This window comes from Orcinus orca, chromosome 8 (genome assembly GCF_937001465.1).
Source record: "Orcinus orca chromosome 8, mOrcOrc1.1, whole genome shotgun sequence".
Lineage (NCBI taxonomy): Eukaryota > Metazoa > Chordata > Mammalia > Artiodactyla > Delphinidae > Orcinus > Orcinus orca.
In genome coordinates, this window is record NC_064566.1 from 9,977,925 (window position 1) to 10,115,713 (window position 137,789).

General features: G+C 50.2%; 6 protein-coding genes across 26 annotated transcripts; 3 read left to right on the plus strand and 3 right to left on the minus strand.

The window, feature by feature from the left end:
* Positions 1-7,671: 7,671 nt before the first annotated feature.
* On the minus strand, positions 7,672-13,925 carry TMEM138 (transmembrane protein 138). Of its 5 annotated transcripts, none has more exons than XM_049714417.1 (5): positions 13,447-13,586; positions 11,592-11,856; positions 10,340-10,511; positions 8,958-9,033; positions 7,672-8,685 (listed from the first exon to the last, which is right to left on the minus strand). In XM_049714417.1, the coding sequence occupies exons 2-5, from the start codon at positions 11,717-11,719 to the stop codon at positions 8,573-8,575; spliced, it is 489 nt and encodes a 162-aa protein (XP_049570374.1). In that variant the 5' UTR covers positions 11,720-11,856; positions 13,447-13,586; the 3' UTR covers positions 7,672-8,572. The 5 variants fall into 5 exon arrangements, with proteins under 5 accessions (XP_049570374.1, XP_033269875.1, XP_049570375.1 ...); XM_033413984.2 differs by having other exon boundaries at positions 12,850-13,480; XM_049714418.1 differs by having other exon boundaries at positions 11,592-11,859; positions 12,850-13,480.
* On the plus strand, positions 13,863-25,443 carry LOC101271896 (lysosomal membrane ascorbate-dependent ferrireductase CYB561A3). 7 transcript variants are annotated; one of them, XM_033414023.2, is made up of 8 exons: positions 13,863-13,983; positions 14,310-14,398; positions 16,652-16,759; positions 18,286-18,484; positions 21,445-21,653; positions 22,308-22,462; positions 23,190-23,346; positions 24,507-25,443. In XM_033414023.2, the coding sequence occupies exons 4-8, from the start codon at positions 18,301-18,303 to the stop codon at positions 24,540-24,542; spliced, it is 741 nt and encodes a 246-aa protein (XP_033269914.1). In that variant the 5' UTR covers positions 13,863-13,983; positions 14,310-14,398; positions 16,652-16,759; positions 18,286-18,300; the 3' UTR covers positions 24,543-25,443. The 7 variants fall into 7 exon arrangements, with proteins under 7 accessions (XP_033269914.1, XP_033269907.1, XP_033269916.1 ...); XM_033414016.2 differs by having other exon boundaries at positions 14,310-14,367; XM_033414000.2 differs by lacking the exon at positions 13,863-13,983 and adding an exon at positions 13,993-14,159.
* Positions 25,444-26,726: 1,283 nt separating this feature from the next.
* TKFC (triokinase and FMN cyclase) lies at positions 26,727-38,425 on the minus strand. 2 transcript variants are annotated; one of them, XM_004264180.3, is made up of 18 exons: positions 38,094-38,425; positions 36,817-36,932; positions 34,661-34,850; positions 33,589-33,699; positions 33,333-33,514; positions 31,970-32,048; positions 31,621-31,710; positions 30,810-30,844; positions 30,649-30,733; positions 30,467-30,556; positions 29,818-29,934; positions 29,359-29,478; positions 29,049-29,186; positions 28,174-28,280; positions 27,966-28,069; positions 27,820-27,853; positions 27,630-27,716; positions 26,727-27,270 (listed from the first exon to the last, which is right to left on the minus strand). In XM_004264180.3, exons 2-18 carry the CDS (start codon positions 36,817-36,819, stop codon positions 27,109-27,111), a joined length of 1,734 nt encoding a protein of 577 aa, XP_004264228.1. In that variant the 5' UTR covers positions 36,820-36,932; positions 38,094-38,425; the 3' UTR covers positions 26,727-27,108. The 2 variants fall into 2 exon arrangements, with proteins under 2 accessions (XP_004264228.1, XP_033269839.1); XM_033413948.2 differs by lacking the exons at positions 36,817-36,932; positions 38,094-38,425 and adding an exon at positions 34,238-34,412 and having other exon boundaries at positions 34,661-34,786.
* A 92-nt stretch (positions 38,426-38,517) lies between these two features.
* DDB1 (damage specific DNA binding protein 1) lies at positions 38,518-69,771 on the plus strand. Of its 2 annotated transcripts, XM_004264179.4 has the most exons (27): positions 38,518-38,738; positions 39,902-40,050; positions 41,105-41,221; positions 41,552-41,773; positions 44,080-44,194; positions 45,035-45,132; positions 45,890-46,048; positions 46,665-46,748; positions 47,359-47,475; positions 48,080-48,182; positions 51,488-51,563; positions 51,659-51,767; positions 54,855-55,033; positions 55,130-55,293; positions 55,372-55,479; positions 55,640-55,847; positions 56,645-56,740; positions 56,849-56,960; positions 58,484-58,607; positions 58,914-59,078; positions 59,802-59,896; positions 65,324-65,494; positions 65,812-65,921; positions 66,177-66,346; positions 66,542-66,644; positions 68,181-68,304; positions 68,895-69,771. In XM_004264179.4, exons 1-27 carry the CDS (start codon positions 38,678-38,680, stop codon positions 68,976-68,978), a joined length of 3,423 nt encoding a protein of 1,140 aa, XP_004264227.1. In that variant the 5' UTR covers positions 38,518-38,677; the 3' UTR covers positions 68,979-69,771. The 2 variants fall into 2 exon arrangements, with proteins under 2 accessions (XP_004264227.1, XP_049570368.1); XM_049714411.1 differs by lacking the exon at positions 47,359-47,475.
* A 1,364-nt stretch (positions 69,772-71,135) lies between these two features.
* Positions 71,136-104,260, plus strand: VWCE (von Willebrand factor C and EGF domains). 9 transcript variants are annotated; one of them, XM_033413905.2, is made up of 21 exons: positions 73,350-73,740; positions 76,759-76,853; positions 76,975-77,064; positions 77,395-77,523; positions 81,176-81,292; positions 83,844-83,960; positions 84,854-84,982; positions 86,634-87,076; positions 87,159-87,252; positions 88,482-88,564; positions 90,231-90,318; positions 92,083-92,168; positions 93,703-93,820; positions 94,417-94,502; positions 95,840-95,936; positions 97,532-97,614; positions 98,672-98,762; positions 98,845-98,927; positions 99,288-99,378; positions 103,218-103,420; positions 103,542-104,260. In XM_033413905.2, the coding sequence occupies exons 1-21, from the start codon at positions 73,631-73,633 to the stop codon at positions 104,004-104,006; spliced, it is 2,898 nt and encodes a 965-aa protein (XP_033269796.2). In that variant the 5' UTR covers positions 73,350-73,630; the 3' UTR covers positions 104,007-104,260. The 9 variants fall into 9 exon arrangements, with proteins under 9 accessions (XP_049570370.1, XP_033269796.2, XP_033269798.2 ...); XM_033413907.2 differs by having other exon boundaries at positions 73,492-73,740; positions 94,417-94,482; positions 95,844-95,936; XM_049714414.1 differs by lacking the exon at positions 73,350-73,740 and adding an exon at positions 73,791-73,990.
* A 6,761-nt stretch (positions 104,261-111,021) lies between these two features.
* Positions 111,022-120,109, minus strand: LOC101270917 (pepsin A-4-like). Its single transcript, XM_004264177.3, has 9 exons — positions 119,919-120,109; positions 119,320-119,479; positions 117,249-117,366; positions 116,665-116,783; positions 115,766-115,965; positions 114,133-114,249; positions 112,829-112,973; positions 112,637-112,735; positions 111,022-111,552 (listed from the first exon to the last, which is right to left on the minus strand). Exons 1-9 carry the CDS (start codon positions 119,972-119,974, stop codon positions 111,403-111,405), a joined length of 1,164 nt encoding a protein of 387 aa, XP_004264225.1. The 5' UTR covers positions 119,975-120,109; the 3' UTR covers positions 111,022-111,402.
* Between the last annotated feature and the right edge of the window lie 17,680 nt (positions 120,110-137,789).

Genomic DNA, 137,789 nt, shown 5'->3' on the forward strand with positions numbered 1-137,789 from the left:
GTTCCCCGACCAGGGATGGAACCTATGCCCCCTGCGGTGGAAGCAGAGTCTTAACCACTGGACCGCCAGGGAAGTCCCTGATTTTTAGATGTTAAACCAACCTTACATTCCTGGGATAAACTCCACTTGGTCAGTCTAGCTGAAGATTAATCAACTAACTTTTCAAAGAATTAACTTTTAGTTTCGTATATTTTTCTCTATTATTTACCCATGTTTTGTTTTTTTCTGGTTCTACATTTAGCCTTCTTTCTTTCTACTTACTTTGGGCTTAATTTGCTCTTTTTCTAGTTTAATGTGAAAACTTAGACCGTTGGTTTTAGATCTTTCTTCTTTTCTACTGAAAGCTGCATCATATGCATTTAAAATGTACTTTCATCACGATGTAGTTCAAAGTACTTCCTAATTTCTCTTATGGTTTCTTCTTTGATCGATGGTTATTTACAAGCGTATTATTTAACTTGTAAGTATGTAATGGTTTCCTAGTGTGGCAGTTACCAACGTATTGCTCCTCAGCTCCGGATAAACACTTCCGCACCTATTCTGTGCTAATGGACTAGACTGGAAGCGTTTCTCCGTTACAGCGAGCACAATGTTAGGCTCTGTCAGTAAGGGCGCTGGACGAACACTGCAGGAAGAAAGGGGCTTTTCTTCCTGGTTCCAGCGTGCTGTGTTTTGATTTTTCTTGCTCCTGCTGCACAGTCTATCAGAGGTGCCTGTGTGTGGGGACTTCCACTGGTGCTCTGCCCCAGCTGCATGTCAAGGGGGTGTGGGGCTCACTGGTCTCTTAGGTGATCACCTTGCCTCTGCCTCACACCTGCAGCAGCATCCTGATCCCCTATGTACCCCTGCCCACCAGCTGCACCCCAAAGGGTTGTTTCCCAGGGATTTTCTGGTGTGGACACCACACTCTCCAGACTCTGCCTCTGCGGCAGTGCCCCAGTTCCTCTGTAACCCGCCCACCAGCCTTGGGTCACTTCATAAAAGTGAAGTTTCCTGGGGTCCTCCCAACAGAGACATGCTGTGCTCCTCAGGGCATTCTGCACAGCATTGCATCTGATCAAGATCCTCATTTCACAGCAAAGGAAGTGTGGCAATGGGCTTATACCTCACCTGGAATAAGGTGGTTTAATTGAAAAGTAGAATCGTTTACTGAAGGCTCAGTCATGGTACCAGTTGGGAGACAACACCCTGAAAGGATGGGGCTTCTAATTTGCAGAATGAAGTATGTCTTCGAATCAGAGACTATTATATGGTGCTGTCAACCCCCTGGCCAGCACACATGGGTCCAGGAATCAAGGGGTGGGAGAGGAATGACTCCTCTCACTATTATACCTAATAACGCACCCACAGAGTTTTTGCCTCTTATCCTGAGAAATTTGAGCCTGCTGATTTGGAGATCTTAGTTCCCAAGTGAGTAATACCCCATAAGGGGACACAACAATGGTACCACTGAATTGGAAAATGAGATTGCCACCTGGCCAATTTGGGGTCCTTATGCCACTAAACCAATGCCCCCCCCAAAAAGGGGAGGAGGTTCCAACCTACTGGTTGGAATGACTGATCTGAGTCCCAAGGGGAAATTGGGCTGCTGCTACACAATGGAGGCAAGGAGGACTGTCTGGAACCCAGAGGATTCTCTGGGGCACCTATTAGTAAATCCATGGCCGCCCCCAGAAGTAGGACTCAGATCACTTAGGAATGGGGGTTTGGGTCGCTCAACCAGTTAAAGATCCCGGAGCAGCAGCAGAAGCTCTAGCTGAGGGCAAAGGAAATATGGAATGGGCAACTGAAGAAGAAAGCCATGGATATTAACTATGACCTTGTGAACAGTTAAAAAAATGACCAATTACAAAAACGAGGGCTGTGGTAGCTTTGTGTATGTTTCTTTGCTTCTTGTATGCATGTGTTTATTTGTATATACTGACCATTTTCTCCTTTTTACCTCTCTATTTACAATTTGTTGGAGGTCAACTTTGTAATTTTTTTAAAATAAATTTATTTATATTTAACTTATGTATATTTGGCTGCGTTGGGTCTTCATTGCTGCATGTAGGCTTTCTCTAGTTGTGGAGAGTGGGGGCTGCTCTTCGTTGCGGTGTGCAGGCTTCTCATTGCAGTGGCTTCTCTTGTTGTGGAGCACAGGCTCTAGGCACACGGGCTTCAGTAGTTGTGGCACACGGGCTCAGCAGTTGTGGCATATGGGCTCAATAGTTGTGGCTCACGGGCTCTAGAGTGCAGGCTCAGTAGGTGTGGCGCATGGGCTTAGTTGCTCTGTGGCATGTGGGATCTTCCCAGACCAGGGCTCGACCCCATGTCCCCTGCATTGGCCGGCGGATTCTTAACCACTGCGCTACCAAGGAAGCCCCAACTTTATAATTTAATCTTTAGGTAATAGAACATTTAGTGGGACCACGACAAAGTTTGTGGAGTAATTAATACAGTAATTAATACAGAAGTTCAAATATGTGTAGAATGGTGCATGAAAAAAGATGGACATTAGTTCCACATTCACCTGCAGAACCTGTCCTGCGATAGCGGTACTGGAATCAGCATTTCTCCCTTACAGTGAGCACTCTCTATCAGTAGAGGGTGCTGGAGGGATACTGAAGGAACGAAAGGGCTTGTCTTCCTGGCTCCAGTGAGCTCTGGTGTGCTTTTCCTTGCTCACGCGCTGTGGTCTATTAGGGGTGCAAGTGTACTGTGTAAGGGGACATCTAGAATATCGGGTGGTGCTCTCCTCCAGCCACATGCCAAGAGAGGCGCTCCCTTGGCAACCTCGCAAACCTGGTCCACACCCGGTGACCACTTTGCTGCGGCCCTCCTGTCAAGGATACTGCATGTTCCAGGCCTTGCACCTGTGGCAACTCCCTAACTCTGTGCACTTGCCCCCTCAGCCTTATCTATGCCCTGGATTGTTCTTCCCAAAGCCCTCCAGGCATGGACAGCGTGTACGCACAGCGGTGCCCCAGTTCCATGTGTCTGCTCACCAACCTTGGCTTTTCTCCCCAGAGGGTAGATTCTCATGGTCCTCCATGCCCTGCGTGGACATCATACACTCCAGGCCTTGAGCACACAGGGCACTCCAACTTTTTTGGTGCACCTGCCCAACAGCCTTGGCTCACCTGTGCCCTGGAGGGTTGTTTCCTGGGATCCTCCCTATGTGGAAACTGTGTGCTCTGGGCTTGGTGCCTATAGGTTGTGTCCCTACGTTCCCTGTGCGCCTGCCCATCAGCCTCAGCTTGCCTGTGTCCTCGAGGGTTGTTTCTTGCCTGGCAACTGTGAACCAGCTCTGGCCTGGGCAAGCCAGTGAACCTGTCCACCACCCAGTAGGCTGCCATGAGGTCTGAACCCCAGCCTTGGGGGTGGGGGACCTATGGTTCCTCAGCCCTCAGGAACCCTTTTAGAGTTCTCTTTACATCTTTATAGTTCTCCTCTTATAATTTAATGATTCTATATATTAACCCTGCCATGTTTAAATTACTGGGTGGTTCTATCTCCTGATTGGACTTCGACTGAACCACCGAGCTATCTTATTGTTACTAATTTCTAACTCAATTCCATTATTGTCAAAGAACATACTCTTTATCCTTTTAATTTATTCCTTTAAATGTACTGAGAATTGTTTCATGGCTCAGCATGCGGCTTATACCGAATATTCTGTGTACTTGAAAAAAAATTTGCATCTTATATTCATATGTATTATAAAAAAATTAATAGGAAAAACATTTAAAAATGGTCTTTATATTTACTCAGATACTATTTCTGATGTGCTCCATCTCTTTCTGAGGATCTGAGTTTCCCTCTGTTATCACTCCCCTTCAAGCCAAATAACCCCTTTAACATTTCTTACAGCGTAGGATTGTTGGCGATGAATTCTCTTAGTTTTATCTGAAAACGTCTTTATTTCAACTTCTTTCTTGAAGTATATTTTTGGTAAATTTAGATTTCTGAGTTGACCTTCTTTTTCTTGTAGCATTTTAGAGATGTTGTTACACTCTCCTCTGGCCTCTGATTTCCGGTGAGAAGGCAGCTGTTAATGGTTGTTCCTCTGTATGTGGTGTGTTGTTTTTCTCTTGCTTTCAAGATTTGCTCTTCATCTTTAGCTTTCAGTAATTTTGAGGATCACGTTCCTAGATGTGGCCTTTCGGTGTTATTCAAGGTGGCTTTGTGGAGTATCTAAAATCTGTAAATTTCTTTCATCAAATTTGGGAAATTTTTGACTTTTAAATATTTTTTTCTGCTCTCTTCCTAGGACTCCAATCACATATCTGTCAGACTGTTTGACCTTATCTAACTGATCTGTGAGTCTTTTTTAAAAATCCTTTTTTCCTTTGTCCTACAGCATGGGTAATTTCTATTGGTTTATCTTCTAGTTCATTGACCCATTCTGTAATCACCTCTTTTGCTGTTAAATCCATCCATTTAATTTAAAAATTTTCAGTTACTGTGACTTTTATTTCCGGCGTTTCTATCTTTCAAGTCATTTGTTTCTATGCTCAGGTAGGTAGCTTGCCTATCTTCTTACTCACCGAGAACATACTTTCATTGCTGCTTTAATAACCTGGTATGTTAATTCCAGTATCTGGATCACCTCAGTGTTGGTGTCAGTTTTCAATGTTAAACTGTGGAGACTCTGGTTTCTATTATTTGTCTCCAAAGAGTGATGGTTCTTTTACTAGGCAATTAGCTTGGGTGGGGATACAGTGCAAATCACACTTACGGGGTGGCAGCTCCAATCTTAGTTTAGATGTTCAGTCTTTAGCTGAGCTGCCTTGAGTCTGATTGGCTCATTTGTGGTCCAGAGTTTGGGCAGAGATGTGGGCAGACAGAACTTGGGGACTCCCCTCTCTCTGGCTCTTCCCTTCTGAGACTCCCATCTTTCCCTCCAGGGGCTTCAGCTGCCCTGGCTCAGTACTCGAACTGTGATTTTCCACCAGCCTATTGTACCTACCACTTTGTCAGCTGCTAAGTTACAAGCAGCAAAAACAGGGAGCTTTCTCTGCACAATCCTCTTCTGAGTGTGAACTCCCCACCAAACTTTCCGCTTCCCTTCATTCTCCAGTGTCTGTAGTAGCTGTTTTTCGTATTATGTCCAGGTTTTACAGTTGTTGTTTGTGGAGGGGTCATTCCCAAGCATCTTAGCCATTATTAGAAGTCCCTAGGTGTAGTTTAAATATTTAATCTATTTCTTTCATATTTCCCTCTATTCCTTGAGCATATCAATCATAGTTTAAACTCCTTGTCAACTTTCTCCAATATTTGGCTCATCTGTTTCTATTTTCTACTTTTGCTATGGTTTTAAATAGTATCTCTTGACTTGCTAGTAGATCCAGAAATTGTGTATAAAAAAATTAGAGCATCTCTAGATGTTTTTTCTTCCACTCTTTCCTCTGCTACGCAAATGGAATGGGGGCCGATCACCTTAACCCACTCAGGGACTACATGGTCTGTGGCTACATTGTGAGTATGATAAGCCTCAGTCTACCTGTTTCACCTTGTTCCTAGTAAGGAGCCCCCCTGAGCTTGCAACTGAAAGCCCTGTGTGTTCACCAGTCCCCTCCCCCTGGTGGGTCCTGAATTCTAATCATCAGCACAATAAGTGTGCCAAAAATTCGATTCTGCTTTTCAGAGGTTTGAGGCTTAGCTTTCCATAGCCTCTGGCCCTACACAGCTTCAGAATTTGTTAAGTATCTTGAACAGAAAATGTGTTGTTTTTAAGGCTCTTCCAGTCCCCAGCTTTGCTCCTCCGGTGTCACGAGAGCACTAAGCTCAGCTGGCTTCTCTGGTCCCCGGCTGCAACCCTCTTGTCTGGGCCATGCTTGGATTCTCAGCCTCTTGCTCAAACCCCGAGTCAGCAAATGCTCCCACAGGAAAATGTGCTGCAAACTTTCAGCTCACGTCTCTATGATTCGCTCTACTTCAAAAATTTAGGGCCTTTAATCCTCTTTCCTTCAGGAATTCTCTAAGGCCTTTTATAAAGACAAGTTTTATATTTTATCTGGTTTTTCTAGTTCTTGAGTAGAGCATTGGGCAGCCAGAAGCAACTCCATGCTACTAGAAGTCTCTAAGCACTTTTAAAGTGTTTATTTTCTTCCTCTGATCTTTGAAAACTGACTGTCCCCAAGCAGTCAATTTATATCATCACTTAAAAATATATTCCTACTGCTAAGTGAAAAAAAAAGCAAACTATGTTATGGCTTATTCCCCATAATCACAACTGTGTATAGAATATGAATACATACTGTCCAAGATTTGAAATAAATAACTGGGGTTGGATATGGCAAGTTTTTTCTTTTGTAAAAATGTTTCTGAAATGTTCTGTTGTCTGTAAGAGGTATGTTAAGTAAATGTAGATTGTCAAGGAGGGGAGGGAGAAGGAACTCGGCGGTTGAGATATAGCCGTGGGAAGAATAACTGCATAAAACTTTTTATAACTTGAATTTTGTATCACATGAATGTATTAACTATTAAGGAAAAGAAAGAAAGGAAGAGAGGGAGGGAGGAGAGAGGAAGGAAGGAACACCACCCCTGCCCCAAGACTCCTGGGGCCACAAAGTTCCATTTATACCGTGAGTGAGGAACAGGCATTTGCTTGTACTCACTAGCTGCAGACTACAGAGGACGGCCTAGCCCTGATTCCTTCTGGGACACAGAAAATTGCCTTTCAGGGATTGTGATGAACAAAGGGGATCATAATATTCCTATTAAGAGCTTTTATGAAAATATTTTTAAAATTGGGCTATTGTCATTTTTTTGTACAGATGAAGGTATAGTAAGTATAGACAGTAGCTTTGTTAGGACTTTTTAGGTCGCTTCTTCCAATTATAGGATATGGGATCTTAGGTATTTTCTTTGAACACTGTACCTTTTTAAAAAAATATCTGATAAATCTGGACAGCATGGCTGATTAACTAGTCTCTTTTTCCCCAGAACTTCATTCCAGCCTTCTAAACCAGGGGTCAGCATACTATGGCCTGGGGGCAACTCTAGCCTGTTTTATATGGTCCTCAAGTTAAGATTACATTTACATTTTCACATGGTTGAAAAAAAAACCAAAAGAAAAATATTTTGTGACATAGGTCATTCATTTATGTATCATCTCTGGCTGCTTTCATGCTACAAGATGTCGGAGTTGAGTAATTGCAACAGAGGCCACACAGCCCTCAAAATCTAAAATATTTACTATTTGGCCTTTTACAGAAAGTTTGCTAACTCCTGGGCTAGAGTATCTCCAAATAATGAGTTTCACAGAGCAACTTTCTGGGGGGGGGGGTAGACTGACTGAATTAATGGCCCTCTCTGTATCCATGTCCTTTTTTTTTTTTGGTATCCATGTCTTTTGCCAGGAAACTCTGTAGCACTTTCCCAGACACTGGGCTCAGTCACATGACTTGCTTTGACCTATGGGAGTCTGGAGACACAATACAAGTAGAGGCTTGAAATGGGATTGCACCCTAGGGCTTGTTCTCCTGCTCCCCTGCCACTGTCTATAAACAGACCCAGGCAAGTCTGCTGGAGGATAAGTCATGTGAAGCAGAGTCAGTCCAGCTGAGGCCAGCCTAAGTTAGCCAAGAATCAAGGATCTCAAGATCATCACACCTGCCTGGCTGACCCACAGCTGACCACAGACACATGTGCAAGCCCAGCAAAAATTACCCAAACCCAGACAGATCAGCTGAACCCCAAGACTCAAGAGCCATGGAACTGTTTATTGTTACATGCCACTGAAGGTTGGTGCTGGGTCTGTTACACAACATTATTCTGGCAGTAGAAAACTGATACTATGGGCACACAAACTTTTCTTTTGCCAAAAGAGTCTAGGGAACCTTTTTACTCTTCTGAAGGCAATTTAGGGCTCTGACAGGGGGAGAGACTGAATAAAACACAGAAGTCTGGAACACCAGGGATGGGGGTGGGGCATCAAATTACATCCCGAATTTCACCTTGTCCTCACAGTGGGATTCAGTAAATATCCGTATTTGCTCTGTGGCTCCATCTGCCACTGGACCAAGTAGATGCTAAGGCTAGGACTTGGCATGTCTCTTAACCACGAAGAGATCTAGCGAGGCAGAGAGGCCATCATTTATGGTAAAGAATTTACTTCCTATTTATAAAATGTAGAAAAAGTACCTTGGGTATAAAATCTAAATGTCTGAGGTGTGATCAGTCAGGAGCCCAGAAAAGTCACTCTTTGCATCCTTCAGTCATCAGTGTGTAGTGCAAATGGAACAGGGGCTGGGAGTTCCTCCTGTACTGGGCTCAGTGGAAAGCTTCCCCAGGATAAAGCCACAGAGCCCTCTGTGAGGAAGAGGGGTAGAGAACAGGAAAGGAAAGGGGGCAGAACTGCGGCAGGAGGCCGGGAAGGGATGATGTACGGGAGTCTGTATTAGGGAACACTTTCATTTGCTAGAGGGAGGATCTTCCTTCTCAACTGCTGAACACAACTGGCCTGGGCCTGTCCTAGAAATGTCAAGCTGCTTCCTAGTGCACAGGGCTGACCATCCCCTCTGCAGAGCCCCAAATGTGGCTTCTGTCAGGAAGGAAAGGCATCCATCAGTGTGACAAGAAGCGGTCACCTTCGGACTTGCATGAACTCCTTGCGCAGCCATAAGGAGTCCTGATAGAAGCGAGGATCACCCAGTCTCACAGCTGTCTGTTTGTAGAAGTAACAGTATAACACTGCCGCTGTGGATAATAAACAGAAAAGAAGCCTCAGGGATGCTCCTGAGTATTTGTTTCAGGGTAAGAACATAACCGGACGAGGCTGAGGGGCCCTGCCTCATGCTTTCCCAGTGACTCCCAGGAAGGGCAGAGGGCAGTGGTCTCTCCTGCTCTTGGTGTGGCTGTCCCACTCATCCCATGCTGCTTGTGATGGGCTGGGAAGCCAGGATCAAGGCCCTGGCTGCCAGAGCCACAGGTGGGACCAAAGTGAGGCCTGAGGATGCTCTGGTCCTTACCTAGTCTCTGGAATACAAATAACGTTTGAAGTCCATCTGTCCAGACAAAGCGGTTGGAGTTTTTCCAGCGTAAGTTCTGAAGGAGATATGAGTACACAGAGAAATGTGAATGGCTAGATGAGGCCCTCACATCTCCAACTTGGTTAGCTGCAGAGATGCCACCTGGTTTAATATCAGGCTAATGCACCCCCGTTCTTTCTTTCCACAAGCCCGAGGAGTGCTTTTCAAAGGAACCTCAAGTTCCCTTTTTTTTTTTTGCTACAGAGGGAAAATTCTTGTAACTCTGAGGGAGGAAGTTTGAACTAAGCCATTTATTCCATTTCATCCCGTAGCCTTTGCCGAGGAGAAATGATACACATCATCTCAGGAGTTCAGCATGGTCACTGTCTTGCCTTGGAAATCTCAGGCTCAGTTCCTGTCAGATAAAGGCTTGGTACACTCAGGGTTTAATCAGATTAACAGCTTCACAGTACAAAGCCAGGACTATTTTGGCTCCAGGAACCAGAGCAGAGACAATCCTCTCCGGGAAGCACCTTGAGATTTCGGCACTGCTCTGCTTCTTCCCTGTGAGCTCTAGTTCTCTCTGTGGAATCACAAGGGCAACCTAACGGGACGTTTGGTCTGAGAAGGCACCTTTAGTAAAGAAATGACTAGAGAACCCTGAGGTTTTAATATGTTCCATAAAATGAGTACATGAGAAGCACATGAAATACCCAAAGGGATGGAAGAATTTGTGAAGCAGAAGAAATCTGAGGGAATTCCCTGGCGGTCCAGTGGTTAGGACTCCGTGCTTCCACTGCAGGGGGCAGGGGTTCAATCCCTGCTCAGGGAACTAAGATCCCACCAAGCCATGCCATGTGGCCAAAACAACAACAACAAAAAAACAAATCTGAAACCATGAAAACTAGATCTGCTCTGAGGCCTATGTTAGAACCAAAGGGAGGCATCTTGGGGGTCGGTTTTCCTAGTGTAAGTGATGGGGATGCGTCAGAGGGCATGCAGCACTGAAGGGCCAGCGGCACGCCTGCCTATTTCCCACGGGACGCTGATGCCTAAGAATATGCTGTACCAACACTCACCTGCCCAAACAGCTAACGATGAAACAGATTCAACTTCCTGTTTTAGCCTTGGCAGGCCTTTTGGGGCAAAAGTGAATTGAATGTTCCAGAAGTGTCCCTGGACTCTTGGATAAGGCTGTTCTTCAACATATAAGGTTAGATAAAAGTGCCTTATGAAATTCTCATGTGTCCAGCTTCAGGCTGGACCACATTCATTTCATCTGTTTCTTATCAAGGACTCTGTGAGATATAAACATCCAGAGATTCTGGGTTCCCACAGAAAAACATTCCTAGCCCTTTAAGGATTCAGAGCCTCACTCTTACCATGACCCAGACATGAAGGGAGATGCTGAGGGTGAAGTACACAGCTGTCAGGATGATGGTCCCTTTGAACTTATGGAAGAGGAGGTTGACGAGGCCAGCCTGGAAGACGAAGGTGTTGAAGAACATGAGGAAAATGATGATGATGTTGAAGAGGACTGCAATATCCTGGATGCTGCAGACACAGAAAACAAAAGGACGGCCAAATGGAGGCCTGGGGAGGACCCAAGAGCCAGCCCTGAGTCCTAAGGGACACCATGGAGTCTGTCCTTCCTTGTTATATATAGTCCGCTGAAACCCCCCCAGAGGTAGTTTGGGTTTTGGACCCCAAATGACACGAAGCTAAAACTACCCGCTGGCCCCATCAGTTGAGTGGCAGTCTATGGACAAGGCTTTCCTGCTGACACTCCCCACTCAACAAAGCTCCCAGGCACCTGTGAGAAGCAGCTAGTTTCCTCCCTGTATCCAGAAAATGCCAGCCCTGTCTGTCACATAACCTGGTCCTGTCAGACGTTTTCCTCTAGCAAGACAGCAATGCACCTTCCCTCATCTGTGCATGCCTGGCTGCCTTAGTGCCATTCACGTCTCATGTCTCAGTGCAAATGTCCCCTCTTCAAAAAGACTTTTCTTTCACCCCACTACCTAAAGTAGCCTTTCCCTCCCCACCCCAGGTACTTTATATCCATTGTATAACATTTATTACTATTTGAAATTACCTTTTTTTTTTTTTTTTTTTTTTTTTGCAGTATGCGGGCCTCTCACTATTGTGGTCTCTCCCGTTGTGGAGCACAGGCTCCAGACGCGCAGGCTCAGCGGCCACGGCTCACGGGCCCAGCCGCTCTGCGGCATGTGGGATCTTCCCGGACTGGGGCACGAACCCGCGTCCCCTGCATCAGCAGGCGGACTCTCAACCACTGCGCCACCAGGGAAGCCCTACTTGACATTTTGTAACCCTCTTTCATGGCACCGTAAGACAATATTTCTACTCGAAGATAGAGAAAATGACAGTGTCAGCAATCTGGCCCTCATTTTCAATGTGCACTGCTCCCTGTGTCCCAAACCCTTGTTAGAAGAAGTATATCAAAACAGGCCCATGTCTATGGACCATGACATGTCTATGGACCATGGAGTACCCAGGACAAAGTGCAATTTTATATTCCCTGATATTTCTCTATTAATAACTTTAAAATGCTAAATTATGATTGTCGGGGACTTCAGACTGCTTGGGTTGAGCTGTCCCACCCACTGAACTTACATGAAGAGCACCAGCTGTATGACGGGAGCCATTCGGAGTAGCTCCGAGAAGGAATTGACAAAGAGGTCATAGGACAGCAGCAGGAACTGCAGGGAGAGCACCAGGCTATAGTTACTGGTCTGGAGCATCTTCCTTCTGCTATCTTGGGCCCCCAAGGGCACATTCCACAGTTCCCAGAAAGCAGTCCTAGTACTCTCCCAGGCACTGAGGGAGAAGCTATAGTTCCTCAGAATCAGAGCTGTTTCCCTTGCTCTCAGACAAGGGCCTACTGATGCAAAAAAAAAAAAAAAAAAAAAAAAAAGGAGGTTAGAAATTCATTAATACATATTTACCGAGGACTTATTATGTACCAGGCACCATTCTAGGTGCTTGGGAAACATCAACGAACAAAACCAACAACAACAGAAAAACCTCAACTAGTCACTCCTTCCAGGGACCCTCCCCCTCAAACCTTTTTCCATGACTGGAACCCTCTAGATGTACAGCTCTTTTGAGTCCAAAGGAATCTAGGGATATTACACACAGTGACTGTCTGGTCATGTAACAATACTAATTCTATTACTAACTGCAGCAGCAAAACCTTTGTATATCACTTACAATATTGCTTACAATTCTAAGTGCTAACGTTACTCAAATCTCTCAATAACCCTTGAGGTAGAAGACACACTATTACTCTCCCCATTTTACAGAGGGGACAATTGAGGCCCAGGGAGGTAAAATAACTTGTCCAAGTTCACATTGCTAATAAGTAGCAGAGCTAGCATTCAGATCTAGGCAGTCTTGGTCCAGAGTCTGTGCTCTTAACTACTGCACAAAGCTGCCTCTTACATAACTGACAGGTTTATATGTAACTACATGGGAAAAACAAATGCTGGCATAGGAGAAGCGGGAAGTGGTGCAGGCAGAAAAAGCTGAGAGGAAACAGTGCTCTCCTAACGTTTACGGTTATGGTAGCAACACAGTGGCACCAGGTAAGGGGAGCTGGGCTTTTATTTTCATTTATTCCAAGACCCAGAAGCTGCTTTGGGGGTGTCCTGTGACCCCCTCCAGCTGGATCAAATCTATGAACAAATTTCAAAATGCTTCGAAGTGTTACAGAACGATTAAATTCATATCGGTAAAATGTTACGGTTTACAAACTCTTCATATTCATTTCCTTATTTAATCCTACACCCATCTTGAGAAGCAGCAGTTCTTACGCTTATTACCCCACTTTACACAGAGGCTCTGAGAAGCTACGGAACCTCGTCCACCTCACCTGATGGAGAAGTCCCACTTTAGTGGATGTACGAAGGTGCTTTTCTCTGAACCGAGTCTCCTTATTCATCAAATAATATCGATAGCTACCAGCTACATACCGACACCATGATAAATTGGTCAACCAAGACAATTTCCTTTAATCTTCGCAACTACTCTGCAAGGTGGGCAAGAATTATCCTCATTCTACAGGCAAGGACACAGGGTCAGAGTTCAAGTCGTTCCTCCATGTTGCAGGTGAGCAGAGCCAGGATTCACAACTACGTGTGAAAACAAAGCCCGTGCTCTTAACTACTACTTCACAGGCCACCACAGAAGGCTGCTGTGAGGATCCGTTATATAGAGCCGCCCACCGCCATCTCTACGGGAAGGATGACCCTCACGTCGGGTTAGGGCAGCGGTGATTCCCAAGGTAATGAAGCGGTCTTCACAGTTTGTCCACCGCTATCTGCCGCGTTCTCTCTGTCCCCTGAGTAATTTTCCTCACCCTTCCTAATCCACTTTAAAATAGGGCTGCCTTACCAAAAAACCAAAACCAAAGCAATTAACAAAATTCCGACTTCTGGCCACTTTACCCACTCCTCCTCAGCGTTCTCACCTAGAAGGCCCAACGTCGGTTGTCACGGGGACACCGTCCTGGCTTCCGGAAACCGGTTTTAAATTCCGGAAGTAGATGGGTGACGCGGGCTCCGTCTGCGCCGTGCTACCCTCTTGTCCTCGGCTTTTTCTCCCCGCTCTTTGGCCCGCTCGGTCGCCATGTTTCGGCCCCCGCATTCCTGGGCCCGCCCCTCTCTCGGCGTCGCTGCGCCCTGTTCCAGGGCTCCCAGCTGCGGGCCAAGGCCTCCCGCCCACCCCGCGTGCGGCCTTGTCGAGGGCCAGCCCCTGGCCAGAGGCTTCGCATCGGCCCGAACATTTCCGCTTCCACGGAATCGAGGGGGTGGGGGTGAGGGACAGGACCGATCCGTGACGGCGTTCCTGGTCCCTGGAAGCCCGGGCTTGGGGAAGAAACGCCCGTGGAGGAACTGGAGTTAGTGTCAGCACCTTGTCTGCCGGCCACCCCGCGGCTCTGGACTTCATTTCCCAGGCGGCCGCGCGCGCGGAGCGCGCGCCACCGGAAGTGCTACAAGCCTATAAGGTGACAGAGTGGCCCCGCCAGTTGGCTGTAGAGCGGCTGTGACTGGTGATAGCGGGAGTTCTTGAGAGTCTCTCACTCCATCTCCCAGGAGCGTCGGGAGCTGCGGGTCCGGCGCCGGGTGGCAAGAGGCGGGTCTCGGAGACCCCAGTACCCCTGCGTTCCACTGTGGTTCAGGGGTGAGAAAGAGCCCGGGCTGGGAGTTCAGGGACCTGGGGTCGAGTGCTGGCTCTGCTACTGCCTCGCTTCGCGCTGTCGGGACCCCTCGCTCGGCCTCAGTTTTCTCTTTTACGAAATGGACATCGTTCTCTGTGCCCTTACTTACACAGGTGGTGGAAGGAAGCTCTTTGGAAAGCACAGAAGCTCTTCGGAAGTCGCAGTCAGCAGGTGGAGCCCCTCGCCTTAATTTGCACCCAAGGTTAGCTGGGACCAAGGGATCTTGGTCCCGGCGGAGGAGTCAGGGATCGGTCCCCGGGTTCCTGGAACCCTACTCTGGACACCTGAGGCCGACCAGAGGCCGTACGAAGGGCGGGGCTGTAATCACTCAGGTGCTAAGGAGGGCCTTGCTTATCTACCTCCTGAGTGGAATTTAGGGCCCCTCACTCCTGAGTCTCTGACTACGAAGCTGCGTTTGGAAGTGAGGAGTCCTTGGAGCACAGGGGGAGTGAACCTGGAGCCTTGTACCAGCTCGGCCACTCACCGTGGCCAAGTCACTTTCCTTCTTTGGGCCCGAATTTTTTTTGTGTTGTTTTTGCGGTACGCGGGCCCCTCACTGTTGCGACCCCTCCCGTTGCGGGACACAGGCTCCGGACGCGCAGGCTCAGCGGCCATGGCTCACGGGCCCAGCCGCTCCGCGGCATGTGGGATCTTCCCGGACCGGGGCACAAACCCGCGTCCCCTGCATCGGCAGGTGGACTCTCAACCGCTGCGCCACCAGGGAAGCCCTGGGCCCGAATATTTTTGATCCGTAAGATAAGAGTTCAGGACTTGAGCCCTAAATCTGGTTCTCAGGATTCCTAAAGCCCGCACCATTCATCTGAGAAGTGGGAGCAACAAACAGACTTCCTGTTCCTTCATCTATTTGCACTTCTAAATAATTGTGAAAGGGTTTGGAATAGAGCCTTTTCCTAAGGCTAGGGCCAAGTAGGATATACCCATTTCCTACACCAGGGCCTGATCTGTTTTAGTGCAGCCTGGGAGAATCCTTTTTGCTAAGGGATTGAGAAGTATATTAGGTTGGAGAGTAGACTCCTTAGATCAGGGTCAACAAACATGACCCACAGGCCAAATCTGGCTGGCCTAATGGTTTTTACATTTTTCAATGATTGAAAAAAAAAAAAAGAAAATGATATTTTGTGACATGTGGAAATGATATAAAAACTGAAATTTCTTTGTCCATAAATAAAGTTTTTCTGAACATAGCTCATGTTCATTTGTGAAAGTATTATTTATGATTGCTCTTGCAATACATCAGCAGAGTTGATGACATAGTTGTGACAAACCCTATGGCCTGCAAAATCTAAAATACTTACCATTCTGGCCCTTTACAGGAGTTTGCCGACTTTTGTCTTAGAATGCGTCTCTACAAGTGAGGGCAGAATAGGACTGGTGGGCACATCCTGAAATCTTAGCACATCCTGTTCTCTTGGAATAAATGAGAGGATATTCTTAGCATTTGGATTGCAATTTTCACTGCATTCTTCCTTTTTCTCTCCTTTTGCTCTCTATTTCGAGCAGAGGGAGGGCTCGGCTGTGTACTGTTGGTAAAACATTCCAGCCGTCTGTTAGGGAAGTGTCCCCATTGTCTTTTCCAAGTCTGTCCCAGAGCAGTAATCCAGGACCTCTTCTAGGGGGGTAGATGTGATCCCTTTTGGATTATATTTTCTTTTTTCCTCTTACAAAGGGAGGGGAAAAAAAAGTAGATATTATTCAGTGGATGGAGCCTGCTGACCGAGAGCTCCTTTGTGCTGACACTTCACTGGGGGGATGATTGAACCTCTGGTGACCTGAAACTTCTGCTGCCCTTACAGGAACTAAGGGGATAACTCTTGAGGCTGGGTAGCAAATCTCTGAGCTCAGTAGCTAAGGTAGAAAGCTTCTAGAAATCAGGTGGCATGGTTTTCTCTCTCCAACCTCCTGGAAGCTTATTTTTTCCCCCAGACCTCAGATTTTACTTTCTCAGAGATTACTGCCACCTTGGATCTCTTTGTGACAGCTTAGCATCTGTTTGTGGTTAGGTGGACACCTGGCATGGAGAGAGCTGGCACGACATGGAATTGGGGACACTGAGAGGCCTGGGCAGCCATGGGGGCCATGAGCTTGAGGTTTTTGTTAGTCGTTAGGATGAAATGCTGTAACAATACTAAGAAAATTATAATACTGTACTCTCACAATGTCCTTACATACATTTTCTCGACTCTCTGACAACCTGTGGTCAAATTAAAAACATGGGCTTTGAAACTGAATAGACAAGGGTTTGAAACTCCCTGCCCACTTACTGGGTCCTATTTAGTCTGTCTGAGCCTTAGTTTCCTCATCTATAAAATGGGGATAACTCCACACGGGGTTGTCAAGATGAGTAGATGGGATCATGTGTGTAAGGTTCTGGTGTGGTGTCTGCTCAGAGCTGCCTTTCAGTAAGTTATATCCTATTGCCATGGTTTTCTTTCAGATGAGAAGACTGAGTCCTACAAATGTTAAGTGAGTTGCTTAAGGAGCCTCAGAGCATAAGAATTGGAGTCCAGGCCACCACTCTGTCAGCCTGCCAGTAGGTATAAAGGTGAGGGTCAAGTGTTTTATCTTCTTGGGAGTTCTTGATTTTAGGGGCCTCTTCTCTGTTAGCTGGTTCAGATTGAGGGACCTCAACTGCAGGAAGCCACTGTGTCAGCTTCTTGGCCTGAGTCCACGGGGCAGTGTGCCTGCCTTGAGAGCTGTGCCCATGCTGAAAGCAGGGGTGTCCTGTGGCTTTGCAGACTGCCTGCCAACTCACGCCCACTTGCCTGTTTTTTTTTTTTTTTTTTTTGCTGTACGCGGGCCTCTCACTGCTGTGGCCTCTCCCGTTGCAGAGCACAGGCTCCAGACGCGCAGGCTCAGCGGCCATGGCTCACGGGCCCAGCCGCTCCGCGGCATGTGGGATCTTCCCGGACCGGGGCACGAACCCGCGTCCCCTGCATCGGCAGGTGGACTCTCAACCACTGCGCCACCAGGGAAGCCCAGCCTGGCTTTTAAGAGCAGCTGCTGGGCTTCCCTGGTGGTGCAGTGGTTGAGAATCTGCCTGCCAGTGCGGGGGACACGGGTTCGAGCCCTGGTCTGGGAAGATCCCACATGCTGCGGAGCAACTGGGCCCGTGAGCCACAACTACTGAGCCTGCGCGTCTGGAGAGGCCGCGATAGTGAGAGGCCCGCGCACCGTGATGAAGAGTGGCCCCCGCTTGCCGTATCTGGAGAAAGCCCTCGCACAGAAACGAAGACCCAAAACAGCCAAAAATAAATAAATAAATAAATTTTAAGAGCAGCTGCTTAGGGGGCTAGGCATTCACCATGCCTGAAACCCGGGTTGGTTTCTAAGTTTATCAGGTACACGTGGGAACCTCAAGATAAACTCTTGCTTTCTAGATCATGAGTTCTTGCTTCCTCTTTTCTCCTCTGGACTTTCCCCAGAGAAGAGAAAGCAGAAGTTTCAGGTCTGGAGACAGCTGGGGGCTTTTGCTCAATTAAAGGTGTGGCGAATGGGGACTCTGAAGACCCCACCTTACCTCCCAATGGGAGGATTAGCCCATAGAGGTCACAGTCTGGGGAAGAACTTTGCTGCAGAAGTGGGATCCTATAGCACTTTCTCCCAAGTGGCCTAATAGTAGTGTGAAGATTGTGATTTTTGCCTCCTTACGTTAGAACTGAAGCCCTGGGCATTTGTGTGATCTAGCCTGGATTTTGATTTCTGTCCTTTCATTTCATGGGGAGTGGGGTTATAATTCTTTACCTTCTGGTCCTGTGAGGGGAGACGCATCCTAGGGCTCTGGATCTAGAGCCTTGGCATCGAGCCGCAGCAGAGGAGACCTCTCTCCAGGGCCAGCCCTAGGCCCAAGCTGGCTGCACTGTATGCTGCCAGGTGCTGGGGCGGGGCCTCACTCATTGTTCATAACCAGAGATTGGGTTCACCCAGCCATCAAGGCTTCATGGGACAGTGCCCAGGCTGATAGCAGGGGAACCACCCTTCTGGCCAAGAGCAAGGTCAGTGTTACCTCCTTTAGCCTGCGTGTGGGGTGCGCCTGAGCCAACAGGGACATGTGATTTCCGCTTTCTCTAGGAGTGCTTGATCAGAATGGCTATGGGATGGTTTTATCTGTCCGTCTTGGCGCTGTGCTCCCTGGGCTTGATGTGCATCCTCTCCACCATCTATTGGATATCGTACTGGCAAGGTGGCTTCGCCTGGGATGGTACCATCCTCATGTTCAACTGGCACCCGGTGCTCATGGTTACAGGCATGGTGGTGTTCTACAGTGCTGGTGAGTACAGGTCAGCAGAGGAGACATGGTGTGGCCCGGGCTCGTACAGGGCAGCGCTGTCCCTCTCCATCCTGGCCTTTGTTACTGTCGGGTTCAGGGCTATGGGGGTGGGGTGGGGTGGGTTGTTTTTGGGCCCAGGTGTCATGTGGAGGAAGAAGTCGTGCGAACGGGAGCATCTGAGAAGGGTAGCTGCATGGATACTCTTGGACGGGGGTTGGCGAACTTTTTCTGTTAAAGGCCAGACAGTAAATATTTTAGGCTTTGCAAGCCCTATGATCTATGTTGCGACTACTCAGCTCTGCTACTGTGTTGTGAGAGCAGCCAGAGACAACACGGAAACGTGTAGCTGTGTTCTGATAAAACTTTATTTATAGTGGTGGGGGTGGGGAGAGAAATAGGTGAGGGAGAGCAAGAGGTATGGACTTCCAGTTGCAAAACAAATGAGGCACAGGTACAGTGTAGGGAATGTGGCCAGTAATTATGTAATATCTTTGTATGGTGATGATCATAGCTAGACCTATCATGGTGATCATTTTGAAATGTACAGAAATATTGAATGACTGTGTTTTGTAACAGGAAGTAACATAGTGCTGTAGGTCAATTATACTCCAAAAACAAACAAACTCATAGTAAAAGACAGCAGATTTATGGTTACCAGGGGTGGGGGGAAGGGGAATTGGATGAAGGCAGTCAAAAGGTACCAACCTCCAGTTTTAAGATAAATAAGTACTAGGGATGTAATGTACAACATGATAAATACAGTTAACCCTGCTGTATGTTATATATGAAAGCTGTTAAGAGAGTAAATCCAAAGAGTTGTCATCACAAGAAAAAAGTTTTTGTCTATTTTTAAAATTTTGTATCTATATAAGAAGATGGATGTTCACTAAACTTATTGTGGTAATCATTCCATGATGTATGTAAGGCAGACCATTATGCTCTACACAAACTTATGCAGTGCTGTATGTCAGTTATATCTCAATAAAACTGGGGAAAAATAAGTACAAATTTTAAAATTAATGTTATTTAAAGTATTATTTAATATCAAATATAATTTGATAATAGCATCCATAAGCATTAATTACCTAGGCATAAATCTGACAAAAGCCATATAATGTTTCTACAGAGAAAAATATAAAACTGTATTGAAATTAAAGAAGCCCTAAATAAATGGAGGGATATACTACTGTGTAAGTGGATTGGAAGACTAAACATTGTAAAGATGTAAATTCTCCTGAAATCGTTTTGTAGGTTAATTTCAACCCCAAGGTCTCAGTGCTTATTTTTGTGAAAATTGACAATCAGACTGAATTATCTTGAAATGCAAAGGGCCAAGATTAGTCAAGGTGGTTTTGAAAAAGAGCAAAGTTGGAGGGCTTACTCTCCCGTCTATTCAGGTTTATTATAAAGCTACTGTAATTAAGACAGCGTGGGACCTACTGTATAGCACAGGGAACTCTGCTCAATACTCTGTAATGGCCTATATGGGAAAAGAATCTAAAAAAGAGTGGATTGGGGCTTCCCTGGTGGCGCAGTGGTTGAGAGTCCGCCTGCAGATGCAGGGGACGCGGGTTCATGCCCCGGTCCGGGAAGATCCCACATGCCGTGGAGCGGCTGGGCCCGTGAGCCGTGGCCACTGAGCCTGCGCGTCCGGAGCCTGTGAGAGGCTCCGCGTACCGCAAAAAAAAAAAAAAAAAAAAAAGAGTGGATATATATAAATGTATAACTGACTCACTTCGCTGTACACCTGGAACTAATACAACATTGTAAATCAACTGTATTCCAATTAAAAAAAAAAGTGTGGTAGTGATAAGTGAATAGACAAGTGAGGAAAGGTGGCTCTGCAGAGCTGTGGGACAAGATGTTCTTTTCAATAAATGACGTTTAGCCATATGGAGTAAAAACACTTTATTCACGAAAATCGGCAGCGGGCTGCACCTGGCCTGTGAGCGGCAGCCTGCCAGCCCTTGCTCTAGGGAGCGGGGGCTGGAGCCTCCGTGACACAGTCGGGGCCGTACCTGAGGGGTCTCCTTACTCCTGCCAGACCCATCCTTGCCCCGTGCATTCAGAGGCAGGCCTTGGGGCCCAGGTGAGTCTCATTTTCGCCACTTGTAAAAGGGGAATAATGACGGTGATGATAGCAGCTTACCCCGTGTACTTTGGATACATCCTCCCACTTTTGTTCTTACAGGAAGCTTGTGAGGCGGGCTCTATTGTTGCCTCCATTTTACAGATGAGGAAACTGAGATTTAGGAAGATGCCAAATAGCTGAGAGGAAGAACCTGGATTTGGACCTCGGTTATCTAACCTTAAAGCCTGTGTCCTTGACAACTCACTTCAGTTGTGAGAATTCATTCAGTTAGGTGAAATAATGGATGTGACATTGCTTTTCAACCTGTAAAACTGCATACAAGTGGCATTTATTATTGTTATGACAGAATGGCAAGTCCATGAAACCTGTTCTACCCACCCCCCCCTTTTTTAAATTGAAGTATAGTTGATTTACAGAGTTGTGTTTTCTGGTGTACAGCAAAGTGATTCAGAGATATATATATGTGTGTGTGTATATATATATGTATATACACATATATATGTATATATTTTCAGATTTCTTTCCAGTATAGCTTATTACAAGATACTGAATATGGCTCCCTGTGCTCTGCAGTAGGGACCCACTGTTTATTTTATGTAGAGTAGTTGGTATCTGCTGATCCCAGACTCCTAGCTTGTCCCTCCTCTGGCTCCTCCCTTTTGTCATGGTCCTTGTCTCCCCGCTTCATGGTTGATGGCTATACCAGAAATGATGCAAGGATGGAAGATGCTGAGGAGTTGATACTGATGTCCTAGCATTTCCTTCTTTTGTTGGGAGGCTGTCTGGGATCACGTCAGGGTAATTCCCCTAATGCACGGGTGAGCACAGGGGAAGAGGCCGAGCCCAGGGACTGCTCTCTCTCCTACAGCATCACTGGTCTACCGCCTGCCCCAGTCATGGGTAGGGCCCAAGCTGCCCTGGAAATTCGGCCACGCAGCCATGCACCTGCTGGCCTTCATCCTGACTGTACTGGGGCTGCATGCCGTCTTTGACTTTCACAGCCGTAGAAAGATCCCCAATCTCTACTCGCTGCACAGCTGGCTGGGCATCACCACCGTCTTCCTCTTCGCCTGTCAGGTGGGTACTCTCTGTTCTCCTTTGGATTCCCACAGCTGCCAGCTCTCGTTGGGGCTTCACTTGCATCAGCACCAAATATCCCTCTGCTTACTGCCTGGAGACGGCCTTGCAGGGCACATCCTGTAGAATCGGCAGTTTGAAGGGCTGTGGGAGATTGGTGGTTCCCGAATTCACCCTGTTCCAGCTCTTACCCCTCACACGGCCCACCTGTGGTGCTGGAGCGCTCTAAGCTAACTCTGTCACAGCACGCACCACACTGACTCTAAATCATCTTTTCTGCCCTCTTCTCTCCCCCCTTTCTGTGAACCAGAAGCAATTCTAGAAGTAGTATCCGTATTCTGATGTCAGCCCTGTACAAATGAGTTTTGTGAGCCAGGACAGGAAGGAAGCAGAGACAAACAAGGATGGCTGGGTTTGCAGGAGACTGGGGATAGCTAAGCATTTCATGTAGGTAACATTCCTACATTCCTTTGTGTAAGACAAATAGACCCCAGTGAGGAGGCTAGGTGTGGTGCTGGGGCAATGCCTGATGGGAGGTTTGAGCTGGGAGATAAGGGCAAGGGTTCACTGATGGGTAGGAGGCACTGGTGGGTGGGATGACCTGGCGTGCCTTTGGTCACACACAGTACAATCAAGTACTTCCTGTGTCCACAGTGGTTCTTGGGCTTTGCGGTCTTCCTGCTGCCCTGGGCGTCCGTGCGGCTGCGCAGCCTCCTTAAACCCATCCACGTCTTCTTTGGAGCTTCCATCCTCTCTCTGGCCATTGCATCTGTCATTTCCGGCATTAATGAGAAGCTTTTCTCCAGTCTGTGAGTGCGACGGCGCCCCCAACTCTAAGGTGGAGGGGGAGGAACAGGGTCTTCAGAAGATGCACTCGATGATCATAGGACCCATCCAAGGGAGGGAAGCTTTTGGGATGGGGCTTGTTCCTGATCTGGAAGGTTAATGGAATCGGTCTTTCTTTAGGCTGAAATTGGTAAACTGGTCAGCAAATACCCAGCATCAAAGTGATTTAGAACCTACTCTGTGGCAGAAACTATTCTAAACATCTTAAATTTAATCCTCTAACTGCCCTACAACATTTGTTGTCATTGCCACTTATACATTAGGGAACAGAGGCACAGAGAGGTTAGTAATGCACCTAAGGGCACACAGCCAGTAAGTGGCAGAGCTTTGTGTTAGGACTAGAGGCTGCATGCCTAACCACTCCCATTCTCCGTTCTTTGAAGTAGTGGGGGTGCAGTGAAAAGCAAACAAGATTTGAGGTCAGACCTGGGTATAGATCTTGGCTGTGCCGTTTCCTAGTTATGTAACTGGACAAGTTCATTTCACGTCTGGGAGCTTTAGCTTCCTCACAGGGAAAAAGCATTCTGCAGACACTTGTCATGGCAGAGACTTGGAAAGTATGTTAATATTCCAGGTCACAGCAGGTCCTGGGAAGCTTTTCTTATCCTCTGTTAGTGGCACTGAGTCTCGCATTGGGCAAAAGCAGGTAGAAAAGTTTCTTGAGCGCCCACATTGTTTCGTCATCCTCAGGAGAAACGGCACCAACTCATACTCCAGGCTGCCCAGTGAGGCTGTCTTTGCCAACTGCTCTGGGATGCTGGTGGTGGTCTTCGGGCTGCTGGTGCTCTATATCCTGCTGGCTTCGTCTTGGAAACGCCCAGAGCTGGGGATGCAGGCCGAAAGACAGGTATGGGGTTTTGGTCTCCCATTCCAGGTTGGGGTAGGGCCGGGTCTAGGGAAGGGTCACCCAGTAAAGACTTGGGCTTTGCCAGGAAGACCAACCCAGTAACGTGGTGGGAAACCAAGGTGCTTGAAGGTGGGGTTAGGCTGGCTGACGGGGCGCACCAGTGGCAGCCCAGCACCTCCTGGCCATTGCAGCAAGCGCAGCTGCTCGGGCTCAGGCTCCTGGGGGCCTGTCCGCTGGGAGAGGGTGGGGGTTACTCCCCTCCCCAGATTGCTGTGGTTTCACGAGGGGAAGTGTAGCCTTGTCTTCTCCGAGGACGGGCTTGCGCATGATGAGGGTGTACGGTAATTTCTACTTCCTCGGCTTTAGGGCTCGTCTAGTGGGATGGGAGCGTATCTATACTTCCTTGGCTTTAGGGCTCGTCTAGTGGGATGGGAGCGTATCTAGCGGCTGCTTGGTGACGGCTTGAGTGCTTGCAGCACGTTTTGCCTGTTCTTGGCCACGCAGGCACCTGAGGGACATGGTGAGATGGGGTGTGTATTGGCTGAGGGGCTTTGGAGCTTCTCTGAAAGGTGTGGTGGCGTGGGCTGGGACTCGCCCTGCAGGTTGGGGTCTGAGCATCTCAGGCCTGGCGTGACTCCTGCAGGTCAGGGGCCATTTTGACGTTATGCCATTAACCTGTGTACATCTGCCTGTCTTTCCAGGCCCTGTTGCACGGCGGGGAGTGAGGCAGGAAGGCGCTGCCAGGAGTGGTTGGTGGTGCGGTCTGGACTCCTTCAGAAGCTCTGCTCTCCGCGGGGCTCTCGTCCAGTCTCCCCTCGTCTACGTGGTGGACCTGCTCTCTCCACAGCTTGCTGCCCACATGCTTTCCTTGGTGGCTTTGGCTTCTCCACCTCTTCCTGGCATTGACTTCTCAGGTCGTTCGTTTACCCCAGGCCCTCCTTGCCCTGGCTGCTCACGCCGCTCCTGCTCGCGTGAAGTCAGGCTCATTTCCCCTCACACCCCTAGGGATGTGGCAGAGAACCCCGAGAGCTCAGATGACCTGGGAATCAAGTGCAGTCCATACCGTGAAAAGTGAGGGAGCCGATGCTTCCTCAGCTTTCCCTTGAAGTTTAGGCCGCTGCGCCGGGCCAGGCTTCATCTGCTCTGTTACCTCCATCCAGCCCATCTGGACACGAGGCTGGGCGGGAACACGGTGACGCGATGGAAGGACAGGGGAGAATGGCAGAGCTGCTTCTGCAGAGGAGAAGCTGAGGAGCTGGCTGCCCATTGCTGTTGTTTCCCGTTGCTGCATTCTGTTTCTGCGTGCGTTGTATGTGCCCTTCTAGCTGCTGCTGCAACTGGGGCCTGGATCCCAGCCCTTCCCTATGACTGATGTGCTGTCGGACAGCCTTATGAGCCCTGGTAACCTGCTCTCCCAAGAACAGCCTGTCCCACGGAGGAGTAGCAGGGGTGCCTCGAGCCTCCTTTCCTTTCCCTCATCGGGTCCAGGCTTGCCTGCCTGTCCCCGGGCAGGTTCAACCTTGCTCTCTCGGCAGGGCACTTGCTCCGCTATTTTCACTCTCCAGCTTGCCATGAAACATGCCAGAGTCATGGTGCATTGTACCCAGCAGAGCCCTGGGAGCTAGGCCACCTCCAGAGGCGTTCCTCACTGAGCGTCCAAGTGCCTCACTTGCCCCCACGATAGCTACGTGCGTGGCACACCCAGTCTCGGCTGTGATGCCAGAATGTGCCGCCGCTCTTCCAACGAGACTGCGGTGGCGTCTTGCTCCTCTCCTAAGTGTTGGCACTGCCCTCTCCAATCGGGCCCTGCCAGGTCCCAGGCTCCACACTGCTGTGCTTAGGTGACGAGCAGCATGACGACACCTGGGGTCCCGAGTGGGCCTTACCCCCTGGCAGGCTGACTGTCCACCCCACCCCACGTGGCCAGATGCTGGCAGGAGGACCATGACAGAACTTCTCAAGTGGCTGAAGCCCTCAGAAGCCACTGGGATGACTGCCGGGCACCTTGGTCATAGGACCAGCTCCCCCTCTTTGCACATGGGTAGGCATTTCACTTATGAAGCTTGATTTTCATTAAATGTGTTTTCAAGAATCAAAGCCTTCTCTGCTGAAATGACACTGTGGTTAACTGAGCTCTGGGCAACTTGCAAAAGCCTCGGGCTAGTTCTGACCCTCAGACCCGGAAATGGGCAGACCTGAAGACACCAGAGAACCGCATGACTGTCTTCTTAGAATCACATGTGACTCCTGGTTCGTGAGCATGTCTTTGCTAGTGAATGGCCCTTGAGCACTTGATTATCTTACAAGGAAGGAGATGTTTCCTATTTCATAGTCTGAAACACGACACTCAAAAAGGGTAAGTGACTTGTCCCAAGGTCACGCAGCCAGGAAGTGGCAGAGTTGGGATCCACAGCCCAGGTGTCTGATGATGCCAGTTTCCTTCCCAGCTGCTGGGTGTGTGCATCTGTGCACACTGATAACTGTGCCTTGTGCTCAGGGACCTGTGGTGTGGCTGATGGACAGGGGACCCTGGGCAGAAATAGGGAAGCCGAGGGGCTGAGGAAGCCTGCAGCCAAGTTTGGGCAAAGTAAGTGGTGGCCCCCTTCCAAGTGTGATGAGCTGAGGCCACCTGGTGGTAGAGCAGACGACTCAAGGGGTTGGATGCACGTATCGGTGATACGGGTAACTCCCAGTGAGTAAGCCCCTGGACTGCTGAGGCCATTATCTTCACCAGTTCATTTGAATCCTTTCCACGTGCCCATGAGGTGGGCACCGTTCGGATTTTACAGATTCTAAGAGGCTAAATAATAGGCCTGAGTTTATGTAGCTAGTCTGAAGCAGAACCAGGATTCAAAGTCACATCCATGTCTAAAGTGAATCCATGCCAGTGCCTTTAACTGCCCCCCTGCGCCAAGTATGCGCCAGGTGTGCGCTGTGCGGTCTCCACCACACACCTCGTAGACTCAGCAGCCCCTCGTGCTCTCCCAGGGGCCATCAGTGATGGCTCTAGAGAGACCCATGGGCTGGCCTGGGCAGTTTCTGTCCTACCGCTGAGCCTTAGAATATGGTGATTTCTTTTCCTTTTGGAGACCCACTTGCCCATTTGATTCCTGAAGAATCAGTGAATTCTGTTAGTTTAGTGCTGAGAAAAGCACACCCATCAGGTGTGGTGTGTGCACTGGAAGCACAGGAATGGGGGTCCCAGTGGACCTGGCCCAGCTGCACAGACCCTGCCTTTGGGTCTCAGGCGGTAGGAGATGGGAGATGAGCATTTCAGTGGTGGGGTGAGGTCTCAGCCGGGGACGGTAGTGGGCCCGCCTGTTCACACGCTTGGATAAAGGTCCCCTGGAGGGAGCAGCGGCTCTTTGGCTGCAATGTGGTTACTGGCTTGCTTTTTCACACTCAGTTCAGGTGCAGAGGACCTTTCACAGGGAGTCTTAAAACCAAATGAGAGTTGCCAGCTAAAGATTGTGCTGCCACCTAGGGAAAAGCCCTATCATCGAAGCTCAGAGCTGCCTGGGGGCAGAGCCGGGTGACCCTAGGGCTGCCCCTTCCCTGAAGAGGGAAAGGTCAGTGACCCACTCTGGGCCTGCAGTTTCTACAGTGGAGGAATTCTGCAGGCTGGTTGAGGAGTTCCTACTGAACTCAGAAGACAGGGCCCGAGGGCGAGAGGCGTGGGAGGGCGACAGTTCTAAGGTACAAGTAAGTGACAGCAGCGGCTGGGCATAGCAGTGAGTGAGGCCCTGAGGCCCGGCGAGGCATTCATGCCTCCTGGCTCTGCAAGACCTCCAGGATAGCACGGAGAACGGCCGCGGCCGCCACCGCCCCGGGGTCTGGCTGATCCAGGCGCGCGGAGCTGATGTAACTGGCTCGTCCAGCTCCAGCTTCCATGTTCCTGGTGGCCTCGGCTGCGGCTTCTGCACTCTGAGGGGTGGGGGTGTGGAGCAGGTTCAAGAAGCAGCCACCAGGCTTCCTTCCTGCCATGGACCCCGGCCCCTTCTGTCCCAGCACTGACACCAGGGTGGAGAGGTCACATCCCACACACTGCTAGCAAGGCAAGGGGCCACCATTCACCAAGGGCCTGCTATGTCCCAGACCCTGTGTGGGCGCCCTACATATCTTTTCCGTCCCACAGCAACCCTCTGAGGCAGGTGCTGTCCTCCATTTGTAAAGAAGAAAACTGAGGTACAGAAAGGATGTCAACTTGTTCAAGGCCGCATGGAGATGGGAGCCTGGTGGTTCTCAGTCTGCCTCCCTGGGTGGCTGGGCCCAGCCTCACTCACCTTGACTGCCTTGCTCAGGATTTGGAGATTAGCCCCTGGGCTCTTCCAGGCTTGGAGCTCCTGTCCTGCTGCCCACAGAGAATCCAGCTGGACAAGGTGAAGGAGAGGGGCTGAGGACAGGCCCTGCCACTGAGGGTGGCCTTCAGGGCTTCTACGCTCAAAAGGGGGAAGGGCTGGGCCAGATACATACCATAGTCCTATCCCCTGGGGCAGCCTTTCCATACCTGGCAGGGAAGAGAACAAATGAGGCTCCCTGCAGGGAATCACTTTGGGGGTGGGTGGCATCAACCACCTCCCCGAGCCCACCCCCGTCTAAGGCCCAGGTCCCTGGCTCACTTCTGCATGGCCTCCAGGCCGGCATCCATGGCAGCGGACCAGGCTGGAAGGTCAGTCTTGGCCTTGAGCGGCTGGGCCGCTGCAGTCAGGAAAAGGCCATAGAGCTGGGGAGGGCCAGGATGCTGAGCACACGGGGCTGGCCCAGGCCTCGGCCAACCCAGGACCCGTCCATGTCAGCCCTCTGCCCCCGGGGGCTGCCAGCACTCACCGCCCCAGATGAGCCTCCCATCTTCTCCAGTAGCAGGAGGGCCAATTTGGAGAGTAGCTGGGCAGGGCTGGCAGGGGGTGGGCCCTCCTTCAGCCACCCCTGAATCGCTGAAGGCAGAGAGAGATGGTGAGGAATTCAGAGACCCACCCTGCCATCTGCCTGGATTCCAACCAAGTACCCAGGCCTCGCTGCCAGCCGGAAGGAATGGGTGCTGGGAGGGGCTGAGGGAACCAACATGAAGAGACTCCCAGAGTCCCTCTATATCCCGCTGCAGTCTGGAGAGGGCTGGGAACAGGTCAGGGACAGGGACCTCGACGGTCACCCAGCAGGTGATGATGCTTCCTCGCGTCCCTGCTTTTTTTTTTGTCTTTTACTGATTTACCTTGATCGTGGTTTGTCTCTCCTACCACAACATAAGCCACGAGGGCAGTGATTTTAATCTGCTTTGCTCGCTATTTTATCCATAGAGTCGAGGGCAGCACCTGACCTGTGGTTGGCACTAAATACTTTTTTCTTGATTCAACGATGCTGGATAATTAAGAACTTTTCCCTAGTCTGGTTCAGCTGAGAAAAATAAGAACAGAATGAGTTTCCCTTTAGAATAATCTAAAGTTTGTATTCACTGTAAAATATTACATTTTATTCTGCGATAACAACCTTCCTACATTTGTAGTGTTAGAAGTGTCCCTTTATGAAAACAGGTGAAAGGGATGCTAGGTTTTGTGAACGACCTCTCTTGGCAAAATAAAAGTTGCCAACCCCACGTGAGCACTCCAGATGTTTTTGAAATCCTTCTGGTTCATGAAATGCCAAAATGTCACCATCAGTGTGCCACACCACCCCCTCTGCTGCCCCAGGTGGTTCCTGGCACCAACCTCTGGCAGCGCAGCTGTGGGTGGTCCCACAGTCCCCGTCGCCGGCAGCGCGGTCCAGGGCGTTCAGACGTTCCTCCAGGCCCAGAAGGATGGCGCACACCCGCTCCAACACAAGCACCATCTGCTTCGAGGCTGCGCCTGGAGACGGAGGACAGTGGGAAGGAGGCCTGCCCGGCCCTTCTCACAGCCAAACGTGACCCATGTGGGAGGTATGGGCGCCAGGGGCCCTCCACGCCCCTCTGCACTCCCTGCACCCTTTAGGCCTCAGGCCAAAGCCCGGGGCCACCTTCCCCAACAGCATGGCTTGTACCTCCTGCAGCAGTGGAATCAGGGGCCTCCAGGGGCTTGGCGGGGGCAGCCCGGCACCGCTTCCGCCCAGTCACCGAGACCTTGGCCACGTTAGGCCAGGCCGAGGCGGTGGTCTCAGCATCTAGGGACAGCAGGATGACTCTCTGAGAGACAGGCTGGCCGGCCAGGGATCAAGTGGGGCCTGGACTCCCCACCTGGTGGCCCCGTCCCCTCCACCGCAACAAGCAAGTATTGAGTGCCTACTGTGTACAAGGGAGAGGGGAGGGTCCCCGGGGGAGGATCCTAATGCCCACTCCTTCACAGTCAAGTGAGAGCTGGAGAAGGCTGGGGAAGCCAGAAAGGGCCTCCCCACAGGGTCCTGATTGTCATGGTCAGCCCTGATGGGGTCTCTCCAAGTCCCCTTGGCTCCTTGCAGCTCCAAGGGCCCCTGGCTTCGCTGACCCCAGCTTCCAGGTCTCACCTATCAGTTTCAGGAGGGGCTCATCCACCAGCAGAAGAGTGAGAGAAATGCCAGGCATATCCAGGGCTGACATGAAGGTGCCCACCAGGGCACGAGCAATCTTCACTCCTCGGCCCTCTGCAGTACCAGAGCGTGGAAGTGTTTGAGAAAAGGAGGGAAGGACGGGCACTTACCCCCAGAGCATCAGAGAAAGAAATAGAGTTAAGAGAAAAACAAGAACTTTGGGAGTTGGGGCTCTGAGGTCAGATTTCCTTGGGGCATCCCTCAGTGACGCCCTGAATGACCACATTCCCTGGAGGTGTCCGTTCTACAGCGGCAGATAAGTAGTCTCAGTTACTGCGTTCTTACCACGTCCCAAGTACTGTGTTAAGTGTGTTACATAACGTTTAATCCCATTTCATCCGCACAACCACCCTATAAGGCAGGGACTATTATTACCCCCTCTTTACAGACAAGGAAACAGGCTCAAGGCACCCAGCAAGTAAGTGGCAGAGGGACCGTTGTCTAACTCGGGCTTGACAAACGCGTACAGCCCATGCTCTGGACCATTGCAAGACCCTATCTCAGCTGCTTTTCTTACATCCAGCTTCAAAGGGTTGGAAGGAAGAAGCTCTGGGGGTCAGGAGGTCCCCTTCAGTGTGGGGCTCACCCAGAGAGCGGACGGCGGCGTCGGCTACGATGCCCAGTTCCAGGAATGACAGGCCACCCAGGTTGTTGACCATCAGCACCACTGAGGAGCCTGTGGGCAGACACGACACCTAGGTGAGCCTCTCTGGGCCCCATTCCCAGAGGGGGAGGAAAGGCTGGGAGACAGTGTGACAGCCCCCTCACCGGACCGCACAGGCACGTGGGACACGTTGGAGGAGCTCGTCATGTGGTCCAGCATGAGCGCCACAATCTCGTCGGCGGTTGCCATCTGTCAGAGGGAGCCGGGAGTGAGCTGCGTTGGGGGCCTTGGTCTTGGGCCAACCTTCACCGGGAAGTCCACATACCTTTATCCGGTGCACGCCAGCCTCCCCGTGGATCCCTGTGGGTAGATGCAAGCACTGCTGACCTGCTCGGGGCCTGGGGATTCGCTCAGTGTGGTCTGGTCAAGGATTTTCTAAGTGCTCAGCACCAGGCTAGGCACGTGGACGTGGGGAGTGCGGGCTGGGGGGAAACCGACAAGATAATGAAAAATACACCGTCTCTGGCTTGGTGGTGGAGAGAGCCAGAACTTTACTTTTTTTTTTTTTTCTAATTTTTTTTTTTTTTTGCTGCCCCGTGCAGCATGTGGGATCCTAGTTCCCCGACCAGGGATCGAACCCGCGGCCCCTGCATTGGAAGCGTGGAGTGCTAACCACTGGACCGCCAGGGAAGTCCCCTTAACTTTTAACTAGTTAAGTAGCTTAACTACAGGCAGTCACAGAGGCCAGCTGAGGCCTCTGCCCATCACTTGGGAAGCACAGGAGAGGAAGAGGGAAGGTTTTGCAGCTGGGGTGGCCTCTGAACGGCTCTTGAAAGAGGGGCTGCATCTTGGCAGGGGCAGGGGTACCTGAGAATGGTGGGAGCACAGGCAAGGAGGTGGGCAAGGCACAGAGCCCCTGTGGCCAGAGCCCTGCGTGTGGAGGGCAAAGCTGGTAGAAATCAGGCACGTTGGGCCAGAAGGGCCTCATGCACCCACTTAAAAATACTAAGACCCCCTAAGGGACGGCTCCACGTGAGCAGAAGGACCAGGTACATGGCTCCCAGGGCAGAAGACAGGGAAAAACCCAGGGAGCAGGCACGGCTGGACCGGGGAGGGGGCGGAGGTCACAAGCTTACCCAGGCCCAGCTCCACCTCATCGGCTGAGAGCTCAAAGGTGGGTTTGGAACCCGGCACACTGCAGGAGGACAAGCTCACTCCCAGGGTTCCTAAGAGAAATGAGGTGTGAAAGGGACGAGCGCTGTGCTCTCGGCGCCAGGCAGCAGCAATGCCTCGGAAGCCTCTTCACCGAGACAAGCTGTCAGACGCTTCATCTCAGTGATGGAGAGAAACCTGGCTCTGGGGACCCAAGGCTGCTGTTCTCAGGGGCTCCCGCAGGGACACCCTCCCTCAGCCCTGGGGAGTGACTTGGGAAGGGGGGGCCTCGACCTCCCCCGCCTCCTCCCCGAGCCCTGGGCCGGCACTCACCCACGGCCTTGGCGACCTCGCTCACCCGATCTGTGATCTCCTCCAGCCCCGCACCTGCCTCAGCCAGGGCACCCGCCACCTGCACCCACAGAGATAGGCCCCCAACGGGAAAGGAGTCACTGTACCACTAGAGGGCAGAGGACAGGCTGGAGCTGAATTTCTATTTGGGAACAGGCAATCTCTTCGTCCTGCCCCATCAACCTGGCCCGCTACACTTAGGGCACCTGCCAGGAATATTCAAGAATCCCAGAGCCAGAGGAACTTTACAAATGGAGGGATGGGCCCAGAGAGGGGAGATGATTTGTCCAGTGTCACACAGTCAGTTGGTGGCTAGTTTCCCAATTCCTAGCCTACAGTTTTTTCTCCATGGCATATACACCGTGGCTCACTTTACCCACCTACCCACTTTTTTGCCAAGCGTCTAGTATATGCTGAAAAGGGGAACAAAGGTGTCTAAGTCACAGTCCCTACCTTGAAGGAACTCGGTCTGGGAAGGGGTTGGGGAAAGAGACAACACAAACTGAACATTTCACGCGAGGTGGCAAATCCGATGATGGATGGGTGTTATGGGAACACTGAGGAGGGGGCCATAGCGTGCTTGGTGTGGTGGGAGGGAAAACCTCCCAGAGAGAGAGACGTCAGAGGTGGGCCTCCACAGAATAGTAGGACACAGCCAGGCCAAAGGGGGGTTGGACAGGGAAAGGATTTTCGAGGCCAACGACTCAGCAGCAGCAAGGCCCCAAAGGTGAGCCATAGCCCAGTGGTACAGAGAACTGGTGTTAATGGAGCATGAGGGGACCACAGGGATGATGGGAGAGGAACTTGAGGGAGGAGGGGCACGAGTGTGGTGGGCGCCTGACCGAGGAGCCTGGGTTGACTCTGGGAACCCTGGGGGGCTTTCTGTAGGGGAACAACCTGGTCAGATACACATTTTTGAAAGACACCTGTGGGGTGGTGTGGGGAAGAGACTGGGGGGCGGGCAGGAAGCAGGCAGGGGAGCCGGCTGAGGAGGCAGCTGCAGCCACCTGGGCGCGAGCAGATGAGCACTGAAGCGAGGCTGAGACAGGAAGGGCAGGGCTTGGAGGAGGATGTGCGTTTGGAGGCGCTGGGGAGCAGGGTCACCAGGACGGGGCGATGGTTGCAGGTGGGGAAGGGCAGGGAAGGGGCCGGGACGATGAATGCCTGGATCCGGGCGGACATGGTTTTGGGGACGGTGGGGCCCTCCTGAATCAGGGAGCGCTGCGGAAGGAGTGGCTTCCTGGGGTGGTGGGATAGATGGCTGGAAAGGTCCAGCACCAGGTGCTGCCTGGAGAGAGAGGGCTGGGACGGGCTGGCCAGTGGTGTCCCAGGAGGGGACCCTCACCTTGTGTATGAGCACTGTGCCACAAAGCCCGCGCCTGCCTGCCTTCTTCAGGACGGTGAAGGCGCTGTCATCCCCGATGACCACCATCTCCACAGGGATGCCCTCCGCCCGGGCCTGCTCCCGGGCCAGGCCAAAGTTGAGCCGATCCCCAGTGTAGTTCTTCACGATGAGGAGGGTCCCCACTGCGGGAGCAGTCGGTAGGGCCCCATCAGCACTCGCGCTCCCCACAGCGGCCCCTCCCGCATGCCAGGCTTACCTGTGCCCGCCTGGGCCACTGCCCTGATGGCCGCCAGGATGCTGCCCACTGCAGGGGAGGTGAACACGGCTCCCGCAATGACCCCTGTCAGCATCCCCTTCCCTATGAAACCTGAGACAGAGAGGTGGGGAGAGGATGTTGGGTGGGGACCTGTGCCTGCAATCCCTGGGGCTCCCCACGCTCCTGGGCTTCATGGTTTGGTGAGCCCTACTGTGCACTTGGTGCAGAAGAGTACCTGCGCTGCTCTCCCCAGATCTATCACCTCCTTGGAGAGGCCTTCCCCGACCTCCCAACTGAAGTAGTCACTCACCCATGTCCAGCTACTTGCTGTCCCTTTAGCCTGCTCTCCTGTCTTCACTACCTCACTTACGTGCTCTGGAATGATCTCTTTCACTTACGTGTTTACCTGGTTTCTGTCTCCCCAAAGGAGAATAGAAGCTCCATGAGGGCAGGCGCCTTGCCTGTCTGGGTCACTTTTGCGCCCCTAGTGGCCAGACAGTGCCAGGCACACAACAGGTGCTCATGAATGTTTGCTGAGTGGATGGATGAATTTGCCAGAGAGAAACAGGAAAGATACAGAGGATACAAAGCCTGGTCCCTACCCCTCCCCATGCCCCCATCCCCAAGCTCTCATGGAGAGTTCACATGCCTGGCACTAAACAGGAAACAATCCAGGACTGTCCATGTTGAATGTGAAAATGCACGGTGGGAAGAGGAATACTGCGCTAGGCTGGAAAAGTCAGGCAGGCTTCATGGAGGAGGGGACGGCAGGTCAGCTGGGCCTCGGAGGCCAGGAGGATTCACGGAATCACCGACTATCAGAGCTGGAAAGGACTGAGAGGTCATTTGGCCCCACCTTGTGCTTTTACAGATGTAGAGACTGAGGCACAGAGAGAGGCCACGACTGGCCCCAGATCACAGCTCAAGGGAGTGGGCGAGCCAGAGCCAGGACTGGGCTCCTGACTCTGGGCCAGGCTCTGTCCTGAACCTCCTAACAGCACCAAAGATCTCCCAGGAGCCCCCCGTCCACTCTGCCCAGAGCCCACTGCCACCTCTGGCCCAGGGTGCTCACCGGCATGGGCGGGCTCATGGCCAGAGCCCCCACCCGACAGTAGTGCCACCTGGCCCTTGAGACTATCCAGGTCAGAGCGGAGGGCCACACGGTGGCCTTGCAGGAGCTGCAGGTTGGGGTTGCAGGCCACCAGGCCAGCGAGGGCGTCATCGGCACAGCCTGCCACCGAGTTCACTAGCTTCTTGGAGGTCTGTGGGAGAGGAGCGGGACGAGGTTCTGGTAGAGTTGGCGGGGCAGCCCCATCCTGCCCAGCCACGTTGCTATGACTCACACCCCAGCCCACACCCACCCAGGAACTCCAGGCAACAGTGGTTCCTTGAATTAGGCATCTTTTTATAAGGTGGATGTTCCCATGATTTCTTATTTTGCAACTTCTTATTCAGTAACTAATTTATGGCTTAAATTTATCCTGCAGAATGACTTTGATACAACGAAAATGGGGTAACTGGAGTTCCGAGTATAAAAAAATTAATGAAGTTGGGGGACTTCCCTGGCGGTCCAGTGGGTAAGACTCCGAGCTTCCACTGCAGGGGACGTGGGTTCAATCCCTGGTCAGGGAACTAAGATCCTGCATGCCGCACGGTGCGGCAAAAACATAAAATAAATAAAGTAAAATAAAATTTAAAACTGGGGCCCAACAGCCTTCTGTCAAAGGAGGAGAAGCCCCAGGTTGGCGCTCCTGTGCCAGGGGAGGGGGCCAGACAGGGCCCACACCCATCTGCTTCCTCTGCAAAATAGGGATTTAATAACTAGAGTATATGCCCGCTATATAGCAAAAAACTGAATGCAAAGGAGCTACTCCCTTCTTCAACCAGCTCTGAAAAGCTGGAGCTAGCTGAATGAGGTCTGTAGACTGTGTGCAGCTCCCGCCTTTGTCCCAAACAGTGAAACTGGTGCCCAATAGGGTCAGAGAGGGCCAGGCTACCAGCATTGCCCGGTGGCCTGGGGGAAGCCTGCAGCTGAGCTTTCCCGGAGGCCCCTTCCCCAAGCCTGCCAGAACCCCATTCCTTCATGCAAACTTTGGCCTTTCCTGGGTCTGGCGGGGGCCAGAGCAGTGACTGTGAGCCACACCTTGTTCTAAGTGCTTTTAAGCACATCTTGTTTAATCTTCCAACAACCCTATGGAGGAAAATTAGTCCAGTGAAGAAACAGGCAGATTTATATGACTTTGCCCAAGGTCACACAGCCAGCAAGTGACCAGGTCCACCTGGCTCCAAAGCTGGTTCCATTTTGGCCTTATCATGCTGCTCTCCCCAGGGGCTGAAGGGAGGCTGAGAGTGGCAGAGGTCCTGTCCTAGGAAGGGCACGGGCTTGTGGCTCTCAGAGCCTGCCAGGGACTGGAATACGCAATGAAGTCGAGAGTGGGTCTCAATTCCAAGCCCAGTCTCCAGCACCACCACCCTCCAAGAACGTGCTCCCTTGCCATCCCTGACAGTCTATCCTGCCTGGGATTTGCAACCATTCCCGAACCAGAGCTAGAGGAGGGCTTGGGGTCTGGTGCCATCCTTGGTTCCCAGTGGCCTGAGGGGATGGAAAAAGAAAGAAAAGTCGACCAGGCAACTATGGGAGGCCCCTAGGATCCTGGTCTGATCAACATCTCTCCTTTTAAACTGCAGATGAGGAAAGAGGCTCAGGGAAGTCAAGTCTTTGGTAGAACGTCACATAGCTGGTTGGTGGTAGGCTGAAATTTGAACCCAGGTCTGCCCAGGCCTGTTTTCCTCCAGATCAGTTCTAGAATGGGCCTGGGGCATGCCCAGGGGCATGCTGAGCCTCCTGCAGTGAGTGTAGATCCCACAAGCCCACACATGCCCAAGGCTCTGGAAGAGGCACCAGGTCCTTCTTCACGACTCCTGTGACTGGTACTGTCTATTACAGAGTAGGCAACTGTTAATGTTCTAATCTAAAGGCATGACCCAGACCAGGGGCAGATGGGTCCTGGAGGGACTCAGAGGCTGCAGCCACAGGCCTGGCTGGGCCCAGCTGGGAAATGAAGGGAAGTCAGGTCCTGAGACGGAGGATGACCCTCTCTCTTAACCTCAGGAGGCAGTAGCATCTCTTGGTCAGGGAGCAAGGAACTCCAACATGCCCAGGGCTGGCACCCCTACTGCCCCAAGACCAGAGTGCCCTTCCTCTGCCCTGGCCCTCAGGGGACTCACCATGGTGGGGAGGCTCTGAAGGAAGTTGAGTTCACACCTTTGCACTGAGCTGCCGGAGGACAGGCAATCCTGTGGGTGCTACCGGGCCTGAGCACAGTGAAGGTGACAAGCAGTATCTGCAAGAGGGGGTAACAGCGTGAGCTGCTGCAGGCGCTTGCAGCCTTCTGGCACAATCGTGCTTTCAGGGCCCTAGTAATTAGGGAGCTGCCCCAGACTTTGACCCAAGTCCAAACTCTAGAATGTGAGCTGGGGATGGAGAAGAGCATGGGGTTGACCAAGGTTCATGCCTGCACCTGGCTGCCAGAACACTGACTGATCCACGTTGGGCACACAGCTGCCTTACGCTCACGAGTGGTGCCCACCTTATCACCAACGGGCAAAGTTACCCACAGAGTAACTTATCTATTACACAGGCCTCGCATGCAGTGAATACATTCATAAAGATCTTCACACGCTTGCTCTTGTCAGTGTTGGGACCACACCAGGAAGGTGACGGCTGAGTCTGACTCCATTTTGCTTTTGGGAAACCGACCCAGAGAGCTCTGGTGATGTGTCCGAGGTCATACTGTTAGGAGCCAGGACTCAAACCTATGTTTAGTTTTTCTACAAATCCCGTGTTCTTTCTACTGATAATTCAATGCCTCCAAAGCAAGGCAGAAAGTCCCAGATGCGTAAAACCACACAGTAAACCGCAACGACATTTTAGCTCCTTTCGGTTCAGTCAGGTTCAGAGGCGTCTTGGAGTCATCCAGGGTCTCGGGCTCATTGCATGTGTCTGCAGTGGAAAGAATCCACACCTGCCTCGGCACCTAGCTCTGTCTCTTACTGGGGGATCTTGGGTAAACCAGTTCCCCTGAGGCTCAGCTTCCTCATCTGTAAAATGGGGGCTGCCTCCTCTGTGGCCTTGCAGCAGGTGCTTCAGACCACGTGGCTCTCGTCCTAGTCCTTGCAGGGCCTGTCTGATGTGGAGCGGCCTGGAAGTTGCAGGGCTGACTGCTTTCCTGGGTCCCTAAGGTTCTCACCAGGGAATTTTTGGTTTTGCGTTTGAGGTCAGAATTTGCACAGCCACGGGGGGACTAACTGTGCTGGGCAAGTGGCCTGCTTGGCCCTTGAAACACAAAGTCTCAAACACAAACACAAAGTTCAAAGGGGAGAGGGGAGAGCCTAAGTGCCTCCCCCCGCGCATGCCAGGTGAAGCGGAGTGATCGGTCAATCTAGGGTCAGGGCGGGGTTGGGTTTAGAGGTACTGGGAAAGCTAGGGGAAGGGAGGTACAAACCTCGGTTCTAGTCTGGGAGGTGCACAAATTGATGTCACCTTCCTCCCCTCTCTAGGCCTCTGCAGTACCTTCCGGTTCCAGAAGGGGGAACAACCCCGAAGGCTCCTGGAGCAAGGAAGATGGAGTGGACGGGGTCTGGGAACGGGCGACGGGCGCGGACTAGGGATGAGGTCGGCGGGTCAGCTCCGGAGGAGGAGGAGGAGGAGGATGTGGAGGCGTCGGTGCACCTCCGCGACCAGCTCTCCCCAGCGTCCACTACCTCGGGAACCGCCGCTGCTTCCCAAAGACCCGACAGGGTGCCCTCATCCGGGTACTCCAAGCTCGGGCGGTAGGAGATGGGCGGGGCCTCTGGGGGCGGGGCCTCCCTTGGTTGGCCGCCTCGGCGCCTTGAGTCCTCCAAGAGGCCAGGTGAGCCCGTCCCGTGATGCCCCGCGCCCCGGCCGCTCTGGCCTGCAACGTGTCTCTGGGGCGGAGACAGCGGCAGTGGAGTTCGCCGCGCGCGGGTGGGGGCTCCCTGTCTCTTTGCTCGTGTCCGTCTTTTTTTCGTTTCGCCTGAGTCCCGCTGGGCTGCCCCAGGCCTCGACATGTCGTACAACTACGTGGTAACGGCACAGAAGCCCACCGCCGTGAACGGCTGCGTGACCGGTGAGGCTGCCAGGGCAGGAGACCCCGGTGAGGGAGGGAGCTGGGGGGAACCGAGGCCTAGGGAAGCCGGCGGCCCCCGGGTTGCCGCCAGGACCGGGCCCAGGGAATGGAAGGCGCTGGCGGCCGAGGGACCTCCCACAGCCCACGGCTTAAAAGAAGCTGTCTCAACACTCGCCTCTGGGGGAGTAAAAGCTGCTCTTGAGGGTCCCCTTTCGTTCTCGGAGGTCACTTGGCCTCGAGGACAGGACGCGCCCAGTGGGACAGAGAGTGGAATGTGAGTTGTTTGTGCGGTGTTGCTTGGGCCGCGAGATTGGCCGCGTGTGGTTAGGGGGGAAGGGGCGGTGATGATGGCGACTTTGGGGCAGGAGCCTGGGAGGTGCAGGAGGTGGAGGGATGTGAGGAATGTCCGTACTCACCCGAAAGAGAGGAGTCCGCTTTGCCTGGGGCTGTTGTTTACAAGAGGGAGCTGTTGGAGAAGAGGGTTTGGAATGGCCCTGCCCAGTGCTGGGTTTGCCTTGTTTGTTTATGCAAGAATTGTTAAGGACGCAGATGTCCAGAACCCAGCCATAATCATCTTGAACCAAGTTCTCAACAGAATATGAAGCTCTCAAACTTGTATTTTTATGTAAATCCGAATCATGATTCCGAAGGAAAACTGTTGTTGGAGAGTTGGAGGCTATGAAGGAGTGTGGGTGGGGTTTTGGTAGACTGCTGGGAGGGCAAGAGGTGCAAACAAAACAAGGTTTTAAGGTAAAGCTCTGAGAATTCTCTTCGTTTGATCTAGTCTGTTTGGTAAAGATTTTGTGAAAATTCGAATTTGGACTGAATAGGGAAAAACACTTTCTCCAGCATCCCTTAATTAGAGTATGAGTCGGCCACTGCGATAGGAAAAGTGAAATTCGAGGGCACAGAGCCATCTGAAGGGTTTTCACAGTCATTGGCAGTTGAAGGACATGCTGCTCTTAGGCCCAGTCCAGTTTCTTAATCTGATGAGGGAAGTAGCGTTCTTGAATGTGTGAAGTGAGCCTCTGAGGATTTGGTGAGAAGGGAGTGAATGGAGGGAACCGGAGAAATACGTGAGAATTCAGGAGGTTTTAGGTAGAAGTGATAGGATCACTTAGATAGTGCTTTGGCTTCAAAGATTAGAGGATCTGTTCTTTCAGGACACTTTACTTCAGCTGAAGACTTGAACCTGTTGATTGCCAAAAATACGAGATTAGAGATCTATGTGGTCACTGCTGAGGGGCTTCGACCCGTCAAGGAGGTGGGCATGTATGGGAAGATTGCTGTCATGGAGCTTTTCAGGCCCAAGGTAAGTGCTCTGGGTTGGTTGGGCCCAGCAACAAAGGGAGAACTGTTAGTTGTAGTCGGGTTTACGTTGTTTTACGTCACTGCTTGCTTAGGATGGGTGCAATAAGGCTTAGGAGAGAAACTCTTCTCTTTTTGAATGGCAGATTTCAATTTATATTCTAATTTAAAAAGCTTCCAAGAAACAGAAGGAGAGATTTGCTAGGGAAAAATTTATCAAGTTGACTTTTTTTTTTGTTTTATCAAGTTGACTTTTTAGAAGGGAATATTAAAGCAGTTTGAAATGTGGGTCACCGTCCTGTGGGTCATCATAGTGATTCAGAGAGTAGGCTCTAGAGTTAGGGCAGTACTGGCTTTATTCCTTATTAAATCTAATTTTGGTTGTCATCTAACCTTTCAGAGCCTTGTTTCCCCATCTGCAAAATGGGGATAACAGTATCCAGTCCTCTGGGTTATTGTCAGGATTAAGTGGTTTAATAACAGGACGTAGCACCTAACAAGCATTCACTGTTAACACATCACCAAATTATTATTGTTATTATAATTCGACCGTTTCTATCTGTAAGTGAATCTGATGGGGAAGCAGTGAGTTCAAAATTTAAATTATAACCCTTTGAACAAAATACTCACTTTGTTGGGGTCTGTGTGAATAAGTAAGAGAGACTTTATAGATGCACTTCAGCTTCCTTTGTTCACATTTTTTTTTCTTTGTCCAAGTACTTGGAGGGGATTAGAGGAGGCGTTGCATTCATCTTTCAGAATTTGAATGGAGTAATTGAGATTAGCTGACGTGGAACTAGATGAATACGTTATATGTAGAGCAGAGATGAAGAATCATGAAAGTGGACTAGATGTTTACCAGCTTCAGTTCTGGCCTTTCTGTACACACCCTTAGGGTGTGTGCGTAGCTAATGTGTGTTACATACTTACCGTGGGTTTTTTCAGGGAGAAAAGAAAATTCTTGAAGAATTTAATATGCTTAGAGGATGATTAAAGGCTAGACAAGTATTCCTGTTTTCAAAACAAACCTCTTTTGATAGTATGATGTTGGTTTCCAGGGGGAGAGCAAGGACCTACTGTTTATCCTGACAGCTAAGTACAATGCCTGCATCTTGGAGTATAAGCAGAGTGGCGAGAGCATTGACATCATAACGCGAGCTCATGGCAATGTCCAGGTGAGGTGATGAGAGTTTTCCTGGTAGGGTTGTCATGATTTGGTGAAGAAAATTGTACTGCTGGGGCAGCTCTCTCTCTGTGTGATCAGAGAAACAAGGAGAAAACACTAAGGACTTCTGCAGTTTACTCAGAGTCCAAGGGAGAAGGTAATAATTCACTGAGATTCAGTGTTTTGCAAAAAGGCGTACACTGACATTTGGGCGTCCTGACATGTCAGGACGCCACTGGTTTTGCTGCCACTCTTAAAATCACCCTGGGAAGGTGGTGCGCAGCGTTTTCTGTTACTCTAGGTGTTTGAGGTTCTTTCCTAACCCAGTTTTATTTCTCAGGACCGAATCGGCCGCCCCTCAGAGACGGGCATTATTGGCATCATTGACCCTGAGTGCCGAATGATTGGCCTGCGACTCTACGATGGCCTTTTCAAGGTTATTCCACTAGACCGGGACAATAAAGAGCTCAAGGCCTTTAACATCCGCCTGGAGGAGTTGCATGTTATTGATGTCAAGTTCCTATATGGTTGCCAAGCACCTACCATCTGCTTTGTCTACCAGGTACTGGAGCAGGAGTAGAGAGGGAGAAGCTGTATGGTTTGGCACAGTGGGAGTCCATTTTTGCCAGTCAGAATGTCTGGACGTCATGGTAGGGCAGGTAGAAGTGTTTAATGTATTTGTCCTGAAATGTTTTGAATGATATAATTAATATGTGTCAGGTTTTGGTTGCACCTTGAGAGAAGAAGTACTTATCGTGGAGGCAGGAAGCAGTCTGGGGCCTGTAGCAGGCTTTAATCCTGAGATTACACTCTGGTTGTGGGCCTTGGAGATTTTATAGGGTGACCCAGTTTATACTTTGTCTCTTGCTGGCATGCTAGGGGATTATTAAAACTTAGCTCTAAAGAAATGATCTGGAAATTCCCTTACAAGCAATGAGAAAATGTCTTGGGGATGCTTTATGTGTCTTCCAAGAAGAGGTGCATTTTGATCAGCACTCACTTTCTGGTGACCGCTGGCTCTTGACTTCTATTTTAGTCTGTGCCTAAAACTTTTGTAGAGCTGATCCTGGGCAGCTGTTCTCTGGGCTAGATCTGTTGAGGGGGTGTGGGGTGGGGGCAGGGTGGCAGAGCACCAGACTAATATGCTTGTATCTTGGTAATATCTCAGCCTTTTAACAAAGGGCCATACAGTATGAGGTTATTTCACTAGCATGTGGTTGAATAAATGATGGAAGAAAGCTTAGTCCAAGTCTAAGTACTGTGTGTGGGCATGTAAACACTTTTTAAACACTGTGTTAAGTATTGGAAATACTGATGTATTTTTGTATATTTCTCAGTGTCACAGTAAGTGCTGTAGTTTTGAGGCTGGTTGATATAAAGTTCATTTGAATAGGTTGAAACCAGCTTAGGAGATTTTGTTTAATCTTATTTACAATACATTAAATATCAGGTCTGAAATAATAACTTGGAATCTCTCTCACTTCTTCAGTTTTGTAAATATCAGGTCATTAAAACATTGATGTTGGTTATTCAAGGCTGACTCTGCAGCCTCAGGGCTGTGGGTTGTGAATGAGCTTCATTTCCATATGTGTGTCTCAGAGGCCCAAATCCAAACCCCAGCTTGAATTTATGGTGAAGTTGAGTCTTACCCCTAATCATTGATGGGAAAATCTTTTCACCAACTAAAAATGATTTTTTCTCCTGTTTTGTGCCCAAAGGTCAATTTGAAAAATAACACGTGAGGGAGCTCCTTGGTGGTCTAGTGGTTAGGATTCAGTGCTTTCACTGCTGTGGCCCGGGTTCAATCCCTGGTAGGGGAACTGAGATCCGTCAAGCCACGTGGTATGGCCAAAATTTTAAAAAAAAAAGGAAAATCCATGTGAAAGGTAGTCATGCAGAGTGCTTCAGGAGCTGTAACAATGATGAAGATGTGGGCCCTGGCCTGAACACACTGTCGGATTCCTTCCATAACTTCTTAGAGCTTGGTCTGGCCTTTGATGAGGCCACCCTCCACTGGCCCCATGCCGGCTCTTTTAGTCTCTTAAAGGTGTCTTTGATAGCTCCAGGTCTGAAGTGAGTCATGATTCAAAACAAGGAGGGGAAGATGGTGTTGACAATGTCAGGATTGGAGGTTTCGACTAACTTTAGAGGAGCAGCACGCTGTTCTTTACCGTCACCCTATCAGAATGCATCTGAGAATTGTATCAAACGGAGCTTTGTTTTAGACTGTAATTGATTTTTATTTTATTAAAAAAAAATTTTTGTTGGAGTATAGTTGCTTTACAATGTTGTGTCAGTTTCTACTGTATGGCACAGTGAATCAGCTATACGTATACATATATCCTCTCTTTTTTGGATTTCCTTCCCATTTATGTCACCACAGAGCATTGAGTAGAGTTCCCTGTGCTATACAGTAGGTTCTCATTTGTAACAAACAAATTTAAAAAATTTGTGAGATGTGTTTCACTTCTCAATGTGTTTTTCCTCTTTAGATATTTTATAAGTTCCTTGAAGATAAGGACCAGAGAATATATATATATATACATATGTATCTCTCTTATATACGTACATGTACATTCACAAATGTACACATATGTACATTATATCTCTGTAGTGGTTAGTACAGCGTGACAAGTTCATTTTTCTAAGTTTTAAATATCTCTTTGTTGGTTCAGTTGTTAGAAACAGTTAGCCTCAGTCACAGTCTACCCAGACTATCAGAAGCTCAGCTGGTGGCCGTTAGCATGCTGATGGATAAGGTTGGGAAGGCTGGCGTGACAGGAGTGTCAGATGCTGTTCCTTTCAGGGCCCCTCTCCAGCCCAGGGCACCCTTCGTAGGGACTAATGGTTCTACCTTTGCTCACCTAGGACCCTCAGGGGCGGCACGTAAAAACCTATGAGGTGTCTCTTCGAGAGAAGGAGTTCAATAAGGGCCCTTGGAAACAGGAAAACGTAGAAGCTGAAGCTTCCATGGTGATTGCAGGTTTGTTGGGGGATTTAGGAAATTTGCCTCTGCCCCACTTCTGGGCCAGTTCCCTATTGCTCCTTCCTCACCTTCTCTGCCCTTCATGTCAGCACTCCAGTGCTGTTGAGCACATGCATTGTTCAGCCCTCCCTTATGTCTCCTATCTGTAAATGTGCTTCCGTTTGTTTTTTGCATTTTTGTCTTTGGGATTGTCTTGTTTTTTACCCTTCCCCCAAAAGTATAACTTTCCTTTATTTGGGGTGGTGGGGTTAACTAAAACAATGAGATTGATTTGCAGAGTGGCATATGGAAGTTAGTCTCATTATTTTATTGTTGGGCAAAAATTAAAAAAAACTGAAGGGGACCAATAGAGCTTATTTTATCTGGCTCCTTTATTTCATAGATGAGGAAACAAGGCTGAGGGACTTGCCCATGCCTGTGCCTCACTGACAAAGCGTAGGCTGGAATCCAGGCATCTTTGCTCTTTATCCTATATTCTTCCCCCAGCACTGTTGTGTGTTTCACCTAGTAGAGAAGTTTTAAAACTCTTAAGTGCAAATTGGCTCTTCTATATGGTAGCCCTGATAATGGGGGAGATGAAGCTAAGGAACAAGGAAAAAAATCTCAGAAACTCCGAAAGAGTGGCAATAAAAGTACGACCAGGAGTACAGAGTGGGCAGCCTACAATTTCTAAGACAGTAATCTCAGAAAAAGCTTATCATAGTCCATGGACTTTGATGTCTAAAAAATGATTGTCTTCAAGTTTGCCTCAGAGATAACTGGATCAGTGCTCTTGCTGCATCAGGGTTTGGCAGGTCCCAAATGCTGAGCATTTTAATGCTACTCTTTCTCCTGCAGTCCCAGAGCCTTTTGGAGGCGCCATCATCATTGGACAGGAATCAATCACCTATCACAACGGTGACAAATATCTGGCGATTGCCCCTCCCATCATTAAGGTGAGCAGCATTCTTTTCCCTTTTTCTTCTTTTCTGTTTGTTCCCCCGCTTCTTTTCCCCACCATTTGTCAGAAGGGGATTCAGAGGTATGTCACATTATTCACTATGTATATAAGATGTTGTGTTGGTCATTGGGAATACAAAGAGATTGGCTTGGTGTTGCTTTCAAAGAGCTTGCTTGCTAACTAAGGGAGAGAAATAATCAAAATTTGGTTTATCCTTTCCATTCACTGGGGCAATTTGAAGAAAGGAAAAATTTCAGGAATTCTAATGAATGTTAATGTTCTTAGAGCTCAAATCAGGTAAAATAATATAGTGAATACTATATATAGACTTAAAAAATCAGTCACAAAAAATTTCACCTTCAAATTTCAAGTCATAGAAATGAAAGCTTAAAAGCTTAATTTTATTTTTTTTTTGAGGATAAATAACAAAATCTGTGGTAGCATGCATAGTCCAGTCAGTACTTACAGCTGCTTCTCTTTTATGTATTTGTTTTCCAGTAAAATAATATGTGAGTAAACATTTAAAGTATGCTGAGCTCCTCAGAACATTGTCTTCAAAATAAAACGTCCTCAAAAAAAAATAATAATAATAAATAAAACGTTCTCATTTTTGATCACACATGTAATGTGAGCTGAGTGGATTCCTTGCTCATGAAGTGGCTGGGTTTGGTAAAGGGAATGGTCTGCTAGGCTTTATTCTCTGGTTGTGGAGGATGCTTTATCTCTAATGACTGTGTCTTCCCTCTTGGCAGCAAAGCACAATTGTGTGTCACAATCGCGTGGACCCCAATGGCTCCCGCTATCTGCTGGGAGACATGGAAGGACGGCTCTTCATGCTGCTTTTGGAGAAGGAGGAACAGATGGATGGCACCGTTACCCTCAAGGATCTCCGAGTGGAACTCCTTGGGGAGGTAGGCCCTGTCCCTACTCTTCTACATTTCTCCTAGGTGCCTAGTGACCCCAGATGTGTGGTCCCAAACTGCACCTGGGAATTATATTACTTAACACCCAACAACAAATGCTCAGTCCTGCTGTGGAAGTTGGTTTTTGAATGAGTAGATTCTAGAGAATCTCACAGGCAGTGGGGTACTACCTCAAGTATTAAAAAAAAAGAGAAACAAAAAGGATACACTGTAGAATTAAAGGTTAATCTAAGGCTGATACTCAGTTATGGGAGGATGTTCTACAAAAGTATTGTTAAGAACAATGCAGCAATTTTAGAGGTCTCTAGCTATTTTGAGGAGACTGGAGCTGTTGGGATTAAAATGATCATTTGGAGCAGGCACCTGCAAGACAAATCGTTGATTTTTCTGACTATAGGGATGTGATAAATGAAGAGTCACAAACTTCAGAGATTTAGGAATGATCGTTGAGTGTGACCTGGGGATTTGAAATGGAGAATTGTTTTGGGAATCGTGACGGCAGGTGTGATTTTTCTCAGCACATGTCTGAGAGGTGGGTAGGACGGTGTCTGGATCCCACGTGAAGTCCATTCTCATGTCTTTCATGCCCTTGATTTTCTTTTAGACCTCTATTGCTGAGTGCTTGACATACCTTGATAACGGTGTTGTGTTTGTCGGGTCTCGCCTTGGTGACTCCCAGCTTGTGAAGGTGAGAAGACATTTTCTTCTTTCTGGCTTCTTTTTTGCAGTCTTCACTGCTTCTTCATTAAGTTCTTTCTGTGTTTAGTACCTCTCAGAGTTTCTTCAGTTCATCCATATGCCTGCTATCCACCTTTCTACTTGGTTGATTTAGCATCCTACCCTGACTAGCTGTTTGTCCTAAATGTTCATTCAACAAATGTGCCAGGCAAGGTGCTAGGTACTGTGGGTACAATGATGAACAAGAGCTAGCTTCTACCTTCAAATAGGTCATAGTCTAATGTATTTGATCCCCTCTAGAATATGAGAATTTGAACCTTCTCTGCAGAAGAATGCATGCAAACATTTTACATTAATTTCCAGCTGTTCCTCTGAAATCCATCCATGGGATGCCAGGTTAGAAATCCCTGGCTGGTTAGTGGGTCACCTCTAGGATAACCATGTTCCTTAGCAGTTCCCTTCTAGAAGCATCCAGTAGAGCATAAGAAGCATCCGTAAGAGCATAAGATCTTCTGAGCGCATGAGAAGATCTAGTAGGGTTGAGTTTCTTTTGGATGATAACTCTCTCTTTAGGGTGGGTCTGGAGCATTCTAGGCCTAGCATTGTTCTTTCTTTTTCAGCTCAATGTTGACAGCAATGAACAAGGCTCCTATGTAGTGGCCATGGAAACCTTTACCAATTTAGGACCCATTGTGGACATGTGTGTGGTGGACCTGGAGAGGCAGGGGCAGGGACAGGTAAGGGGGTCATCCTGGAAAGGGATAGTTGGTATGCCCACTCAAACGGTGTCCTCCTGGGTCTGCTTAGCTAGAATGGGGAGTGTGCACTGCAGATAACTTTTAAGAGCCTCACTCACTAATTTCCAATGATGTGAGGATAACTACCATTTATTGAGTGCCTATCTTGGTCTGCCAGGCAGTCTACATACATTATCTATAATCACACAAGCACTGTGTTAGATAGGGATTCTTGGCCATTTCAGAAGTGAGGAAACTTAAGGCTGAGAAGGATTAAGCAACTTGTCCAAGGTTACATAACTACTAAATGGCAGGTGTGTCTGCCTTCAGATCCTGTGCTCTTTCCAGTAAACTAGGTTCCCAGGGTGGAAACAAGCTTGCTAGGAATAGTGGTAGGAACCTTTTGCTTCTTGGACTAGGATATCCTGTCTGCTTGATAAATTTGAGAGACTTTGGAGATCAACCTCTGCTAAGTCTGCATCCTCAAACCTAGCTCCACAACAAAGGGTCCTTGGTTTTAGGTATAGCTTGTTTACTTTGTGAGCATCAGTCTAGTTGCCTCAGTCTGGAGCGGGTTATTTAGAAACCTTTTCTCTACTTGCAGCTGGTCACTTGCTCTGGGGCTTTCAAGGAAGGCTCTTTGCGGATCATCCGGAATGGAATTGGAATCCACGAGCATGCCAGCATTGACTTGCCAGGCATCAAAGGTATCCTTTTGGTGGACATAGGATGCAGATCTTACTTGAGTGACTTTGGCCTCATTACATGTCATGAAGACACTTCCGGGGGAGAGCAGATCAAATGAAGAGTAAAAAAATTCATAATGCCAAATAAGCGGTAGAAGCTTAAATATATTGAAAAGTTCCAAAGTAAACTTAAAGAGAATATTGACCAAAATTGGATTATGGGGCTTCCCTGGTGGCGCAGTGGTTGAGAGTCCGCCTGCCGATGCAGGGGACGCGGGTTCGTGCCCCGGTCCGGGAGGATCCCACATGCCGCAGGGCGGCTGGGCCCGTGAGCCATGGCCGCTGAGCCTGTGCGTCCGGACCCTGTGCTCCGCAACGGGAGAGGCCACAACAGTGAGAGGCCCGCGTACCGCAAAAAAAAAAAAAAAAAACTTGGATAATGGAGTAGAGGAATGGTGGAAGAAAGATTACAAGTGAAATTTAATGTTGTTTATATAAGGGAACTGATAGAATCCGTAAAGAGAGAGGAGACTGAGAATTTCATAGAAAGATGTACATGTAAAGGTAACTTCTAGAACAAAAGTATAGATCTTTGTAAATTCCAAGAGAACATAATAGTCGAAAAGATCAAAGAAAGACTACATAGTGAAAGACTTTTATAATATACAAACAGTAAACATACCCTAAAATAATATGACAGAACTGATATCAAACATCTGTATGAGTAACTCATATATCAGATATCTGGTACCAGTAAACAAATGGGCTAAACTCACCTGTTATAAGAAAAAGATGATCAGATTGGATCATAAGGCAAAAATTAATTCAAAGTAGTATATAGGAGGCACATCTTAAAAAAAAAATAATTCAGAATATAAAAAAGTAAGAGGATGAGAACATATTAATAAAAAAATAGAGGTTTATGAATTAGGAAGAGATCATAAAACTACAAAACTCAAGAGAATCAACTGAAAAGCTAACAGGCAGTAAGAATTCATTAAGGTAGGATATAAAATTAATGTTCTGAAATCAGTAGTTTTCATGTAAAAACACAATTAGAAGGTATAGTAGAGGGAAAGAGACAATTTACAATAGGAATAAAAAGATAAAATACCAAGGAATAAGTTTAACAAGAATTGTGCAAAATCTATGTAAGGAAAACTTTAAGATACTCTTAAAGGATTAAAAGGATAGATTGATCAAATGAAAAAGACATGCCAAGGTCTTATAAGTTAACATTATAAAGCTCTTTCTCTCTGATTTTTATATTTAATGTATTTCAATAAAAATATCAATAGGTTTTTTTTCTTTGACCTGGGCAAGTCAAAGACCAAATGGGAAACAGAAGCAGCAAGAAAAGCTAGGAAGGGCTTCCCTGGTGGCACAGTGGTTGAGAGTCTGCTCCGCAACGGGAGAGGCCACAACAGAGAGAGGCCCGCGTACCGCAAAAAAAAAAAAAAAAAAAAAAAGAAAAGCTAGGAAAACTTAAAAGAGCAATGAGACGGGCCTAGTTACCAGATATAAAAACGTACTATTAAACCTTAGAAATTAAAAGTTTGGTTTTGGTGCACGAATAGGCAAGAGTCCCATGGGCAGACTCAAATGTCCCGAAATAGACACAACTGTATGTGGGACTTTAGTGTACAATAGTGGTGGTATCTCAGGTCAGTGAGGTAAAGATAATTCTTTTGAATAAATGGTGTTGGGATAACTGGAGTCATTTGGGAAAAGATAAGTGTGGATCCATACTGCTCAGTGTATACCTTGCTAGAATCTAAATGGATCAAAGACTTAATGTAAAAATATGAAGCCATACAAAAACTAAAAGAAAAAGGTGGTGAATTCTTTTCTAATTTTGGAGTGAGGATAGTCAAACAATGACTCAAAAGTACAGAAGCCAAAAAGAAAGATTAATAAACTATCAGCATAAAAATAAAACACTTCTGCATGGCAAAAACAAACACTGCAAGCTAAGTTAGAAGAAATGGCAAATTGGATAAAAACGTTTGTAGTTCATCTTATAGGCAAAGGCCTAATCTCTCTTAATTCATAAAAAATTTCTAGAAAGACCACGAAATTTCCTGCCCCCAAATTAGCAAAGTACATGGATAGACAGGTAACAAGCCTAACTTATAATAAGTGCAAATCAAAACAAAATAGTGATACTATACTTTACCAGATGCCAAAGTTGAAGTTTGACAACACATTGTGTTGGTGAGGCTGTGAGAAAATGAGCGTGCTCACTGAAAATGTCTGCGGAAACTACAACTGCATCTAGTGATTTGCCCCGCAAGCCCAATTCTGGGCATCTAGCCCATAGACCTTTATATGTATAAAGTGACATAAATACAAGATTACTCATTGTGGCGTTGTATATTGTGGCAATATACTGAAAAAGGGTCCATCAGTGGGAACTAACTAATAAACTGTTACATCCATACAATTAAATACTGTGCAGATGTCAAAAACAAGAAACTATTCTGTTATGATAAAGGCCCAGGCATATATTAGATGAAAAAACAAGGTGCAGACAGTTTGTGATAGGCCATTGTATATTGGCTTGCAACACAGTGTTTACCTATTTTCCTAAATTAAAAAGAATTGGAAGGATAAACTATTATTGTTTACTTATTTGGGGGCTAGGTTGGAAGGAGAGGTATAGGGGTGAGACTTCTGTGTTAAATATTTAAAAAATAAATTTTGGGACTTCCCTGGTGGTTCAGTCGTTAAGAATCTGCCTGCCAATACAGGGGACACAGGTTCGAGCCCTGGTCTGGGAAGATCCCACATGCTGTGGAGCAACTAAACCCATGTACCATAGCTACTGAGCCTGCACTCTAGAGCCCGCGAGCCACAACTACTGAGCCCATGTGCCACAACTACTGAAGCCCCTGCGCCTAGAGCCCAAGCTCCGCAACAAGAGAAGCCACTGCAGTGAGAAGCCCGTGCACCGCAACAAAGAGTAGCCCCGGCTCGACACAACTAGAGAAAGCCCATGTGCAGCAACGAAGACCCAACACAGCCAAAAATAAAATAAATTTTAAAAAAATTAAAAAATAAAAAACAAATTTTGACTTTGAGTCATGGAGATGAATTATCCCATCCAAAATCAAATGAAAAACCGAAAAATATCAGGCTCAAACGGCTTTAAAAATATCTAACTTCTTCAGAGTCTTAAAGCTAGGGAGGAACAGAGTGGGTATTTTATCTCAGGACTGACACCAAATTTCTTGCTCTTCCCGTGGGGTTAGGCTGCTCCTTCCTTAGACTGTGGGAGCGGAGTGTTGGTCTGTGCTGTGCCTCTTAATCTTTGATCTTTGTTCCAGGCTTATGGCCCCTGCGGTCTGATCCTAATCGGGAGACTGATGACACTTTGGTGCTCTCTTTTGTGGGCCAGACAAGGTAAGATGAGTCTGGTGCCAGCTCCAGGTGCTCATGTGAAGGTTGCAAGGTGGGGCAGCTGGTCTGGCTGACCCTGGCCTTCCATTCTGCTGCAGAGTTCTCATGTTAAACGGAGAGGAAGTGGAAGAAACTGAACTGATGGGTTTTGTGGACGATCAGCAGACTTTCTTCTGTGGCAATGTGGCTCATCAACAACTCATCCAGGTAGTAACGGAGAAAAGGGCGGGCCTCGTTTACACTTGAATTTGACCTAGAGTGCAGTACAGAGCACTGCCGGATTTTTGGAAGTCAGTTTTTATGGCTCTAAAAGTAATGTAAAAAGGCTAGGGAAAAAACTGGAATTACCTAATCACCCACTACTGAGAGCAGTTTAATTAACTCTTAACTTTGGAGTTGTTCCTTTTAGCTTTAATTTTTCTTTGCAAATGTATATACGGTCGGCCCTTTGTATCTGTGGGTTTGGATCAGAAATATTTGGGATGGGAATTCCCTGGTGGTCCAGTGGTTAGGACTTGGCATTTTCACTTCCATCCCTGGTTAGGGAACTAAGATCCTGTAAGCCAAGTGGCATGGCTGAAAAAAAAAAATGGGGGAAAAAAACTTCAGAAAGTTCAAAAAGCAAAACTTGAATTTGCTGTGCACCAGCAGCTATTTACGTATCATTTACACTGTATTTACAATTATTTACATAGCATTTACATTATATTAGGTATTATAATCTAGAGATGATTTAAAATACACTTAAGGATGTGAGTAGTTTATAAGCAATTATTGTTCCGTTTTATATAAGGGACTTGATTGAGCATCTGCGGATTTTGGTATCGGCTGGGGGATTCTGGAACCAGTCCCCTGCAGATACTGAGGGATGACTGTATATTGTGTTTATTCACATTTTCTTTTATGGATGGGATCATTATATATATATTTTTTGAGGGTGGGCAGGGGGATATTGTTTTCACACTAATTATATCCTGTCTTCTGAGACACACTTTTCCCCCGTGTTATAATAGTAGTATATACTTATTTGGAGAATACTGAAAAGCACAAAGGAAAAAAACCAGTCGTAGGCTACCATCCATATATGACTTTTGGGAGCACTTTCAGGGCGCTAATTATTATAACCAGAGTTCTAACTCTGTTCAGATCCTTATCTTAAATCTTTCTGTGATATGGGGGGCATATAGCCTTTTGGCACTTTTGTTAGCTGTGAGAGCCTGATTTCTTCGCACCTCTCAACGCCTGGCAGTCTTTTTAAGTTTGGAGTGACCGTGATGCTCTTGGTTTTTTGCACACCCTCCTCACCTTTTGAGCCGTTCTCCACACTGAGCAGAGTCAGTGATTTGCCTGTGGCAGGTATAGCACTTGAGGGCCTGAGGACTATTGAACTGTCTTTATCTTTTTATCCTCTTGGTCTTCCTTTTAGGCAACAGGCAGTGGTGGGTTTGGTAAAAACCAGAGGGAAGCTTCTGTCAGTTTGTTGAACAAATGTGGGGAGTGCCCAGTTACTGACTCATCGCTTTGTCAGTGTTTTCTAACTGGTGGCCTGAATACTGGCCCCAGCTCACATATCTCTTGTTAAAGGCCTTTCCTGTTTTTTTTTTTTGATTTTCAGAATTATGCTGCTGCCCTGGTTTTGTAGTTTACACTAGACCAGACCCTTCAAAAGCTGATTTCCTATTTTATACCAGCCCAATTATTACTAATGATGGATTTCTTCTCTTTTTTCTCAAGGGCAATATTAGGTTTTTTATTAAAATCTTTAGTCTTCCCCATTGAAGCTTCTGAAACACCTTTGTTCAGCCATCAAAAGGACCACATTTTCTGTGTATGAAACCAGAGTTCTGCTTTCTGATCTCTCCCAAACTAGAGCCTTTCCTTTCTCAGAGCTGTGATCCTGCAGCCTTGGCTCGGCATCACACCCTGTCCTTGGTCCTCTAGACCCTGCACCGGGGCTTGAAGACAACCACCCCTCCCCCTTTGGCTCCTCTAGCTTTGAATTACACGTAAACCTTGCTGGCCTTAAAAAAATACCTTCTAGACCCCAGAATTTCCCTCCAGCTATTGCCCTATCTCCGTCTTCATCTAGATTCTGGAATCAAGAAAGTCTGTCTACACTGGCTGTCTTCCTTCTCCTATCTTCACTGCAGGCTGCCTGATATGACCCCTCCTACTAAATTGGGCGCACATTCCAGTAGCTGCTGCCTCTTTCTTGAGATGTGTCCTTCCTGAGCTGTCCACTTCCCTCTTTTCTAACTTTCTTTCTAACCCTCTAAATGTGCCTTCTCATATACTTTTTTTTTTTTGAGGCTTGTTTTTAACTTTATAGTGGTGTCTTCTTTTTTTGAATTTTATTTTATTTATTTTTTTATACAGGAGGTTCTTATTAGTTATCTATTTTATACATATTATTGTATATATGTCAATCCAGATCTCCCAGTTCATCCCACCACCACCCACCCCCTGCCACTTTCCCCCCTTGGTGTCCATACGTTTGTTCTCTACAATGATGGGCTTCTTTACCAAATGGAAAGACTAATAACCCTTTGAAGTATTATGTAATCCCATTGTAGTTCATTAGTATGAATAACAGCTTGTAGTGTTTCTGCATCCCCCATAGTGTTTATAATTCTAAAGGGCTTTCCTCTTTAAGTAGAAACTCAATTTTGATAAGTAAGGTGTATTGATACATAATAGTGTTATCAGCCTGCTTTTTGTTTTATTTCAATGATGAAATAAATGTATAAAATGTATTCATACATAGTAAAGAACTTGTATATTTTGGATATTTTATTTAATTTATTTATTTATTTTTTGGCTGTGCCGCGTGGCTTGCAGGATCTTAGTTCCCTGACCAGGGATTGAACCTGCGCCCTCGGCAGTGAAAGCGCGGAGCCCTAACCACTGGGCCGCCGGGGAATTCCCAGAACTTGGATATTTTAGAGACCTGATTTTTGGGTTGAGAAAAACAACTAGACTTGTAGTTGCAGGTCTTATTTACTCCATTGATACCTTTCCATAGGTTGTGTTACCCAAGCCTTACTCAGAGTGAAACAGGCCTTCTCTTTTTCTGCCTGTAGGTATGTAAGCTGTAAGCTGCTTGAAGCCAGTCTTCTTCAGGGCTTCAGCTAAAAATGACATCTTCATGTAATTAATCATTGCAGAACTTTGGAAAAATATATCTATGTGGCAGAGGAGCTTATTCTTAGGGTTCCACCAGGGCAGCATTTACCACCTTCTCACCCCTGTTTAGATCCCTGCAGGGGCTTGGAGACATTGCTCTTCTTTCTCTAGATCACTTCAGCATCTGTGAGGTTGGTCTCTCAAGACCCCAAAGCTCTCGTCAGTGAGTGGAAGGAGCCTCAGGGCAAGAACATCAGTGTGGCCTCCTGCAATAGCAGCCAGGTAGTAGTAGCCGTGGGAAGGGCCCTCTACTACCTGCAGATCCATCCTCAGGAGCTCCGACAGATCAGGTGTGTGTTTATCTGTCTGCTCTTTTTGCCCTCCCTGTTCTCTGGGGCTTCTTTGATCCTTGGATTCCTTCCTCTGACGTATTCTTCCTTGTTCAGCCACACAGAGATGGAACACGAAGTGGCCTGCTTGGACATCACCCCTTTAGGGGACAGCAGTGGAATGTCCCCTCTTTGTGCTATTGGTCTCTGGACAGACATCTCAGCCCGAATCGCGAAGCTGCCCTCTTTTGAGCTACTGCACAAAGAGATGCTGGGTGGAGGTGTGTTTCTTTTAAGGACCTGGGTTGGGATCAGAATCAGAATTTGGAACAAGAACTTAATGTACCTCTTTCCCACAGAGATCATTCCTCGTTCTATCCTGATGACCACCTTTGAGAGTAGCCACTACCTCCTTTGTGCCTTGGGAGATGGGGCGCTTTTCTACTTCGGGCTCAACATTGAGACAGGTGAGACTAGCACCTCGAGTGAGGGGCTCTTCGGAAAATCTGGAGTATTGGAGTTGGCAGAGTTCTTAGCCTCAGGGTGCTGCTTTTGAAGCTTCACAATCCAGCTGTGTGTCCTGTTTCGTTTCTTTCCTTTTTTCTCTGGATGCCGTTCTTTCTGTAGGCCTGTTGAGCGACCGTAAGAAGGTGACTCTGGGCACCCAGCCCACCGTATTGAGGACTTTCCGTTCTCTTTCTACCACCAACGTCTTTGCTTGCTCTGACCGCCCCACTGTCATCTACAGCAGCAACCACAAATTGGTCTTCTCCAATGTCAACCTCAAGGAGGTGAACTACATGTGTCCCCTCAACTCAGATGGCTACCCTGACAGGTGAGCCTCTTTTTCTTTCCTCAGCGAGAGCCAGGAGTGAGGACATCGTGTTTTTTTCCTCAGACCCTCCCCTCCAGCCTTTTCCTAATGACAAAGTCCGTGACCAGCTGAGATGGGAGTATAGAGCAGAGGTTTGCAAATCTCGGCTATGCAGTAGAAACACCTTGGAAGCCTTTTTAAATGTACAGAATTGTTTTTGAATCCTTCTTAGAGTTTGATTTGGTGGATCTAGGGTTGAGCCCTAGATCTGAATCTATATTTTTAGAAAACCTCGTAGGCGATTCAAATGATTAGTCAAGTTTCAGAACCCCTGATGCAGAGATCTTTATGTATTCCCCTGGAGCAGCGATTCTCAAAGTGTGGCTCCTCATAGCCACAGCACTACCTGGGAACGCATTAGGAATGTAAATTCTCAGGCCTCACCCGCGGATCCTCTGAATCAGAAACTCCAGGGTTGGACCCAGCAGTCTAGTTTAACAAGCCTCCCAGCTGATTCTGATGCCAGCATGGTTTGATAGTTTGAGCATCACTGTTCTATATTCGAATGCTTTAGTATTAAATAGTTAGTTGTTAAAAATCTCAGCCTAGGCCCAACCAGACCAATTAAATAGGAAAATCTCAGGGGTGGGACCAGGCATGTTTCCCAGGTGTGATTTAGCATAGAGTCAGTTGAGAACCACTACCCTGGGGTAAGCTAGTGTAATTCTGCCTTGTTTTCCTTCCCCTTGTGGAGTTGCCTCGTATAATCCTTTCCTTCCTTGGGTCTACTCACTCTAAACCCAGAACCTTCTTTCCAGCCTGGCACTGGCCAACAACAGCACCCTCACCATTGGCACCATTGACGAGATACAGAAGCTGCATATTCGTACGGTTCCCCTCTATGAATCTCCCAGGTGAGGGCAGGGTAGGGGAGCTGCGGGGGCAGGGGTGCCCTGGGGGTTGGTGTGGAGCACCTCAGACTTCTCCTGAGGGGGCCCTGTTGCTCTGTACTTGTTCTACAGGAAGATCTGCTACCAGGAGGTGTCCCAGTGCTTCGGGGTCCTCTCCAGCCGTATTGAAGTCCAGGACACGAGTGGGGGCACAACTGCTCTGAGGCCCAGCGCCAGCACCCAGGTGAGGGCAGTGGACAAAGAAAGATGGTGTGAGAGCGGGGCAAACTGTTCTGTAAAGGCTCAGCTAGTAAATAGTTCTGGCTTTGCAGGTCATATGATCTCAGTCACAACTACTCAACTCTTGTCTGCCATTACAAAGGCAACCATAGACAACAGGTGGGCATAGCTGGGTTCCAATAAAACTTTATTATTTATTTATTTAAGAAGAAAAATTTATTTATTTTTGGCTGCATTGGGTCTTCACTGCTGTGCACGGGCTTTCTTTAGCTGAGGTGAGCGGGGGCTACTCTTCGTTGCAGTGCACGGGCTTCTCATTGCGGTGGCTTCTCTTGTTGCGGAGCATAGGCTCTAGAGCGCAGGCTCAGTAGTTGTGGCGCACGGGCTTAGTTGTTCCGCGGCATGTGGGATCTTCCCGGACCAGGGATCAAAGCCGTGTCCCCTGCATTGTCAGGCGGATTCTTAACCACTGTGCCACGAGGGAAGTCCCAAAACTTTATTTAAAAAAATAATAATAATTATTTATTTGGTTGCCCTGGGTCTTAGTTGTGGCAGGCAGGCCCCTTAGTTGCAGTTTGAGGGCTCCTTTGGTTGCGGCTTACCGGCTCCTTAGTTGAGGCATGCGTGTAGGATCTAGTTCCCTGACCAGGGATCAAACCCAGGCCCCCTGCATTGGGAGCATGGAGTCTTAACCACTGCGCCACCAGGGAAATCCCCAATAAAACTTTATAAAAACAGGCAGTGAGCTGGATTTGGCCCCCTCATTAGAGGCTTGAGAAGAACTTTGAGTAAGCGTGGCTGTCAGTGATTTTGCTACTTGGTAGCCTTGCCTGATGAATAATTCCTTTTCTCTTAACATCAGTTTGGGTGCTTTGTGTAGGGTATGGGTAACAGTGCAGTATAATAGGTAAGAGCATGGCATTTGGAGTCTGACAGAACTGACTCCAAAGTTTATTGCTAGCTGCGTGACCTTGGGCAACTTCAGTTTTCTCATCTGCAAAATGATAGTAGTGGGACAATATGGAGCCGCACATCACAGACCCAATGGAGATGTTAGCTGATCGTTTTAGTCCACGTATTCTCTGCCTTCCTTGCTCGCAGACATCTGTGGTATGGCTTCTTCCCTTAATCCAGAGTAGAAGGTCTTTATATTTTTCTTTTTATTTGCAGTGCTCTCCTGCTCCTCCCATTGAGAGAGGTGGAAGCCTGTCACTTTACTAGGTCGCCTGAGTTTCTCGTTAGCTTTCTTGATGTCGTAGCATCACTGTTTAGTGCTCTCTAATGCTCTTACGTTCTGGCGGTGTTTTGGATGCTGTGTCCATACCATATGGAATTTGGATCCTTAGCCTTGGTCCCTGAGTCCTCCTTGAAGCCCTCTGTTCTTTAGGCTCCATGCAAGCGGCCAGCCGTAAGGTTTCCTCGTTCAGACTCAGCCACTGTTCCCTGATCCTGCCTGATGCTCACACTGTTGTTCCCAGCACCCGTTCTGCTTTTGAGAGGGGTGATGTGTGTTCTCTCTGTTCCCAGGCCCTGTCCAGCAGCGTCAGCTCCAGCAAGCTGTTCTCCAGCAGCACAGCCCCTCACGAGACCTCCTTTGGAGAAGAGGTGGAGGTGCATAACCTCCTTATCATTGACCAGCACACCTTTGAAGGTGCAGATGAGCTCTTTCTGTCATTTTGTACCTACGTCCTCCCTAAGCTAGGCTCTTCTGGGCTCTGCTGTATTCCAGAATTTGATGGACACTGGCAGACCATCCTAGGAGGAGCAGAAAGGGGTGGGGCCTCTGAGTTGGCCATGAGTCCAGAGTGCTGGGCCTCCTCAGGTCAGAATAGGTTGGTGAGGAGACAGGAATAGCAGGAGGCAGACCTACTTCGAGCTGAGCTGTGGGCCTCACAAGTACAGAAGCGTGCTTGCGTGGGGGTTGTCAGCCAGTCGCGTCTCTTCTCCTCCCTTCTAGTGCTCCACGCCCACCAGTTCCTGCAGAACGAGTATGCCCTCAGCCTGGTCTCCTGCAGGTTGGGCAAAGACCCCAACACGTACTTCATCGTGGGCACGGCCATGGTGTACCCTGAAGAGGCGGAGCCCAAGCAGGGTCGTATTGTGGTCTTTCAGTATTCAGATGGTAAGCGGACACAGTCTCCGGCTTTTGAGAGATTTGGAACTGGGAATGTAAGCAGACTCTTTTAGGTTTCAGTCTCAGTTACGCAGAAGAACTTGGGTTAATTGCTGTGACGTGAGACTCATGATGTTTCTCTTAAGCTCTTGATGATCTGAATGAGTTTTGGAGTATGTGAGCAGAGGCACAAATAAAATCTAGCACGTGTTTCTTCCTTTTTCACTCTTTGAAAGGAAGGAAAAACGGGGAGAGGTGAACTGTGAATAAGAGAACATGCCGACCAGAACGCGAGTTAGGAATCCTAGTAGGAATCCAGGGTGTGTTTCCCACTTGGCTGCTCAGCCTTTAAGGTCCTCTTCCCAGCGTCAGCACTTTGAGTTCATTTCTACCTCTTTTCCCATCTCCCCTACTCAAGATGGTTCTAAAGACTAGCTGTCAGCCCCGAAATCTCAGAATAGATGGCTGAGATGGAATTTGGTCTCCATCTTGAGAGAGATCTGGAGTCTCAGGGTGGGAGACACAACCTGAATGCTGTGTAGAATCACTGCACATTTGGGGTTCACACTTCCAGTGGTGGTTAACCCCAGTGTGTACTGACTCTGTATTTCCTGCTTTCAGATGAGTGGTTTTGGGGGCAGGAATTAGAGCCAGAGGGGAAGCATGGGATTCTTTTGATTAGTTAAAGTATGGGCTCATAAAGGAGACTTAAGAGTATCTTTTTTCCCCTAGGAAAACTACAGACTGTGGCTGAAAAGGAGGTGAAAGGGGCTGTGTACTCTATGGTGGAATTTAACGGGAAGTTGTTAGCCAGCATCAACAGCACGGTGAGGCCCCTCCCACTGGTGTCATGCCTTAGGCCTCACACCATTGTCCACAGAACACGTTTCCCTTGTATTTCCTGAAGCTGCACGTGTATCACGATTTTAAGGATAACAAAGTAGTGAGTATGGAGGATGGGGTTGGGAATATGGGGAGCTGGGGTTGGACCGGACAGCAGATTCGGTTATGTGAAGCCCAATCACATCATCCTAAGCGCTGCGGGAATTGAGAAAGGGGTAAGAGCTATGGTCCCTGCGCTTAGAATGTCTCGTGATGTGAGAATATTTCATCTGTGTGGAACAAAATGAGCCAAACCTCATTATCCTGAGTACGTCCCTGAAATACTAGGCCTGTGAAATATGCCACTTCGCTTCCGGCATGACCCCACCTCCTCCCTTGCAAAAAAAAATGAGTTTCATGGTCAAATGCATTTGGGAACTGCTGTATCCTGTATCCTCTTCTTAGAAGCTTCACGGTGCATCTTACCATATTAAAGGTTCTGAGAAGATCAAGAGTAGAGAGACATTATTTAAATACTTTAAATCGACATTCATTCAAGAAATATTAACTGAACACTTGCAGCATACCAGGCACTGTTTTGGTAGTTGGGATGTAGCAGTAGATGAAATGGACAAAGAGCTAGCCTTCTGGGGCCAGTGAGCAAATAGAATACATATGTGTACCCAGGACGATGAGAAATACATGGTGAGAAATAAAAACGGGACAAAAAGCTGAAGGAGTACCAGAGCAAGCATGGGAGGTGGCGCTGTTTTGTCACGTGGTCAGGAGGGTCTTGTTTATACAGTGGCATTCAGGCAGGTTCCTAAAGGAAGGGAGGGAGCAAGCCATGCCTCGGTCTGGGAGAAGACAAGTGCCAGGAGTCCGGGGCCAGCCTGCCTGCACTCTGCACGGGTGGGCGCTGCTGGGTGACGGGAGATGAGTCCGAGAGGCAGCGGAGGGCCAGCACTTGCGGAACCTGATAGGCCGAGTGTGTAAGGACTTTGGGTTTTACTCTGAGGGTGATGGAGACCTCTAGAGGGTTCGAGCGAATGAGTGACGTGACTGTAGTTATATTTCGAAAAGCTCATTGCGCATCCTGGGAAAGGTCGTAGGGGACCAAGAGTAGAGGCAGTGAGATCAGTTAGGAGGCTCTGGTGATGATCCAGATAGCAGTTGATGGTTGCTGGGGGCAGGGTGCTGATAGAGGAGGTGAAGGGTAGTCAGATTCTGCAGATGTTAGTATTGAGGGACTCTGGTGATGGATTGAAGATGAGGCGTGAGAAGGGAATAAAGGGCCAAGAGTTTTGGCCTGAGTAACAAGGATGGTGTTGCTCTGTACTGATGTGGGGAGATTGTGAGTGGAGCAGGTTTGGAGGGGAAAGGAAAACTGTTCTTTACTCACAACACTTCTGACACCATATGTATGGGGTTTTTAATCCCTATACCAACCAGTTTTCCAACCAGGCGTCCTATAATTTAATTGAATTCTGACATTAGCCACCCAGAGTTAGTGTCAGACCTCACAGGTTTAAGGGCTCAGTCCCACAAGACTGTCCTTACTTCAAACCCCAGTCCCAAGTAGTGGTCCCCAAACTTCTTTCTGACTTGGTACAAAGTCAGGGGTTCCCCAAATTCCCCACCCCCCTTAGGTTTGATAATTTGTTGGAAGGGCTCACAAAATTTGAAATGTTTACTTATATTTGGTGGCATATTACAAAGGATTTTATAAAGGATACAAATTAATAGCCAGATGGAGAGGTGCGTAAGGCAAGGTCCAAAAGGGTCCTGCGGGCAGGAACTTCTGTCTTCGTGGAGTTGGAATGCACTACCCTCCCAGTATGTGGCTGTATTCAACACAAGAACTCTCTGAACCCCATAGTTTAGAGATTTTTATAGAGGCCTCTGTATGTAGGCATGATCCATCATTAAATCAGTCTCCAGCCCCTCTTTCTTCCCTGGAGGATGGGGGTGGGGCTGAAAGTTCCAAGCTTCTGTTCATGGCTTGGTCTTTCTGGTGACCAGCCCCCATCCTGTAGCTATCCAGGAACCACCAAGAATTGCATCATTAGAACGAAAGACGCCTATCACCTAGGAAATTCCAAAGGATTTAGGAGCTCTGTGTAAAACATTCCTATTAGGAAATTACAAAGGTTTTAGGAGCTTTCTGTCAGGAACCGGGGGCAGAGACCAAATGTATATTTCTTCTTATGTTGCAGTGGGGAAACCAGAGGTTTGCTTTTGAAAATGCTAAGTTTCAGTAGTCATCTCAGTGGAGATGTCAGGTAGGTAGGTGGATGAGAGAGGTATGGGTTCTAGCAAGAAGCAGATGGAAGATACTAGTGTGGCAGTTACTAGGTGGCATGTAAAGCTGAGAGTGGTGGAGATCACCTGAGATCACCTGCCTGCTGAGAGTGGGTAGAGGAGAGATCTGCAGACTGAGCCCTGGGGCCCTCCAGCCTTTCAAAGTTGGGACGAGAAGGAAGATCCAGCCAAACAGAGAGGAGGTGCCTAGTGAAGTAGGAGAGGAACCAAGAAAAGTGTTCTGGAAGCCATGGAAAGAAAGTATTTGAAGCAGGAGGGAAGTGATAAACTGCAGGTGCTGTCGGTGGGCCAGATAACATAAGGATCGAGAAATGGCCATTGGTTTAGCTCTTTTGGTTGAGTGGTGGGGATGGAACCTGACTGGAGAGGGTTCAACCAGGGCGAGGAGGCGAGGACAACTAGGATCAGGAAACCCTTCCCGGGAGTTGCAATAAAGAAGAGAGTAATGGGGTAGCTACAGGGGAATGTCAGCACAGGAGAGTTTTTAATTTTTTAAGTTAGGAAATACTGCTGCACATTTCTAGCTGATGGCAATGGTCCATTAAAGGAGAGTTGCTGGAGCCATGTTTTGAGTAGCTAAGGGGGCTCTAATGCACAGGTGGTTTAAGCAGGTGGAAATCCTCCTTTGGTTGTGTTCATCTTCTGTGAAGTAGCTGAGAGGAAGGCTGGAAGAGGAGGTATTAGAGTTTTTATTTAGTTAGTTAGTTTTGGCTGTGTTGGGTCTTCATTGCTACGCGTGGGCTTTCTCTAGTTGTGGCGAGCGAGGGCTACTCTTCGTTGCGGCGCGTGGGCTTCTCATTGCGGTGGCTTCTCTTGTTGCGGAACATGGGCTCTAGGTGCCTGGGCTTCAGTAGTTGTGGCTCGTGGGCTCTAGAGCTCAGGCTCAGCAGTTGTGGCGCACGGGCTTAGTTGCTCCACGGCATGTGGGATCTTCCCGGACCAGGACTTGAACTTGTGTCCCCAGCAATCGCAGGTGGATTCTTAACCACTGCACCACCAGGGAAGCCCATGGTATTAGAGTTTTGAGGAGAGTGGAGGAGGTATGAATTTAAAATGAGACCAGTCATGCTGGTTGGTGGTTTTTCCTCAGCTTGTAGTTGAAAATTAATTTTACCGAAGTCTGTTTTTGTTGGGTGAGCATGATCGAGGGAGAGAGGGGCAAGGGAGTGGAGAATCCGTAAGACAAGGATTGTGGTGATGGACTCTGGGCATCTGAGAAGCAGTGAAACTGGGGACAAAAGATTCTGGAGTTATTTTTAATGACAGGCTCTTAAGGGGTGACCATAGGAATGGACAAGATACGTGGGGAAGAGGGGGGGTCAGAAAAGGACAGAGATCAGGGTATTGGAGGGATCTTCTCTGTGAATATTAAAGTCACCAAGAATTACTGGGGTGTTATGTTAGGAGAGAGTGATGGCGTGGGGGTGGAGATGTGACAGTGGGGTAGTTGTCTGGTGGTGTGAACTTGAGAACTGGCATGTTTAGGAGGCAGGCAGGATGCATGGAAGGCTGTCCTCCCTGTAGTCCCAGTGGTACGAGGGACAGTGGGAGAGAGAATAGCCAAGTTGAGAGGGCCACAGAGCCCTTTTGAAAGATCCACATTTCAGTTAGACTGACAAGGGATCAGCTAGAGAGCAGGCTGCCTGTGACTAGTGACCATGTATTCCAGAGGGTACAGTGAACAGATGCAGGAATTGGGAGGGGTCAGATTATAAGACGTCCGTTGCTGTGTAATAGAAATACAGGAGCCACATGTGTAATTTTAAACTGTCTAGTAGCCACATGAATAAAAGTTCAAAGTAGGTGAAATTAATTTTAGTAATGTATTTTATTTAACCCAGTACATCTAAAGTATTATTTGAACATGTAATCAATATAAAAAATTATTAGTGAGATAATTTTACATTTTTTTCATACCAAGACTTCCACATCTCGTGTGTGGTTTACACTTAAAGCACATCTCAATTTGGGCTTGCCACATTTCAGGTATTTGTAGCCATGTGGCTAGTGGCTACCATATTGGACAGTGGGGATCTAGGACCTGTTGGGTTGAGAGTGGGAGTCTTGGATTTTGGTGGTGTCTGACCTTGGTCCTGACTATCTCCACGGCAGAAAGGGAGGCTGGGAGTATGAAGAGGGGCGTGTGGGGTGTGTTCCCAGGAGCGTGTGGAGCTCTTGGCCTCTACTTTACTCCACTCTTGGAGGACTGGAGGCCCAGTCAGGCTGGGCTTACCCCAGTCTGGGGTGTTCTGGGCTCCCTTGACCCTGCCAATGGAGGTGTGGTAGCCCTTGTAATTATTACGAATGACTCTTGGAGTGCATACCTGTGGAGCTAGGGTCCTTTGGACACATCTCGAGAAATCGTGGCTTAATATATTCTGTCCAGAGTGTCTGCATGTGCAGAGGCCATGGGTGGGGCTGCCTGGACCCTGAAGGGTCTGCCAGGGCTGGGCTGTGCCGAGTATCTGTTCATCTATCTGCTGATTCTAAAGCATCTTCATTCTTTTGGAGCTGTAGTTGTAACTGAAGAAACACTGCAGTGGAGAAGAAAAAAGGGGTATTTTTTTCCCTTTGGGTGGAGGGGTGGCCACAGACTCCGGTGCTTTAGAGTCCTTTAGCTTCTGTTGGACTTTGCCATGCTGTTTTCTTTGCTCATCGGGTTCACGTCAAAAGGTGCAAGGAATGTATGAGTTTTGAGAAGGGGTTAGAAGAGGCAGTTGGTTGGGAGGTGATCTTGTTCCTTTCTGATCAGGAAATTGGAGATGGATCCTCTTTTTCCAGAGCGATTTCTGTAGGTCAGTTACCAGACTTCAGTCACAAAACCATCTCTTGTCACATGCATAGTATTACTTGCATTAATGTTTACTTAATGTTTTTCTTTACCCTGACTCATTTTCTTATATAAAGGAAAACTTTGTATTATTAGTTTCATGGGCTCATTCTATTTTCATTTTTCATAAATACATAATACTGAAATTAAAAACGTTCATGCAAGTTCCACACCAAAGCACTCCACACCCCACATTGCACTTGGGTAAATGATGCTGCAGATGGAGGCTTAAGGAGGGTTCGGGCCCCTCGAGTTGACAGAAGTGCAATGCCCGTGCCAGGTGCGGCTTTACGAGTGGACGACGGAGAAGGAGCTCCGCACCGAGTGCAACCACTACAACAACATCATGGCCCTGTACCTGAAGACCAAGGGCGACTTCATCCTGGTGGGCGACCTGATGCGCTCGGTGCTGCTGCTGGCCTACAAGCCAATGGAGGGCAACTTCGAAGAGGTAGTGGGGTGGGGGCAGACTGCTCCCTTAAGCTGCGACCCCGCGGGTGTTTCTTGGTGGTGAGGGATAATCAAGCCCAGTGAGGGCAGAAATGTCGTCCCTGGAGCCTACATTCTGCATCCATTAAGTGTTCTTAGAAACCGCCAACAGCTCTGAGTAGGCTCCATTTCTAGGCTGAGTTGGCCAGACTGTGGGGAGGATCTCTCTGAAGGGGTGGTGGTTAAACATGGGGCAGGGCAGGCTCTTGGCCAAGTCTCAGCAATGGCTTCCATGCAAACTGCTGATTGTGCTTCCTTTTGTACCTTGTCTTTTTTAAGATTGCTCGAGACTTTAACCCCAACTGGATGAGTGCTGTGGAAATCTTGGATGATGACAATTTCCTGGGGGCTGAAAATGCCTTTAACTTGTTTGTGTGTCAGAAGGATAGGTGAGTGACCAGCTGTGGGTATGGTCTGTGGGGAATGAGGACGCTGGGTCCTCTCTCAGGCTCCGGTGCTCCTCTTCACAGAGGGTTAGGGTTTCCATGAGGCAGGCAGGCCACAGAGATGAGCTCTTCAGGCTGGATCCTCTGCTGTGGAGCGGGTGGGCTCACCGGGGAATCTGTCCGCTGCACGCAGTCCTTGTCGGGGCCCCGTCGCGGGGACAGAAGTCTGGGTAGTGAGTTTCTCGCATTGCCTTGCAGCGCTGCCACCACTGACGAGGAGCGGCAGCACCTCCAGGAGGTTGGGCTCTTCCACTTGGGCGAGTTTGTCAACGTCTTTTGCCACGGCTCTCTGGTCATGCAGAATCTGGGCGAGACCTCCACCCCTACCCAGGGCTCGGTGCTCTTCGGCACGGTCAACGGCATGATTGGTAAGGGTGACCTCTGTGGGGCGCACCCCATGCAGGCCTCCTTCCTGAGAGCAGCGTTCCCGTTTTGGGGGACGAGGGAGAGCAGGGTTTCGCGGAGGAGCCTGTGGCCAACTCTTCCTTCCTCGTGCTGCTGCCTGGTCTGCCCTTGGTGGGCAGTGCCCGCTCTGCAGCTCCCTGTTCCCTTTGCTTCCTCAGGCTTGGTGACCTCACTGTCAGAGAGCTGGTACAACCTCTTGTTGGACATGCAGAATCGACTCAATAAAGTCATCAAAAGTGTGGGCAAGATTGAACACTCCTTATATCCTTCCCAGAGGTGCCCCCTTGCTAGGAAGCACGTCCTGACCCAGGCAGAGAGCTACATTACCCTAAGCAGCCTCTGGAAACTGCTGTCCGTTTAGGAAATGTCTTGACTAGGTTCCCGTGGGGAACAGGCTTTTAAAAAACCTTATGGAAAATTTCAAACACACAGTAGTGGAGAGAACAGTGTATTGAATCCCCATGTACTTATCACCCAGCTTCACTGGTTCATCTTGAAAATGTACATTTTTGTTCCTGAAATGTGTCTGCCTCTGGCCTTTCTGGTGTTGCTTGTCAAACGTAAGTTTAGATCACAACTTCAGAACGTCCTTTCAGAGATCTTGTTGGAGGCAGTAGTGGCTGAGGACCCTCACTAGAGAGGCTAACGGAAGAGGGGAAAAGCAAAGAATGTGCAAACTCCAGAAGCCCAAGGATCAGCCCCCGTGGGACACTTAGGATCCAAGTACTGCTGGAAGTTTGTTTATTATGGGAGAGAGACAAGGAGCCCGAGGGAGGCGGGGGGTGGGAGGCGGGAGGGGCGAGGGGCGAGGGGCTCCTGCTATGAGTCCGTGAGGGAGGAGGGAGGCTGATAGGTTGGTTTTTGCCACAACCCGCAGGACTTTTGGCACATCTCTTGTCTTACTGAGCCTCTGTTTGTTTGTTTGTTTATTTTTGGCTGCATTGGGTCTTCGTTGCTGTGCACGAGCTTTCTCTAGTTGTGGTGAGTGGGGGCTACTCTTTGTTGCGGTGCGCGGGCTTCTCATTGCGGTGGCTTCTCGTTGCAGAGCACGGGCTCTAGGCACGTGGGCTTCAGTAGTTGTGGCTCGCAGGCTCAGTAGTTGTGGCTTGTGGACTGTAGAGCACCGGCTCAGTAGTTGTGGTGCCCGGGCGTAGTTGCTCCGCGGCATGTGGGATCTTCCCGGACCAGAGCTTGAACCCATGTCCCCTGCATTGGCAGGAGGATTCTTAACCACTGCGCCACCAGGGAAGTCCTGAGCCTCAGTTTATTAATCTGTGAAGGTCAAGGCTAGACTTAAAGAGTGGTTCTTCCCAGGCAAGCATCCAGTTCACATGGAGCACTTGTAAAAAAAAAAAAGAAAAAACCATCCATACACGTCCAGGCTCTGAACTAAGAGTCATATCTGTATTTTGTTTTAATCTGTATTTTTTTATTTTTAAATTTGTTTTGGCCTCGCTGCACGGCTTGCGGGATCTTAGTTCCCCAACCAGGGATTGAACACACGCCCTTGGCATTGAAAGTGCAGAGTCCTAACCACTGGACCACCAGGGAATTCCCTGTATTTTTTTAATGTTATTTTGACGATTACTCCAGTTAAGAACCATTGGATGAGGTAATAGCTTATAGGTCTTTGAAATTCTAACACTGTCCCAAAGGCCATGTGACTTTTAGTTGAAAATGTTTCCTGTTTATCCTGGTGATAGTTTTAGATTGTGGTCTTGTGCAGAGGTGGGGGTGACTCATAGTAAGGGTACTTATTTCCAGATAATTGGCACTTTCCTTAACTCACCTGTCCACCTGGAGATCCTTTCATACTGAACGGAAGACAGAACCAGCCACAGGCTTCATCGATGGGGATTTGATTGAGAGCTTCCTGGACATCAGCCGGCCCAAGATGCAGGAGGTTGTGGCAAACCTGCAGGTGAGCTGCTCAGGGTTTAGCCCTGGGCCAGTTTCTCAAGTCCCTTGCAGGGCCGGGCATACCAGGAGGCCGGCAGAACTCCGGGGCCTCCCCTCCCTCGGTCCCCACGTGCTAACGGCCCTTTTCAAGTTTTCTTCTACCCACGCGGGAAGGTGGGGTCCAAGGGCAAGGAGATAAAGCTGAGGCTCGTGGGTTCCCCCGTCAGGCAGCAAACACTGTAACTTTAGCAATGAGGGCACATTTGGGCATGTCTGGGATCTCTGGCAGACCCGTAGGAAGGGGGCAGGGTCGGGATCCTGTAGGGAAGAGAAGTTTCCATGGCGCTTGGGTTTGGGGCATTGCTCACTGGACATGGTGCCTCTGGGGAAGTATATACTGGGTGGCAGGCTCTGGGCAGCTTTGCTGTCAACAGACCTTGCTGACCTGAACCCCCAAGGAGAGGTGTGGGCTTCCGACTGTGAGTCCTTCGTCCCTGCCATGACAGTGGTAGAATGGGGCGCCTCCCTTGTGGTGGGCATCCCCTTCCTCAGGGGAGGGAGAGCACCCTCTCAGCCCTCACAGCCTCTCCTCCTGCCCCTTCCTCGTTGCAGTATGACGATGGCAGTGGAATGAAGCGAGAAGCCACTGCGGATGACCTGATCAAGGTTGTGGAGGAGTTAACTCGGATCCATTAGCCGAGGGCAGGAATCCCCTTTCCCAGGCCCTCTCTGAAGGCTTTGCCCTCCTGCTCTCCTCCTCCTCCCCTGCTGTTGTCTCTTGGCTATGGGAAATCTTTCCCTAGGCCAGCTGCCCTAGAATCCACGGCCTACCTGTGTGGAAACAGGGATTTTGTAGAACTAAAACCAGTTCGCTGGAGACCTGGGAAAGGACTGAAGGTGAAATATTTTCTCCCTGGATTTTTACCAGTCTCACATGATTCCAGCCATCACCTTGGGCCACCAAGCCTTGATTGGTGTAGCCAGTTGTCCTCCTTCCAGGGAGCAATTTTGCAGCTCTTTGGCTGAAAGGAAGCTCTGTGTGTGTGTGTGTGTGTGTGTGTGTGTGTGTGTGTGTGTGTGTGTGTGTGTGTGTGTGTGTGTGTGTGTGTGTGTGTGTGTGTGTGTGTGTGTGTGTGTGTGTGTGTGTGTGTGTGTGTCCCACACTCATGCATTGTCCTCACTATCTTTTTATTTAGGTTGGGGGTGTGGGGAGGTTGTGGGTAGCAGGGAGGAGGGGCGGGAGGGGTTCGTCGTCTTTGAAATGAGAGCTTCCTTTGCTTTCTTCTCTTGCCTCTGAGAGCTTTGGTCTGGAGGGCTGACCACCAGACAGTGGGCTGCTTGAGTAGAAAACCTGCAGATGGTGGATGATCTCCAAGCCACAGCCTTTTTGTCTCTGGGGAACTGCCTTCTTCAGAGGGAAGGAGGTGGGGGGACGTGAATTGGTGGTTAGTTTCTGAGTTTTACGTAATAAAGTAGAGTCTAAGAAGGATCCATTTGTTTCTGCTTTTCTTACCCTGCTCGGCTCTCCAGCATCCCAGTCACTCTGTGCCCAGTTTACTGCAAGCTCCATTCCCTCCTTCACAGCCACTGCAGCAGTCCCTTGTCCTTGCTGCTGGAACGCTCCTTTCAAGTAGCGAACTGTCGTCTGTACATCTCCTTTGTCAGGTGATCGCTCTTGGTGGGATCCCAAGGATGGTGGATGTCAGGTTTTTGAAATTCAGTGGTCTTTGGTTGCCCTTGACTCTGTAGTCATCGTTTGATTCCCAGGTGCCTGTGTTAGTAATGTGCGGGGCCTGGGGGTTGCTAGGCCTGCCTTTCCTTATGTCATTTTACAGCCAGTTGTATGTGGAACATTCAGCCAACTAGCCCCCCAGGCACTGCTCCTCACGCACTGCCCAGCTTCCTGTTGCCACATGGGCTTTGGATTCTGATTTTATTTCTCCTGGTTTAATTGAGTAAACCTTTGGTGCCTTAGGTTTGAAAATACAGGAGAAGGGCACATTTGGGGTTCACCCTTCTATCCAGCACACAGAGCCTGTCTTCTTTCAGCTCAGTGGGTCAGAGTGTCTGGGCCCATATTTCCACCAGTGATCCAGTGGGAATAAAGGCTGCTCTGTCCCAACAGTGGAGCGGGGTTGATCCCAGGCATATTGGCTGGCTCCTTTAAGACCAGCCTTTGATACAGTGTCAGGAAAATTGTGGTTTCAAGTTCAAACTGTGGTTTTGAGAGATTCTAGCTTAAAAGGAAAAGAGCAAGGAAGCATCTCTGCTTTGGGGGTCTTCCGGAGTAAGTTTCCTTCCCTGGAAGCATTCCTTGTGTTTCTTTACGGTTCTTTTCTCCTTACTCTCCTGGGGTTTCTGAGGGTGGAGGATAAGGGTCTTAGGGGAAAAAATAATCATCTCTCAAAAACCACAGTTTGAACTTGAAACTCAACACTGTGATTTGAATTCTTCAAGTCATGGTTTGAATTGAAAAGGCTGCCCCCATGCCAGAGACCAGCTTTAGTGAGGCAGGCAAGCAACGGCCTCCAGATTGTGATGATTTAAAAAATGTAATCCTAGATGGGAGGATTGACTAAGGTGCCAAGGTCAGAAAAACAGAATGTGGTGGGATTATGATTCTGATGCTTTTCAGTGGTCTGACCTGCAGCCATGGAGACTTGCTGCGTTCAGTAGAAGGTTATTACTTAACCAGTGGCTTCAGTCTTGACTCTGGAAACTGGAGTCCTTGTAGTTTTTTGTTTCCTACAATCCTGGGTATATTCACTCTGGACTGAATTCCAGCAGTCCTTTGGAGACTGATGCTCTACTGCCACACTCCCACATCCCTCTTAAAACCATTAATCACCTCTCCCAGGGTGAAAGTTTGCCTTTGGAGCGTTGCTACAGCCAGCTGGAATGGCTCCTTTCCATGTAGGCGCTGATGAGCTCGCCTCACTCCAGGCCTCTGCACGAATGGACCTTTGGGAGAATAATAGAAACACTGACTCATCACATGACCATTTGGAAGGGTCACAAGCCAGAGGCCTTCTTTCTACAGCCAACAACAACTTGAATCCTCCGCCCTCGGTGGAGGGTCCCTTTTGTAACTGAGAAGCCACAAGCCACAGAACTGGGGAGGAAACACTGAGGAACTAATAAGTGCCCAAACTGGTCCTTGAAGATGAATGATATTAAGTGAGCGACTCTCAGGGTCCAAACTTTGAGAAGCCTCAAGGGCAAACAAACCAAAAGACAAGAAAAGCAGAAAATGGTGAAAACCAAACTAAAGACGCAAACGATGTGAGGAGCAAGGTGAATGCCGTAAGGTCAAAGAAATGGGAAATGAAAGAAATGTCAGGGGCTGTTGAGGAAGTTTCTTTCAAAATTCACTGGTAGGAATTTAGTCTTAAATGTCCTGAGCTCCTCCTGCTGAGGGTAGATGAGGATTTTCTTTAAGCACAAACTTGCATCTCAGTCATTGCAGCTGCCCACTGACCAATATGGAGCAAAGCCTGCCAGAGTTACAGGGATGAGCTATGGAGGGGTTGGGGCACCCTAAAGTAGTCGAGTTTAGAATGGAGAAAGCCGAGGTGTGCGGAAGTGTGAGAGAAGATGGCACAAGGAGTGACAGGTGTGTAAAAGGAGCCTTGTCCTGTGTAAATGTGTTAAGAACTTGTGGGTAGCTTTTAGGGCCAGGAAGAATGGGCACTTATTTGACATTGAGTGGTGGTCTAGGTAGGAATGACAAGGGCAGTGGTGCGATAGATTTTGCGGGCTCAAGTGAAGGAAGGGCTTTGTTTATCCCTATTGAATAATTCAGGGCTAGATTTCTGACTCTGGACCTTGAAGGTGGGCATTGAAGTACTTTGTAAGTGGCAGTGAGGAATGCAGTCTGAACGGCAGAGGGGGAAAGTGCACCTTTGGATGTTTGAGACAAAAAGGAAAGACGGCCTAAGGGTCCTTAGGACTCAGAATGGACATAAATATGGAAGTAGCATTCATCTCACGATACAGAGTATTTTGGCAACCTACTTGTTGAAAATGTGTTACTTAGATGGGTCAAAACTAACAAGGTGAGATAACAGCCCTAAAGTGAACATCTGCAAAAACTCAACCACACAGGTTCAGGTAAGGAAATCGGCTTAGTAGCTTGTGTTTAATAACAAAAGACATGACAACAAAAAGCATCTGAGGCTTCCCTTTACTGTAAACTTTGTTATGAACTAACAGCATCATGGGGTTGCCAAAAAAGCCAGGTAATATTAGACTGTGTTGTTAGAAGTATGGCATCTGGAAGGAAGGAGGCAAGAGTGCAGACCACTGTTGGCACACCATGTTCATTTGTGGCCACCAGTGTTAAGGACTTCAGTGACAGGCTGAGGTACCCAGTGGGAACTGCAGAGGTAGAACCAAAGGAACTGGGGTTATTGAACTGGGAAGAAAAAACACTTCCTAACAAATGGAGTTACTCAAAATTGGATTGGGCTGCCTTTTGATAGGTCTTCGTCCCTGGAAGTGTTTAAGCCAAAGCTTGACTGATGGGGTCTGGGCGGCTAGGGAAGGTTCCTGCACAGAGCTGAAGGTAGGATTTAGTCAAACTTTCAGCTTTCTCCCAGCTGGATGGTCCTGATTTTCATCTGCCACCTGCTCACCACTTCCCTGCCTACCATTTCTGACTGTGACCTGAGGCAGCTGCAGAAGGGGACAAAGAGGAATCTGTGGGTTCAAGACTGTCTAGTGCCCCCTGACCAGGGAGCAGGTGGACCCACTGACCAGCGCACCCAGGGTTAGGGTGCAGACCTGTTGGCAGGCTGAGGGCCGGCCTAGAAGTGCTCAGCAGCGAAACGACCCAGCGTCCCACCTTGTACAACACAGTCATCTCGGGATCTACCTAGACCAGCAATGCCCGGGGCGCGCAGCCTCCTGCTCCAGCCTTGTTCCCGGAGTCTCTTTCCTCCCCGGGCCTCAGTCTGACGCCCATAGCCCTTCGCAGGAAGCCGACTCCCAAACCCGGGCCGGGGGTGTGGGCCGAGGACGAAACCCCGCCCCCAGGGGTCCCTGATCTTTGCCCCCGCCCCGGGCTCCGCGCCTCCCCTGATGGCCACCGGCAGGCGGGCGCCTTTGCCTTTTGTGTGTTTCGTTCCGAGGTGCCAGAGACCCCCCGCCCAGCCGTCCGCCGAGTCTCCTCGCGGCCCCGTGCCCCTCCTCTCGGAGTCCCCAGCCCCCCTGCTCGGCTCCGCGTGCCAGCTCGGGGCTCGCTGGTTCGCTCCCCGCGGCGCCAGGAGGAGGGGCGAGGGCCGGCAGCCCCCTCCCCCGCGCTCGGCGCCGGAGCCTAGCCGAGCCGGGGGGACCCGCTGCTGCCGGTCATGTGGGCCGGATTGCTCCTCCGGGCCGCCTGCGTCGCGCTCCTGCTGCCGGGGACCCCGGCCCGTGGCTACACCGGGAGGAAGACGCCCGGGCACTTCGGGGCCGAGAGGTAAGCGCCCCGCGCCCCTCCCCTGCCCCTCCGCGGGAGCGCTACCGGCGCGGTGCGGGGAGGCGCGGAGGGGCGTCCCGGAGCTGCGGATCGGGGCGCCCCCCTGGGCCACTGTCCGCGCGCGGGCGCAGCCCAGGAGGTCCGGACAAAGGGACAGCAGCTTGTGCTCTGGGCGGGTGCCCGTTCTGCGCCCCTGGCCGGGGCTGTCCTGATTGGGATCTGGCGGGGGGAACGGAGATCCAGGCGCTAGGTGAGCCGCACTGAGTCCCGTGGAGCCCCGATCCCTGGCGAAGGGACCCCGGGACGTGCAACCTGGTCTCCGGACTGGCTGGCTTTCGCTCCCAAACGTGCCCGTGGCTCTGCCTAGGCAGTGCCTGGCCTGCCCCGCGGCTCTGGCCGCTCTGAGGCTGGGGGCTTTCCCTGTGTGCAGGCTCTGCGCACGCCGTGGACCTTGTAGCCGCCGGGGTCTCTTTGGGTTATGTTTCGGTTTCCGCCTGTGTGTGCGCGCGGGCGGGGGTTGGGTGTTTTGCCCCTTTGCTTTCCAGATTGATGTCGCCCTCCCCTAGCGTCTCCTCCCGGCGGAGGCCGGGCCGCCGCGGGCCGAGCGCGTGTGTGCGTGATGCTCCGAGCTAGGGAACACGGTGTCAGCGGGCGGCCTGGCCCGCGGCCACGGCCTCGGGGGCGCGCGGGGGGGGGGCGGCCCCGCCAGGCTCGCAACTCGCACGTGTGTTCCGCAGCCACCGCCAGTTCCTGCTCAGATCGGCCCGGCTCCGCGGCGTGTCAGAGCCTTCCTGCCTGCCACCTGTCTCCCTGTCACCGCCCGCCCTAGGTTCCTTGGGGCGCTCTGGCGGGCGCTCGGCCCCTGCCCACCTGAGGGTGAGGCTCCACCAGCCTCCCGGGAATCCTTCCATCTGCCGCTTTGGTGGCACCCCTGTCCCTTTGAGAGCCCCATCTGAGGAGCAGGAGCTGCCGGCTTCTCCTTCCCAAGCTGCTGCCCTAATCGCTCCAGCGAGGGCAGCGGGTGAGACATCCCTGCTGCATCCCCCACCCACTTCCAGGGCCCCTTCTTCTGTGATGACTTCCGAGAGCGAAAAGGCTCTTGGAGGCTCCAGGGACAGTTTTCTGCAGACGTTTCTGTTTTGCCATGTGTCCTGAGTTTCTCTTTCTAGAATATTTGTCACTTTTGACACAGATTATTCTCCCGCAGAGCAGACTGGGTCTTTCCATTCACGTCCCCAGTGCCTGCTGCCGTGCCTGGCACATCATGGGTGCTCTATAGAACACAGTTGGGAAGGGTTTTCTTTTCTCTCTCTTTTTTTTTTTTTTTTGCGGTACGCGGACCTCTCACCGCTGTGGCCTCTCCCGCCGCGGAGAACAGGCTCCGGACGCACAGGCTCAGCGGCCATGGCTCACGAGCCCAGCCGCTCCGCGGCACGTGAGATTCTCCCGGACCGGGGCACGAACCCGCGTCCCCTGCATCGGCAGGCGGACTCTCAACCACTGCGCCACCAGGGAAGCCCGGGTTTTCTTTTTTTTTTTTAAATTAATTAATTAATTTTTGGCTGCGTTGGGTCTTTGTTGCTGCGCGCGGGCTTTCTCTAGTTGTGGTGAGCGGGGGCTACTCTTCGTTGCGGTGCGCGGGCTTCTCACTGCGGTGGCTTCTCTTGTTGCAGAGCACTGGCTCAAGGTGCTTGGGCTTCAGTAGTTGTGGCACGCGGGCTCAGTAGTTGTGGCTCACGGGCTCTAGAGCACAGGCTCAGTAGTTGTGGCCCACAGGCTTGGTTGCTCCGTGGCATGTGGGATCCTCCCGGATCAGGGCTCGAACCCGTGTCCCCTGCATGGGCAGGTGGATTCTTAACCACTGTGCCACCACGGAAGTCCCTGGGAAGGGTTTTCTTGTCCCTATTCTTTTGCAGCAGGATTCCCAGTTCAAACCAGGCTGAACTTCATCATCCTCTGCCCATCCCATCCCAGAACCAGTTCTAGTCATCGTCTCTGTCCCCCTCCAGGCCCGTGGACATGCAGCTCCTGTCTAGAACATTCCTCCATTCTCACCGGCTGCTCCTACTCTCTCTCCAGCCTCAGCCTAGGAAACCTCCTCTGAGCTCCTTGGGCCTCCATAGCCTGTAATGTTCTGGCACTTGTCCTGCTATGTTGTTATACCTGGTTCCTTGTCCGCCCCTTGAAGTTGGGGAAAGTGGCTTGTTCACGGCTGGACTGCCTCACCCAGCCTCAAGCACACTGGATACCCCTTCACTCCTTTGGGCAGCTCACTGATGCCCCCTCCCCCATCCCAGAGATGTCACCTGGGGAATGACTTCTCTCCAGTTCCCCCTTTTTCTTTACTGTTGGCTTCCCTTCTCAACCTTTCCCTCAACAGCCATTTATTAAGCACCTATGATGTGCCAGGCGCTGCCCTTGCTGCGGAGTTGAAGAAAAAAGATGAAGCCCCTGTCCTCAGGGAGTGGTAGGGGAGCCAGGCAATGAACAAATCAACAAACTAATAAGTAATTTGATGTCCCAGGAAGCAAGTGTTATGAAGCAGAATAAAGCAAGGTACGGGTGGACAAGTAGGGCCTCTCTGAGAAGGTGACATAAGCAGAGAGACCTTTTACAGGAGAGGGGGAGCTGTGTGTGTCTGGGGAAGAACGTTCCTGACAGAGGGGACTGCAAGTGCAAAGGCCCTGAGGTAGCCATCCCTGCGGCTCTTCATCCATTGCGGTCTTCTATCCTCAGCTCTTAGACCCTCTTTGCTCTGTGTCCACGTGGCAGGCATCTGTAGGAGACTAGTGTCTGTTCTCTTACACCTTTGTCTTTGTCCTGCCTCCAGAAGGGACTGACTGTCTGAGTCATTTTTGTATGGAAACTTCCCACTGTCCTCCCGAGGAGTGGGGGTGCAGGAGGTCTCCAGAACTGTTTGTTGACTGACATACTGACTGGCTGGGAGGCTTTCACTGCCCAGTAGATGAATCCACCCCTTGGTACAGAATGTGGAAGGTGCTCTCTCCTCTCTTGCAGACGCCGGCTGGGCCCCCACGTCTGCCTCTCGGGGTTCGGGAGTGGTTGCTGCCCTGGCTGGGCGCCCTCCATGGGCAGTGGACACTGCACTCTTCGTAAGTGCCTGTCCCCATGCCCCAAACATCCTCCACAGCAGGGCGCTCATTCCCTGGGCTTGCCTGAGGGACAGATTGGGGGCCCCAGTCCCCAATCCCTCACCTGTCTTTATCCTCTCAGCCCTCTGCTCCTTTGGCTGCGGGAGTGGCATCTGCATCGCTCCCAATGTCTGCTCCTGCCAGGATGGAGAGCAAGGGCCCACCTGCCCAGGTAACTGGGGGCGGGCAATGGCTGATGGGAAGAACTCTATTTACACTGAGAATGTGCCAGGCACTGGGCAGTTGTGCCCTAGCATATCATTTTCAAACAACCCTATTAGGTAGGCATTCTCATTCCCATTTTATAGATGATGAAACTGAGGCACAGAAGCTAGTGTCTCGCCCAGGGTTACACGGCCAGTAAGTGGCAGAGCTGAGTTTAAACTCAGGCCTCTTTGCCTCCAGAGCCCCCTTCCCAGCAGAATTTAGGAGGAGCCGGGGAAGGCGGGGGCGGCTGGGACTGTGAAGTGGCGCATGCTCACAGGTGCGGTGCCTGTTTCAGAAGCCCATGGACCCTGTGGGGAGTACGGCTGTGACCTCACCTGTAACCATGGTGGCTGTCAGGAGGTGGCCCGAGTGTGTCCCGTGGGCTTCTCGATGACAGAGACAGCTATCGGCATCAGGTGTACCGGTGAGAGGCGTGGGAGCAGCGGGGAGGGGGCGGGCGGGAATGAGGTCCCTTCCCTGTCCTCCCAGGACGGTCTCCGGAGAGATGCCAGAGCAAAGCTGAGCCACGAGCAGCTCTGAAGTTTAAGAGTGAGCAGGCAGGCAGGCAAACACAAGAAATATGCCCCTTCTGCTATCTCACAAATACTTATTGAGCACACCTCGTGGACCGGGGACTGAGCTGGGGCTGGGGTTACGAGGGCAGTCCCTGCTCTTATGTTGCTTCAGAATGTGAGGCAGGGAGACAAGTAAGGACAATGACAGTCCCCCCCCATAATGGGGCCATCACCTGTGGAGTGCACAGTGCCAGGGCCCACAGGGGCACAGGGAACCGGACTGGAGGTGGGCATGACCGCAGAAAGCCTCCCTCAGGAAAGTGACATTTGAAAGATGAGCCAAGAGAAACTCAGTAGTTATTTTGTAAAAGTATTATTGGTTCAGCATTTAAAAAATTCCCTGTGCACAGTCTGTTACTGTCCCCAGAGGCAGCCACCGTGACCAGTTTCTTACCTATCTTTCCGGAGAGCTTGAAAGCCTTTTTTAATTTGGATTTTGCAAAAATAACCTTTCTTCCCCTGAATATAAAAGTAAAAAATAACTTCTTTTGGAACATCTGGAAAGTAAAAGAAGGGTAGAAAGGTGAAAATAAACCTGTCCCAGAAGTCCCTACCCAGAGATATTTGTTAGAAAATGAAGTTATTTTTTTCCCTGCCCTGTCCCCTGGGTGTGTAGGTGTTTGTGAGAGTGTATGACTGTGGGTATATGTGTGTCAGGCGTGCCCATCTGTCTGTTTTATAAAATTGGGATCATACCTTATCTATAGTTTTTGTTCATTATTTTTCTCGCTTAACTTTGTCTTGCGAGTAGGAAATAGTCCTTATAGCATCATTTTTTTTTTCAGATAAAATATTATAGGTTTATTTAAAACTTAATTCTCACCTTGAGTATGCAAAATACAAACTCCACAAAATGTTCACTTTTTTACTTTATCGTTTACAAATATGCAAAATAGATGTTTGCTTAAATTTATATTACGTATTTATTAAGGCAAGGAACTGTATAGAAAAAAACATTTGTTCTGCTTAAGGCACACTTGGGAATAAACCATCGTACAAATGATTGCACATCTGAAACCACAGTGCCTAACAGACTGTCTGCATAAAAAGGTTAAAGTAAACCGTGTGTATTTACCTGACTTAGGTCATAAATGTAGATCGGAAGACAAAAATAGATTTTCCTTGTCAAAGTATGCAGCAGTTTGAGAACTTTGGCCTCATTGGTACCTTTAGAACCAAGGCTCACCAAGCACCATCGTGTAGGCTATTAAAACACATTTTCTGTACCTGAATTTCTTCCTCTTCTTCTAAGATCGTAATAATGGCTTTTAGAAGGCAAAGAGAATACAAGGTGATCTTTATGCTTATATTGCATCGAAACAATTCAAGGGATTCTGGTCTTCCCTCCCCCCAGCTCAGGGATCTCATTTATACCCTGATATCCACAACTTCCAGTCACCCCCTTGGCGTTTTGTAAGTCCAAGAATATATATTCAAGTTGGATTTAGAATTGGAATGATAGAAGATCCAGTCACAGACCCCATCTGTTCTTTGTCATTTGGTTTCCTCATGTCTCCTGGTTATCCATTCACAAGTTGACTTGTTGGGAACTTGACCATGATTGTAGTGCTTTCCAACTGGGTTCCTCCCCTCACCGGGAAGACAGTGTGAAAGGTAAAAAATACTGAATTCTCGTCTGCCAGTGTGGGTCATATCCACTGTTTGGGGATTTTAAAGTGCCTCTTCATGTGTAAGGCGAGGTGGTCTGACCTCGAAAATGCCCGGTCGCACTAATGGCACTGGAAGGGGCGGTGCCCAGTGTGTTTGCCGTAGTGCCTGGTCAGTTCATCTGAGCGGGCAGATTTCCACCCACGGCCGTCCCAGTCACAGTGGTAAGGTTTCTCACCTGTGTGGGTTCGCAGATGTGCCTTGAAATGAGAACTTTTCCGGGGCCACGACCTTCTCCCCCTCTTTGGCTTGGGCTCCTCCAGCATGCAGGAACTGGGTGGCATGAGCTCTTGGTAATGGAGCGGTGGGACCTGCGGCTGGATCTGGTCGGGCAGGAAGGGAGGGTAGTTGGGCCCGGGGTGGGGATGGAAGCCCGGGGGTAGTGGCAGGGCAGGATGACAGTCCCTGCTGCTCAGCATACAACATCATTTTGAACGGCTGCAGATGTAGTTGCTATAATCTAAGTACCCAGTTCTGTGCTATCCATCCTTAGCTTGTCTGCAGTGTTTCACTGCTACAAATAATGCTGCGATAAAGAGGCTTCTTGTCAGCCCCTCTGACTATTCCCAGAAAGAGAACTATTGGGTCAAGGGTCCCATGAAGGAGTTTTGGTGCTCGCCCCCCCCGCCCCCGCACCCCTTCCAGAAGGTTGAAGTACTTTCCAGACACACTTCTCATTGCAGAGGCAAACTGGACCAAGGAAAAGCCAGAGACCAATGTCAAAGCAAGTGCAGGGAAGTGGGGCCCTGGCCACCATCACACGGGGCCCAGTGGGATCGGGTGAATCAAGGTGGGCTTCTTAGAAGCGGTGGGTGTGGTCCCAAAGGTACCTGCTGTGGGAAGAGCAAGAAAGAATGGAGGTGACCAGCAGGCATGGGGGCCAGGGGGTGGGAGGGAGGCTCGAGTGGGCAGAGTAGACTGGAGTGGGCGGAGCTGACCTCATAGGTCCTCATGGTTCTGAGATAGGAAGGGCTGCCTTGAAGCTGGCTGGGGAGATCTGTCTCCCAGCCCCCTCCCCCCTCAGGCCTGAACCTCCCTAAAGCACTACTTGGATCCAGTCACCCCACCCCGGGCAGAAGCTTCGGGACTCCTTTGCGCTCTATCGCTGAGCCTTTACCCACCACCTCTCCAGCTCGGCCTCATGCTGCCCCGGCGGGAACCTGAGCTTCAGCCAGCCTGGGCTCCCGGCGGTCCCTGTGCTTCCCGGAAGCTTCTCGGACACTCTGCACTCTATGGGCCCCCCTCCTGATGCCTCCTGGTCCTCTCAGCCCACCTCCCTTCCAGCACACACCTGCCGTGGCCGGGCGGTCCCTGGTAGGGCGCATACCGCCGGCCGCACGCCGGCCTCTCGTGGGTGTGTGTCATGGGTGTGTGTTGTGGCTCCTACGTTCTCATGCTGCAGCCATCTGGAGAGTCAGCACTGTGCCTTAGTGACATTTGTGTCCTCGGCAGCCCCCTTCCAGGTCTGCTGCACGCAGGCGGTGCTCAATAAGCATTTAAGGGAATTTAACCAGCCTTCCTGCCCGTTCCCCCTGCCCTTTTGGGGTTGCCCTGCAGGTGGGACCACTGGAAATAGTTCTGTCTCAGCCAGCCTCTCCGTTGTCTGTTCTGCGTGGGTCAAAAGAGACCTGGCCCTTCGGCCTCTTCTTTCTGGGGGCATCCCTAAAGCTGTATGACTTACCTGGTGCCTTCTTTCTTCCTGGGGTGGGGGTGGGTTCCACCCTGCTGAGGGCAGGCCCCGTGTGGGCACAGGGTCCTCGTGGGGTGCATATTCTCCCCACACCCGAACCACGTTCAGCGTGAGCTATGCAAGAGTGTTTCCTCGCTCCCCAGACGTCGATGAATGTTTAAGCTCCTCTTGTGAGGGCCACTGCGTGAACACGGAAGGCGGGTTCGTGTGCGAGTGTGGGCCGGGCATGCAGCTGTCTGCTGACCGCCACAGCTGCCAAGGTGAGTGGCTCTGGAAGGGGTAATGATGGTGCCGTCGCCACCGTCGCTAGGCTCTGATGCTGAACTCACGGCCCTGCCAGGCCCAACGCGTGTTCTCCAGGCATGATTGCGTTTCAGCTTCACCACAGTCCTCTGAGGGAGATGCTGTTCTCATCCTCACTTCCTGGATGAGGCTTGCCCAAGGCCGTTCTGTCAGTGGGGGCAGAAGCAGTCGGCTTGCATGCGGGCACGTCTGATGCCAGGGCCTTTGCTCTGGACCACGACTCAGTAGAAACTGCTGCTGCCATCACTGTAGGGTAGGGGGGTGGTGGGGGTGAGGGAGAGGCCGAGACTAACCAGAAGGAGGAGGCCACTGAGCTGGGGGAAGGCTGAGGGGGCGGGTGACACGTCCCGGGGGCTCTGTGGGAGAGCCGTGCTGCGACAGAGTCACCTCAGCCACCTGCCGGGGTGCTGGGCCGGCCTCTGGAGACACACAGCCAAGAAGAAAACATCCTGCCCCCCAGCGACCTCCCCACTCCCCCCACCCCCGGTCTGGTGGGAGGGGAAGAACAATGCGGTTGGGTCGAGGGGCTAAGTGCTGTGGGAACCCAGGGGAGAGAAGGAATCTTTTCTCCTAAGTGAACAGGATGAGCGAGACCTTTTAAAATAATGACTCATTCCTTAAAAATGATTTTTATTTACAGAAATTATGTCAGGAAACATTCTCTCTTTAACAATGCAGCTAAGACAGAAGCTCCCCTTGACACTGTGGTATCATTTTCTGGGTGTTTGAAATTTTCATAAATTATTTTAAAAGTTTTTTTTTTTTCTTCGATACGCGGGCCTCTCACTGTTGTGGCCTCTCCTGTTGTGGAGCACAGGCTCCGGACGCGCAGGCTCAGCGGCCATGGCTCATGGGCCCAGCCTCTCCGCGGCATGTGGGATCCTCCCGGACCGGGGCACGAGCCCGTGTCCCCTGCATCGGCAGGTGGACTCTCAACCACTGTGCCACGAGGGAAGCTCTTTAAAAGTTTTAAAAGTCATGGCCCTAGCCCCAGGCCATCTCTCCCACGCCCAACTTCTATGCTCCCTAGAGAATAGCCCTGGTGTCTTAGTATCTGCTTGGGCTGCTATAACAAAATAGCACAAACTGGGTGGCTTAAACAACAAAAATTTATTCTCACAGTTCTGGAGGCTGGGAAGTACAAGATCACAGTGTTGGCCCACTCAGTTACTGGTGAGGGCTGTCTTCCTGCCTTGCAGACAGCTACCTTCTCTTTGTGTCCTCACAAGGCAGAGAGAGAGCAAGCTCTCATGGCTCTTCTTCTAAGGGCAGTAATCCCATCGTGAGAGCCCCACCCTCCAGACCTCATCCAAACCTAATTATGTCCCAAAGGCCCCACCTCCTAATATCATCACATTGGGGGTTAGGGCTTCCATTTATGAATTTGGAGGGAACGCAGTTCATCCATAGCAGTTAGTTATCAATCTGATGAGCGCCCTGCCTGCCTCTCCCCAGTATGTGTACGTACACACATGTGCACTTACAGAGAGATGACGATAAGAGATGGGTGGCTTACAGTTGTTGAACTCCTGTATTCCTGGCACCATGCTAAGCATTTAACATGCATTTTCTCAATTTTGTCCTCAAAATTGTCCTATGAAGTTGGTACTGTTTATTTCCATTTTCCTGGTAGGAATACTGAGGCTTAAAGAAGTTAACTTTCTCAAGATCACATTAGGGCTTCAATGTGAACCCAGTCATTCTTCTGCCTGCTTTTTTCCCTTCAACAATCTGTCATGAAAATCTCTTCACATCAGGGTCAATAGACTTGCTTTATCCTTTTCAGCTACTACCTGGTACTTCGCAGTGCAGATATCCCGTAGTTTACTAACTCTTCTCTTACTGATGAACATGCAGATCATTTCCAGCTTTTTCCCAATTTCAAACAATGGCTTGGGGAAGCTTTGACAGAGGAGGTAGTATAGAAGCTGAGTTTTGAGGTATGAGTAGGAGTTTTCCAGCCAGACAAGATGGGAAGGTATTCCAAGCAGATAGGAGAACATGGGCAAAGGGGGAGGGCCACAAGAGCATGGTGCCTTTGGAAGATGGCAAGAATTTGGGCCAGAGTAAAGGTGAGGGGCAAGGAGAGAGGTGGGAAAGGCAGCCCAGGACTTGTGGTGCTGCATTGGTGCTTGTGGGAGCCTTGGAGGGAGTTTAAGCAGAAAGTGGCCTGATCAGAGGTGCCCTTTGGTCAGAACATCCTGGGGGCTCTGTAGAGGGTGGCTTGGGAGGAGCACAGGAGGGGCAGAGAGACACACAAGGCTGTTGTTATCCTCTAGGCCAGAGACAAAGCCCGGGGCATCTGGGCTAGGGTATGGCAGTGAGGGTGGAGAGAAGTGGGCTGGTCCAGGGAGGACTTAGGAGTTGATAGACTGAATGTGGGTGGTGAGAAGGAGAGGGGTTACGAGTCGGGTAGGAGATAGTGATGAGAGAGGTAGGTAGAGAGGACCACCTATTTCCAAAACTCCACGGGGAAATGAGCTCCAGCTGTGTCCTGTTCCCTTCCAGACACTGATGAATGCCTTGGGACCCCCTGCCAGCAGAGATGTAAAAACAGCATTGGCAGCTACAGGTGTTCCTGTAGAACTGGCTTCCATCTGCACGGCAACCGGCACTCCTGTGTAGGTAAGGCAGGGGACCCTGTTGTCTTCACACTTAGGCTGCCAATCAGGAAGACGGACAGGGCGAGCCCAGGGACAGGGAAAGGTCAACAGTCTGGACCTCCTGGTTCCCTGGAGCCGGCAAGCGCTTGAGCCTTTGCTCAGAGCCTGCCTTTCCCTGGGGTTGGCGTGGCTCCTAATGGAAGACCCCGTCTCGGACTTTTCCTGGCCACATGCCACTTTCATCCTGTTATGTTCCTCTTCCACCCTCCCCCAGATACACCCCAAGGATTCCTCTCTGCTCACCCATTTTCTTGGCTGCCTTAGCTCCCCTTGGATAAAGCACGTTATGTCTTGGTTCCTCTGGTTTAGAAGGAGACCCCTGTCTTCTCAACCCATTGCAGAAATTTCCAGAAAGGGATTGGCATGTTTGGCTTGAGCTCGGCTCATGGGTTGAAGGTGGGATCCCATGGGCCTGAAAAAAGACCTTGTTCTAGCAGAGTTGGGTGTTTGTCCTGAAGCCTGCCCTGAGCAGTGTGGTGATTTTTTGAGACTCTTTTTTCAGAAGGGCCCGTAGCACCTGATGCCGAACAGTGGGTTGGTGGAAGGTTTGGAGGTGAGATTCCCAGTGGGGCCCATCCTCACCAGCCAGCACTTAATCATTGCTGCACAGTGCTGGGGTATGAGTCACTGGTGCATTCATTAAATGCCTGCTGGATGTATGAACCTTCCAAGGAGACTAGCGCTACACTTCAGCCCCATTCCCAGACATCTGAGTCACACTGGCACCCTGGGGCAGGGAAGGACCCCATAAGAACATGGCAGGGAGACTCCCCCAGCCTTTTGGGGTAAGGGATGGGGGAAGAAGGACTCGGTAGCCCCGATAAGGCAGCCGTCGGTAGCGAGGCTCTCCCGCAGATGTAAACGAGTGTCGGAGGCCACTGGAGAGGCGAGTCTGTCACCATTCTTGCCATAACACCGTGGGCAGCTTCCTGTGCACCTGCCGACCTGGCTTCAGGCTCCGAGCTGACCGAGTGTCGTGTGAAGGTGAGCGCTGGGCCCCGCCACCCGGCGCTGGGCCCCGCCTCCGGGCCCCAGGCCCCACCCTCCCGGACCGGGCCCCCTTCCTTCCCCCTGAATTTTTTTTCAGTTCATCTCGTTTGTTATTTCCAACATCCCCCTTTCATCCTTTCTGTCTCCTTCCACTTCTTTACCCATTCTTTTTTTTTTTTTTGCTGTACGCGGGCCTCTCACTGTTGTGGCCTCTCCCGTTGCGGAGCACAGGCTCCGGACGTGCAGGCTCAGCGGCCGTGGCTCACGGGCCCAGCCGCTCTGCGGCATGTGGGATCTTCCCGGAGCAGGGCACGAACCCGCGTCTCCTGCATCGGCAGGTGGACTCTCAACCCCTGCGCCACCAGGGAAGCCCTCTTTATCCATTCTTTTATTTTCCTTTCACTGTTTCGCCAGCCCTACTGTTTCCCCCCAAATAGTAAAAGGGAAAAAAAAAAAACCACCAAAAAACAATGATAGAGGAGCCTGTGACATAGGAGTCCCAGTAACCTGGGCTCACGGGGACACTTTGGACAGTGTGGTGTCAGATCTCTGCCATGATTTAACAGCGTGCCTGTAAACGTCCATATAATGTCGTGTCAGTACCGGAGGCATTCTTTCTAATCCAGGGCCAGTTTTCCATCGTGTAATCGCCCATGATGGTCTGAGCTCAGCCACCCCGTTTCCCCCTCCCAGCCCAAGCAGTTTTCTCCCCGTCTCACTCTGATTTGTGACTCTCTTCCTTTTTCCTATCTCTCACCCTTGCCCCTCATCTGCCTCCTTCGCCGCCCTCTTGTTTTTTTGTTTTTTTTTTTTTGCGGTATGCGGGCCTCTCATTGTTGTGGCCTCTCCCGTTGTGGAGCACAGGCTCCAGACGTGCAGGCTCAGCGGCCATGGCTCACGGGCCCAGCTGCTCCGCGGCATGTGGGATCTTCCCGGACCGGGGCACGAACCCGTGTCCCCTGCATCGGCAGGCGGACTCTCAACCACTGCGCCACCAGGGAAGCCCTGCCCTCTTGTCTTTCTGTCTTTCAGACTGTTGGGCAGCTGCTGTCCATCTGCAGGGAAAATGTGCACTGTTCCTACGTGTGTGTGTGTTTGAGTGTGTGTGTCTCAGGGGAGGCATCCTCTTGGAAGCTGGCCTGTCTGCCATGGGCCCAGAGAGGACCCTGGGCCCTTCCTCCCCCTGAGCCTCTGCATCTCCTCCTGGGAAGCCACAGCTGGATGGGAGAGTAGGGGACACACTCCTGACTTGTCAGGAGTAGGGAAGGGTCACTCCCAGGTCGGATCCCTGAGGGCTTAGAGAAGGTCTGCGTGGTTCAGGAAAACCCGAGTCTCCTTTGCGGCCAGCGAGGAAGGGAAGGGAGAAGACTCTGATTTTGCTGCATATGAAGCAGCTGGACCTCCCGCATCGCCAGCGTGTAACTTTGGGCTGCTCGTGGTACTTTTTCATCAATCTTCTCCCCTGATCGTCACCGCAGCCCCATTAGTTTGAGGTTGAACTGGTGGTATTAGATCTATCATGTTGTTGAAGAAACTGGCCCAGACACATTCAGTGATTTGTGGTGTAGGCCTGAGTCCACGCCCCTTGAATCTCGCCTCCTGCCCCTGCTGCCTCCCTGCAGACACCTCTGTGTTTCCGTTTCAGCTTTCCCCAAAGCCGTGCTGGCCCCATCTGCCATCCTGCAGCCCCTGCAGCACCCCCCTAAGATGCTACTGCTGCTTCCAGAGGCAGGCCGGCCCGCCCTCTCCCCAGGGCACAGCCCTCCTTCTGGGGCTCCAGGGCCCCCAACTGGAGTCAGGACCACACGACTGCCATCTCCCACACCTGCACTACCCACGTCCTCTGCTTCTGCCCTGACGCAGCTGCTGTCTGCCCCAATGGCCACCCCAGTGCCTAGTCCCTCTCCGTTGGGGACCCTCAGACCTCCCTCACGAATCCAGGAGAAGGTGGTGGTGACCCCTTCCTTGCCCAGGGGCCCTGAGGCCACACAGCTGGCACCAGGGCCCTCTGCCTGTTGGCACCTGGGAGCCATGCATGAGTCCGGGAGCCGCTGGACAGAGCCTGGCTGTTCCCAGTGCTGGTGCGAGGTGGGTGTGAGGGGTCCCCCGGGCTTCCCTGGTCTGGTGTCTGGGGCGTTGTGGTGGCTGGAACTCCAGTTTCTGCTTCTAGGATGGGGAGGTGACCTGTGAAAAGGTGACGTGTGAAGCTGCTTGTTCTCACCCGATTCCCTCCGGAGATGGGGGATGCTGTCCATTGTGTACAGGTGGGAGCTGGTCTGGGGAAGGCTGTGAGTTTCTCACATGGTACTGCCTCTTCCCTTTCCTAGCCTTTCTGCCGCTGAAAGGCTGTTCTCCGACTTCCGTGTGTCACCTGAAGGGTGATCCCTGGGCCTAGCCCCCAGAGCTTCTGATTTAGCACGTGCTGGGTAAGGCCCGGGAATTTGCATTTCTAACAAGTTCCCAGGTGATGTTGACGCTGCTGCTTCGGGGACCACACTTTGAGAACCACTGGTCTGTGCTCTCAAGCGGAACTTTTGACCTTCCGGGGATCCTTTTGGAGCTTCGTTCTTTCATGTATTCCTTCATTCAGCAAGTTTCTCCAGACCCACTCTGCAGTCCCCTCCCCTGCCCCTGTCCCCCTCCTACTGCAGGAGGAGTAATCGTTTATAAATTCTACCCCTGTTCTGATTCCCTCCCACAATCTGCTGACAATTTTTCATTTGCTTCCCATTGCTGTTAGGATAAAGACCTCAAATCTTACCAAGTCCTTCAGCAGAGCTCCTTAACACTCACCCTGCACGTGAATCGCTGGGAATCCTGTTAAAATGCAGATTCTCATTCAGTAGATGTGGGGAGGGGCCTGAGCGGCTACATTTCTATGAAGCTCCTGGTGGTAAGGTGTTGAGGTTGCTGCACTTTAAGCAGCAGTGAAAAAAATCTTCCTAAGGGTTAAAATGAAAATGCAATTTGCTGATTTTCTTAATGATAATTGTGATTTTTTACTGTGTCCCTACTGTGTACTAAGCCCTGAGTGTAAATTGCTGTGTACATTACATCTGAGGTTGTGCATCCTTCCAAGTCCCCTGCAGGGCATGTGGTGGTATTTCCATTTTACAGTAAAGACAGCTGAGTCCCAGAGAGGTTGAGTGACACATCCAGGTCCAAAGCCACTCATGTGACAGGCCAGGTTTGGAACCTGGGGCTGTCTGGCTGCCTTTCCTGCCTTATGGCAATAAAATGCCATGCTTTCAACACAGTTCTGGGTTTATCAGACATAAATGGGACCCTCCCAGGGCACCCTGTGTGGGTGTCTCCTGTAGTTCTCCAGGCGTCTTGGGACCACACCGTCCTGAGTACCTAGATCTGTCACTCCTGGGGCATCCGAGCCAGTGAGAGAAGGTTCCAGGTACATTATGCCTGGAAAAGTAATGAGACCTCAAGCTTCCTCTACTTTAAGAGGTCTGATGTCTCCACTCCTGTTTGTCTTTCAAAGGCTGTTTTCACAGGGGCGTCATCCGGGCTGAAGGGGACGTGTTTTCACCTCCCAACCAGAACTGCACTGTCTGTGTCTGTCTGGTGAGCATCACAAGATCCCTGAAGCCTCGTGGGTGTTTTCTTAACCTTTGGGGGTTTTAGAGGAAGGGGGAAAGACCGGATGTTAAAGGTGAGCTCGTTGAATGGAGGGAGAGTTCTCAGGTTGTGGATTTTGGTCGCAAGCTGTGGAATTTGAAAGCGTGGGGGATGGGAAACCCGTAGTGTGTGGAGTCAGGGAGGTTTTGCTGAGCAGAAAAAAGCCAACATGCAAACAGGGTCCATCTGTCTAGGAAGGGGAGGGGATGCAACTCCCTCGGAAACTTCCTACCAGGGAGGCCGTTTTTCTCTCCAGGCAAAATATTTGCCGGCACAATAAAGGTAGCCGCGTTGGGAGGGAGCAGGCTCATTACCAGACTCAGCTTGTTAAGAGTATTTTGCTTGAGGCAAATTCACTCTTCCAAGAATAGTTATTAAGTTCCTACCCTGTGCCAGACCCAGCCAGAGGCTGTCCCTTGGGTTGCATCGTGAGCACCCGGTGCATACCAGGCAGGGGCTTGGTATTTTCCATCTAGTTCCTCCCCCGAGGCTCCTGGTGGCTCTTCTGGGTCGGCTTTACAGTCCCCATTCTACAGGTGGAAAGACTGAGGCTGGGAGGTGGCAGAGCTGGGATTTGAGCCGTGGCCTTTCTGCCTCCAAAGCCCAGGCTCTGCCCACCAACCCTCACTGCCTCTCATCTTTAAAAGCAGCCCTGGTCTGGCAGTGACGGCGGAAGCTGCAATGTAAAGGGGCGGGGGCGAGTAGATCGCTACCGCCACCATTACTGAGCCCTTCCTGTGCGCCACGCTTGTGAAGTGGCCAGGCGTTTTCCTGCCTGATCACATTTCACTCAATCCTCAGCAACCCCAGCAGAGGTGCCCTTTCCAGCTCATCTCACAGATAGGGAGATGGAGGCTCAGAGAGGTGACATACTCTGCCCAAAGTCACACGACTTGGAGGGGCAGACCCTGGACCTCATGTCTGGCTGACTCCAAAGCCGGGGGCTTTTTTGTCTTAACTTCAATTTTTAAAAATTGAGTTTTAAATTTAACTCCTTGGCCGGTATTAGTCACTTGGTTCAAAACTCAGATGCACGGGAAGGTGTCTCTGGCGGAGGAACCTCTGTTCTCCACTTCTCAGCATCCTTCCGGAGCTTCTGTATGCCATGGGAGGGAATGCCATGGTGGGGGCAGTGCCATGGGAGGCTAGGCTCGTCCATTTTCATGAGGAAGGCAGCGTGCTCTGCTCTCTGGTCTGCCCCTCGTCTTGGAAAGGGGGATGTTGGAAACTACACCATAATACACCCTGGTACTGGGCCCCAGCACCATATCCTTGTGTGACCATGGTGGCATTTAAAGGTCTTGGATGGCTTCCCTTTTATTTTTTTTTAAATATTTATTTATTTGACTGCGCCGGGTCTTACTTGTGGCATGCGGGATCTTCGTTGTGGCATGCGGGATGTAGCCCTGACCAGGGATCGAACTGGGGCCCCCTGCATTGGGAGTGTGGAGTCTTAACCACTGGACCACCAGGGAAGTCCCAGGATAGCTTCCTTTAGGAGGCTTTCATGTGGGACAGGAATCCTGAGGGTGGTGTGAAATAGGGAACAAGCTGGTTCTGTTGGGCCTGACGGTCTACCCTCCCCCACCTGCACCACCTCTCACCTCCTCAGGCTGGAAATGTGTCCTGCATCTCCCCTGAGTGTCCTCCCGGCCCCTGTCAGGCCTCCCTGAAGTCGGATTGCTGTACTTGTGTGCCAGGTAAGGGACTCTTTGTGGGGAGAGGACAGGGTGAATTTAGCTTTTTTGTAAAAAATGACGGGGGTGGAGCGGTGTCTTTCGAGTATGGGTTTTTTTTTGGGGGGGGGGTGAGTGGGGGAGAGAGGAAGGAGATTGATTTCTGCTTTAGAAACTCAGATCAAATGAAGCGTTTCAAAGTGCCCGTTTTAATTGAGCACCTACTGTGTGCATAGTGGTTTGGATGCTAGATTGGGCTCACAGCCCAGCCTGCCCCCTGCTGGGGTTGGTGCCTTTAACACAGACAGGAAGGGGTTTGGGTCCACCCTTGGTGTGGCTCTGTCCCGAGGCTGGGAGGGTGTCTCCCCTGCCCCACTAATGAGTTAGTCTTTTGTTAAAATGTGGTTCTCTTTCCTGAGATGACCTCATGGCCGTCACTGCTGGCTCTGGGCCGTTGTTCTGTGGGGCCCTTGCCAGTCCTGATCTCATTGAATCTGTGTGGTGCAGCCCTGAGGGAGTACTATTCATAGCCCCATTTTATAGATGAGGAAACTGAGGCTCAGAGAGGTCATCACTGCCCAAAGACACACCAGTGAGTAAAGGAGCAGAGCTTGAACTCAAGCTTACCTGATTTCAAAGCTAGTGTTCTTATTAAATACTATTTTTCCCTTGACTTTTGACTGCTGTTTTAATTTTATTTATTTAGTTATTTTTGCCATGCTGCACGGCATGTGAGATCTTAGTTCCCTGACCAGGGATCGAACCTGCGCCCATGCATTGGAATCGCAGAGTCTTAACCACTGGACCACCAGGGAAGTCCCGAATGTTATATTAGTTTTAGTTAAAACATTTTTTGAACAGGCAATATACTCCCTGTGAGGTAGGAATTGTTAATCCCATTCTACAGATGAGAAAACTGAGGCTTAGGAGAGTTTAAGTATCTTGCCCGTAGTGAGTTATGTGGCTGGGATTTGAACCCAGTGCCCTCTGATTAAAGTCAGGTGGGCCCCGGCAGTTTTTTTTTTTTTTTTTTTTTTTGCGGTACGCGGGCCTCTCACTGCTGTGGCCTCTCCCATTGCGGAGCACAGGCTCCAGACGCGCAGGCTCAGCGGCCATGGCTCACGGGCCCAGCTGCTCCGCGGCATGTGGGACCCTCCCGGACCGGGGCACGAACCCGTGTCCCCTGCATCGGCAGGTGGACTCTCAACCAGTGCGTCACCAGGGGAGCCCCCGGCAGGTTTTTAAGGTTGTTTTTACCAGCCGGGATGGGGGAATCTTCAGATGAGAGGCTCTCACTGAATCCTCCCTGCCTCCAGGGGCTGGCAGCATTCCCAGACCTTCCTGTAGGTGTCTGGGGCCATCTTTTTTCATTTCTTCTTTTCTCTTACTCTTTAGTTATTCCGGGCTTCCCATCCTTCTTGGTTAAGGACCTTATTTTGCATGTGGTTCATTCTCTGTCAGTTTTTTTTTTTTTTTTTTTGGCCGCACCGTTAGGCATGTGGGATCTTAGTTCCCTGAGCAGGGATTGAACCCGTTCCCCCTGCATTGGGAGCTCAGAGTCTTAACCACTGGACGGCCAGAGAAGTCCCTCTCTGTCAGTTTTTAACTACTGGTGTACCTTTAGGTGAGGGTTTGGAGGGGAGCAGCGATTGGGCTCTTGGGTGTGGGTGTGCCGTGGAGTATTGTGGGGGTGTGTTTTCTTCCCAGAGACCCCCCCCCACCCATTTGCTCCCCCTTTTCTTTAGCTGCCCAAAGACCTTGAGCTGCCTCTTCCTTTCTCCTCCGCAGTGAGATGCTATTTCCATGGCCAGTGGTATGCAGACGGGGCTGTGTTCAGTGGTGGTGGTGACGAGTGTACCACCTGTGTCTGCCAGGTAGGGGGCTGAGTGGGTGGGTGCTGGGGAGGGGCAGGGCACACAACACTCTCAGGATGCCTTGACCAGGAGAAGAGGAGCTGCCATGCAGCAAAAGGGAAACTGAGGCGAGAAAGAGCCTAAAGGGCCTTAGCATTCACCAAGGCCTTCCTGCAGTCTCCTTGAAGTTCGTCCTTCAGCATTGCTATTTATAGAGCACCTACTGTGTGCCTGGGACAATGCTGGGTGCTGGGGACGCAGTTGAGCACAAGACAGCCCCAGCCCCCTCTGTCAGGGGCCCACAGCTAGGTGGGCAATGGACAGGGGAGCGGGGCTCTTAACCAGAGTGTGGGCTTCAGGGAAGCCTACTTGGAGGGAGGGCTGCTAAGCTGAGACCTGAAGGATAACTAGGACAACCCGGTGAGGAGCTGAGACAGGTGTGCCCGGCAGAAGGCACTGCGTGAACAGAAGGCGGGAGGCGGGAGAGAGCAGGGCATGTTCTAAGGCCTGGGGGTGTGCATTCCGGCTGGAGCCTGGACCGCGAGAGGGACTGGAAATGCGGCTGAGGTGGGGATCCTGTTTGGGCTGAGTTCCAAGAACAGGGCCTGGGGTGGGCTTCTCGTGTAAGTGGTTTTCTGAAGGAGTGCTCGCGGGAGAGACTGGCAGGTCAGGCAGGGGGAGGGGCCACGAGAAGGGGGTCTCGGGCTGATGCCACGGGGAGCTCTGGAGTGTGAGTGGCACCGCAGAGGTGGGTGTGTCCAGAGGCCAGGGAGCTGGGCTCTTCTGCCCCCAGCATCAGGTGGTTGTAGGTACTTCCTTGCTCCCCGGGGAGTGGGGGTGAACGAACCATCCAGGCGCCTGGAGGACGTGACCTTCATCAGCCAAGGGGCCGTGCTTAGGGGAAGGGGTCTGCGAGGGGGCGGCGACAGCCTGTGCGTCAGTCTCAGTCGTGAAGGGCTTTGCCAGCCAGGCAGAGGGTTTGGACTTGGCGAGCTGCCCAGGGTTTGAAGTGGTGGAGTGTTGTGATCGGACTGGTGCCTGAGAACGTTCTCTGGCTGCAGGTGAGAGTGGATTGGAGTGAGAGCAGAAAGCTATTGCAGAGGTGAGAGGAAGAGATTCTGGAGGCTTAAGCTAGGGCAGCCGGGGACCCAGCAGCCATGCAGCCGCCGTATTCCTGGGACCCTCTCCCAGCCTCACCCCAGCCCCCAGGGAAGGACTCACCGTTCCTTCCACTCTTGCTCCCTGGAGATCTGTCACTTTTTTTTTTTTTTTTTTTGCTGTACGCGGGCCTCTCACTGCTGTGGCCTCTCCCGTTGTGGAGCACAGGCTCCGGACGTGCAGGCTCAGCGGCCATGGCTCATGGGCCCAGCCGCTCCGCGGCATGTGGGATCTTCCCGGACCGGGGCATGAACCCGTGTCCCCTGCATCGGCAGGCGGACTCTCAACCACTGTGCCACCAGGGAAGCCCGAGATCTGTCACTTGTAGGGGGATGATGGCAGCCTGCCAGCCTCCTCTTTGGCCCTCACTGGTTTGTGCCCCCTGGCTCTCTTCCAGAACGGGGAGGTGGAATGTTCCTTCACGCCATGTCCAGAACTGGATTGCCCCCGCGAGGAGTGGTGGCTGGGCCCTGGGCAGTGCTGCTTCACCTGCAGGGAACCCGCACCCATGACAGGTGAGGCCGCTTAGCCCTGCATCCCAGGCTGTACCCAACACAGGCCTGGATGCCCGAGCCGGGGGAGGCTGAGCTTCTCCCGCTGAGACTGTGTGTGTGCGTGTGAGTGCTCTCTGTGTGTGTTGTGTGTGTCTGTGTGTGTGCTTTAAGTTTGTATGTGAGTGACATCTGTGTGTGAGCTTGTGTACATGTGTCTGCGTGTTTGTGTGTGAGTGGTGTCTGTGTGTGTGTTTTTGAGTGTGTGTGTCCGTGTGTTTTTGTTGTGTGTCTGTTGTATCTGTGTGCGTGTGTCTGTGTGGGAGTGGTTTCTGTGTGTGTGAATGGCTGTGTTTGTGGGTGTGTGTGGACGTGGACGTTTGTGTGAGCGTGCCTGTGTGTACCAGGCTCTTGTTAGGCAGGAAAACTCACTAACTGAGGGAGCCAGGCGGCAGCAGCAGGCAGCTCTGGGCCCAGTGGGTGGCTGCGTGGACTCAGTGTGAGTGAGCAGAGGTGTCTGTCTGTCCTTGCTGGGTGGCGCTGTAGGTCCCGCGGGCATTCAGGACCCTCCTCGGCACTTCTGCCCACTCGTCCTTTCTCCCCCGCTGTCCCCTGGCCAGGCTGCTCTCTGGACGACAACGGGGTTGAGTTTCCGGTCGGACAGATCTGGTCTCCCGGTGACCCCTGTGAGTTATGCATCTGCCAGGTGAATGACAACCTGCGCGCCTTCAGCTGCTTCCCCCGCCCTTCCCCGTCCCTGGCTGGGCATCCCTGCCCCTGCAGAAGCGGGGCCACCTCAGGCCTGTCCCAGTCTCGCTTCCATGCTATCACATCCCGTTTTTACAGAAGGGGCTGGGATCCAGGTTCTTCTGTCCTCGGTAGATTTTCAGGATGACAGAGCTTGGCAGTCTGTCTGTCGTAAGAGTGCTGTGTGACCCACTGTGCACGTGCGGGGAGCTGCTGGCCTAAGGAGCTGGAAATAGGATTCCCAGGAGCAGGTTTTCGCGGGGCACGGATAACAGAGGGAGCTGGGCAGCCCGAGGCCTAGTAGTTAAGGCCTTTTCTGTGACATTGCGAGGCTTCCTCCATTAACGTGAGTCACGTGACCTCACCTCATCCGAAGCGGGTGAGGGTGCATGAGTTTTGAGAGTCAGATTGACAGACACGCAAACACAGCTATTTACCAAGAAACGTGATCGTTTTAGCTCATGTTTAAGTATGGTCGGCTTTCCTTTCTACTTTAAGAGAGCTTTTAGTCGCTTGAGCTTAGAGCTTTATTTCTCAAAATGAGGTTCCTGCACTGGCTATGTCGTTGGCGTCACCAGGGGAGCCTAGGTAGAACCTCAAGGCTGCCCAGGGCTCGGACGCAGAATCTGCATTTTAATCCCCCGGTGACTCGCGTGCACATGAGTGCGTGAGAAGCGCGCCCTTCAAGTCCCTTTGATGCACCATTTGTTAAAAAAGCCTTAGACCCTTAGAAAACTTGGAAACGTTTCATTGGAATCAGAGTGGGGAGCAGAGTACATCCGCTGCCCTTTTTCTCCTTCAGGACTGATCTAGGGCACTCACATTACAAGGAAATAACACAAAACTTCAGCTTCTTACGAAAAAAAAAAAGAAACTGGATATGGCGCTTTCATCTTCTGAAAGACATTTCCGGTGGAATAGCTTTCTATAAAAATAGGATTTTATTGGACTCCATAGATTTGGGGTGAGCCAGGGTTTCAGGGAAACTCTGAGAAGAGTTTGGATGAGGTTGTGGTGCAGCCTTGGCTGCTGCGGGGAAGGGACGGGAAGCCGAGGAGACCAAAACCCCAGCTCTGGGATATGGGAAGGCTTTTCTCTGGAAGGCTCACACCCCCTTTCCCAAGTAGCCAGTCCTCTTTGGGGGGACCCCTGCCGCTTCCCAGCTGCATCATGGCGCCTCTTAGGTCAGGCTCCGGCCAGTTTGCAGCACCGTCCTTTCTTTTGGGGGCCTGTGGGGTGGGGAGGTGGGGACTGGCGTGGCAGGTGGGGTCTTGGTGAAGTTCTTCCTCCCTTCAGGCAGATGGTTCAGTGAGCTGCAAGAGGACAGACTGTGTGGACTCCTGCCCTCACCCGATTCGGATCCCCGGGCAGTGCTGCCCTGACTGTTCGGCAGGTAAGGCCCTGCCCGGGGGGCCGGGGATGGCATAGCACCCCTGGCCCCCACATCTGGGGTCACCCTGTATCAGGCTTCTGTGTGCAAAGCACCACACATGCTTCATCTCTGCTTATCCTCGCAACAACCCCATGGGGCAACCCCATTTTAGAGATGAGGAAACTGAGGCTCAGGGACGGAAAGCAGTTTGCTCAAGGGAGGCCCTGTCTGGGTGCTGGAAGCAGATATGAAGATATGCAGAGCTTGCAGCCTAGGTGGGGTGATAAAGGAACATACCTGTGAGACAATTAGAGAACAGGGAGAGGAAATTAAAGTGATCCTTTATGTGTTAATAGTAATTTTCACCTTTTCCATTATTTCAAGAGTGATATTTTATTATAGAACATTTAGAAAATACAGAAAGCAAAGAAAAAAATTAAAAAGGACCCATTATCACTGTTAACTTCATGGTTTTATCTTCCTAGTCTCTTTTTGTGATATAACACCTATCTCTATAACATATCTGTAACATACATCTGTATCTATATATCTATCATGTCATAGATACATAGCATATCATAGTTGTTTGTTATATCTTTTTTCTTCTTTTTTGGCCGAGTCACACAGCTTGGGGGATCTTAGCTCCCTGACTAGGGATGGAACCCGCACCCTTGGCAGTGAAAGTGTGGAGTCCTAACCACTGGACTGCCAGGGAATTCCTTATATATTTTTTCTTATAAAATGTTTCTCTACTGTCCCATCACCTGCTTTTTTTTTTTTTTTTAATACATTTATTTATTTATTTTTTAATTTTTGCTGCACTGGGTCCTTGTTGCTGTGCGCGGTCTTCCTCTAGTTGCAGCGAGCGGGGGCCACTCTTCATTGCAGTGCGCAGGCTTCTCATTGCGGTGGCTTCTCTTGTTGTAGAGCATGGGCTCTAGGTGCGTGGGCTTCAGTAGTTGTGGCATGTGGGCTCAGTAGTTGTGGCTCGCGGGCTCTAGAGTGCAGGCTCAGTAGTTGTGGTGCTCGGGCTTAGTTGCTCCATGGCATGTGGGATCTTCCTGGACCAGGTCTTGAACCCGTGCCCCCTGCATTGGCAGGCGGATTCTTAACCACTGTGCCACCAGGGAAGCCCACCATCACCTGCTTTTATATGTACCAGTATGTGATAAATATCATCGAGGTGGCAGCACTCAGATGGGGCCTCTGTGGGCTTCGGGAAGCAGAGAGCGGAGCTGTAGGGGAGCCTCCTGGAAGGAGGGGTTTGGGATTCGACTGAATGGAGAGGAGCAGAGAGGATGGCCGTGGTGCCTGGCACCCAGGTTGAGTCTCCGGGTCCCTCATCCTGATCCTGCCAAGTGAGGGGGTGGGAGGAACGGCTCCCTTCCCTGGGGGAGAACCTTGAAGTGAAGACACTATGATCCCTTTGCTGAATCCAGCGAGAAACAAGTCAGCACCCAATCCAGACATATGTTCTGTCCCTTCCCCAACCCCCTGGGCAAGTGTCTAGAGAGGCCATTCGCCTGACCTTTGCTGCCTAGAAACACCTTGGACTTTCTTCCTGGCAAAGGCCAGCCGTCCCCTGGCTGGCCCTCACCACATGCTCTCTCTGGCAGGCTGCACCTACACAGGTAGAATCTTCTACAATAACCAGACCTTCCCGTCCGTGCTGGACCCGTGTCTGAGCTGCATCTGCCTGGTACGACCACCCAGACCCGACCCCTGTCTGCGGAAACTCCCCAGAAATAGCCACCAGCTCCTGAACCCTGCAGGCAAAATCCAGAGACCTCCAAGAGAATGGTCACTTCTGGATCATGGTGAAAGCTGGCTTCCTTCAGCCCTGCCCGGGGTGATTCTTTACCCAGGGCCAGAGAAATACTTTTAACCCTGCCTGGCAAAAGTCCTCTGCTTCTGGGTGACCAGGGAGGGTCTTGGGGGCCTTACAGTATAAAATATGGCCCAGGGATTCTCCCTGAGAGTGGAGGTGAGGAACACAAACTCAGGACTCTGTACGGAATCTTTAATATGCTCACATTCTCAAGCCCCTGCCATGTGCCAGTCCCTGATCTCAGCACGACCTGTTAATTCACGGGGAATCCTGTGAGGTGGGTACCTCCATCCCCTAGCTGCTAGGTGAGACAGCCGGGCACAGAGAGCCCGCAACTAGTCAAGTGGAGTGCCGAGAATCAATTCTAGTCTCCTGAGTCTGCTTCAGACAGCACACTTTTACCCCTAAGCCATACTGCCTCTCAGTCTAAATGACAGGCATATCATTTAGTATTTGGAAAATGGAAAAAATAAGTCCTTATTGCTTGTCATGCTAGAAGTGTTTCATGCCTGTGGGGCTTCTTTGCTGGCGGTGGGTGAAAAGGGATGGGTCTGCAGAAAGATCGAGCAACTTGGGGTGAACATCTCTGGCCTCTGAGTGGCCCTGTTCGTTCACAGCCATGTGCTTTGGGGAGCTTTGGCTTCTGGGTCCTTCCCCCTAAGTTTTTGGTGCTCAGCTTTCCTGGGAAGTTCATGGATTTGTTTGACAGGTAGCTGTTGACAGTTGAGCTCTGAGGACAAGGCTGGGCCTGGGGGGCTTGCGTTCTAGTGGGGGGACAGACTCTACCTCAGTCTGTTACCTCACCATGGACCTCTCACCTGACGTTGATGGTTCCGATGGGCACTTAATGGCTATGTGATGTGTCCTTCACGAGTGACCCATCAGCCCCCCAGAACAAAAGGCCTTCAGTGTTTTCTGTGTCCTGCAGCTGGGTTCGGTGGCCTGCTCGCCCGTGGACTGCCCCATCACCTGCTCCTACCCTTTCCACCCTGACGGGGAGTGCTGTCCAGCGTGCCGAGGTGAGTGGGACCAGCCACCCCTCGTGCAAGGCTCCTGAGTGGGCCTTGGCTCTCACGGCCCCTGTCTCCTCTGCCCCTGCAGACTGCAACTACGAGGGGAGGAAGGTGGGGAACGGCCAGGTGTTCACCTTGGACGATGAGCCCTGTACCCAGTGCATATGCCAGGTGAGCTGGGCCTGGGGACCCTGGACCTGCTGGGCCAGGGGCTGCTTCTAGCCTTTTGTCCCTTTGTGAAACTTGGAGCCCCTTAGCCAGTGTACGCCCGTCTTCCGCCTGCCATTCTTCAACTTCAGTTACCTGCGGGGATACCTTCGGATTTGATGGTGTCCTCTACCTTTGTTGTTTCCTTAAGGCAGCCCCACTGTGTTTGGCTTCACCTGTTGTTCAGGTGAGGGTCAGGCCCTGCAGCTTCTGCCCCAGATCTTTCCGTGGGTCCAACTGTTGGTGTAATATGTCCTTGAGGGCGCTGCTGTGGAGGGGTGAGATGCTCCAGGCTTCCTCACGTGTCTCCGTCTGCTTCCCCAGCTGGGAGAGGTGAGCTGCGAGAAGACGCCCTGCCAGCAGGCCTGCTCGGACCCCTCCACGCCCCCCAGGGACTGCTGCTCCTTCTGTCCAGGTAAGTGGCCTCTGCATCCTGGAGCCTCACCACCGTCCTTTTCCACTTTGCTTTTCTGCCCAGAAACACAGAACTTGTACAGGGCTGGATGTGAGAAACCCAGGCTCAGAGAGGGAACGTGGCCTGCTCCAGGTCACACAGCCAGCACGTGGTGCGCCCAGGCCCAAGCCTGGGCTTGCTGACCCTCGTCAGTGCTATGCCACAATGCGCCGTGCCGCCTGACAAGTCTGTTTACTGTTCCTTTTTCTTCTTCATTTCCTCCTTTCTGAATCTCTCCCTCTGCTTTCTTCCTTTTTTAAAAATTAGAATTTAGGAACTGAATCAACTTTGCAGAAGAATAATTGCTAATATGTATTGAGTATCCATTATGTGTCAGGGAACATGTATTGAATGTTATTTCTTTTTTTTTAATTGTGGTGTAATTGACATGTAACATTATATTGGTTTCAGGTGTACAACATAAAGATTCAAACTTGTATATATTGCAAAATGATCACCACAGTAAGTCTAGTTAACATCTGTCACCCCACATAGTTACAAAATATTTTTTTCCTGTGATGAGAACTTCTATGATCTAATCTCTTAGCAACTTTCAGGTATAGTATTTCAATACAGTATTATTAACAATAGTCACCATGCTGTACATTATATCCCAATGACTTATTTATTTTGTAACTGAAAATTTGTGCCTTTTGACCCTTCAGCCATTTTGCCCACCCCTCTCCTCCCACCTCGGGCAACCACCAACCTGTTCTCAATATCTGTGTGCTCAGTTTTTTTTTTTAAAAAAACGATTCCGCATATAAGTGAGATCATATGGTATTTATCTTTCTCTGATTTATTCATTTAGCATAATACCCTCTAGGTCCATCCACGTTATTGCAAATGGTAAGGTTTCATTCTTTTTTGTGGTTGAATAATATTCCATTGCGTATATATATATATACACACCACGTATTTATCCATCTTTATCTGTCGATCGACACTTAGGTTGTCCCCATGTCATGGCTATTGTAAATAATGCTGCAATGAACCTTGGGGTGCATATATCTTTTTGAATTAGTGTTTTCATTTTTTTTTGGGATATATACCCGGTAGTGGAATTGCTGGATCATATGGTAGTTCTATTTTTAGTGTTTTAAGAAACCTCCATACTGTTTTCCACCGTGGCTGCACCAGTTTACATTCCCACCAACAGTGCACGAGGGTTCCCTTTTCTCTACTTCCTTACCAACAGTTGCTGTGTCTTGTCTTTGTGATGATAGCCATTCTGACGGCTGTGAGGTGGTATCTCATTGTGGTTTTGATTTGCATTTCCGTGATGATTAGTGATGTTGAGCATCTTTTCATGTCCCTGTTGGCCATCTGTTTGTTTTCATACGTCTTATTTCATTTTCACAGCAACTCTTTGTGATAGATACTATTAGCATCCCCATTTTCCAGCTGAGGAAACTGAGGCACAGAGAGGTGAAGTGAGGTGCTCAAGGTCACACAGCTGGTTGGCAGTAGAACCAGGATTTGAGCCCAGAGTCAATGCTTTTAGCTACTCTGCTACATTGACTCCTGAAAATGATTCACATCTGTTCGTCTCTCTCTATCATGAGTGTTTGTTCATGTGGATCTTTTTGCAGAGGTATAAACAGGACATGGACAACCTACTGTAACACACAGTTTCAAAATATTGATGTAGCCCACAGCTGGCCATTTAAAAACGCTCCCAAATACTATGGTTTGCTTACCCCTTCCCTTTTTGGTTGCCATTTAGGTGGTTTCTTTTTTCCTCTTCTTTTTTTTTTTTTTTTTTCTATCCATAGTGGACCCACTGTGAAAAATCTTTGGTCAGACAACTTTTGTTTTCAAATTTTGTGAGTTGCATTCAGACCCTGTGGTTAATAGGTGCAGTAACTAGGTCACAGGGTGTCGGGAGTGGTTTGGTGACTCCTAGGGCATGACAGCAGGTTACCAGATGGGGTCCTAGAGAAAGGGGAAACTTACAGAGACGTAGCTGGTGCCCCATATGCCCACCAACTCTACACTGTGTGTTTTGAATTTAATTTTTCCAGGTTAACATGTCCATAAAGTACCTTACCGGTGGCTATTGTACATTTTTTAAACTTCCAGGAAGACAGTGAATTTTTCCACGGATTTGTGGCCTGAATTTCCTCTTGTATAAAATACCTCTTTAACTCCTTTGACCTTTTGAAGAGGACATCCTGTATTTAGGGCAGCTCTTCAGTTCTGTGGATGGAGAGAGGCTGTCAGGACTGCTGGGGCTGGAAACATCCTGATCCCATATAGTCATTATGTTGGGAACTGTTGAGTGATTATAGATTCGACCTTAACCAGCACAAAACCCTCTGCAAGCTGAGGGATACTATTCCCCTGCTTTCTAGAGACTAATCGTTAGCTAAGGTGCCAGGCAGTGTCTGGAGCCTTTTACCTGTATTTGTCTCATTTAAATGCCCCAGGAATGTTTATGCATGGGTGCTCTTATTGTCTCCATTTTGCAGATGGGGAAATGGAGGCTCAGAGAAGTTAAGTTTCTGTCTTTTTAAAAAGAATTTATTTATTTAAAAATTTTTTTTGGCCGTGCCGCACAGCTTATGGGATCTTAGTTCCCCAACCAGGGATGGAACCCGGGCCCCATGCAGTGGAAGTGCCAAGTCCTAACCACTGGGCCGCCAGGGAATTCCCAAGTTTCTGACTTTAAGGCCACGTTCTAGGTGGTAGTGTCGTCGGACTCAGGGCCAGGTCTCTCTGATTCCTCACCCCATGCTCGTTCCCATTCTGCTCTCCTGCCTCCTGATGGGGAAACTGAGGCCCAAAGAGATGAGATGCAGAGCCCACCTCCTTCTCCTGGGGCACCTGCCTCAGCTGCGTTCACCATGTGCGAACTTGTTTTAAGAAGAAATGCTTTTTACTGAAATACGAGGTGAATTGTTTCCTTTTGATAATTAAAAAAAAAAAGAACAGCTTTCTTGAGATATAATTTACACACCCTGTAAGTCACACGCTCAAATTACACAATTCAGTGGTTTTTGGTAAAGTGGTTTTTGTGATTATCCTTTTGATGGTTTATATATATATTTCAATTGAGGTATATTTGATGTACAATATTATATAACTTTCAGGTGTACAGCAGGGTGATTCACAATTTTTAAAAAAGTTATAGGTTATCTTTTGATGATTTTTAAAATGTAATCATTCCAGTTTGTAATGTGTTTACCAGCCTCCGTCTCCTCCCTGATCATACCTTTCTCCAATATTCTTCCTTCCTTCCCTTGTTCTCCCGTCATGGATTAAGCCCTTATGATGCGCTGGCCTCCAGGCTGAGACTTAAAAGCAAATTTTTTCAATAGACTTTTTTTTTTAAAAGCCCCCTGCTGTCAACATCCCCCACCAGATGGTACATTTGCTACAATCAATGAACCCACTCTGACACGTGATTGTCACCCAAAGTCCAGAGTTTACATTTGGGTTTAGGCTGAGACCGCTCAGGCTCCGTTTCATTCAGTCCTCATTGCGTGGCCTGTGTGGTCATCACTGTTATTATGATGCCCATTTTACAGATGGGGAAATGGAGGCCCAGGGGTGTTATGTGCCTCGTACAAGGTCACACAGCCAGTGCCTTGGTGAACTGTCTCTCTCTGCTCATGGTTCCTTTTGGGTCTTCCCTTTCCTGGAGACAGGAGCCGGCGGGATCCCCCAACCCCAACGGCCGGTGCACAGGGACCCTTAAGGCCAGAGCTGGGGCACTGTCCTCGGTGCAGCTCATCCCAGACCTGCCTCAGTCGTAGGGGAGAACCATTGTGCATCTTCTTGCCCCGCCCCCTCTCTAGATTCCCTGGAAGAAAGCCGGGGTCTCTCCCCTCGTGGAGACGTTGAGCTCAGCAAAGTGGCCCGGACCCCCCGTGGAGACCCTGAGGCCCTGCTCAACTGCAGCTCCTGCCCGGGGCCCCCAGCGGTGTCACCTCGGAGGCCAGCGCTGCAGCTCCTCCAGCTCCTCCTGAGAACAAACCTGTCTGACATGCAGACTATACCCGTGAGCCCCTCAGGAGCCCAGGCCTTACCCTCACCCCCTTTGGGGCCAGGGGGCATGTTCCCAGGGGAGCCCGGGGCCTCCCAGCCCCCTTGGCCCTCACCAGGGCCTTCAATCCCTCCAGGAGCCTCCTCTCTACCTCCGGCCTCTCCCGGGGCTCCCGGGCCACCTCCTGTTACTCCAGAGCCCTCGTCCTCGGCCTCCGGGGCCCACACAGCATCCAGACAGCCTTCTCTGCCTGCCACCATCCGGCGTAGAGCCTCAGCCCTTTCCACGATGGGCCCCAGCCCCTCAGAGGCCCCCGTCACTATCCTCAGGCCTCGCAGGCTCTCTCCAGCCGCCTCCAGACTCTCTGCAGCCCTTGCAGCCACGGCCAGCCCTGGCCCCCAGGAGCCCACCACGGGGCCCTCACAGGAGGAGTCCACAGTGTAAGCAGGACTGCGTTGCAGGGCCGTGCCCGGGAGACGCCAGACAGAGAAGGCTCTGCCAGAGGCCCTGGGAGCTTGCAGGGTGGCTCTGGGGGCCAGTGAGGCTGCCGACTCCTTCAGGACCCCTGGCGGGGATGGAAAACCCTCAGGGCCCGATGTAGCCTTGCTCCCAAGAAGCATCTGGGATGTGTTGTGAGACTCCAGCAACACGTTCTCCACCGTCAGCATCCTCCCTGGACTGCGTGGGCCGCCTGTCTTCTGAGAAAGGTTGGGGCAGCTGAGTCCCTCCTCTGGAGCAGGAGGGTCCGAGGGGCCTGGGATTCCACTGAGATTGTGCCACCAGCTGTCATGTGTCCTCACCCGAGGTTTCCTGATTAAAATCTGTCTCGGTCTCCCCCAGGCTGCCCTGCTCATTCACTTCTCGCCTTTGGAAAGGTGGGAAAACGTCACTGCAAGCCCACAGGTGATGAGCTAGTGCCCACCTCAACCCCCAGCTCAGGAGAAAAGCCTGCAGAGACCTGGGGCTAGATGGGGAGGGGTCTTAGGTAAGTACCTGGTGGCCTGTGATGCTAGGAGACTTCTGAAGTGAGGGGCCGGAAAAGACGGATGGGTTCCCCGGGAGGGAATAGTAGGCAGGTGGAGTCTTAGGGCCTGTGCTTAGCTTTAACATCTGTGGGCCGAGGGAGGCAAGCAGGAGGCAGGGGTGGGGCCCGGCAGTGGCACGGTCTCAGCCAACCCCCTGTGGAGCTCTGAGGCTGGGCTGGCCTTCAGAGTCAGCCCGAGTTGGGACAAGGGGACAGGGCTTTGTGCCCCCATGTTGGCCAGTAATTCTGTCTGTGGGAAGCGGGCCCAGGAAAGGGGTGTCAGCCAAGGCAGTTCCCTGTGAGGGCTGGTGGCTGAGAGCTGTCAGTCAGCAACCTTCCCTGCGGCTGGGGTAATAAATGCGTCTGTCCTGAAGGGGGCATCTGGACGGTGTGGCCCAGTTTCCATGACAGCTGGAAAGAGGACAGTGCTAGCATTGATGGGGGAAAGTGAGATGGGGGTGGAAGACAGAGAGCTATGCTGTCACCGTGTCACCAACTTGCTATCCCTGAAACCCAAGGGGGCTGCAGAGTAACCCGCGCCTACACTGGCCCAGGCCATCCTCCCCTTGCCTCTTCTCTGCCCTGATGCTCACCATGTATCCCAGCGGGGAGTGTCCCCAGGGGGCACTGGCTGCAAAGGCCATCTGGGTTATCCGCCCCAGGTGTCAGTGTAGGGAGGGGTCCTAATCCCAGCAGGATGGCAGGAATAATGAATTTGGAATTAGGAGCATGAAAACCAAAGACTTTAGGGATGCAAAGGACTTAGAGACCATCTTACTTAGAGACCAGTTAAGACACAAAGGGTGTGGTTGAATGAGGGCTGGGGTGCCATGAAACCCCTGTTTGAGCCCTACTTGCTGTGACTAGCTGTGAGACCTTAGGTCTCGGTTCCCTCATCTGTATAATGGGATCACAACAGTCCTTCCTCATGGAGTTGAGATGATAGCATATAATACAGGCTCCATAAGTCTCGGGGCTTTGTGCTTGTGACCTTGTGCAGCCCACCCAGCTTCATGATGCCATTTGGGATCTAACTTCAGGATGAAAGTGTAGAGCACTGATTGGCTCTGCTCCTCAAACAGGCCAGCTCTCGACATGGTAGAGGCTCAGAGTCAGTGCCGATTTTCTCACCGCTATCCCTCTGTTCAGTAAAGGATGCAATTCAAGTTTTAATACTAGTCTCCCCTCTCCACAGAACTCAGGTAAATAGTGTTCATTTTGAACATTAAAAAAAATAAAAGGCTGGGGTGGGGAGTTCCCTGGTGGCCTAGTGATTAGGACTCCGCACTCTCACTGCCAGAGCCTGGGTTCAATCCCTGGTTGGGGAACCGAGATCCTGCAAGCAAGGCGGCACGGCCATAAAAAAAAAAAAAAAAAAAAAAAGAGGCTGAGGTTGTGAGGGGTGGGAGGACAGCTGTAGACACTTCCCTCAAGTCGGTCCAAGTATAAAAACATGACTATCTGAGACACTCCCATTCCCCGCTTACAGCTGAGACCACAGAAGCCCAGAGAGGTCAGGAGAGTGTCCGAAGGTTGCACAGACTAGGAAGGCTGATCTGGGAGGAGGGCTCTGGGCTTTGGACTCCCAGCCTGGGCTTTTCCCCTTCAAGTCGCATTTGGTTGGCTTGTTCCGTTGGAGTTGCAGAGAGACACTTGATAGCTGCAGTTTATTCAAGGTGCCAAGACCGCCGTATCTTAGTTTGAGCTCCCCAAGGGCAGACCCGGAGAGAGAGAGAGATTTGGGTGAGAGTCGCTGCCCCGGAAGGTGAACCCAGAGAGCACGGTGAGGGAGGGCGAAGGGAGACAGAGAAGGGAAGAAAACCAATCAGCTTTGGTTAAAGAGTGGGTCCCTGCCACGGGCAACATGCACCCCTTCCTCCTGCGGACCCTCTGGGAGGTCATGGAGCACACACCTCGGAATTGTCCCCCGAAGGCCTGAGGACGCCACTCTTGTCCCTCTCTTGCTCATGGGCTCCTGTCGGCTCTCCAGCATGTCCAGCTGGCCTCACCCAAGGATGATGCCTGCCTCCTGTCTGCTCGCTCTGGGCATAAGAAGACCTGGGGCATGGGGTTGGAGAGGAGATGCAGGGGCTGCCTCCAGAGCACCCCGTGGCTGGGCCAGGGCTCTCACCACACCGTGGTCACCGCAGGCCCTTCTCAGGACCATTGAGGGGAGCTCGGAGCTCTCCTCCTGCCCCTCTCCCCATCCCCCGACCCCCCACCCCGGGGGTAGGCAGTGCCATTGTGACATGTTGGGAGGCCTTGGTGGGACCCAACTTGGCAAGAACGTGTTCTGCTGGCGTAAGCCCCAGTGTGACGCCCCCTGCCCAGCACTGACTGGCACCAGGAGGCCAGAGGACCACCTCCAAGACCCTAGATGGGCACAGAGTGCTTTTTTTTTTTTTGCCACACCACTCGGCTTGCGGGATCTTAGTTCCCTGACCAGGGATCGAATTCTGGTTCATGGCAGTGAAAGCACCAAGTCCTAACCGCTGGACCACCAGGGAATTCCCGGGCACAGAGTGCTTTTAACGAATGCATGAGCTGGTCTGAATTCTTAGCAGCCTGGGTTCCGACAAGCAGGTGTGTGTGTGCGGGGTGTTTGTTCTTGGGGAAGTACACCCTGCATTTCCCCCTAGTTAGGAGTCCATATGTCGGGTTCTAGGAAGCACGAGAGCAGTGGTCCCCAGCAGTTTGGCACCAGGGACCGGTTTCGTGGAAGAAGGTTTTTCCACGGGGTAGCGGAGGGTTAGTTCAGGCGGTGACGGGAGCGACGGGGAGTGATGGGAAGCGGAAGATGAGGCTTCGCCTTCTTGCCTGCTGCTCGCCTCCTGCCGTGCGCTACGGTCCGTGGTCCAGGGGTTGGGGACCCCTGCAGTAGAGGACGGGGACGGTGGGCTGGAGCCTGTTCCACAGGGTCAGTTTCACGGGACCTAGGAAATTCCCGACGGGCCAAATGATCGGACCCGGTTCAAGAGACCTGCTTTTGGAGTTTATCAGATAAATGGGCTTGAGGACAGACCACAGTAGGTTTCAAGTTAGGATAAACTTTCAGAGGTTTAAAAATGCCTTTCATTAACTTATTTGGAATGTGTAGTACATCCCATCACTAGAAATAAAGATATATAAAAGTGTTTTAGTGAGGAGTCTCCCCAACCCCACATCCACCAAGGCTCCCCCTTCCCTCCCCACCACTTTTGTGGTGTCTGGTTCTCGGGTACCCTCTCTCTGTTTCTTTATGTATGTGCAAGCAAATCTTATTTTCTTTATAATTCAAAGATGAAATAGCAGAGGCTCTGCTATCACCTGTGTTTCAGTTTGTGGTTTTATACCTAACGGTCTCTTCTCGAGATCTTTCTGTCCCAGTCCTTCGCGCGCATCCTCATTTCTCTGCTCTTTACAACTGCGCAGAGGCTCCTGTGCGCGCACAGCAGAAGTCATTGAACCATCCCCTGGGGGCAGACATTTGGGTCGTTTCAAATCTTGCTCTTACAAAAGATGCTACAAAGAGTAACCTCGGCCTTACATCATTTTGCACGTGTGCAAGTCTATCTTTAAGATAAATTCCCAGGAGTGAAGTTACGGGGCCGAAAGGTAAACACATTTCTCGTTTAGGTGGATAGTGCCAAATGGCGCTCCTTAGGGGTTGTACCCATGGATGCCCCCTCCAGCGATGTGCAAGAGTCCATGTTCGGGAGGGCCTGGGTTCCACAGATCAGAGCAGAGACATACGAGATGAAAATAACGCTCCTGGGGGGGCTTCCCTGGTGGCGCAGTGGTTGAGAGTCCGCCTGCCGATGCAGGGGACACGGGTCCGTGACCCGGTCCGGGAAGATCCCACATGCCGCGGAGAGGCTGGGCCCGTGAGCCATGGCCGCTGAGCCTGCGTGTCCGGAGCCTGTGCTCCGCAACGGGAGAGGCCACAACAGTGAGAGAGGCCCGTGTACCCAAAAAAAAAAAAAAGAAAAAGAAAATAACACTCCTGGGGAATTCCCCGGCGGTCCAGTGCTTAGGACTCGGCGCTTTCATTGCCGTGGGCCGGGGTTCGATCCCTGGTTGGGGAACTAAGATCTTGCAAGCTGTGTGGTGCAGCAAAAAAACCCCAAAAACCAAAAACCAAAAAACACTAAAACCACTCCTGGACAACTATGAGTGGAAAAGATGGATTGAACTGAGCTTAGACCCCCGAGGCCCTCAGGAAATGGGGAAAGATGGGTGGGGAAGAGGCCTGAGACCGTAGAGGAGGAATGTGAATCCACCTCATCTTGTGGAGCAAAGTGTCAGATCAGATATGCTAGCGTGCGGCTTTCTAGTATAAATGAGCTAATGGGGATTCTTTTTAGATTCTATCTGGATCCAAGAATCCCAGGGTTGAGGGGCTGAGAAGGGGGAACACGGGGTCGGGGGAGGGGATGGTGCATCCCTGGAGCCTAGAACACTGCCTGGGGCACGGGAGGTGCTCGGGGAAACAGCAGAAACACAAACACAGCAAAGAGCCAGGACATCATGGAATTCATCCCCAGAAGCCTGAGAATCCACCTGCTGGTCCCATGACCAAGTATGACTAGGACAGAATGTGAGTGGGGGTGACAGTGTACCCATCTGTGGTCTTTTTAAAAAAAAAATCAATTAATTAATTTTTGGCTGCATTGGGTCTTCGTTGCTGCGCGTGGGCTTTTCTCTAGTTGCGGAGACCAGGGGCTACTCTTTGTTGCGGTGCGCGGGCTTCTCATTGTGGTGGCTTCTCCTGTTGTGGAACACGGGCTCTAGGCATGCGAGCTTCAGTAGTTGTGGCACACGGGCTTAGTTGCTCTGAAGCATGTGGAATCTTCCCAGACCAGGGCTTGAACCTGTGTGCCCTGCATTGGCAGGCGGGTTCTTAACCACTGAGCCACCAGGGAAGTCCCCCATCTGTGGTCTTAACCATGGCCTCTCTCAAATCAGATCCACTCTTTCATCTTATCCTAGTTGTTTCCTTTTAAAAAGTTATCTTGAGGGAATTCCCTGGAGGTCCAGTGGTCAGGACTCCATGCTTTCACTGCTGAGGGCACAGGTTCGATCCCTTGTCAGGGAACTAAGATCCCACAAGCTGCGCGGTGCGGTCAAAAAAAGAATTTTTTTTTGAATTCTTCACTCAGTCAGCAAATATCTATTGAGCGCCTCCAATGTGCCAGGCCCTGCTCTTGCTGCTGGGGCTTCAACAGTTAAATGATCACAGTCTCTGCCTTGGTGGATCTGACACAAACACTCCCACTGAGTCATCATCTCCAGCTGTGCCCAGTACCATAAAGGAAAGCAGGACCATCCCATGAGAGGGTGGTCAGGGAGGGCTTCACAGGGAATTGATGTGTGAGCTGACACCTGCAGGATGCTAGGAGTTAGCAGGTCAAGAAAAAGGGAACAGCAAGCAAAGGGAACAGTGTGTGCAAAGGCCTGGAGGTGGGGAAGAACTTGGGTATTTGTGGAGGTGGGCGAAGGCCAGGGAGGTGAGAGCTCAGGGTAAGAGGGATTAAGGTGACACAGGGAAGGTCCATGGGGACCAGAGCATGCAGGGCCTTGAAGCCACACCAAAGATATAATGTCTTATTCCAAGTGCAATTGCAGAGCATTAATGAAAGGTTTGAAGCAAGGGAGGGTTGTGATCAAATTTATGATTTAAAAAGATTGCGCAGCTAGATAGGGTATAAGTGACATTGGGAAGACCTGGGGCATTGGGTAGGAAGAGCTCACCTCACCCTTCCTTGAGCCTAATATCTTGTATTTATGTGACAAATTACAAATTGGGGGATGATGTGACAAGAGTTCCTAAAGCCATCTTGTTCTGGGCACCCAGAAGTCAGTCCGCCTCAGCAGGGAGGCCCAGCTCCAGCGCTCAGGCCGGTATCTCCAGCGGACAGCCTGGAACCCAGCAGAAGCAGGCGCTATGGGACTTCTTCCAACGTGCACGCCAAGGAGCACAGGGCTGGAATAGGTTGACCAGCAGAAGAGGAACTGAGATCAAGCTGAACTGAGTCAAAGTGAAACAGATCGCTTTGCGGCAGGAGTTCTCAGAGCCTTTGATTGGGAACTGTGCCTTGTGAACCTTGAAGAAGGGCCTAGAATGTAGCCTGTTGCATACTTATTTTGAACATTTTGCTACCAAAACCCATTCTGAGAACTGCTGCTCTAGATGTTTCCTGGCTACCTTTCTAGGGCAGGTTTGCTGACGGCGTGTCAGCTCCCTCTCTCAACCTCTCCTTGGGGAATGGAAAACCATCCTCTTTCAATCACCAATGGGGAAACGGATCAGCTTGGTGTCTTGCACCCAGAGTATGGAGGGGCTCCCAAGGGTTAGTCTGCATCAACCAGCTCATCACAGAACAGCCTGGTAGGTTTTGGGGTGTCAGCTTCTCTCACCACTCTGGCCCATGTCTCACGGTCATTCCTACCCTGCCTGCCCTACTTAGGAAGTCACCCATCAGTGGGCCCCTCTCCTTAATCTTTTTCCTTTTCTCCTTATCTCTTCTTGGCTTTGGGAAAAATAAGAAGTTACTCCCTCAACCAAGAACTCAGGTGCTCTCTTCTATGAGGAGGCAACGGGCCTGGCATTTCTGGTCCCCAACTCTTTATATGATGCTCCCAGCTGGCCCAACCGAGGCCCATTCATCTTGCCGGCTCTGTTACAAAGAGCGTGCTGCCACTGTCACTGTGTTTGGTGCTGTCCAAATGGATGTGGTCCGTTCTGTCCCCCTCCCCTGGCATTCTGACCCCAGTGATGTAAAGGGGAACACTGACAAAGAGACGCAACCTCATAAAGCATTTTCCAGGAGGTTATGATTTATTCTACGTTATTGGTGTGACAGGGAACAGGGCCAAGGTTCCACCTCCACGATCCCAGAGGAAGAACAATCAGGAGAATTATCTACATCGAAGGACAAACAGGGACAGAAACTAGGGCGGGATCTTCCTGGGAAGTGGCCGGAAAGACTCGGGCTCAGGCCACGGGAGCCAGGCCGACCTGGTTGTTGGCCCTGTCAAAGACAGTGTAGTACTGGCGGATGAAGATGTCACCCAAGATCCAGAGCTCTCCGGAGAAGGTGGGGATGTTCATGCCCTGGAATCCGCTCATGCAGTCTCCCTGGCTCTGGAGGAAAGGAGAATGAAGCTGGAGCTGGGACACAGACCCAGCAGTGACAGGCACTGGGGGTGAGCATCCAGGGCCGTGGTCCCCTGCCAGGTACGTGCAAGGAGGAGCCTCCTGGCTCTCCCTGGCCTGGCGTCTGCCTGTATAAGCGGCTTACTGCACTCTTGGTTCCCAGGGATTACCAGACATTATCCAGGGTTTCCGGCAGATGCATACACCCTGACGTCAGCATCGCAGCTAAGGGCTTTAGGGAGAACTCAGCTGCGGGGAAGGATTTTGGAAGCCCTGGTGACGCAGCCTTTTCTCAGTATTCTGATCCTGACCAGTGGCAAAGCGGATCAGCTGTTAGTCCTTTTCATTCACTGAGTCACTGGGCCAGCAACCTTGGCTTGTATTAGAATCACCTGTGGAGTTTTGACCCCCCCTCCCGGGCCCCACCTCCCACCGTGGCTCAGGCCCCACCCCCTCCTAATTAATCAGCATCCCTGGGGGAGGGGCCTGGGCCTCCCTATTTCTTGCTGAATGACATCGACCCACTGGGCAAAACTAGTTTTCCATCCGGCATTGTAATCGAAGGCAGAATTTTCCTGTGGCTCCTCTGCCTAAAGATTTTTATGTGGTAGAGGCAGTAGGAACATCATAAGCCCTTACCCTATGGAAGCTGTGATTTCTATCTGCCCAACCCTTCGTAGCTTTGATGTGGCCGATCTCGCGTGATTACCCGAACCACACCCTGAGCGTGGGGAAAGCTCTAGCTTTTAGATGAGGAAACTGAGGCTAAGGAAGGTTGTAACTTGCTCAGTATCTACGGGCTAGTAATTGAGACCCAGAGCTTGGACTCTGGTGTCCCACTAAAAATCCTCTTTTCACGCCATCAGCCCTTGCCTTGCTCTTTCCCCCTGGGGGTGTTGCATCCCAATTCTCATTCATGCATTTATTTTTGAAGTGTTCTTTTTCTCCGGAGGCTGTCCAGAGCAGATGTTAGCTCCAGCGTGTGGAAGTGCACTTGCCCTTGTGCCAAGGGGGAGTATGTGGCCACGTTCTGTGCAGGCACATCTAGGTGGAAGGCTCACAGCCCCCTTACCTGCAGGATGTAGGCCTTTGCGGGAACAGGGTACTGGACACCGTTGATTGTGAAGACGATGTCGGGAAGGCTGTCAATGGCGGAGCAGCTGATCACCATCTGGAAAGAGTGAGGATTAGAAAGGCTTTCATCCCTCCTGTGTGGCAGGTCCACGGTCTGGGTCTAGAACAGGGCGGTCAGCGCTGGACTTACGCTGCCGTAGGGACCCTCGCTGGCTCCGATGTAGCTCTGGATGTTGGCAATGGCATTGGTCGGGCCGGACAGCAGAGAGGTACCGGTGTCAACGATGGCCTGGCAGCCAAACATGCAAGCGATGGGCTCTCCAGACATGGTGATGCTGAGGTTGAGATGCAAGTCAGGGTCCCCGGAGCCCCCAGGGGATACGTCTCCCAAGGTGGCACCAGGTGACCCTGGAGGGTCCCTCTTCCCCATCCATTGGCCGATGCATAAAATTTCAGCTTCTCTCATTCACACACTCATTCATTCTATGCATTCACGTGTTCTACAGATATTTACGGAGTGCCTACTCTGTGTTAGGCACAGGAGATGCAAAGCCAGACAAGATGGGTGCACGGTATCTGACCGCAGGGAGCTTCCACTCTGGCTGGAAAGATAAGTTGAGCGGGCTGGGCAGAGCGCACGGCAAGGGAACGGGAACACAGGCCAGGGTGAGGGCGGCAGTGTGCAGCAACCCGGGAAGGCTTCTCAGGGAAGCAGACGCCCAGAGGTTGCTAGGGAGTGAGGAGTTGGAGGAGGGCGTCACAGGTAGAGGGGACACAGGGTGGGGAGTGATGGAGACACTGGAGTGATGGCCAGGTAAGTCCAGCCCTGACTGCCCTGTTCTAGACCCAAGGGGAGCAGGGGTGGGAGTTTGAGGCACTGATGGGATGTTGTTAGCATGGCTGGGGCAGACGTAGGGTGACCAGCGTGTCCCAGTTTGCCTAGGACTGTCTTGGTTTTAGTACCGAAAGACCGGCATCCCGAGAGACTGCTCACTCCTGGGCAAACCTGGGCGATGGGTCACCCTAGGAGGCCAGCTGGGGGCAGAGCAGCCAGAGGGTGAGGCTGCCTGGGGGCAGACAGGATTTGAAGGGGAAAGTGGGAGGAAATGGTTTGAAACAACTTCTCTGCTGTTTTGCCCTGATCCTAGACCAAAAGTGACAGGCACCCTAAAGGCCGAGATGTATGGACGGGGGGGGGGGGTCCTCCCCTCTCCCCAGGGATGCTGGTAGATTGTCCTGCCTCCCTGCTCAGAAGGGGAGTGGCTGTCTCATCCTTGCAGAGTGTCTGGGGGTTCCTGACAGCACTCTTCCTCCCGTGACGTGCCCTTGTCAGGGTCTCTCTGGCTCGGCCAACTTCCGCCTTCTCTTCCTGGAGCACGTTTCCCTGTGCCGCCTGTTCCAGGGGGATCCTGGAATTCTTAGTTAACTATGAGTCTGTAAAGAAATGGGGTCTGGGGCCCATGCCAGGATATCGCCCATCCATGGTGACCTCACCTGTCCACGGTGATCTGCCAATAACCCTCATAAGAAACAGGCACCCAGTTCAGGGTTCCCGTGTAGTAAGAAGAATCGATGCCACCGAACTGCACCACACTGCCGCTCTCATCATCTCTATGGAAAGTGGAGGGGAAAAGGCAGGAGTTCAGTTGTTCACTCATTCATTCACTCATTCGACTGAACATATAAACTGTGGGCATTCTAAGAGCTACTCTTGATCGGACTCTTGCCAGGAGCCATGCAGAGTGTATGACCCACAGGGCTTCCTGTAATCCTCACACCAAGATCCATGCCATAGTCACTATTGTTATTATTATTTCTATTTTACAGTGAGGAAACTGAGGCTCAGAGAGGTGAGGCAATGTGCCCTAGGTCACACAGCCAGGGAGCCGCAAAACCAAGATTAGAACCCAGGTCTTTCTGGTTCCGAAGGGTTTCCACCAAATACTCTCTCTCATTGCTGTGGGGACCTCAAGAGAAATGAATGAATGACAGTGTCTGCTCTTAAGGCCTTGATAGAGTCGTTCATGGTTTGCCAACGTCTGGAGGTGTTTTTGATTGCCATGATTGGGTGGGGGTCGGGGGAGCCCCTGGTGTCTCGTAGGTAGAGGCCGGGGAGGCTGACAGACATCCCAGGACAGCCCCCAACAGCAAGGAGTCATCTGGTCCAAAAATGTCAATAGTGCTGAGATTGAGAAACTCTGTTCTAGTCGGCCCCGTGTGACATATCTAAGTGTCCATAAAAGCAGATTATGTTTAAGAGCTGAAACTTGAATATCAAGTGGCCAAGAGGAAAAAAGGATAAAAGGGCCCTCCCGCCGTAAACTGCAGGAGTCCTGGTTACTGGAATATTCATTGTCTAAATCTCTGCGGTTTTCGGTTAGATAGGGAAACAAATGTAGGTGACAATAAGAAATTAATCACTGAAGAACTGGACACGGACAGAACGTGACCCCAACTCACCTAACCCCACCCTGCCTCCCCTATAAACATCTGACAGCACCTGTGACACAAGGAGATGATAGCAGAACAGTCGATAACTAAAGGGAAACACATCGATGGTGACAAATCGCTTCAAAAGAGAAGGACGTGAACGTCAGAGGAAAGTTGAGTGTCTTGGGAAAGTCGAGGACACACCCTCAGACATTCTGGCATAAACTTCTACTCAGCAAAAATCAAGACTCTGTTATGCCTTATTGTTGGAATTAACTCATAGTCACACCTGGAACCTAGATTTTGTTAACTAATGAAAGAAACTTGCTTTCATCATTTAAAAGTTTCACTGTTCAAGATGTAAGTCCCAATCAAATCTTCTTTTCATTTTTTGCTATGGACTTTTGGCCCCACTTTTAAGTGGATTCACTTTAAACGGTGGTCTTCAGGAGAGCAAATGGCTAATGATATCTCACTTGTGTGAGGCAAGGTGACAAAGACTCTCGCTAGTAAAATAAGACGAATGAAGATGGTTCATCAGAGAGGAATTTGGCACCATTCTCTCCAAAGATATACCTTAGAGAGCCTTAGACATTGACCTTTCCGATCCCCGGCTTGCCAAGACTCTCTCCAGCCCACCCAGCCTTCGACAGCCCCCTGCTGGACCAGGTGACCGCAACTTCCTTGCCTAACTTACTTGCTCAGGTAGACGGAGAAGAGGTCTTGGGAAACCAGACCCTGGTTCCACATGTTGTCAAAAACAGGGGTGGCCCCGGAGGAGGAGATGCTGGGGTAGGCCAGGCCCAGGATGCCGTCGAAGGGAGCGTAGTACAGGAAGGAGCCGGGCTCTGTCTTACTCAGGCCAAAGATCTGGTTGGTGTCAGAGATGCCTGCAACCTGGGTGGGGAAACCAAGGTGTTCATAACCAGCTTGTGCTGACTGAGCACTGCGGGCTGCCAGCCCCGGGCCCAGAGCATCCCTGGTTCATTTCGTGTAGGACTTGGCTTCCGGGGCATCAGGCTGGAAGGAGAGGAGAGGGATTATCCCTGGGAATGCTTGTTGTTCCACTAGAGGTGACAGTCGAGGCTGATCTCCAGATGGGCACCGTCTGCAACTTGGTGTGAGAATTTGCTGCGGAACAGATGGTCACCGTGTGTTTGTGTTTCTGAGGATCGGGTGCAAAGCAGACCCCAGGCAAATCAGAGCCCTTGACCCCTGCTGTGCCCTGGAAAATGGGGGTGCTTGTGGAGATTTTGTGACTCGAGGGGGCTGTGGGTTGGGGGGAGGAGGAAGAAGAGGAGGTGCTAAAAGAGAACTGAGTCACTTTCTCCCTTCTCGCTGCCCCCTCCATAGCATTCAGCTTGGGTGACCCTGAGGATGGCTTCTGGCTCCAGGCACCCACCCCCTTACCCCTGCTGCTCCTCCGCTAGAAACATCTGTGGTGTCTCTGCCACTTTCCGCGTGCCCCAATCAGGTTACTTTTGGGATCACCGAGACCCGTGTTGCTTGAATGAGCTGGTTCGGGGGGCCGTGTGCTGTCCCTGGAAGCTGGCCCCAGGGCCGGGCAGGATGAGGTGCTGGCCAGCGGGGGCTCACCTGGACTGTGTCGTATCCAAGGATGCCTGTCATGCTGCCGGTACCATAGGCAATGGAGACCGTCTCGCTGGTGCTCTTGAAGGTGGAGGACTTTTTAGGGTTGAAGCGGTTGTGGTTGGCTGTGAGGGCAAGAAGAGACATTGTCAAACTTCAAAAGCTGAGCCAGAGTCACGGGCTGGGGGCGTCTTCCTTGGTGGGTGCCTTGGTTCTGGGCGGGGCTTTGGAGGAGAAAGTGAACTCATCTGGCTAACCACCTCACTGACTGAAGGCCCTCCTGAGGACCCCCCAGGTGAACGCCGAGTGGAGCAGGCCCACGGCTGCCCATGGTGACGTGCAGCTTCACACTCTCTCTGCCGTTGGACTGAAATTTCTGCGGGCTGGAACCACGTGTGATTCGCCCCTTCACCTCCCAGGGCACCTAAGCCTAGTGCTTGGCACATGGTAAGCGCTCAGTGAGTGCCTGTTGAGTGGGTCCCTGAGTGACTCCGGCAGGCTTGAAATCGGACCTATTTGAGGCCCCTGAGTGTTCAGGGCTCCTAGGTGACTTGGTGCTGGGGGCCCAGAGAGGGCAGGGGGGCACTCACTGCAGGCAACACTGGAGCAGTAGACGGAGGGCACCCACAGGTTGGAGGAGCCAGTGTCAAAGATGACGGTGAAGTCCTGGGCGGGGGTTCCAATGCTGATGGTGCCGAAGTACTCCATCTGCCAGGGTGGGGACAGCATAGCTCAGTGACGGGGGACTCCGCAGCCTGGCCTCCCCGGGGACTGTCTCTGGGTCATCTCGGCCCCCTCCCGCCTTCCCCTTCACTGGCCTCCTTGCCTTTGTCTCTCTCTCCAGTGTATCCATCCTTTAAGGCCCAGCCTGGTCCCCCCTGCTCCTTGAAGTCTTCCCCTATTGCTCTCCTGTCACCCACTGACTATTCTCTCCGAATCCTCGTTAACGCCCAATAATAATGTGCTGTCCCCTCTTGCCTCGAGTGTCTCAGTCTTGCCATCCTAGAGAACGTACACTCTCGGACGGGCTTGGAACCTGACAGCACCCAGCCGAGTAAATGCTTAAGTGCTTTTTCGTTAAGTTGTTGAAGGGGAGATAAACAAGTCACCCACCTAAAGGCGGAGACCCCTTGAGATATCTTATTCCTAAATCTAGGTGCGTGCAATGGGTTTCAAGAAAAGGTGTCCTCAGGCTTTTTACTCTTAGTGGCTGCAGTCTCTCCCTTGCCAGCTCTGTCCCAGCCACGCTGATGTGGCTCTTTGATGACCAGCTCATTCCCATCCCAGGGCCTTTGCACTTGCTATCCCTTGTGCTAGGAAAATGTTTACTCTAGATCTTCTCATCAGTCCTTCCGTGCTCTAGTCAAATGTCACCTGCACCAAGAGGCCCTCCCTGACTACTATGTCTAAATTCGCCCCTGTCCCCTTCTTCTTCTTCCCCTTACTCTAATTAATTAATTTTTCTTTGTGGCATTTGTCATTACCTGGAATTATCTTACATTCTTATTTGTTTGTCTCTTATTTGTCCTCTAGAATATAAGCTCCAGGATCTTTGCTCAGTCACCATTGTTTCCCCAGCTCCTGGCAGAGAGCCTCTGACACAGGGGAGGCGCTTCGTAAATATTTGTCAAGTGAACAAAGGGGCTCAATTTATCAAGCTTTGAAAAAGCTCTTACCAAGGGCCAGGCCCTGTGCTAAGCACTCCACAAACAAACAAATAAGCAAAAAAAACCCACACCTACATTATTGCATGAATTACTTGAAACAAGCCTCTGACGGTAGATAGTAATGGTTCTGTCTTAAAGGCAAGGAAGCTGAGTCTCACTCAGAGAACTTAAATGACTTGCCCAAGGTCCCATGGCTCAGAAGCTTTAGACCCTAGATTTGCTCCAGGTCTGGCAAATCTCACAGGCTAAGCTCTTAACAAGAGGCAGCGTTGCTTCCTAACCTTGGCCTCCACACAGGGGACACACTCTCTACTGAAGGGATTTGCGTCCCAAACAGAAGAGTCAAAGGGATCGTCCTGAAATTCCCTAGTTAAAATGATGCGGCGGCAGTTAGGCTACAGACCCTTATCCCAGACTCTGGTCTGGCTCCACCCACTGACCCCCGCAGACCTCGCTTTGAAAATGAACACTGGCTTCCTTTCCTCAAATACACTCTGCTCCCCAGTGTCACAGGGTCTAGTGCAAGTTGTCTCATTCTCTGGGACCCTCTCCTGTCCTCTTGGAACCCCCGCTGTCTCTTCATCGCTCCAGAGAGGTGTCCCTGCCCACCTGCAGCACACTCAGTGTGTCACGGTCACTGCGTGGCCTCAGCCTGGTCATACTTGTTATGTTTTGTGAGGCTCTCCTACTAGATTGTGGGCTCCCTGAGGTTCATTCACTGCTGCTTCTCTGGGCCCAGCACAGTGCCGGACACATAGAAGGTGCTCCATCCATGTAAGCACTGGATGAACGAATGAATGAATGAACGAGAGCAACAGCTCTGACTGTGAGTTTTCCTGCCCTCCCTGGGCCTCTGAGATCCAGGGAGCAGATCCCTGGCTTACTGCTGCCTGGGGGTTTGGAGCACTGGCCCATCTTCCCAGACTCCTGGGACCCCCTTCTCTCCACTGGGCCAAGTCCTTGGAGCTGACCCACTGCCTGCCCACACACTCACATCCAGGAAGTTCTGAAGGGGCTGGTCGGACATCAAGGTGGTGGCCTCCGAGGGAAAGTACTTGCTGCCTATGTTGTACTGGTGATTCTGCAGAAAGTCCTTCAGCTTGCCATTCTCGATCAGTTTCTGCCTCAAGGACTTCTTTCTGGTGAGCGGGACCCTGTGGCGGAGCATTTGCAAACAGATGGTTTGGAGGAAGAAGAGTAATTAGCCAAGGGGCCTGCTCATGGGGTGCCGTGGAAGGCCTGGAAGGAAAACAAAGCTGGCTCAAGAGCGGAAGAAGGAAGTCGAGAGGGGAGTTGCTCCCATTTGGGGCACAGGAATGCAGAGAGGGTACGTGGTTGCCCAAAGTCACCCGGCCCAGTGCTGGAGCTGCGGACCCAGCCCGGGCTGGACTGGAGGGTCTGGGCTGTTGACCACGTCTGCCGTGCTGTGTCCCCAGATGAGCAGAGAGGGGAGGCTTGGGACGGTTGAAGAGAGAGGAGGAAGGGAAGAGGGAAGAGGAGAAATACGGGAGGAAAGAAAGGCAGTGGGAAGGGCAGCAAAAGGAAATAGCCCCTGGGAAGCTGCTGTTCGTGCAGAGCGTCCCCCAGACTCACTTGTAGGAGGTGCACTCGGAGAGCGCTATCAAGGTGAGGAGAAGCAACCACTTCATGGTTCTTCCTGGCTCCCAAGACTCCAGAGGTGGGAAGATGGGAAGCGATACAGCAGCAGGAAGGAGCCGCTCCTTATATACAGTCCAAGTCCTCAGGCATGGCCTTATCAGCCGCTAAACGTCACTCTTTACCCTCACCCCAAACAGAAAGTTTCCTGATAAGATTGTCCCTGCCCTGAGCCATGTTCTGGGAAGTTTCCAGTTGAGTAGCTTTCCACTGTAACCGCATCCTGGGTTGGGATGGCCCTGTAGAAAGCAAGTGGCGAGGTGGTGGCTTATTTCTTAAATAATAGAATGTATCCAAACTTGACAAGTCGAATATTTTGACGAAATTGGTCCAAAGTGCACTTAACATTGAACACATGTCAGAGGAGCTCCAGGCACCCCAATGTGTCCTGATGGGACAGACAGCTAGGATTCTCGGAGAGCAGCTGTCCTTTCAGCGATAGGCCGTGTCCCTGAAGCTGCCTTCCTCAAGCACGTTCATAGGTCCGTAGTTTGGGACTCAGGACACATTTCCCCATGGAAATGTCGTTATATGGGGTTGCTGGATGTCTAACTAGCCTATGGGCCTTATTTTGCTCTTGCTTCTCATGGCTATTGGGCTGAGTCTTGGGGAAGTGGTGTGTACAGTACAGAGGAAGGGGATGGAGTGGAGAGGGAGTGGAAGAATGCTTCTTTTCCTGGAGGAAGCAAACTTGAAACAGGCCGAGTTCGTCTTTGGAATCTGTGCCCCTCACTTTCTGCGCCCCCTTTCTTCCTACTGCTCCTCTCCTACCCTCTCAGTTACTCAAAGCCTCCACCTTTGAGACCCCATCTGGGTCTGACTCCCAGGTGCCCCGTGCTTAAAACTTGGCTGAATCAGCTGCAGTTAGCAAAGCAATCTGGGAATATTCATACTAGGGTGTGAAAGACTTAGAAAAGTTCTCTGTCTCTCTCTCTCTTTTTTTTTGGCTGTGCCACATGGCATGTGGGATCTTAGTTCCCTCACCAGGGATCGAACCCATGCCCCCTGCTTTCCAACCCAATGGATTCTTCCCTTTGTGGGGTTTATTCAGTGGACAAAGTGGAGTGAGAACTTCTATTCAGGAATTGTGGCAGAGGTGGGTATGCAGGAGGGAGGTCGCCAGTAGGTGGCGAGACCTGTCTGCGGAGTTTGTTCTGAGATCATATTCCCTGGGCCACCCCTGGTTTCTCCAACATTGGGAGACACAGATTCTATAAAAGCTCCAAATTTCCCCCAGTGCTTCTGGATGAGTACGGAGGGGTGGGGAGTGTGGATCAAGTTTGGGACCACTGGTGTTTAGTACGAAGCATATTTGCATTTCGAACCCACCCATTAAGACACCTTTGTGCCCCAAATGCGGATCCTTGACCCGTGTTTTCATTTTCACATCTTTTGATGCCTGCTTTCTCTCTGCTCTCTTTTCCTCCCCCTCGAGCATTTCTCCTTTGATCTACGCTATTTGGGCGGATCTCAGCCCTTCTGTGGAGGAGCTGATGGTCCTAAAGATGCCTGCCTAGGTCTTGGGAGCAGCAGATGGAAAGCCTGGCTCAAGGGTCCCTCCTGGAGGGTGAAGGGAGGGGCATGTGCTGGGGACTCTCTGGGGCCTTCAAAGGTATATGGTGTCTCACGCTGGGCATCATCATGATTCTTTACATTTTATATATATGTTATGCATATAGGAAATTGTTCATGATACTTTAAAAAAAAATAAAGGAGGATCTGCATGCTTTCCAACTTAGAAACGGAGGCAACTGAAGTTGGGTGGAGTAGGGTGAGGCAAGGAACCCTCAGGATTGGGATGTGGGGCATGAACCATGAAGAACATTATGTGTGTTTTATTCATCTCTCATCTCCCTCAGTAAGTTATATGGTGCGTCAAGTGTTCAACATAGCATTTTAATTAATCCCCTGTAAACTCGGCTTCGTGAAGAGCGATTTGGGAACGTGCTCAGAGGAGGCTCATGATTTTGTAATTGGCGGTTTCTGCCGTTAGCCAGCCGTTGCAGTAACTGACACAGAACAACATCGTTCACGTGTTTCTCTTCCCTGGCAGTGAGGGGAGACAGGGGAGCTTAGATTCACTGACCACTACTCTTAGCTCATTGTGTTAAGTGACGTTATTATCCCCATTTTACAGATGAGGAAACTGAGGGCCAGAGAAGTTGCACCACTTGCCTGAGGTGACATAGGTAAGAAGTGGTTGAACGGGGGCTTGAATGTGGGTCTCTGTCACTCCCTGTGCCTGCTCCCTTAGGTACCCATGGACTGAGATGTACTGGAGGCTGTGGGAAAATCTCAGGAAGAGCCTTGGCTCCAGGGTCTGGGTTTGAAGCCCAGCGCTGCCTCTGAATAGCTGCAAGACCCGGGACTGGTGATCCAATCTCTGAGAGACTCAGTTTTCTCATCAGTAAAAGGGAGATAAATAGTACCATCAATTCCATGGAATTGTGAGGGTTAAGCACAGAGCGCTCGCCAGCCATCCACATACAGCGGCTAAAATGAAGAGTGCTGACGAGAATGCTGGGCAAGTAGAGCTTTTCTCTACTGCAGGCGGGAAGGCGAGGTGGTACGGCCACTTTGGAGAACAGTGTAGCAGTTTCTTTTTTTAAATATTTTTATTTTTTATGGGGCTTCCCTGGTGGCGCAGTGGTTGAGAGTCCGCCTGCCGATGCGGGGGACGCGGGTTCGTGCCCTGGTCCGGGAAGATCCCACATGCCACGGAGCTGCTGGGCCCGTGAGCCATGACCGCTGAGCCTGCGCGTCCGGAGCCTGTGCTCCGCAACGGGAGAGGCCACAACAGTGAGAGGCCTGTGTACCGCAAAAAAAAAAAAAAAAAAAAAAAAAAAAAAAATATATATATATATATATATATATATATATATATAAAATGTTTTATTTATTTTAAAAATTATTTAATTTATTTTCTTTTTAGCAGTTTCTTATAAAGTCAACATGTACCTACCATTTGGCCCAGAAACTCCCCCTTCTTGGTATTTACTGAAAAGAAATGAAAAACATATGTCCCCACAAAGACCTGGACCCAAATGTTTATAACAGCTTTTTTCATAATTGCCCCAAACTGGAAACAACTTGATGTCCTTCAGCTGGTCCCTGGATAAGTGAGCAGTGTATGGCCAACGATGGGGGACCGTCAGCCACAGAAACAGATGAACTACGGGATGAATCTCATGGGTGTTATGCTGAGTGAAAGAGGCCAGACGCAAAGGCTACGTTTGTAGGATTCTATTTATATGCCATTCTGGAAAAGGCAAAATAATGGGAACAGAAAACAGGTCAGTGGTTTCTAGGGGCTGGGGTCAGAGTAGGAGACTGACTACAAGGGGGGATGGGGGAACTTTGTGGGGGATAAAAATAGTCTATCTCTAGATTGAACACCTGAAGAGGTAAATTTCACTCGGTGACAATAGCCCAGACACACCTGACTTTACAGCAGGTGAAGTGCTCAGCCACTGATGGCCGCACAGTAGGAGCGAAGGCAAAATTGTGTCCTAGGCTCTGCCCAAGGCTGTGGAGGCCTCGGAGCGGACACACTGGACTCATTTCAAGTAAAATGATGTAATCCGACTAAAGAAAACGAAAAAGAAAAGAACAACCAGTCATCATCCCTGCTTCCATTTTGGTCCTTTGAACCACGAGTGAAATCTGTCCACGCTCCGCGTCTTATGGCAGGGGTGACAAGGTTGGCAGGCTGAGGCAAAGCTCCAAGGAGCTGGGTGGGGACTGTGAATACTTCTCAGACCCCTGGTCGCTGGGCCATCCAGAAGGGCTCCTTCATTCTATCCAGGCGGTCAGGGTGGGGTGACCAGAGTCCATCTAGGAGGGACGCTCCCCTGCGCACCCTGGAGCTGGCTTGCAGTGCTTGGAGCCCAAGATGAGGCAACGGTTTGTGGGGAACTGCTTGTCTGTGGGACCCACATGGGAATTTTGGATAGAGGAGAAATACATTTGGGAAGCAGACTCCCAAGCAGACTCCTCAGGCAGTAACCTGCAGGACACATGCACACGTTCATTCAACACGTGTTTATTTTGTACCTGCTCTCTCCTGGGTATGCATGTGCTAGTTGCTGGGGGTGCATCCACGAGGAAGATGGAACTAGGCCATGCCTTCGAGGAGTCTGAGGTCAGGTCAGGAGAGGACCGAGGGGGAGGCCCCTTTCCTTTCCACCTGGAGAAGCCTTTGGATCACACTAATGGGAAGCCCTAATGGGACTGGTGAAGATACTGAAGTTTGGGGAAAACTTCATAAGTGGGAGGCTGACACGCTTGATGTCACCAATTCCCAATACATGGTTGACTCTGTGATGGCCCCCAATTATCCTCACCTCCTGGTGTTCATGCCTCTTGTAATCCCCTCCCCTTGAACGTACGCAAGACCTATGACTTGCTTCTCGTCAATAGGATATGGCAAAGCGGATGGGGTGTCACTTTTGTGATTACATTATGTGAGATTGGTACTTGGGTCTTGCCAGCAGACTCTTCGTGTAGACTTTCTCCCTTGCTGGCTCTGAATAAACAAGCTGCCCCACGAGGAGGCCCACATGGCAAGGAACGGAGGGTGACCTCCAGCCTCCAGCCAGCAAGGAACTGACGGCCCCAGTCTGACAACCCCCAAGAAACTGAATCTTGCCAGTGACCCTGTGAGCCTAGAAGATGACCTTCTCCATTCAAGCTTCAGATGATACCACATCCCTGGCTGACACCTTGACTGCAGCCTTATCAGAGGCCCTGAAACAGAGGAGGCCCTGCAGCCAAACAAGGCCTGGATTCCTGACTCACAAAGACACTGAGATAATAAATGTGAGTTGGATTCCTGACCCACAAAAACGCTGAGATAATAAATGTGAGGTGTTTTAAGTTGCTAAGTTTGTGGTAATTTGTCACCAGCAATGGAAAGCTAATACAGGGCTAGAAACCTCCTAGAAAATTCCACAGAGGTCCACCTGGCTGCCTCATGCTTTTCTCCATTTGGGGGCCATTTCAGTGTTCTGCAAGGTGGTTTTCTGCTCAGGCAATACAAGTGACCTGCGAAGGAGGGAGTTGACATCATTGGTCTGCTTATCTGCAAACCCCCATCAGTACAGCCAGGACTGCACTTCTGTGGCTCTTCATGCTTTTCTGAGTGCTTTGAGATACATGCTCTTTTGAAAACGTATTATTCCTGCATTATCCCCATTGACACAGTTCAGAAGAGTTAAGTGATCAGTGCAGGTTCACACAGCTAAGTAGTGACACAGGCAGGACTAGAACCCGGGTCTTAGAAGGCTCTGGTCTTGGGAGGCTCTGGTCCCGGGCCGGGCTCTGTGGCCACACACATCCACCTGGTTTCTGTCCGTTGGTTCGAGTGTACAGTGGACATTCCGTGATGCCTGCCGCCCATCACAGCCCAGGGGCACTCAGAGAAGCCATCCTATCCAGTCCCCAGAGGAGCTCTTGGGAGGGAAGGTGGAATCCTGACTCTAGGACTGAGCATTCTCCATGAAGTCTGATGTCAGCCAGGGCTGATCCGTGACCGCCAGCAGGGAAACCACGTAATCTCATTGTGCCAGACTGGCTTGGCAGAAAGATTAGATAGCAACATTTACTTTGCCATTAGCCTTACCTGACACTTGGCTTTGAGGGGCCTTGCGAACTGCACTGCTAATGCAGGGCACAGGTGTTCAGAAATGTTCCGTGAACATAGCAAATCAAGCGATGGAAGGAAATCTAAAAAAGTGAATTATGGCAAGCCTGGCATGGAATATTAAGCATGACAAGTGTTACTGAGCGGGTCTGAGAGGCCTTGGGATGGCTGGTCCCCTGGGATCTTTCAGTCAGGGTCTCACCCCAGGCACGTGGTCATCCAACAATACAGAGAACATTTTTCCACGCCCCAGTCCCAGATCTGTGGAGTTTCTCCAGGTTTTAAAAATGAAGATTTTAATTAAGAACATTTTTGGGCCCAGTTATTGCAAATAATGTGTGTTCATTGCAGATATTTATAGGTTAATAAAAATTTTTAAATGACTCAGCTCCACTACCCAGAGCTATCCACCATTAATGTTGTGAATGAATATATTTACTTACTTACAAAAATGAGGCCACACAATACCGTACACATGGTTTTACAACCTGATATTTATTTATTTATATTCCAGTTTTATTGAGATGTCATTGACATACAGCCCCGTGTAAGTGTAAGGTGTACAGCATAATGACCTGACTTACATACATCACGAAACGATGACCACGATAAGCTTAGTGAACATCCATTTTCTCATACAGATAGAAAATTCAAGAAATAGAAAAAAATTAGTTTTCTCGTGATGAGAACTCTTGGGATTTACTCTGTTAACAGCTTTCATATATAACATACAGCAGTGCTAATTAAATTTATCAAGTTGTACATTACATCCTTAGTACTTATTTATCTTATAACTGGAAGTTTGTACCTTTTGAGGGCCTTCATCCAAGTCTCCCTTCCCCTAATCCCACCTCTGATAACCGCAAATCTGATCTCTTTTTCTATGAGTTTGTGTCTTTGTTTTTGAAGTATAATTGATCTACAACACTATGTTATTTCCTGTTACACAGGGTGCTTTGGTATTTCTATACATTTCAAAATGATCAACGCAATAAGTCTGGTTACAATATGTCACCATACAAATATATAATTATTGACTGTATTTCCCACACTGTACATTTCACACCTGTGACTCATTTATTTTGTAACTGGAAGCTTGCACCTGTTAATCTCTTTCACCTGTATCTTTCCTTCTCCCACCCTGCTCCTGTCTGGTGACTACCTGTTTGTTCTCTGTATCTATGACTCTACTTCTGTTTTGTTATGTTTGTTCATTTGTTTCATCTTTTAGATCCACACATAAATGAAATCATACAATATTTGTCTGTCTCTGTTTCACTTATTTCACTAAGTATAATACCCTCTAGGTCCGTCCATGTTGTTGCAAATGGCAAGATTTCCTTCTTTTTTATAGTGGAGTAACATTCCATTGTATGTGTGTGTGTATATATATATTGCAAATTTATATATGTCACATCTTCTTTATCCATTCATCTATTGATGGTCCCTTAGATTGCTTCCATATCTTGGTGATTGTAAATAATGCTGAAGTGAACATAGGGGTGCATCTATTTACTAATTTCTTAAGTTCAAATGCATTTTAACAACCATGCATTTTACTCCCCACCACGTGTCTACGGTTTTTGACATCATACGTTACATCTTTTTGTTTTGTGTATCCCTTAATCACTTATTGCAGCTATAGATGATTTTATTACTTTTGTCTTTTAACCTTCCTACTAGTTTTAAATGTGATTGACGTACTACCTTTACTGTATAAATGCCTTTACCAATGAGATTTTTCCTTGTGTAATTTTCATGTTTCTAGTTGTGGCCTTTTCTTTTTCACTTAGAGAAGTCCCTTTAGCATTTCTTGTAAAGCTGGTTTGGTGGTGTTGAACTCTCTTAGCTCTAGCTTGTCTGTAAAACTTTTGATCTCCCCATCAAATCTGAATGAAAGCCTTGCCAAGTAGAGTATTCTTGGTTGTAGGTTCTCCCCTTCCATCACTTGAAATATATCATACCACTCCCTTCTGCCGCAGAGTTTCTGCTGAAATCTCAGTTGATAGCCTTATGGGAGTTCCCTTGTATGTTAAGTTGTTGCTTTTCCTTTGCTGCTTTTCATGTTCTCTCTTTATCTTCAATCTTTGACATTTTAATTACAGTGTGTATTGGTGTGGTCCTCTTTGGGTTGATTCTGTTTGAGACTCTCTGTGCTTCCTGGACTTGGATGACTGTTTCCTTTGCCAGGTTAAGGAAGTTTTCAGCTATTATGCCTTTTTTTTCTTTTGAATTTTTTTTTTTTTTTTTTTGTCTGCGTTGGGTCTTCGGAGCTGTGCACAGGCTTCCTCTAGTTGCAGCAAGCGGAGGCTACTCTTCATTGTGGTGTGTGGGCTTCTCATTGCTGTGGCTTCTCTTGTTGCGGAGCATGGGTTCTAAGCGCACAGGCTTCAGTAGTTGCAGCACACAGGCTCAGTAGTTCCAGCATGTGGGCCCTAGAGTGCACAGGCTTCAGTAGTTGTGGTGTATGGGGTCAGCTGTCATGGCATGCGGGCTCTAGGGCATGCAAGCTTCAGTAGCTGTGGTGCACGGGCTCAGTAGTTGTGGCACACAGGCTTAATTGCTCCGCATGTGGGATCTTCCAGAACCAGGGATCAAACCGGTGTCCTCTGCATTGGCAGGCAGATTATTGACCACTACCCACCAGGGAAGTCCCTATTATGTCTTTAAATATGTTCTCTGCCCCTTTCTCTCTCTCTTCTCCTTCTGGGACCCCTATAATGGGAATATTAGTGTGCTTGATATTGTCCCTTTAACTCTCCTTATTTATTTAAAATTTTTTATTATTTATTTATTTTTGGCTGCGTTGGGTGTTCGTTGCTGCATGTGGGCTTTCTCTAGTTGCGGCGAGCAGGGGCTACTCTTTGTTGCAGTGTGTGGGCTTCTCACTGCGGTGGCTTCTCTTGTTGCGGAGCACGGGCTCTAGGTGCATGGGCTTAGTTGCTCTGCGGCATGTGGGATCTTCCCAGACCAGGGCTTGAACCCGTGTCCCCTGCATTGGCAGGCGGATTCTTAACCACTGCACCCCAGGGAAGTCCCTCCTCATTTCTTTTCATTCCTTTTTTCTGTTAAGCTTCCGTGATTTCCACTACTCTGTCTTCCAGCTCACTGATCTGCTCCTCTGTAACATTTACTGTTGATTCCTTCTCGTGTAGTTTTCATTTCAGTTATTGAATTCTTCATCTCTGTTTGGTTCTTCTTTATATTTTCTAACTCTTTGCTACAAACGTCTAACTTCTCAGTCTGTTCATCCAATCTTCTCTCAGTTTCTTTGATTATCATTATGATCATTACTTTGAACTCTTTACTGGGTAGGTTGCCTATCTCCTCTTCACTTAGTTCTTCTTCTGGGGCTTTATCTTGTTCCTTTGTTTGGAATGTATTCTTCTGTCTCTTCATTTGGCCTAATTTGCTATTTTTATTTCTATGTATTTGGTAGGTTGGTTACATTTTCCAACTTTGGAGAAGTGGCCATCTGTTGAAGACGTCCTATGCGTCCCAGCAGTGCACTGCCCTATAGTCCCAGAGTTATATGCTCTAGGGATGCCCTGTAATTGGGCTGTGTGGGTCCTTCTGTTGTGGTGAGCTGACCACTGTGGGTGGTCTGGTAGGTGTGGATGGCCCCCAGTCTAGTTGGTTGCCTGGCCCTGCCTTGTGCAGAGACTGCTGGCCCCTGGTAGGCAGGGCCAGGTCACAAAGCTGCTGGTTGCAGGGCCCTGGAGGTCCCAGGGCCAGTGCTGGCCTGCTGGTGGTCAGAGCCAGGTTCCTGGGTCTCTGGTGGCAGGGGCCTGGGGGTCCCAGAGCTCATATCAGCCCGCTGGTGGGTGGGGCTGGATCCTGGGGCAGCTGGTTGGGGGACTCAAGGTGTCCCAGAACTGTTGGGCAGGGTCAAGGCCCAGGGGATCCTCGGGCTGGTACCCACCCACTGGTAGGTGAGGCTGGGGCCTGGGGCTAATGCCAGCCCAGTGGTGGGTGAAGCTGGGTCTTGGAGTTTCTGCCTATAAGGTCAGGGGGTTCCAGGGCTGGCGTCAGCCTGCTGGTGGGTGGAGCTGAGGCCCAGGGGGTCCAGGGGCTAATGCTGGCTCACTGGTGGGCAAAGCTGGGTCCCAGGGTCTCTGGCTGCAGGGCCCTGGGGGTCCTGGGGCTAGTGCTAGCATACTGGTGTGCAGGGCCAGGTCCTGGCCCCTCAGGTGGACAGGGCTGTGTCCCAGGGTGGCTGTAGGCTCAGAGGGTCTCAAGGCAGCATGCCTGCTGGTGGGTGGGGCTGTGTCTCCAACTGGCTAGTGCAACCTGATTTTAAAAGAAAAACTAAGTGTTCATGTATTTTCCAAGTGATTTCTTAAAAGTTTACATCATTATTTTTTAAACTTAAAATATAATATGCACACAGAACAATGCATGTCATAGGGAATAGCTTGATGAATTTCCACAAATATATCCATGTAACCGCTATCCAGATCAAGAAACAGAATGTTACAAGTACCCCCAAAGCTCCCCCAGGCTCCCTTCCGGTTACAAACCCAGACCCCAGAACCAAGTGTAATCACTGCTCTAACTTCAAACAGCAAAGATTACTTTGGCCTATTTTTGTACCTTAGATAAACGGCACCATGTAGCAAGCATGCTTGTGTGTCCAGCTTGTTTGCTCAAAATTATGTTTGTGGGATACACACCAGTATTGTGTATAGGTACAGATCGGTTATTTTCATTGCTGTATGTATTTTCCCACTGTGTAAATATACACTATATTTATCTCTCCTCTAGTTGATGGGCATTTGGGTAGCTTCCAGTGTGGAGTTCTTAGGAATCGTGCTGCTATGAACATTCTAGTACATGCCTTTTGGTGAACGTGTGCATGCATTTCTGTTGGGTATAGACCCAGGAGTGGAACTGTTGGAGCACAGGGTAGGCAGATGTTTAGCTTTAGCAGGAAATGCTAAACAGTTTTCCAAAGTTCTATCATTTTGTACCCCCACCAGCAGCATATGAAGGTTCCACCTGCTCCACGTCTGTTCTAGTGGGTATAAGGAGGTGTCCTCTTGTAGTTTTGATTTGCATTTCCTGATGAATAGTAACGTTGAGCACCTTGTCACGTGCCTATCGGCTCTTTGTATGTCTTCTTTTAGGAAGTATCTGCTCAAGTCTTCTGCCCATTAAAAAAATTAGGGTGTTTGTCTTTTATTACAATTTGTAGGAGTTTTACAACAGAAATTTAATTTGTTAGGAGCAAAATATCTTTTCCTAAAACATTACGTGCACGTGATGCCATTATAGAAAAAGGAGGACAACGGAGTTGCTCAGGCAGCAGAGGGGATGAAGACCCACCAGCCCCACAAGACGTCTCTATGGAACCCTTGGGAATCAAAGGAACACAGTTTGAAAACCCCAGCGCAGTCCATCTCCCTGGGGCAGATGGAACAAAGCCCCTTCCACCCAGACAAGTCACCAGGGCAAGGAGGCAGATGAGAGCCAGTGGCAGTAAGGCATAGGTGCCCGGGAGCACGATAATGGCTAACATCTATAAAGGCACCCATGTGATGTGAATTAAGTCTCATTTCAACAACGCTAGGAAGTAGGTACTCTGGTTTTAATGATGGGGTCCAGAGAGGTTCAGTAACTTGTTAAAGGGTTACACAGCTGGCAGGGGCAGAGCTGGGGTTCAAACCCAGGCTGTCTGGTTCCTGAGTCCACACTTGTGCCTCTTCTGCTGCCTCTTAGAATGTGGCATCCCAGGAAGACACACACACACACACACACACACATGCACACACACACACACACACATACACGCCCAATTTCAGAGCTCCCAAAGCCCATCCCTGGGGTCCAGCCTTGAGCAAATAGAGTTGTTGACCGTGGATAAGGCGACATACAGGTAGTGAGCTCTGCTCTGTGAGAGGTATGTAAGCAGAGGCTGAGATGCCATCTAGCAGCTGGTGCAGAATAGATATTCCATACAGATTAATTAAGTGAATGAATGAATGAATGAATGAGTTTCCCCCTGGGGATAGCAGGAGCCTGCTCGCCTTCAGGGGCAAAGACCATGGGGAGTGAGAGCCATCCTGGGCTTCGATAACCCCAACTCTGTGGGTCCTTGACTAGGGGGGTGCAGGGCACTGTGGTCCAAGCTCTTGAGGACAGGCAGGAAGCAGAGAGGAGGCAGTAGTTCCTGGGGCAGGAATATACCCACGTAGAGTCCAGGGAAGGGAAAGGCATAGCCAGAGCCTTAACCCCAACCTCCCACGACCAGGCTGGTCGGCCTTCAGAAAGGGTTCTGACATTTGCTTTGGGTAAAATGCAAGAGAAGGCCTTGGGGGAGGCAGAAATTTGAAACTGGTCCGAGCAAGGGTTAACTGGAAGCAGACAAGGAAATGTTTGGAACCTGGGAGTGGGCTGGCAGGGGATGGAGTTATTAACCAGGGTACGGAAAATTCCTGAGAACTGGAGCGTAACCAAGGAATTGGCTTGAAGTCCCACAGCAGGGACAAAGGGATTCTCGGAAGGCCCCTGCTGCCCCTCGCAGCCCCTCACTCCTCCTCATTGTGCCTCCTCTGAGCTGGACCTGCCCAGGGCTGCAGCACGAACCTACTGGAGATGGTGGCCTGGGTGAACCCCACTTGGGGACAGAGGTCAAGGTTCGTTCTGCTGATAATGGGTCTCGCCCCACCGGCCCCCATCTGCTTTGTTCTCCATATCTCTAACGCCACATTGCTCCCCGGTGAGCACAGCTCTGGACCCGATCCTCTGTGCATTTTCTGATCCAATCTGATTTGATGGAGGCCTTGTTCTTTCTTGCGATGACCTGGGTCCTGGCTTCTGACTGGTATCTTTATCATGTTTGGTTACAGCGGAGGGAGCTGGGTGTGACGGGGGTGTGGAGGGGTGTATTTAATGCGTTCCTGCTCCAGATGGACAAAGCCATTCTTAAAGCAGCCGGGGGACCCAGCCCTCCCCGTCCAAAGGGCCTGCGGCGGCAGCAGCTTCGGGCGACTTCACGCCTTGGCTGACTTGGGGGATGAGGCCGCAGTTGCAGTGGAAGGCTTTGCCATCTTCTCATGCCCTCCTGCCTGCCTTGCACCACCCGCCGTGGCTGGGTTCCTGAGCACCCAGACACCTCGTGATGCCTTTGCCTTGTTCATCGCTTCCTTCATTCATTCATTCCACGGGCGAGGCATATGCCTGCTGGTGGGTGGGGCTCAACAGAGGTGAATCAGCTGTGAATTTTACTCTTAATGGGTTCACATCTGAATGGGAGGAATAAGACCCATTTTAAAATCATTGTAAGACAGAAAATGACAGTCATAGTTAACTAGAGCAGGATACTGAAAAGAGACAAAGTGCTATGGGGCATTTAGAAAAAGGAGCTCACTTCCAGGGTGCATCCAGGAGGCCGCCATGGAGGAGGAGGCATTTGATCTCTCTTAATAATGTTTGGATTGGAAGTTAAAATCCCCCAGGGGGAATCACGTTTTCACAGGGATCTGGACTTGGCACACGTTGGGCTAATGGTTGAGCATCAAACACACCAGCTGACCCTGTGGAATGAGCTTTGGACCACTAGGAAAGGTAGAGGAGGGTTCCGAGACTGGCTGGAGGCTCCGAAATCACATTGCTGGTGTACAGGCAACAGCAGCCTCGCAAGTTTTCGCAGCAGGAGGCGGACCTGTGTTATGGGGACTGGAGCCCTAGGCCTACCTCCTCTGGCCCCTTTGGCCCAGGCCATGGTCCCCATGGTTGGCTCAGGTAAGGCTGTAGGCAGACCGCTACCAATGGGTCATACGGGCAGGGGTGGGGAGGGGAGGTGTCACAGTCCCAGTTCAGTGCTGAGAGCTGTGACTTGGGCTGGAAGAGCTTGCCTTCCAGTCTTCCCGTAGGTCAGCCTGGGCCATTTGACCTCTAGTGGGCGGCACCCTCCCTGGCCTCTGGGCCTTGACGTGTGCTGATTCCTCTGAATGCGCTTCTCTCTCCTCACCTGGTATAGGGGTCAGAGTCCTTGCAGGAAGCAGATGGCCGCCCAGAGATTTGATTGAAAAGGCTTAGGGAGGGGCTGTGGGGAGCAGGGGTGGGGAGCAGGGTGACCCCCAAGAGGGATGCTGGGAGGCACAGGAGCCAGCGGCACTGGGAGTGGGGAGAGGCCAGGGAGGAAGCAGCACCACCAGAACCTGGGGTTCTTAAATATCTATTTATTTATTTGGCTGCGCCGGGTCTTAGTGGCGGCATGTGGGATCTAGTTCCCCGAGCAGGGATAAAACCCAGGCCCCCTGCATTGGGAGCGTGGAGTCTTAACCACTGAACCACCAGGGAAGTCCCAGAACCTGGCGTTCTGAAGGCAGAGGGATGCAGGGCCTGGGATCACAGAGCACAGCAGTGAGTGTCTGTGCCCTCCCCACCTTCCGATCTCCGCTAGGGCTTCTAGGCCCACCCTAGGGGCCTGTGGGCAGCCTCCTGGGCTCTGAGCAGGGCAGATCCCTGAGAAAGAATCTGGAGGCCAAGGAAAAAAAAGGGCCCCTGGTAGCTCCCATCTCCCTTAGGTTTTAGCACCATCCCCCTCTGCTGTCCTGTCCCCCAGCACTAAGAACTTGTGGCCTGACCACACGCGGTGGACTGTGAACCCAGGACACGGACAGGGTCTTCCCAGCCTTTCATGGCAGCACCTGCTCCAGCCTGGCCCAGAGCGTGGAGAATGTAAAGACGGAGCTGATAAACAGGGGTCGGGCCTTGGTTCAGCTCCTGCCTCCTTGTCAGTGAGCCTCACGGTCCTCATTTCTAAAATGGGCATTAAAACCTAGCCTGTTGGGTCATTGATAGAATGAAATAGGTCCATAGTCGGCAACAGAAAAATGTAGGGCCCTTCTCTCCTCACTTCTGTTGTGGGAAGGAAAGAAATGTGACCTTGTTATGGTCAAAGCACTAGAACAACATTATGAGAGATGAAATCATTCATAACTTCCCCTTTCTAAGGTAAGTCTTTTTTCTTTTTTAATTTTTAAATTAAAACATTTTTCTTGACAAGTAGTTGATTTACAATGTTGTGTTAATTTCTGCTGTACAGCAAAGTGGCCCATATATATATATACATATATATATATATATATATATATGTATTCTTTTTCATATTCTTTTCCATTATGGTTTATCACAGGTATTGAATAGGTCCCCTGTGCTATACAGTAGGATCTTGTTGTTTATCCATCCCATATATAATAGTTGGCATCTGCTAATCCCACACTCCCAGTCCTTCCCTCCCCCACCCCCCTCCCCCTCGGCAACCACAAGTCTCTGTGCCTGTGAGTCTGTTTCTGTTTTGTGGATAGGTTCACTTGTGTTGTCTTTTAGATTCCACATATAAGTGATATCATATGGTATTTGTCTTTCTGTTAAGGTAAATCTTTTCTTTTTTGAATATTCCCTTCATTATCTTTTTGTTGGCAGGAAACATCTAAAATTTTAGAAAAACTTTTTATTATTTTAAGTTTTTTGGCCATACTGCGTGGCATGCAGGATCCTAGTTCCCCGACCAGGGATCGAACCCGTGCCCTCTGCAGTGGCAGCGTGGAGTCTTAACCACTGGGCCTCCAGGGACGTGCCTAAAAAAAACTTTTTGTTTTGAAAATATTACAAATCTACGGAAAAACTACAAGAATAGGGGCACAAACTCCCATATATACTTCACCCATTATTGACATTTTACCATATTTACTCTGTCTCTGCGCGCGCACACACACACACACACACACACACACACACACACACACACAGTTACTACATTTTGCTCAGATAATCTGAGTCGGTTGTAGACATCATGACCTTTCCTCCTGATCTTTAGTGTGATTCTCCAAAGAACAAAGACATTTGCTTACAGAACCATAGATTCGGGAAACTTAACACCGATGCAACACTATTATCTAATACATGGCAATGTTCAGATTCCGTCAATTGTCCTAAAATTGCCCCTTTTAGTGATTTTTCAGCTCCAGGGTTTTACCCAGGGTCACATATTATTTTTGGTCATCTCGTCACTTCACTCCCCTTCAGTCTGGAATGGCTCCTCAGCCTGCATTTGTTCCTGATGCTGACAGTTTTGAAACGTGCAGGCCAGTTTTGTAGAACGTTGCTTGATTTGGGGTTGTTTGATGTTGTCTTACCGTTAGATTCAGGTTATGTGTTTTTTAGCAGGAATATCATAGAAGCAATGCTGTGTCCTTCTCAGTGCATCATATCAGGAGGCACATGATTTGTCCCTTTACTGGTGACATTAACTTTGATTACTTGGTGAAGGTGGTGTCTCCCACCAAACTTCTCCACTGCAGTTATTGGGCTGTGATTATGAAGGTATTCAGCAGGGAGATGCTATGAGAACGTATAAGTAACCTGTGGCCCATTTAATCTTCACCCAAAGTTTAAGCAACCATTGAGGATTTCTGCCTGAATCAATGATTGACATGATGCTTGTAGAGTTGTAATTTTCTGTTGTTTCTTTTACATTTCAGTTATTTATTTATTTTGGCTGTGCCATGCAGCATGTGGGATCTTAGTTCTCTGACCAGGGATCAAGCCCATGCCCCCTTCAGTGGAAGCATGGAGTCTTAACCACTGGACCTCCAGGGAAGTCCATACATTTTTCACATTGTCATTCTTTGGTAAGGAAGAGATTTCCTTTCATCTTATTTATTTGTTTATTTATCTGTTTATATTTATTTATCGGTATGGACTCACAGGTTCTTGTTTTAGTCAGTGAGTTATAATCCATTATTATCATTATTTATTTCATGCTTAAATTTCCCATATCTGGCCCATGGGAGTCCCTTAAGCTGACTCCTGTATTCTCTTGACACGTCCCAGGTTTTTTTTTGTGTGTTTATTGGTGTTATCGGCTGAATCATGTCCCCCAACCCCCAACAAATCCATTTGTTGAAGTCCTAACCCCCAGTACTTCTGAATGACTGTATTTGGAGGTAGAGATGATTAAGATTAAATGAGGTCACCAGGGTGGACCCTAATCCAATCTGACAGGTGTCATAAGAAGAGGAGATTAAGACACAGACACACGGAGGAAACACCCTATGAAAACACAGGGAGAAGACTGCTGTCTACATGCCAAGGAGAGAGACCTTAGAAGCAACAACCCTGCAGACACCCTGATCTCGGACTTCCAGCCTCCAGAACTGTGAGGACATAAATGTCTGCTGTTTAAGGCACCCAGTCTGTGGTATCTGGTATCGGCCCATGCAGACTGATACAGTTGGCAATGTTTATACCTCTTGCTTTTGCAGAGTTGTACTGAGCATGAGCCAATGACATGGTGTTTCCTTAACACTGATTTCACATAAATTTGTCACCAAAATATTTATTGACCATCTATGGTGTCCCAGGCTCTAGTTGAGGCACTGGAGATTCATCAAGGATCAAGACAAACCCAAATCCCTGCCCTCATGAGTTTATACTCCAGGGAAGGACACAGATAATCAAAGATAAAGAAATAAATGATAGGGCTTCCCTGGTGGTGCAATGGTTGAGAGTCCGCCTGCCGATGCAGGGGACACGCATTCGTGCCCCAGTCTGAGAAGATCCCACATGCCACGGAGCGGCTAGGCCCGTGAGCTATGGCCGAGAGGCCCCAACAGTGAGAGGCCCGCGTACTGCAAAAAAACAAAAACAAAAACAAACAAACAAACAAAAGATAAATGATATAGTGTGTGAAATGGTGATGTGGGAGGAAAGTGAAAGCAAGGGAGGGGACAGGGAGGGTTGACATTTTAGATAGAGGACGGGTCATTTGCCTATAGATCTGAAGGAGGTGAGGAAGGGAGTGTAAGTGTGTTTGTGACCCGGGATTCAGGCTGCAAATCTGTGGCCATAGTCCACACTCATCACTTTAAGAGCCAGGAGCCGATTCCTTCTGGGTGATAATTTCCCTGATGTTAGAATCTAGGGTGGTTTCCAACTTTTACTGGTATAAATCAAATCCCTGGGACAATATTTATAGCTAAATATATATATTTGGAATCCATTTGTCAAAGTGTGATTATCAGGTCTAAATGTGGGAGAGTTGATGTGACAGTGGTTTCATGTTGCTAAATAGCCCTTACAAGTATCAGTAGTTGGAAACAATGGGCAGGTCCCCCGGCAGAGTGGTAAGACCATGCGGAATGTGCCTGCAATATCCA

Excerpts from the sequence above, each read along its gene's own strand:
- LOC101270917 (XM_004264177.3), bottom strand. The coding sequence starts at position 119,974 with ATGAAGTGGTTGCTTCTCCTCACCTTGATAGCGCTCTCCGAGTGCACC. Across the intron at positions 117,367-119,319 it reads CCCTTCAGAACTTCCTGGAT|ATGGAGTACTTCGGCACCAT; the intron begins GTGAGTGTGTGG and ends CCACCCTGGCAG. Across the intron at positions 115,966-116,664 it reads TTGGATACGACACAGTCCAG|GTTGCAGGCATCTCTGACAC; the intron begins GTGAGCCCCCGC and ends TTCCCCACCCAG.
- LOC101271896 (XM_033414023.2), top strand. The coding sequence starts at position 18,301 with ATGGCTATGGGATGGTTTTATCTGTCCGTCTTGGCGCTGTGCTCCCTG. Across the intron at positions 22,463-23,189 it reads GAGAAGCTTTTCTCCAGTCT|GAGAAACGGCACCAACTCAT; the intron begins GTGAGTGCGACG and ends CGTCATCCTCAG. Across the intron at positions 23,347-24,506 it reads GGATGCAGGCCGAAAGACAG|CCCATCTGGACACGAGGCTG; the intron begins GTATGGGGTTTT and ends ACCTCCATCCAG.
- TMEM138 (XM_033413955.2), bottom strand. The coding sequence starts at position 13,925 with ATGAAGTCCAGAGCCGCGGGGTGGCCGGCAGACAAGGTGCTGACACTA. Across the intron at positions 10,512-13,446 it reads ACCGACGTTGGGCCTTCTAG|CATCCAGGATATTGCAGTCC; the intron begins GTGAGAACGCTG and ends CTGTGTCTGCAG. Across the intron at positions 9,034-10,339 it reads CCCTTCATGTCTGGGTCATG|AACTTACGCTGGAAAAACTC; the intron begins GTAAGAGTGAGG and ends TATCTCCTTCAG.
- TKFC (XM_004264180.3), bottom strand. Across the intron at positions 29,187-29,358 it reads TGATTCCACTGCTGCAGGAG|GCGCAGCCTCGAAGCAGATG; the intron begins GTACAAGCCATG and ends CTCCGTCTCCAG. Across the intron at positions 27,717-27,819 it reads CCCCAGGGGATAGGACTATG|CTGGATTCTCTGTGGGCAGC; the intron begins GTATGTATCTGG and ends CACCTTGTCCAG.
- VWCE (XM_033413905.2), top strand. The coding sequence starts at position 73,631 with ATGTGGGCCGGATTGCTCCTCCGGGCCGCCTGCGTCGCGCTCCTGCTG. Across the intron at positions 77,065-77,394 it reads GCAAGGGCCCACCTGCCCAG|AAGCCCATGGACCCTGTGGG; the intron begins GTAACTGGGGGC and ends TGCCTGTTTCAG. Across the intron at positions 94,503-95,839 it reads GTGAGTTATGCATCTGCCAG|GCAGATGGTTCAGTGAGCTG; the intron begins GTGAATGACAAC and ends TCCTCCCTTCAG.
- DDB1 (XM_004264179.4), top strand. The coding sequence starts at position 38,678 with ATGTCGTACAACTACGTGGTAACGGCACAGAAGCCCACCGCCGTGAAC. Across the intron at positions 47,476-48,079 it reads AGAGGCAGGGGCAGGGACAG|CTGGTCACTTGCTCTGGGGC; the intron begins GTAAGGGGGTCA and ends CTCTACTTGCAG. Across the intron at positions 59,897-65,323 it reads TAGCCAGCATCAACAGCACG|GTGCGGCTTTACGAGTGGAC; the intron begins GTGAGGCCCCTC and ends TGCCCGTGCCAG.